A 144,179-nucleotide genomic window follows, 5' to 3' on the forward strand; every position below is an offset into this window, starting at 1 on the left:
TACGGGTGAATTTCCAGAATGTTGGAAAAATAGTTTTTTAACACCCATTTATAAAGCGGGAGATAATTCATTGGTGAATAATTACAGGCCCATTAGTATAATTAGTGTAATACCAAAGATATTTGAATGTTTTGTATGTGACTATCTTAAAGCTTCACTTGAAAAACAACTAGTAGACCAACAATTTGGATTTCGGAATAACAGATCAACCGAATGTAACACACTAGTATTTTTGGACTTCCTGAGGAAGGCATTGGAGAGGGGTTGTGGGGTACATGCACTATACACCGATTTCTCCAGGGCCTTTGATCGGGTCAACCATAATATTTTAATATTTAAACTTAAACAAATGGGTGTTAATGGTCCACTTCTTGAGTGGCTGAGAACATACTTGATTGACCGAGTTCAGATGGTGCGTATCAGGGATTTTGTTTCCAGTGAGATTAAGGTTCATTCAGGAGTACCTCAGGGTTCACATTTGGGGCCCCTGTTATTTAACATATTCATCAATGATATACACCACTGCTTCCGACACAGTTCACCTCTGCTTTTTGCAGATGATCTAAAGTTCTATACAATTATCAACAATACAGAAGACTGTATTAATCTTCAACATGATCTTGATCGTTTGAGTGAGTGGTGTATGTTGAATGCCATGGCCCTGAATGAATCTAAGTGTCATGCTATTTCTTTTGGACGATCGAGAGACCCAATAGAATATAATTATAATATACAGAATATTCCTGTTGACTGGGTTACTGAAATTCGTGATTTGGGAATTAATTTAGACTGTAAACTTTTATTTGAATCACATTATACATCAAAAATTTCCAAATCTTTACAAATGCTTGGTTTTATAAAAAGATGCACTAGAGACTTTCAGAATATTGATGCAATTATATTACTATATTGTTCTTTAGTTAGACCTCATCTAGAGTATTGTTCTTGTGTTTGGTCTCCATCTTACAATATTTACATAACAAAAATCGAGACAGTCCAACACAAGTTCTTAAGGTACATAGCATATAAACTGGGTATACCTTTTGAGTTAAATCAGTTAAATTATTATCAAATTGAAACCCAATTGGGTATTCTCTCATTGCGTGACCGACGAGTAATTAAGGATGTAAGGATGCTCTATGACATAATTAATTCAACAGTTTTGTGTCCTCAGCTACTTGAGCAGGTTGGTATCCATGTACCTCTCCGCAGAACTCGATTAAATCAAACATTCTATGTTCCTATCCATAGAACCAACTATGCATATAACAACTTTTTATCTCGAGCACTAAGATGGGCAAATACTCAACCTGATATAGATTTCTTTGCACCGAAGTCTGAATTCATCTCTGGCCTCAGACGTTTGTTTGTTTGAGTAGTTGTTGGATATTCATTATTGTGATATATGAATCTGATTTATGTGATTAAGTTTGTGATATTTATATTTTATTGTATTATTGTTTTATTATTACTATTTTATTGTAGTTTTATTATTATTGACACATGTATTATGTATATTGGACTTATAAACTTGTAATCTTATTGGGCAGTGTCCCGTTGAAAATAAATAAATAAATAAATAAATAATTTGTTTTCTTGAATATTACGTTTTGCTAGAATTTCAAAAGTCTGACATAATCGAATCTATATAAAGTGCGAGACAATCGTCGGAGGCGATCAGTTTGGATCCAAAGCCAGCATGGGAACGAGAAAATCCCTCTTCAGTTTACTAGTTCTCGCCCAAAAATGCTACGACCAACAGAAGTTAGTTATATTTATATACTTTATATACTTCGAGAAAGCATTGGATAGAGTAATTATAATGTCAGATTTTACATTGACAAAAAACTTTTCGTGCTGTTACATATTACTACTCTCACTTTAATGTGATTTTTAATTGGACGACCATTTTTTCTGGATCTGTTGCCTTTACCATCTTTAATGAATAAAAATCCACGAGGAAAAAATTTTCCTGTAGTTGGCTGTATACCATTACAAAAACATAAAATCCTTTATAAAAGGTATACAGTCGACTCGCGTTAATTCAAACCTGCGATAATTCGAATCTCTCTATAATTCAAAGTTATCACGAGTTCCCTACAAAATCTCTTTATATTTCGAACTAAATCAATACATTTTTATGCACTTGGTAATTCGAACGAGAAATATCATAACATACATAACAAAACGACGCGTTAATTCGAACTCATCGGCGTCCAACACTCGACAATTCAAGTTGCAGAGATTGTGACAAGCAGCTAACTGCAAATATCACGGTTCTGACAGCTATTTTACTGATTGACAAAGCATGGAGAGGTGTAACACTCATAACTATTCTCAACTGCTTAAAAAAATCCGTTTTCTTAAAAGAAGATCAGGAAGATCTTCCACTACTTATGGATGATGAAGAACCAGCAATAGAACCATAAGTTGACATCAGCGGTGTGATTTTTTCTGACTTTGTTCAAGTGGATGAAGATGTTGCTGTCTCAGGTTCACTAACCGACGGCGAAATTTTATCTGCGACATATACGAATGAAAAAAGTCACGATGAAGATGAGTACGATACATCAGAAGCTTTGGCAGAGGTGTCAGTTAAGGAAGCAAGATCCTCATTCGATACCTTACAAACCTTCTGTCTACAAAACGAAAGTGATAAAAAAGCATTTTAGGCACTTTTTATCTTAAAAAAAATTATTGAGCAGTCTGAGCAGCAGCAATGTGTTTGAAGCAAACCCGTATAATACAGTTCTTTCCAAAGATTGATTAAATCACATTAGGAATACATACATGTATGTATGTACACGAACGTACCTCTAAACTTTTGTCATCGTTATAAAATATGTAGCAGATAATAAATAATCAACACTTAATAATTCGAAGTGTTATTTATTTTCTCTCACAAATTTCGAACCATTTGATATTTCAAACACTCAATAATTCGTAATATTTTAAGAGTCCCTAGAGTTTCGAATTAACGAGAGTCGACTGTATTTGTTAAAATCCCTATACAGGGCTACATCACAAAATAACTAGTTTTCAATCGGTTGACCGATCATCATCAGTGTGTGCTTGAATCTAACATGCTAACCACCAAAGTAAAAAATATTTGGGTACAAACCCTTTATAATTAATCCGTCATAGGAACATATGAAAATGATGTGGTTTTGAACATGAGTGTATAAAATATCTGAAAGAATATCTGGGTTGAAAGAATCACAAATCTTGAAGTAATACGAAGGATAGGAAGAGACCCAGAAATTTTATTAACGATAAAACGAAGAAAACTCGAGTATTTGGGTCACCTGATGAGAGGTCATAAATACGCATTACTTCAAAATATAATGCAAGTAAAAATAGAAGGAAAACGGAATCCAGGCCGTAGAAGAATGTCGTGGATGCGGAATTTGAGAGAGTGGTTTGGCTGCACCACTAATGAACTTTTTAGGTCAGCTGTAAACAAAGTCAGGGTAGCCTTGATGATTTCCAATCTCCGATAGGAGTGGCACAAGAAGAAGAAGAAGTATAAAAGATTTAATGTTTCACGTTCGAGGTACCATGGAGCTCAATTTGACTAGTTCACATCATGACTGTATGGAAGCAAGTCTTGGAAGCAAACAGTCATGATGTGAACTAGTCAAATTGAGCTCCATGGTACCTCGAGCGTGAAACATTGGATATTTTATACATCCATGTTCAAAACCACATCATTTTCATATGTTCCTATGACGGATTAATTATAAAGGGTTTATACCTAAATATTTTTTACTTTGGTGGTTAGCATGTTAGATTCTGAGAATACACTGATGTTGATTGGTCAACCGATTGAAAACTAGTTGTGTCTTTGATGTAGCCCTGTATAGGGATTTTAACAAATATACCTTTTATAAACGTGTCAGAGTTGATATATGCCGATGACCTGGTAATTGTGGCAAAATCAGAAAAAGACTTGCAAGTAAATGTGAACGTTTGGAATGAAGCCTTTAAGAAATTTGGGATGAGAATAAATATTGAAAAAACAGAAGCTTTAGTAATATCGAAAACACAAGAAAATATAAATGTTAAGTTGAATAATGAGACCATTACACAAGTTGAGGACTTCAAGTATCTAGGATCAACAATGAATGGGCAAGGAAATATAGAACCAGAAATAAACAGCAGGGTAATGAGTGCAACAAAATTATACTATGCACTAAATAAAAGTTTTATTAGGAAGAAAGAAGTAAGCCTGAAAACAAAAATGAAAGTATTTCAAACCCTATACGAGCCGGTGCTACTCTACGGTAGTGAAACGTGGACAGTGAACGACAACATCCGTAGTAAAATACAAGCATGCGAAATGCGATATTTACGTGCGGTATCCGGGGTGACCAGACTTGATCGTATAAGAAATGAAGACATACGTGAAAGGTGCGGTGTTGGAAGGACCTTAGACAGACTTGAAACGAAACAGTTATCGTGGTTCGGACATATGGCGAGAATGAGTGAAGGTAGAACTGTAAAGAAAGTATGGAAAGCGGCATCTGACAACAAACGAAGAAGAGGCAGGCCAGCAAGAACGTGGAATGCAAATATTGGAAAGGCTTGCGGAAAAAGAAATATTGGGTGGAGAGAAGCAGAAAGACTAGCTACCGACCGAAAGGCATGGAGACGTCTCATTTCTCCACTTACCTCGACACCGTAAGGTACAAGAGGACGGCTTAAGTAAGTAAGTACCTTTTATAAAAGATTTTATGCTTTAATGAATACTTCACATATAATGGACTGATGATGTTTTGGAAAAAACAAAACCAAACGTTTGCTGTAAAATATATGGATTAGTAGAACAACGAGCTTTTCTTTCTCCTCTTTTCTGACTTACATCTTCAAGCGTCACAGTTTAAAGGGTTTCCTGTCCTTTTCATTGTCCACTTTATCAATATTTAGATTGACAGTCGATTGATCCTTATGGATCTATTAAAACACGACCTACTATTAAAACGTTTGCAAGAAGTCGGTTTAAATGGAAAAGACATCAAATTACAAAAAAGTTGTACTGGTACCAAAAGACAAGAGTTAGAATTGATAGTTCCTAACCTAAGGAATATCCGCAGAAGTAGAAATTAGGAGGGAAATTAGACAAGGATGTGTTCTGTGGTCCGTCCTGTTTAATCTTTACGCCGAGATTCTATTTAAACAAAGACTGGACGATTCCAAGTATGGAGTCAAGGTGAATGGCGTAAATATCAACAGCATTAGATACGCCGATGATACGGTGTTGATTGTGGATTCCGACTTGGTAGTCCAGAGAAATAAGATTTTTCTCGTGACACATCCCCCTCCAGGCCGAAACCAAATTTTTTGAGTAGTATAGACATCTATATTAATAACCTTTATGTTTCCTGCAGCCGATTTTGATGATATACATAGTTATAAACAAATGAAGATCTAAAAACGGTAAATTTTCGCTTTTTTCGTCTATAACCAAAAAGTTAAGCATTTTAAACAAATCTGAGAGTAAGACACTCATAAATCGTCTGAAAAAATTCAATATGGCGTTCGCTGAATATGTCTATCCTTGTTGGTTGCTTAGAAAATTGCAAAATAAATCATAAATTTTGAGTTTTTATAAATATTCATAACTTATGCAAAAATTAACTTAGAACCTTCTTATTACACGATTTGTTGAGACTTGTGGTTTTTAAATAATATTTTAAATTTCAAAGCAATTGGTCAAATAGTTTAAAAGTTATTTAATTTGTTTTTCCCAAATTCATTTTTTTGCAACACTGTAAGTCAGAAAATTATGAGGTTACAGTAATACTTCTGACAGTTTATGGAAGAAGAAAATTTATACTATTGACATAATTAAAAAAAAATGACAAAAAGTAATTTTAAACAGTGTAAAATTATTTTGCAAAAACAAGTCGAATTTTTGCTTACTTATAAACAATTAGAATAACTTTTTAACCGTTTCCCGTAGAAAAATTATTTTTTCAGATTTGGAAAGACTGAATTTTTATACACATTTAGAAAGAAAAACAATTGTCCTAGTACAATTAGGGACGAAGTTAGCCCCCCCTTTTTTTAATTAACATATTTTTACAAAATAATTGCAGTATTTAGAATTATTTTTTGTCATTTCTTTTTAATCAGATTAATAGTATAAATCTTCTTGTTTCATAAACTATCCAAAGTATTAGTGTAACTTCACCATTTTCTGACTTATAGCGTTGCAAAAAAAATTAATTTGGGATAAACAAATTAAATAACTTTTAAACTATTTGACCAATTACTTTGAAATTTAAAATATATTTTAAGCATCACAAGTCTCAGCAATTCGTGTTATAAGAACGTTCTAAGTTAATTTTTACATAAGTTATGAATATTTATAAAAACTCAAAATTTATGATTTGTTTTGCAATTTTCTAAGCAACCAATAAGGATAGACATATTTAGCGAACGCTATATTGAAGTTTTTTATACTATATATGAGTTTCTCACTCTAAAATTTGTTTAAAGTACTTAACTTTTTGGTTATAGACGAAAAAAGCAAAAATTTACGGTTTTTTGATCTTCATTTGTTTATAGCTATGTATATCATCAAAATCGGCTGCAGGAAACATAAAGGTTAATATTATAGATGTCCATACTACTCAAAAAATTTGGTTTCGGCCTGGAGGGGGTTGTGTCACCAACACGATATTTTTTTCCTTATTTCTCTGAACTATGGATCTACTCATAGACAAGACCAACTCGACCTATGAGCAACTTGGTATAAAAATAAACATTAAAATACCCAAAGTGTATGGCGCCCTCTTTTATTATCTTCTATTTACTATTTCTCTTTTTATTTAAATCATCAACTGAACATACCGAACGTACCCCGTATATCCTTACTGTGTAGATATCTGTCTTTTGATACGGAACATGCCTGCCACCTCCTACGTCCCACTGTCATGGCAGTGACACTTCGTCTCTCAGTTCTCAGTATGGTGGTGAAAAATTAATTTCGGTATAAGTCGAAGATCATAGCATGTGATCTGTTGAATGAATTTTTTTTGTGACGGATATTTTTGAGTTGGGATTGATTTCGTGTAATCAAATGAACTATCGTTTAGTAAAGTCGCCCCAGGAACGTAACTCATAAATATTGGCAATATCATTTTAAAGTCTTCTACTTTAAAATGTATAATATACGTCTGAATTGCCAGTATAAATGAGTTATATTAAATAATTTTTTGAAGAATTTTTTTACTTAGCAACAACATTTTTGTTTATTTTAGTAGTATTTTGTATTTTGACAACGAAACCCGATTTGGGCTTCGAAACGTTAATAAAATTATTTTTTCAATTTAATTGTGGCTCATTTCCCATCTAAATAGTTAATCATAAAAATGCCACAAGGAAATAGCTTCAGAACAATATTATTTTTTAATTGCCAATAGTCAGAAATTTTAGTACGTTCTTTAACGGTAAAATATTGCAAAACCTCTAAATTTTAAAGAACCGCTTGGATTAACATGAAATTTGGCATACACATAGCTAATAAGTCAAAGAAAAAAAGTGATATTGTGTCGATGTGTGCTTTTGCCCTAGAAGTGACTTTCACCCCCTATCGAGGGTGAAAAAATATATGTCAAAAATAATTCCGGAAATGGATAAACTGACTAATTCTAAGCAACTTTTGTTTTATAGAGTTTTTTCACCAAGTCAATACTTTTCGAGTTATTTGCGAGTGAACATTGAACATGTTCATTTTTCAACGTGTTTAGATGGTTTTTCGCAAATAACTCAAAAAGTAAGTATTTTGTCGAAATAAAAAACATTATTAGCAAAAATATAGCCTGTAAAAAAGTAAAAAAGATGGTGTATATATTAGATCTCTATACGTAGCAGAAGCAGAGTTACTAGCTAATGAAAATATGTTCATATTCGTCAAATTCCAAATCGAATATTTTAACGTGATTTAACCAAAAAATGAAGCACTTTTTGGGGAAAACTCATTACAACTTTTTTTTGAGTGTTTAAAAAAAGCTTATTCGTGTCTTATAAAAAAAATTATAGCATCAAAAGTAAACAAGTTACGCTCAAAATAAAGTTGGTCCCTTTTCTTTGGTAAAAAAATCAGGAAAATCACCAACTAATTAGCATCTCAAATGAACTTAATCGTTACCATTTCACAAGTTTCTTTACTCGTATATGTATTGTTTATATGATCCTGTAAGTTTTATCGGTTCAAAGTCCTTATTTTTGAAAGGGCTGTAATTAAAAGGGCTTGAACGATTCATCAATCACGAGTGTATGCAAATTTAGAAACACCAAATCTTAACCAATTTTTGTCTTACAGAAAAACAAAAAATACAAAAGATTTAAAAAACTAAGCCGACTTTTTTTATTACTAAGATTTTTGTTATCTCCAAAATTTTTTTAAGTTATTTTAAAGCATTTTTTCACAATACAACTACTTGTGAACTATAATCAATGAGTCGTGGGACAAGACCCAAGAGATTAGATGTCGCATCGGAAAGGCAAAAAGCGGATTCTTGACTATAAGCTCTGTGCTCAAGAGCCATGACCTCACCCTAGAAACAAAAATAAGGCTCCTTAAATGTTACGTGTACTCAGTGCTTCTATACGGAGTAGAAACGTGGACATTGAAGGCGGAATATCTATCAAAACTGCAGGCTTTTGATCTATGGTTGTACAGAAGCATCCTGAAGATACCATGGACAGACAAAGTCACCAATGTAGAATTACTACGGAGGATGAACACAACCGCAGATTTGGGCAACATCGTGAAGGGCCGTAAGCTGCAGTACTTGGGACATATGATATATAATGAGAAATCAAGGCAGATATGAGCTACTCCAATGCATTTGGCAAGGTAAAATTGAAGGAAAAAGGGCCCCAGGACGAAGAAGAATATCCTGGCTTGCTAACCTGAGAGCAAGGTATAAAAAGACCTCAACACAACTATTCCGTATAGCAACCAACAAAATCATCATAGTCAGAGTGATCGGCAACGTTCGGAACGGACAGACACTCTAAGAAGAAGAACATGGAAAAGATGCTTGGTTTATTTGGAAGATGTAATTGTTGTTGGAAGATCCTTTGATGAACAACAAAGGATCAGACAGAAGTCTTGCAACGGTTGCGGGTAGCGAATTTGAAGTAAGTCCGAAGAATTGTAGCATGCTTCAACGAGAAGTTAAGTATTGAGACATAGCGATCGAGAAATGAGGTAAATCTAATCCTGAAAAGATTGCAGCAATTAAGGATTAGCCTGTACCAAAAGATAAACACAAAGTTAGAAGTTTCCTTGCTCTATGTACATATTACCGACGATTTGTCAAAGGATTTGAAAATAATTATGAGTTGTAATTTCCAAAATTCACACACACACACATGCTCGTATCAACCCCAGCCCCGGGGAACATGTGTGTTCCAATGGAAAAGTGGAACCCACATGTCCGAAGATCAAACCGGTCACACCCCGTAATGGAGTGGTACCTATCTGACCCCCAAGCTATACCTCCACCCCTCCCCATCGAAGGACATACCGAATGGGGAGGCGTTGATCTTAATGTTACTTTGGATGCCCTGGGTAATGGGACACCCTTTGTATTACTTCATGTGGTTAAGCCACCTGGTTTTAGGGGTAGCTAGAAGAGCTTTTCTCCCTATTAATGACTAAGTTAATTTTTTACTTTACTTTGGACTTGAGTCCTAAAAAAATGTGTTCCGGACATCAAGGCACCAATCTAAATCGGTGTCTTGCTGTCCAGACCGTGTGTGCTCGGTCACTCAGCCGGCGAATTGGCAAAATAAATTTTGTTCTCCTCGACGGCTGAGCGCCCGAAAGGTGTGGCCATCAAGCCCACGTCTGTCGGTACGTGACCTTGATGCTCACATTCCGCGGCTATGGTCCATTTGACCTACCTGAAGGGTACTTAGTGCCTGAAGGGCGACATTTGTGTTTCGATATTCTGTGGTTATCTCAATTTTTCATTCTTAAGGGTTTCCTCTATATCCAGCTAACTGCTGTCTAGGCCGTCTATGTACCGTTCTTTGGTTTTCGTCGTAGTTAGTCAATTCTCTTAATAATCTGCTAGGATGGTGTCTGATATTGTTAAATATTTCATGTGCTCTTTCGTCTATCATTCTCAGGACTTTCTTTTGTTGCGTATGTCCAAATACATATCTTAATGGGACATATGTAGGTATATTCAGAGCTTCCCTGATCATGTGGTTTTGGATGGTTTGTATTTTTTTCTTATTGGTTTTACACGTGTGCCCCCATGCGGCTGAGGCGTATGTTAGAGTTGGCAAAATTATACAATTTGCCATCCTAATCTTTGTCTTAAATCTCAGTTTACTCTTTCGACCTATTAGCGATGACAGTTGACTCCTAAGGGCTTTAGCTTTGTTGACCGTTTGTTTTACGTGTTCTGTAAAGGTCAGCCTTTTGTCCAACATTACGCCTAGGTATTTGGCTTGATTTGACCATTCAATTTGGGTATCAAATAGGGATAGTACCTCATTTGGTCTGCCTCTTCTTTTTTGGTACATAACGGCCTGTGTTTTGTCAGGATTGACAGCTATTTTCCACTGCACACACCATTCTTGTAGTTCGTCAAGAGCTCTTTGTAGATGTCTTGTTGCAAAATCTGGGTGGGTACTGCTAAAAGCTATCGCTGTATCATCTGCGTATAGACTTAGCAACGATCTGGGTTCAGTTGGGGTGTCTGCCGTATATATGGTATATAGATATGGCGACAACACTGCCCCCTGTGGCACACCAGCCTCCATGGTCCCAACTTCGGACAGGGTTGGCCCTATCCGAACTCTGAACCTCCTGTTGGCTAGGTATGACGAGAGAAGACACGTCATCGCCTCACTATAACCATATTGGTTCATTTTATACAGCAGGCCGTCGTGCCATACCCTGTCAAATGCTTTACTGACGTCTAGAAAGGCGGCCGCTGTATATTTCTTTTCGTTGAACCCTTTCGTGATATATTCTGTTAACCTCAGCACTTGAAGTTCACACGAGTGCTCGGATCTGAATCCGAACTGTGCTTCAGGTATTGTTCCGATTGCTTCAGATTCTTCTTTTAGCCTAACTAATATGACCCGCTCTGCGATTTTGCTTAATGCTGATAATAAGCTTATAGGTCGATAATTCTGTGGAAATGTACCATTTTTTCCTGGTTTTTCAATCATGATTACGTGAGCCTCTTTCCATCTGTCAGGAAAATGTCTTAGTCTTAAGATGTTGTTTATTAAATTTGTTATGTACACTATTGCTTTTCCTGGCAGATTTTTCAGAGCTCTGTTTGTAATCTTGTCCGGTCCTGGAGCTTTTTTAGCATTAGTACGCTTGATAAGCTGTCTGACCTCTTCAGGGGAGGTGTGTGTAATACCTATAATGCCCTTTCTTCTTTTTAGAATTCTACATCTTCGTTCGACTTCTTCTGTGAAGTCTAGATCTTCATCGGGATGATAGTTTTCCCTACATTCTCTTTCTAGCGTGTTTTTCATTACTTCCGCTTTGTCTTCTTCTGTGTACACAATTCCATTTTCACCGTGTAAAGGAGGGATTGGTTTTTTATCTTTTCTTAGTATTTTAGATAGCTTCCAGAACGCGGATTTATTTGGGTTTAGTTGCTGGATATAGTTGTCCCAGTTTTCATTTCGATGATCGTCTAATTGTTTTTTGACTTCCCTATTCAGTTCATTAGCAATTCTTTTGTCCTCTGGGTAATTTTGGTCTGGTCCTTTTCATTAATTTCCAAAATTAATGAAACATAATGAAATGTTTAACAATTTACATAATAAATTAAAATGAGTAAACAATTTTTATTTACCTTGTTTATTTTGTTTTGTGAATAATTATCAATACAAGTGAGTCATTAATATTTTCAACTCGTATTAATTAAAATATCAATTTATTAAAATAATCAGTGGAATCGACACATATAGGGTGTCAATTTGAAAAGTTGCCACCCCCTATAATTTGGTCCCTATAGAAAATCTAAAAATATACAAAAACACGTCAAATTTATTTGCGAGGGGAACATTTTTCACACCAGTTTTTAACTAAACCCTCTAGCGGGGGCGGACACAACCCCCAAAATCTTTAATAGAAAGGGGGGTTGAGTGATACCTCATTTTAAAGATCGCTCGATTGCCTTTTCAAAAATACCACATACGTTATATTTCCATTCAGAACTTTTGGAAAAATCAAGTGAAACCGTACAGATATTAAGTATCGAGTTCAGAACTCTAAAACTTTTTTTGGAATATTGAGCTCCAAATTGATTTTTTTTAGTGTTGAAGTATTTAGAGAATGTGCTTGAATTATTTTTGGAAAAATCAAGTAAGTGCATTGTGTAAGTGTAATCATGGATGGTAGAAAACGTCTTTCTGGTAGTCAGTGCAGGAAATAGAGAGCAGAGAAAGACATTAAACCAAAAAGGCTTAAAATTTCCCTAGGTAAATTTTTAAAACCGTTACACACTGATGCTGACAACATTTCTCAACCTAGAGAACATACAGCTGCTACCGCTCCTTTTGAGTCTCGCAACATTCACCCAGACCTAGGCCTATCATCTAGGCCATGTCTGCTGCCGCTCCCTCCCAGTCCAATGACAGTCACCTAGGACAATCGTCAGCATCCACGTTTGCTGCCATCGCCTCTCAGTACAACGACAGCCATCTAGGACAATCATCAGCATCTATATCATATTTCTGGGGTGGAACAGATGACTATTGTTGTACATTTTGTCGATTTAGGTTCTTGTTCACCAAGTTTTAAAATTGCAGAACATTTTCTTGGATTTGTACCTGTACTGGAAACCACTGGCTTGGGAGTTACAGGAAAGTTATTTTGCAAAAACTTAAGAACTGGGAATACCTTTGGAAGATATGAGAGGACAAGGGTATGATAACAGGGCAAATATGGAAGGGAAGAACTTGGGAGTTTAAAGAAGAATTTTGAAAATGAATCCTAGAGCATTTTTTGTCCCATGTTCTAGCCATTCACTTAACTTAGTCGTGAACGATGCTGCTAAAGCCTCACAGTTTGCAGTTTCTTTCTTTTCCTTAGTGACAAAAAAATTTACAATTTCTCAGCATCTATCCATCGTTGGGCTATGCTGAAAAATCATATTTCTAGCCTAACATTGGAACCTTTGTCCGAAACTAGATGAGAAAGTAGTATTGATGCAATTGCTCCCATCAGATACCCAATTGAAGAAATTTACGATTTACGAAAAAACAACGATAAAATGGTTGCTCATGAGGCAAGTTGTTTGGTAAATCAAATTAAGAACCCGAAAATGAGACACAGTAATAGCCAGAAAGAGGAAAGTGAAAAGACAATTTGGCCATGAGGCTGAAGATGAAGATCCAGAGACACGATATAAAGTTGACTTCTATTTAAAAATTATAGACACAACCGTTAATACATTAAGTGATAGATTTCAGCAAATTAAGAGCCATGGTGAAATTTTTGAGTTTTTGGGTCTACCAAGGGGGCGGCAATCGCCGACCTTGCCCAGGGCGGCAAAATTCCTAGGGCCGGGCCTGGTGAGAAGACACGAGGGACAGCAATGGGTGGCGAAGTAGAGTAAAAGGAACAAAATTATTACCTCAAACACTCGTACCATAATCACATCCACTTCATTAAGATACAGATGCATCGCATAGGAGTAAATTAATTCAGAGGTGCTCACAGATGTCCAGATGATCGAGCCATTCAGATATTTAACAATTAATTGCAATATTTGTATATCTTCGCCGTACCATTCTTCACCAATTTTGTACGCATATGGTACTCTGAGAAAAAGTAGCGCTCGTATGGGGTTCCCATGAAGATTCTTCGTTTTATCTTCAAACAAGTTTTCACAGTATTTCCCAAAAGTTGTTATTCTTACGTTCGTATTTGGTATGAATGGGTTGTAAGTGTAGACTTGTAGTTTATTTGTAACAAAGACCATGATGAATCTTGATATGTTCTTGGACCAAATATAACTAAGTAAACTGTCTAAAAAGTCGGTATTGTTAAGTTGCGTGCAGATTATGAAGGCAATTCCTATTTCTGGTTTGTAGATGGGGCTCAGTGCTAGCTTATCTGCCTTGGAGTAAACTTCTTCAACACCTGACACAAGCATAAAGATTCTTTTCACACGGAACTTCTTGTGGTAAGTTATACTCATGTGTCTGTACTGAAAAAGTGTACATTTATTTTTGGAGATGTACCAATCGGTACTTCTTCTCGCATTTGGAGGCCTTCGGTGGCTAAATCTGCATGTGGGAATTTCTAGTACCTCGCATTTTGCTAGCTTTGTATAAAACTTGTTGATTTCCTTTTCCACTAAATCGGTTTTGGGCAAAATGTTGTACATTGCCAATGGCCTAATGGCCACGACGTAGACAATTAATAATTGTTTCCACATAACGGTAGTAAATAATATGAGTATGAATATAGAGTATATAAGACATACTTTGACCTACACTTAATCAATTTTAATAATTTTATCAGAAATAAAATGTCTCGATTAATGTTCTTTATTTGTTCAATTAAGTAAATTATTGAATGGCTGTGCTAATGTTATTACATGATAAACTAACGTGGAAAATGTTTTGATTCAAAACAACTATATTTTAGAAAAAAATACCTACTTTATAAATATTAGTACTTTACAAAATTTATTATTAATATAATTTTACCGTTATAGTACAGAGTGCAGCAAAAGTCTTCTTCTTTAAGTGCCATCTCCGCGACGGAGGTCGGCAATCATCATAGCTATTCGGACTCTAGAGACGGCTGCTCTGAAAAGTTCATTTGATATTCATCCGTATCATTCTCTCAGATTGCGCAGCCACGATATTCTGCCTCTCCCGATTCTTTTTTTCCTTGAATCTTTCCCTGCATAATCAATTGAAGCAAGTTGTATCTCTCTACGTGTAATATGTCCTAGGTATTCTAATTTTGGGTAAGCGGGTAGCGGGTAAGCGGAGGGTAGCGGGTAGCACTCTTCTACGACCCCGGTAGAAGACAGGCTGCTACAAGGAATGGCGTCCTTGCCCTACGCTAGCTACTGACTTTCTCCTCTATCCCAAGCCCCAGGAGATGTCAGGTCCTTAACCTCTCCTCCCATACACCCCAATTTCCACGACCTATATATCCTACTCCTATACACCGAATGATTGCCGGTATAAGCAATCCCCCACTTTCTGACCAACGGCTTTGGGCGGATGAGTTGGAAAGTGGTAGGGCACCCTTTTGTCCTGGGGTTGAGAAATTGGCTTCGAAGGCGGAGGAATCAAAAGCATGGTCAACGGCATAAGGATGTAGAAGGCAAGGGGAAACCACTACATTAAAGATCCCTACCGATATCCCTAGTAAAATCATCATGGTCTTAGTAACCAACAACGGCGTTACCGATCATGGCCCTCGGAAGCCAAGATCCGGCAGGGGAGGAAAAGACAAGGCCTCTCAGGTCGTTAGTCAGTGAAATCCTTGTCAGAAGAACGGAGGCGATAGAATAAGACTGTCAAACACTAGAATTGGAACCTGGAATGTTCAGAGCATGTTTCAGCCTGGTAAGATGCACAATATTATTCAAGAAATGAACAGGTTGAATATTGATGTACTGGGTATCAGTGAAGCCAGGTGGCCCAACTCAGGTTGTTTCTCAACCAATGAAGCCACAATATATTATTCCGGTAGCGAGGACAATCAACATCGACATGGCGTGGCAGTCATAGTTAATAAAAAATCTAATAGAGCAGTAGAAGGCTTTTTCCCTATCTCAGAAAGAGTAATGGCAATAAAGTTAGTGACATCTCACGCCAAATTGAACTTGATACAAGTGTATGCTCCTACGGCGAATGCCTACGAAGAAGAGGTTGAGTTGTTTTATCGGGATATCGAAGAGGCACTGAAAATAAGGAAAACTAGAGAAATCACGATAGTCCTAGGTGATCTCAACGCAAAGATTGGAAGGGGGCCAAGCGGAAGGTGTGTGGGAAATTATGGTCTGGGTAATCGTAACGAGAGAGGAGATCGTCTAATACAATTTTGCCAAGAGCAGAATTTGATTATTACAAACACATTTTTCAGGCTACCAAACAGACGACTCTATACATGGCGATCGCCCGCAGATACATCGGAGAAAGTAGTTAGGAACCAGATAGACTACATTATGATAAACGAAAGATATCGTAATGCTGTTAAAGCCGTGAAAGCATATCCCGGAGCAGACGTGGCCTCAGACCATAACCCACTTATCACCAGGATTACATTCACACTTAAAAACATTAAAAGACATCAAAGAACTCCTACAATAGACACAAGTAAGCTTAAACAACAAGATATAAAAGAATGCCTCCTACATGAACTGCATATGAACTGTAGAGAGCTGAACATAGACACCAATGATATTGACGAGCACTGGGATCGACTAAAACATTGCCTACTAGAACCGTGCAAAGAAATACTGAAGACTTCTACAAAAAGAAATAAAGAATGGATGAACGACGAGATACTCAATATGATGGAACAACGGAGACAACATAAGAACAAAGATAACAATAAATACAGGGAGATTAACCACCAGATAAGAAGGATGATAAAGCAGGCAAAAGAAAAATACTTTGAAGAGAAATGCAAAGAGATCGAGGACCTTCAAAAAAGATACGATCTATTTAATCTACACAAGAAAGTAAAAGAAATGGCAGGGCTAAGAAAACAAAATCTCACTGGTGCACTTCTGGATCGACACGGGATTACTATAACACAGGCTGATGAGAAAGTACAACGCTGGGCCGAATACATAGATGAACTGTTCGATGATGAAAGAGGAGACCTGGAAAACATAGAACTTACTTCAGAAGAAATAGGTCCAGATATCACAAAAGAAGAAATAGCACACGCATTAAAAACAATGAAGAACGGAAAAAGCCCTGGGCCTGACATGCTTCCTATCGAATTAATAAAAATTATAGATGAACAGCACATTGATGTTCTAGTTATACTTTTGAACGAAATTTATAGATCAGGCGTATTACCCAAAGAATGGTTAACGTCGATCTTTGTTTGTCTCCCCAAAAAGAAAAACGCAAGAGAATGCGCCGATTACCGCACCATCAGCTTGATGTCCCATGTGCTGAAGTTGCTACTGAAAATCATCCATAACCGAATATATCATAAATTGGACATAGATATTAATGATACACAATTTGGGTTTCGCAAAGGCCTAGGAACGCGTGAAGCTCTTTTCTCACTTAATATCCTAATACAAAGGTGCCTAGACGTCAATCAAGATATATATGTCTGTTTTATTGACTACAATAAAGCTTTCGATAAAGTACGACATGAACAATTAATGAATGTCCTGAAATTAAAGAAGATAGACTACAATGACCTCAGGATCATATCTAATTTATACTATAAGCAGCGAGCAAAAGTACGTGTAAACGAACAGTTGTCAGAGGAAATTGAAATTAGACGTGGGGTGAGACAGGGATGCGTATTGTCTCCAGTTCTCTTTAATGCCTACTCGGAAGAGATTCTAAAACAAGCTCTTGATGGTGAAACAGCTGGAATAAAGGTGAACGGAGTTCCCATTAACAATATTAGATATGCGGATGACACTGTCGTCTTAGCCGAAAATATTGAAGATCTTCAGAGATTGGTTAACAGAATAGCGACATATAGCCAATAATACGGTTTAACAATGAACATCAAGAAGACAAAATTTATGAGAATATCTAAAACTCAAAGAAATAACGAGAATCTCCTCATAAACGGAACCAACGTCGAACAAGTAGACCAATATGCATATCTTGGAACAATGATCAACTCCACAAATGATTACTTCCAGGAAATTAAAATTAGAATAGAAAAGGCTAGAGCGAATTTTAACAAAATGAGAAAAGTGCTCTGCACAAGAGATTTGAAGATGGAGCTAAGAATAAGGTTGGCTAGGTGCTACGTTTTCTCGACTCTGTTTTACGGAATGGAAGCTTGGACCTTGAATGCGGCATCAATGAAAAAACTGGAATCATTCGAGATGTGGGTATATAGAAGAATTCTAAAAATATCATGGACAGAACACGTCACAAACAAAGAGGTTCTGAGAAAGATGAATAAAGAAATGGAAGTCTTAAATACAATTAAAACCAGAAAATTTGAATATCTCGGACATATTACACGTGGAAAGAGATACAACTTGCTCCAACTCATTATGCAGGGAAAGATTCAAGGAAAAAGAAGCATAGGGATACGCAGAATGTCGTGGCTGCGCAACCTGAGAGAATGGTACGGATGTACATCAAACGAACTTTTCAGAGCAGCCGTCTCCAAGGTCCGAATAGCTATGATGATTGCCGACCTCCGTCGCGGAGATGGCACTTGAAGAAGAAGATTCTAATTTTCTTGTTTTGATGGTATTTAAAATTTCCATTTCTTTATCTTTATCTTTCTCAGAACCTCTTTGTTTGTGACGTGTTCTGTCCACGATATTTTCAGAATCCTTCTGTACACCCGCAGCTAGAATGATTCTAGTTTTTTCATTCAAGGTCCAAGCTTCCATTCCATAAAAAAAGACGAGAAAACGTAGCACCTAGCCAACCTAACTCTTAGCTCCAACTTCAAATCTCTTGTGAAGAGCACTTTTCTCATTTTGTTAAAATTTGCTCTAGCCTTTCCATTCAGATTTTGATTTCCTGGAAGTAATCATCTGTGGAGTTGATCATTGTTCCAAAATATGCATATTGGTCGACTAGTTTGACATTGGATCCGTTTATGAAGAGATTCTCGTTATTTCTTTGAGTTTTTGATATTCTCATAAGATTGTCTTCTGAACCTTGATGACAGTATCATCCGCATGCCTAATGTTGTTAATGGGAACTCCATTTACCTTTATTCCTACTGTTTCACCCACAAGATATTTTTTCAAGATCTCTTCCGAGTAGGCATTAAAAAGAATTGGCGACAACACGCATCCCTGTCTCACTCCACGTCTGATTTCAATTTCCTCTGACAGCTGATCGTTAACACGTACTTTTGCTCGTTGCTTATAGTATAAATTCGATATAATCCTGAGACCATATTCAATAAGACCATAAAAACTAAATATATGGTCGGGTAAAGAGGGTACTCAGTTAATTGGACAATTTTTTATAGAAATAAATTTAACAAGCGATAATAATTATAAAATGTTACTTAGAAATGAAATTGTATCTGCCCTGAAAAACAAATTTGGAACCAATTCTAATGGGATATGATTTCAGCAAGACTGGACTACAGCCCATTGTGGTGTAAATGTTCAGAGTTATGTATTAGGATCAGACATTCCCCGGGCGATGGATTGATATAGTAGGTAATGTTGAATGGCCTCCTCGTTCACACGATTTGAATTCTAAAAATGATGTTTTTGAGTACACGTGAAAAGTAGAATTTGTAAAACTAAACCAGTAAGTGTTTTAGAGCTAACGCATTGAATTACCGATAAATTCATACTAATTTCTAGATAAGCCTTGAGAAATGTAATAGACGCGTTCTGCCATCGTTTAAGATATTTTCAAATTAACAACAGAGCTTAGTAAATAGTAAAACTAAGGTAAAAAGTTGGTAAAGTAAGGTAAAGTATGATAAAAATTGAAAAATAACAAGACAGAATACAAAGAAAAACAGAAACTAATTAAACAAAACATAAAGGTAGCTAAAGAAAAATGGATGGAGGATAAATGCAAGGAATTAGAAAAGTTGAATGAAAAACATGATACGTTTAATATGTTTAAAAAAGTTAGAGAAGTAGCTGGTCTTTATCATATGAAAACTCCACATACTATAACCCATTCGTCGGGAAAAATGATAATAGACGAACACGAAATTCGAACTACCTGGTATAATTATATAAATGATGATAGACCCGAAGAACTGGAGACTTTATATGAAGGTGAAGGACCAGAAATACTAAAATCAGAAATACTACATGCTGTAAATGTGGCAAAAAACAAGAAAGTCGTTGGTTCTGACAACATATCTAAAGAAATGTTAAAGCTCATAAATGAGGAAAACATTGGAATACTAGTCAAACTTTTCAATGATGTGTATTCGACTGATGATATCCCTGAAGCTTGGTTAAAGTTCGAATTCATAACCCTACCAAAAAAATAACGTCCGAAAAACTGTAGCGATTATAGAATGATAAGCCTTATGTATGAGCCACACTTTAAAAATCTGTCTACGTATCATCCACAGTAGAATCAGAGATAAATGTGAAGAAGATCAGGATGAAACACTATTTGGCTTCAGAAATGGACTGGGAACCCGGGACGCACACTTTGCACTAAATGTATTATTGCAGAAAGGCCGAGATCGAAGGAAAGACGTCTTTGCTGTATTTATTGACTATGAGAAGGCCTTTGATCGAGCACAACATCACAAATTAATTAAAATATTAAAGGATAAAGGAGTTGACAGTCAAGATGTACGAATCATAGAAAAATTATACTGGCGTCAAACAGCGACAGCTTGCATAAATGGAAAATCAACAGAAATATGCAAAATACAAAGAGGTGTCAGACAGGGTTGTATACTGTCCCAACTGTTATTCAATTTATATTCAGATAGAATATTTAAGGAAGTTAATGGAATTCTGATAAATACAATCAGATATGCAGACGATACAGTTATTTTAAGTAATGATATGAATGGATTGCAACACCTTTTAAATGCCATTGACACAGTGGGAAGAGAGTTTGGCCTAAACATAAACTGTTCACAAGCAAAATACAGACATGGTACTTAGCCGTTTGGCCCATCAAGATTCACGGTTATTTGATGGTCATATAATTCAAAGAGTACCCAGTTTTAAATATCTTGGTTGCCATATTACTGAACAACTAGATCCAGATAAAGAGATAAAATGTAGAATCGAGATAGCCCGCACGACATTTTTAAAAATGAGGTCATTCTTCTATAATGATAACTTGCAACTTCAACTTCTCTCAGTCTCTCTCTTCAGTCCTCTTGTATGGTGTCGAAGCATGGACATTAAAAATATCCACTATTAATCGTTTGGAGGCCTTTGAAATGTGGCTGCACAGAGGTACACTGAAAATACCATGGACGGTTAAATACTTTAACATAATATTCGCAGTGTGCAAATACTTGGAGGGGATACGAGAAACGATCGTGCGCGAATAGCGGAGAAATATTGCAACTTTCTTAAATAATTCATATTGTCAATTGAAATTGTCAAATTGACGTATATTTCATACCTACTGTCATTCAAGAAGAAAAATTATGTTACTCCACAATATTGATATGATATGCAATTATTATATAAAACGAAATTTATTAATTGTGTTTTGCTTGCAGTACTGCATTTTAATAATTAATTGTATTCGCTACATACAATTGTTTACCTTTTAGTAACATAACCTCAGTCTAACTTTTTCTTCTTATAATTGTTTTTGGGCTATGGCCTTGAGAATTATCCAGCAACCAGGACCAATATGATTGGCCAATATAATTAAAAGTGCGAAAAAAGTTGCCGAGCTATGAAACCACGTGTCACTTTTTCGAACTTGCACGGTCCCAATACTAATGCTGTTTTGTTTCGTAGATTACACAAAGGCTTTCGATTCAGTAAAATATGGTTCCCTCTGGAGTATAATGGAAAATATGGGAGTACCTAACCACCTAGTTACGTAATCAGAATCTGATATCTGCATGATAAAAACTCAGTCAGAGCTAAAGTGCCTACACGGAATATATTCAAATGCCAATGCGTTCGCAAGACAAAGAAAGAAACTAGACAAAGTTGCATACTACACTATTATTGTAAAACATATTCTGAATATATATTGAGGAAAGTACTAGATAAATGGGATGGGGAATCACTATAGGAATTAGCAGAAGCGTAACAGAGGCCCCCGCAGCATGAAGCTTGCGGGAGGGCCCCAATATATCAGGGGCCCCATCTTGTCGTCTAACATATATGTAAAAATATGTCATTGCTATATTTTTTAAGCATGCATACGCAACGTTTTTCAGCAGTGCCTGGAAATCTTCAAAAACTTCCCTCGATTCGATTTAGCAAACAATGCAGAAAAACGTCCAACCAAACTGTCTTACTCTAAAAACGTTATCGGTGACTAGGTGGTCATCCAGATTACAAACTGTGCTTGGTGTAAAGCAGAACTACATGATCATTTTATAAACATTGTCTAAAATAATATTAACTACCACAGATCGTGAGTAGAGAATGACAACTAATAATTATGGAACAGTTTGAATTTGTCTTCCCATCTATTTTACAAAATAAAGTACTACTTTAACATTACAACTGTAAGGAATTTTTATCAAATCTTTAGACAGAACTATACATACGTCATTTTTACAAGAATCCAAAGATTTTGCTACTAATTGTGGCTTTCCCTGTACTTTTAAAATCAAAAGGTTTGGTAGTGTTAAGAAGCATTTTGTTGAATTATAGGCATGCTTTTCGGAAATGTCGATGTAGTCATTGAACAAATTCAACCTGGATTTATAAGTATGTACAAAGTGAACAACGATTTTAAAGTCTTACATTCTAGAAGTGGATATCATTTCAAATCAGATCCAGAAGTTTTTACAGGAGTCAATAAATTAGTTACTGCGTACCGGTCAGATTTAAGTAATGAGTTTTTGGAGCAACTGCAATTTGTTAGAAAATCATTGAGGACACAGTTGGAATCGGCGAAATCTATTATTTATGACGCAGCCAAAATTATTCTTATAGACTTTCATTGCACTAGTGCTTGCATCTTAAATACCAGAAGTGTGTCATGCGTACATTTTATTTTCAACTTTACCCGTCACGACCACTAGTTCAGAGAGATATTTTTCTGATCTTAAATTAATAAAACCATATCTTCGTAGTACAATGTCAGAAGTTATCTGGCGCTATAAGTATTGAAAACGAAGTTGCCCATCAGATAGATAGTAATAAAATAATTGTGGATATATTCGGTGATAGTAGTGCACGAAGAAATTTGTTCACTCATAGAATAATACTATGTAATATTGTAATAATTTAAAGAGTGGAGGCGCAAAATTTCGGACTAATGATTTTTTAAATGCATTCATTTTTTTCGAATCCTGAGAAAACTAATAAATATTTTTGAAAACTTTATGCGCAGAATGAAAGATTACATTATTACCGAGGGCTGAAAGTCGTTTAGAATAAACAAAAAGTTTCTTTTGAATGGGATATTTGAAATTAACAATCATACTCAATTTTCTCTTTTTTCACCCCTGTAACTTACTGAATTACATTATAAAAGTTTTCGGGGACTTTCGGCTCTCGGTAATAATGTAATCTTTCATTCTGTGTTTTAATTTTTCAAAAATACTTATTAGTTTTCTCAGGATTCGAAAAAAATCTCAAAAATTAATTTTATCAGGTTTTATTTTCTATAATTTCTATTTCACTTAAATTAATGAATTAATCAAATAATAGATATCAATATATGTATAATAGATATTATTGCATAGAAAATTAATATTAGTAAACAAGTTAAGTAATTAGAATAGTAATAAGTCGTTCAAAAATATTGGTACTTATGTAGGTAGATTGTAAATAGGGACGTAGCTTCAAAAAGTAAGTAAGGGGATGCAATAAAATCTGAGTAAAGTAATAAATATGAAGACAGTATATTATATTTATAATGCTGGGTTTTTTAAATCATAAAAAAATTAAATTAAATAAGTCTTCTTCTTCCTCTTCTTCTCTCTCAGCTTTTCCCTTTTCACAGGTCGCCGTTCCTTTCTCTTCTTCGACACTGATGTCTGTATATTCTTTAATTTTTATGATTTAATCATTTCAAGTTTTGAAATGATATCTGCTTTTAGTAGCAGATAAGTTAAACAATTAAAAACAAAAAAAACACAAGCAAAAAATTGCAAAGTTTTTGAAAGAAAATTTTGCAAATAATGAAATAATGAATGTGTGGCATGTGTGAGTCCATACTAGTGTAGTAAAGAAAAGAGAGACGTTCTCACAAACAATTTATTTTACTACTGACGACTGGTTTCGCTGTTTACAATTTATACAGCATCATCAGGTCCGGTTAAAGTAAATTTTTTTTTAAAGAAAATTTTGCTGTTGAAAAATTGTTTTTCTAACTTCTTCCAAATTCTTTTTTCTCTCTTTCTCTCTCTCTCTCTCTCTCTCTGTTTCTCTTTCTCTCTCTCTCTCTCTCGCATTATTATTGGGAGTTCATTCTTTTCTGCCTTATAGCAAAAAAAGTTGTATGGGATAAACAAATGGAATAACTTTTAAACTTTTTTCACGCAATATAAAGATTGTAGCTTTATTTTTATGGCCCTTTTCAATGATAGAAAAAAGGTAAGTCCGTGATAATACACATTTATAACATTTATTCTAACACGACATTTTAGTTAAATCTGACAGTTGTCACATTTTATTTGCAATTGGGCATAAAAACAAATCAATTGTGTTTATTGCATTTATAAAATGGTATTTTCTTTGATTTGTATAGTCTTATAAATTGTACAGATTATATTCGTAGATACATTATATAATTCGTAAATAATTTTTTTTCGATTATAGCGCCATCTATCGACAACTAGAATAAATGTTTTAAATGTCTGTAATCACCGACGTGCCTTTTTTCTGTCACATACAATTTAATGCGTTAGAAAGAAATCGAAAAATTGTGACGCACTGAAAGATGCTCATGAGAAAAAGAATACAATAGTTATTAACAGTGTTTTGACGGGTTTTGACTTATCTTGGAAGCAAACACAGTATAGTCAAAGAAACAAATATCGTAGCCATATCCAGGTTATTTTATTTGTATTTAATAGACCATTCCAGGGTGACGTCATTTGACAGCGACTGGTGGGCAAAATATTGTAAACAAACTAGGTTAAGTGTAGAAAACCACTGTTTAATTTAAGAATATGATTAAAATACCAGCGTTTTGTTCAGTTTGAAAGTGTTCCAGTAAAGGTAAAAGATATAAAGTAAGTTTTTTTATAATACCAGCCGCATTTAAACACCGAAATGTTTTAAATCACTATAATCACAATACACTGTAAACAGAACGACGATATGGGCCAAGAAAACTGATTTTCTGATTATACCGGGTTTTTGCATCCCCTACGAGGGTGTCCTATATCCAATATTTGAAATTTTTCTAGTTAAAACCACAGATTTTTTATGATAAGGCGAGAAAATAGCAAAAATAACACCAAAAACACAATTTTTGCCCCTCAGCAACGGTGTCGAAAGTCACGTGACCTGGAATGGTCAATTGTTATTTAAACTTTTTTGTTTTGTCATTTTTTTTTTTTTCATTTGAAACATTATGCAAGGGAACATAAATATTTATATAAACACCTGTTTTTTACCAATTTGAGTTTGCTGATCTGAAAAATATAAAATTATTGTTTTCCCTTTATGCTATGGATTTGATAAATTGCAAATTTCAATTTAATTTTCTACATGCCATTTAACTTTGCAATATAAATATTTTATATAAAAAGATTACATTTCATAAATAAATTCTCATTTTTTTTATTATTACATAATTTTGGAATGTTTTGAAAGATTAACATTTAATATAAAGAATATGTAATGAATGTATGTTAGTCGGTTAGATATCAAGCGGGACAGGCGGACCAATCGCATTCATATCACTGTGAATGATAGGCCCTGGCCAGAAAATAAAGAGACGAACGTAATAGTTTAAAATTCTAAACGGATATGCGACTTATAGTCCAATAATATATTGTAGAGGGTGACTCACTCTTAAAACAAACTTTGACCTTATTAAATCCTTCCTTCTCTTCTTTTTGTGTACACATGACTGTCTGTTATTTAATGTACCTCCAGTAAGTTGGTATTCCAACGTTTTCGTGGTCTTCTCACTGATCGTCTTCCTATTGGGGAGCCGTATCTCGCCGTCCTTCCTCTATTTGTTGTCATTTGGCTTATGTGGTCGTTCCAATCTTCTGTTTTTTATCCAGTTATTAATGTTGTCCACCTTGCATCTCCGTCGTATATCAACACTTCTAGCTCTATCCCATAGACGTTTCTAGCATTATTTTTGTCCTCTCTGTATCAGGTCGTGTTTCTGCCACGTATGTTATTATTGGTCTGATGACTATTTTTGTGAATTCTGCCTTATTTAATCTGTCGTCCTTATTTAATTATTTTTTTTTGATCGAATTACTTGATTAACAATTAATTGCATCCTTTCCAAGGCTTTTTATTTAAATTGTTTTCTTCCTGGTGTGCCTATCCGTGACGAATGTTGGCGATCATCATGGAAATCTTTTTCTTATCGCATGTCGCGCAGCAGCGCGGAAAATCTGCTCGAATGTTGTGTTGAACCAGGTCATCATCATCAATGGTGCTACAGCCCTATGAAAGAGCCTCGACCTTCCCAAGTCTATTACGCCAATTAATCCTATCCATTACCAACCGTTGCCAGTTTGCTGCGCCTATTTTTCTCCCATCCTCATCTACACCATCCTTCCATCTGAGTTTTGGCCTACCCCTATTTCTACTTCCCATAGGTTGTGACATAAGGATTCTTCTAGGAGGGTTTTTCTGCTTTGATCTTGCTAGATGTCCTACCCATCTTAGTCTTCCTATTCTTATAAGAGATTCTTTACCACCAAAATATATGTTTATATCTGTGGTAGTATAACTCGTAATTGTACCTCCTCTTCCAAACACCATATTCACAGATGCCACCGAATATTCCTCTCAGGATCCTTCCTTCAAATATAAGCAGAAGGTTTTCATCTGCCTTGGAGATGCTCCATGTCTCCGATCCATATGTCAAAATTGGTTGTACAAGGGTTTTGTATGTGGTTATTTTTGTTTTTTGGCTTAAGTTTCTGCTTCTTATATGTTTACTCTACAAAAGCATGTTAGAACAGACGAAATGAAGACACTAAGAGCAATAGCAGGGAAGACAAGAAGACACACATCATCAGGGAACAATGTGGCGTGCAAGATGTAGTAAAATGGGACAGGCAAAGACGAAGAGAATGGTTCAGTCATGTAAAAAGAATGGAGGAACACAGACTACCAAGAATTGCTCTGGAAGGAAAACCAGCTGGCAAGCGTCCACCGGGGAGACCACCAAAAAGATGGAGAGATAGCTGGCAGTCTACCTCTCAAGAAATACTTCAACGTCGGAATTAACAGATCGACAGATCTACAACAAGTATAAGAAGAAGAAGAATATGTCTACTCAGCCCAAAATAGCATTTGTTTGCTAGGATTATCCTTCGCTTAATTTCTTCCGTCATGACGTTGTCCTTGCTGATCAGGGAGCCTAAGTACGTGAATTTATCCACCACTTCAAAGGTAGAGTTATCAACCGTTATTTATTTATTTATCGTATGGCAATTACAACACATTTAGAACAAAATTACAAACACTAGTAATATAGGTATATGACAAACTTTAAATAGTTACAAACAAACATCAAGTGTATTAATATAATCAATTGACTCTGAAGTTGCAAACAGGAAGTCTTCAGGGCTACCATTGTAGGATCTTGAGGGACACTCTTCAATAATGTGGTCAATGGTTTGGTTCTCCCCACAGTCACATTAAGGAGTCTGGTTCGGATTCTATTTAGAGTGGAACATGTTTTACGTGGAAGATCAAAACTTGGTGGCTTGTGCATCTTGGTGGATCGGCAGATTTATATTGTTCATGATCTTTTTGTATTCACGTGTAAGTGCGTCAACTCGTCGTAAATGTGGAGGTGGGATGTGACTTAATACTGGAAGCCGTTGGGTGGGAGTTGATTTAATTGTACCAGCTATCATCCTCATAGTACTGTGCAGCTGAGTGTCGACCTTTTTTACGTGTGGGCTGTGTAGCCAAACTGGAGCACAATATTCAGCGGTCGAGAAAACAAGTGCTAAGGTAGTAGAGCGGAGAGTGGAAGCCGATGCTCCCCAGGTGATACCGCAGAGCTTCTGTATGATGTTATTTCTTGTACTCAACTTTTGGGCAGTTTTTGTTAGGTGCTCTTTAAATGATAGCGTTCTGTCTAATGTTACGCCCAGGTACTTAGGTGTTTTGTTGTGGGTAAGTGTGGTATTTTCAAACCGTATGTTGAGTTCCTTTCCAGCAAGTTTATTGTTCAGGTGAAAGCAACTAACTTCTGTTTTGGATGCATTTGGTTGAAGTCGCCACTTGCGAAAATATTTGCCCAATATATATAAGTCTGCTGTCAGAACTTCTTCAGACGTTTCTAGTGTTCTGCATCGTGTAGTGAGGGCCCAGTCATCGGCGTATCCGAACTTTCTTGATCGTGTTTCCGGCATATCTGCTAAGTATAAGCTAAATAGTAGTGGAGAGAGCACTGACTCCTGTGATCGGCCATTCTTGAGTTGCTTTGGTGGGCTGATATCTGTGCCCATCACTACTTGAAACATTCGGTCGTTGAGCATGCTATCTATTAGGCGTGCTATTGGTTTACAGGGGATTGCACAAAGAATTTTGTATATGAGGCCCTCTCTCTATACTGTATCGTAAGCTGCCGAGAGATCAATAAATGCCGCTGAAATTTTAAGTCTTCTTTGGAAACCCGCTTCGATGTAGGTGGTGAGTGACATTACCTGGTCCGCGCAGCTTCGTTCTGGTCGAAAACCTGCTGGTTTGACTGGGATCACCTGGAACAGTTCTGTGCTGATTCTATTATATATAAGCCTCTCTAATAGTTTGTAGATGTCAGAGAGAAGCGCAATTGGTCTGTAGTTTATTAGGTTGTCGGCGGGTAATCAACCGTTAACTGGTGACCGTTGAACTAGGCTTTGAGGTTATTTAACCAGGAACTTCTTCTTCTTCCTGAACTTCGCTTCCCAAGTATTATTCATAACAGGGATTGATTTCATATCATGTGTCCTAAGTATTGCAACGTTCAAGATTTGATTGTGGTAAGTACCTCTCGGTTCTTATATATATTATATAATAGTATAAATGTTTAATAAATAAAATAAAAACTTATTAGCAATTATATTATCAGAATTCATATTTACACCCTAAAACCTAATCGCTGTACCTCCTTGTACCGTCCCGATTTTATTTTAATATAAAATAAAACCCAAAAGTATACATCTAAACCTATCAATAAATATATCACAACCTAAACTTAACTATGGCCTATTTTGAAATCACACACTAAGGAAAAGTGATCCGATGGGTAAGAAAAGCTGGGTACTCTGTTCTCTCCAATTTCCTCTCCCGTCGGCATATCTAATACGGCCTCTAGTTCTAGCTTATTCTTGGAATAAAACACGTAATCTATGGTATGGCAGACCTCTCCTTCACCTCTGATCTTCCACGTCGTGTACGAAGGTTCCCTTTCAGCTGAGGAAATCGTAGGATCAATATCACAGTCAGCATAAGCACTACCCAGCTTCAGAGGATTGTCGAGTACGGTTGAGTAGATAGGTTCAGTAGGTTCTGCGTTGAAATCTCCGGCTAGAATCAAAGGAAGATCCTGGCTGTTTGCTTTCACAAACTGGAGGAGATCTTTACCTTGTTCGTTGCGAAGAGTGGACAGTAGAGCTCCTTTTTTGGCCTTGAGGTGGGTTGTGGTGACGCAGATTTTTTGGCCTGTTTCTTTCATCTTTAAGATTGTCAGTAGAACGACCTAAAAATAAAAATATTTTAGTAGATATTGGAGAGTGCGTAGATATGACTGCGTTAAGAATGAACTGATATGTATATGTATATTTGTATATCAGTTCATTCTTAACGCAGTCATATCTATAACCAGAAATGAGTATCGTAAATAATTTTGCGACTCACATAGAACCACTGATATTTTGTACATCTTGGGTGTGTGAATCCCATTTATTCATCACACTTAAACACTATGCTAGACATATCATAAATAAAATAGGGGATGCCGTATGGACGATGACTTCTAATCATATGGTACCCAGATACAGACCTAAAAAGTACCTTTCTAGGTGAACATCTGCCCAGAAAAGAGATGGACAAAGCACCATATAACCCAGGCTGTAGAGATACACCAGGTACATAGACAGATCTAAAACTATGGTAGGGGAGCCCAAGCGGGGATTTTTGCAGTTACTCGAGAGCGTCAGGTTATCATATGGGAGAAACCTCTGGTACCCTGCAGATGTACTCTACCATATATTGGCTCTTAACACAGGGAGGTTCGTTAAGGGGGCCCGAAAAAAAAATATCTATTGTTAAAAATACTCGAAATTGTCAGATTAAGATAAGGTAAGTTAAGTACATGCAAGAGAGTGTACATTTAAAAATTGTGACGATTTGAGCGAGGCTTAAGGAAATGGGTGAGTCAAAAAGTTTTACAAAAGAAAAGCGAATATTTCGCGAAATAAACGTCAGATCGAAAAACTAAAAAATACGTCTTTAATATTTTTCAAAAATCTATCGAATGTTACTAAACATGACCCCCCACGGAGGGGGGTGGGGGGTAAATTTAAAATTTTAAATACAAACCACGCGATATTTCGCAAAATGAACATCAGGTCGAAAAACTGCAAAATACACTTTCAAAATGTTTTTGAAAAATCTATCGAATGGTACCAAATACGACTCCCCACGAGGGCGGAGTGGGGGATACCTTAAAATCTTAAATGGGACCTTCAAATTTTTACTGCAGATTTGGATTGTTTACGTAAAAATAAGCAATTTTTATTCGAGACATTTTTCGAATTATGGATAGATGGCGCTATAATCGAAAAAAACGATTGTTTGAAATGGAAAATAAATAAAAAAAATGGCAAGCGCCCGCTAAAATGGAAAATTTTACTTAATTTTTTTTTTTGATTTTAGGACCTAATAATCACAACCCAATTGGTCCCCATAACGCTCGAGTGACTGCAAATTTAGCATACTTTACTTCCCTACTACTACAGAAGGATTGGGTGTAGGAATATACAGTAGTGGTGTCTACACGGAAGTTTATTGGAAACTTTTATTTATAAAAGAACGAATCGAAAACCAATATGAGAAAATAGAAGATCAGAGTGGATTTCGTGCTGGCAGGTCTTGTGTTGATAATATATTTGTACTTCAACAAATTATAGAAAAAAAAAACAGCCACTTTACCGACTCATTTGGCGTTCGTTGACTTAGAGAAGGCCTATGATAGAGTACCCTTAAAAAGATTGTTTGAAGTATTGATGAAGGCAGCCCTAAGTAATTCATACTTCAACGCTATAGCGAACATGTATATAAGTACAAGAAGTGCCATTATAATGGAGAATAAAATTTCAGACGCGTTTCCTGTCACAAAAGTCTTGAGACAAGGATGTTCTTTATCCCCAACTGTATTCAAAATCTGTATTCAGGAAGCATTAAAGAAGTGGAAGAGAAAATACACAGAAATGTGAATAAAACTTGGGAATAAACACATAACATTCTTTTCTTCGCAGACGATCAAGTGATTATGGCAAACGATGAGGAAGACATGGGCTTATATGATTCGAAAGTTCAAAACTTTGAAACATAAGAATACAAGAATTGGTGACTCACTATCAATATTAACAAAATGGAATATTTTAGACAAAATGACGAAAAAATAGACTCACGTTAAAAGGTCTCGATTAGAGATATAAAAAAATGCGAAGAATTTAAATATCTAGGGACAGTGGCAGCGAAGGAAGGAACATCGAAATGGGACATTCAGCTGAAAATACAACATGGCTGAAATGTAGTACAAGCACTAAACTGCTTTGGTCTCCTAAAATTAGTTTACGAATACAAATGACAATCTAATGGACAATCTAAAACTGGAAGTGGTAGAAATGGACTACCTAGGAACAGCGCGTTTGATATCTAGACTTGATCATATCCCAAATGAAGAAATAAGAAAAAGAACAGGAAGGATTTACAATTTCGTAGATACAATAGAATCCAAACAAGTTTTATGATACGGGCATGTAATGCGAATGAAAGAAGAACGATGACCAAAACCCAAAACCTAACCTGGTATAAAACCTGGTAAAAAGAAGAATCATTAGAAGATAAATTAAATGCCATAATAAAAAACCTGTCAACATTTTAACACCTGCATACAAGAAACAAAATTAACAGAAGTCAAAATTGAAAATCGAATTTTAACGATTAGTAAGAGAAAATTTATGAAAAGGGCATAATATATACCTATACTCTGTTTTTAAACCAGGAGGAGTAATTCAAATGTACCACGCCGTAATGCTTGTTTGTAACCGGTTGAACCTCAGAAAAGTTTGATGAAATTTTTAACACTATTGACAGTTATGAAATTTTTACACTATTGGTATTTCATAGGTTAATTAAGTTATATCGGCGACATTTTGTGTTTTCTGCGTTATTCCTTTAATTTTTAGATTTTTAGTCTACTTTTAAATAAAAAACAATTGTCTTTAGAACTCTTTAGCGACATATTAGTGTAATATAATATTTATGTATTACCATCTAAGGCCGACATGATCAACCAAAAAAGAAGATGTATTTGGTGATTTTTCTAGTGACTTTCTCGGGTGTGAATCTGTCTTTTTAGTTTACTCCTCCTGGTTTTAAAACAAAGCATAATAATGTATTTTTTATGTTAATTAACATACCTGATTACTTTGAACCTTCCATATCTCCAAAATTTTGGTCTGTGCCTCAAGTAATTCGAATTTGTCCTTTCTATAAAAAATAGCACATCCGTCAGGTCCATTATTGCCATCGAGGTATATACAGGGTGAGTCGGGTTTGGGGAAAAATAAGCCAGTGTATCCTTGCGTCTCCAATATATGGCTTAAAAAGTTGAAATGATCGACTTCCTAAAAATAAATACAAATAATAATAGATGTAGCAAGTTAATCACATATTTATCACAATATTATTCGGTAATACTAATGCATTTTATTTATAATAAATATTAAAACCATGGAAAAGGAAATTTGAAGGGATGGGAACACCAATCAGGGGCAGCTTGTTGTACACATTAAGTTTTGCAGATGACCAAGTGGTAACGGCTCAAGATGAAGAAGCTCTGTCCTATATGCTCCGAAAATTTGAAGAGGAATACACAAAAAATGAACTTGAAATAAAGGTAGAAAAGACCGAATATTTAACAACAGAACAAGAACCAGTGAAAAACTTGGAAATGGACGATGATAGGGAAATTAACGGCACTAAAAAATTCAAATACTTCTCATAGGATTCATACTCTCAAAGAATTGAACCACCGAGCAAGAGATAACCAGCAGATTAGCACAAACAAGAACATGTATTAAACAAATGAACGGGGTACTGTGTGGTAAACAGATTGCCAGAAATACACAGAAGATAATATATAACACCTTGGTACGTAGTGTAATGACCTATAGAGTAGAGAATTGAGTAATAAACACACGAAACAGGTCCAAAATTACAGCAACTGAAATGGAGTTCATGAGAAGAAGCTGCAGAGTGACAAAAATAGATCGCATTAGAAATGTGGAGAGAAAACGAAGAATGGCAGTAGAACAAGACATACTCAGCTATATCAAAGAAAAACGTTTAATTTGGTATAGATGTTATAGTCAAAGCCCGAATTTCAGGCACTCCTATGTTTGACTAGGCAATCCTCAGGTCTGACTGACGGTCTTAGTCAAAGCCCGAAATAAATTAGAGTTTCGGCCTTTGACTAGTCAAACCTAGGAGAGACTAAGTTGGTCAGGCAAAGGTCGAAATTTAATTTTATGAAATCGGGGTTTGACTAGTCAAACCCCGATCAGCTATTAAAATGTCGTAATTTGTTATATTAAGTTTAATAAAACGTCATTTTTTAATTTTAATGTTTATTCTTTTTATATTGTCGTAATTAAAATAAAGAAATTAGTGTTTATTCTCACATGTTGAGGCATTATGGCATTTAGATTTGCACAATACGTTAGAGCTTTTACACTTACATAATTTTGAAGAGCATTTGTCCTCCAAATTTAGAATCTTCTGTACTAATTTCTCTTAGAGACAGCTTAACGTCTGGAACATATTCGAAATTAAGTAAATTCTCTTTGCATTCTCTTATTTGATTTCTTGAAAAAAGTGTGTTTATTTTTACTGATAGCAACTGATATTCATACCAACTGATATTACTGATATTCATACCAACTCTATATAAACCGTCAATTGTTTTATCGTCAACTGTGAAAGAAGATATTGCAATAGGAGAAAAAAACTAAAGATCACCATAATATTAACGAACCCCTGGATCGTCGTCACTTGGAGAGGAAGAAAATTGACAAACAATCCAGATTACTTCTTCAGATGTGGTTTGTTATATTTGCCTAAAAGAGAGCTCTCACGCACATAATACGTGCATAATTTGTAGTCAGGTGGTACATGTTGTATACGCTGACAGCACACTTAGTGTATACTACGAAGGTTTTGAAAGGAAAGTTACATGCATGCGTTGTGCACACACAGAAAAGATTAAAATAAATAAAGGAAAGGCGACTGAAGGTCTTTATGCCCAGGCTAATGGTATGGAACAATTAAGTGAAAAAAAATCGTCCAATTTCGATCGGAAAAACTGTAACAATAACTGTAACAATACTGATCCCTAGCTTAGATACAGCCAAAGGAGATGCTCGAAATATTTTGGGTATTATACAAGATAAAATAATTTACGGTTTATATTATAGAGTTGGTACCAAAAACGAAACAATAAACAAACTTTTTTCAAGAAATCAAATAAGAGAATGCAAAGGGAATTTTCTTAATTTCGCAGATGTTTCAGACGTTAAAGTGTCTCTAAGAGAAATTACTACAAAAATTCTAAATTTGGATTAAAAGGCTTTATAAAATGCTACTTCAATAAGAAATGCTCTTCAAGATTATGTAAGTGTAAAGATCTAACGTATTGTGCAACTCTAAATGCAATAATGTCTCAACATGTGAAAATACACACAATTTTTTTTTATTTTAATTACGACAATATAAAAATACTAAACATTAAAATTAAAAAATGACGTTTTATTAAACCTAATCTAACAAATTACGACATTTGAATACCTGATCGGGGTTTGACTAGACCTGAGGATTGCCTAGTCAAACCTAGGAGTGCCTGAGATTCGGGCTTTGACTATAACATAGACATATGACGAGAGCAGTTCGTACAAGGTTGATATCAAAGATTTCGGATTGGAACCCAATAGGAAAGAGAAGAAGAGATAGACCCCGAAGATCATGAAGGGATGAAGTGGACAAAGTCATGGAAAGACGAGACCTTAGAGATTGGGAAACGGAAATACTTTAATGGTGAATAGAGGTCACCGACCCAGTTCTAGATATAGTACATTTTTTGCCATACCGACTTTTATAACCGAGTTACAGGGTGTTTTATCGATTTTGCCCATTTCTTTCCTAAGCCATAACTTTAGAACCTCCCTGTATATTTTTTTGATATTTGGTACACATATGTTTCATTCAAAACCCAAACGACCGACATACTAACCATAAGAAAAATCCAGGTCCGGATTAACAAAAAATTATAAAGTAATTGTGACCTTAAAACAACACCCTGTATATTGAAATTTTGAAAATCTGTTTGCATATTTGAAAAGAGCACAAAAAAGTAAGTTTAATGGTTTGCTTCAATTTTTCGGCCAGACAATTTTATGACTTTAATTTTGAAATTATATTGAATTTTTTAAGAACTTTGACATTAAAAAGCAGATATTATTAACTTTTAGTTATAAATTATTAAAGTTAATGAATAAATACTCATTTTAAAAATAATCAATACTTATTTACCACATTGGAACGACCCAATTACTAATGGCAAGAAAAATCCAGGTCCGGATTAAGAAAAAAATACAAAGTAATTGTGGCCTTGAACCAACACCCTGTATATTGAAATTTTAAAAATTTGTCTGCGCATTTTAAAAGATCATGAAAAATTGGGATTAAAGGCTTATTTTAATTTTTTTGCCGTTGATTTAATTACATCGATTTGAAATTATATTTAAATTTTAAAGAACTCTGAGATTAAAAACCAGATATTGTTAACTTTTAATAATAATTTAATGTTAATGAATTAATACTTATTTTAATAGTTATTTATAATACAGTACGTAAATCGTTGAGCTGGACATAGGGAATATACACTGAGAAAATTATGGCAACTCCGCTAACATGTGTTAGTTGAAGCTTCTGTTCGAGTGTGAGTTTTTGGTGGTGTAGAGCTGTTAGAACGAATATAATGAGTGAGTTTTGAAGCAAGGCTGTCCATAAATAAATCAAAAACAAAGTTTATGATTAATGAGTTAATAATTGTACCTTAATTTTTCATTTTTTATTTAAAAACTAATTTCAAAACTAAACAGTTTTCCCATTCCCTTACGCCAAAAATATTAAGCTAATACATTGTCATATTTTGACGTTTATTTGTGTCAGTCGAGATGAGTTGTCAATTTTGAGGTTAATGTCTCTTAATGCTAACAACCTTATTGTCATCGAAAGAGCTCAGTTGCCACAAGTGTCTCAATATAATACAATGTATGTATTTATGTATTTAAATATATACAATGTATGTTCCCTATGTCCAGCTGAACGATTTACGTACTGTATAAGTGTTAAAAGTACACGTTTAAGGCACGCATGTGAAAGTTGGCAGAATGAGCGATAGCGAGTTCTGCAATTCACATGAGTGCCTTAAAAATGTACTTTTTAACACGCATATCATACAATATTTTTTTACAAACGTAATTACAGGACAATATCTACAAAAAACTTTTACTTGAACGTAACTGACATTCCATTTTTATATTTTTTTGACATTACATCAAAATTGTCTATACGGTCAATAAGAACTGCAGTGCCTTAAAATATTTTAAAGCACTAGTGCCTTAAAGTAGCATTTTTAACGCTCGTATGGAGTGCTAAAAATTGCATTTTTAACACGGTTGTAGAAAAAAATACTTAATATTTATTTACTACGCTGGTTTCATATTTTCTCTAGATTTGTAGCTATATGCACATCATTAAAAATTAGAATTGCGAGAATTGGGATATTTTAATGATTTAGTAAAGAATTCAAAAAACTGCTATATCTAATAAAACAAAAATTCGTTACAATTCAACAATTTAACATGAATTAAAAATATTTGAACTATAACAGTTGCTCAAAATGCCCGCCAATTTGTTCGATGCATTTCCTTGCTCGTTTTAAAATATTTCGAATCGATTTTCTAAGTACATTGGGATTGTTCTTCATTTTTCTGGTAGCTTCTTGTGACCTTGACAGAATTAATCAATATTATTTCAAAATTGCCGTAATTAAATTATCTGCGCAAAAATTTGACATGCACCTTTTAACGCAGTTTTTATGCTCTTTTAAAATACACGAACAAATTTTCAAAATTTCAATATACAGGGTGTTGGTTCAAGGTCACAATTACCTTGTATTTTTTTCTTAATCCGGACCTGGATTTTTCTTGTCATTAGTAATTGGGTCGTTCCAATGTGGTAAATAAGTATTGATTATTTTTAAAATGAGTATTTATTCATTAACTTTAATAATTTATAACTAAAAGTTAATAATACCTGCTTTTTAATGTCAAAGTTCTTAAAAAATTCAATATAATTTTAAAATGAAAGTCATAAAATTGTCTGGCCGAAAAATTGAAGCGAACCATTAAACTTACTTTTTTGTGCTCTTTTCAAATATGCAAACAGATTTTCAAAATTTCAATATACAGGGTGTTGTTTTAAGGTCACAATTACTTTATAATTTTTTGTTAATCCAGACCTGGATTTTTCTTATGTTTAGTATGTCGGTCGTTTGGGTTTTGAATGAGACATATGTGTACCAAATATCAGAAAAATATACAGGGTGGTTCTAAAGTTATGGCTTAGGAAAGAAATGGGCAAAATCGATAAAACACCCTGTAACTCGGTTATAAAAGTCTGTAGGGCAAAAAATGTACTATATCTAGAACCGGCTCGGTGACATCTATTCACCATTAAAGTATTTCCGTTTCCCAATGAAACACCCTGTATAGATAGATATTTTATTTTATATCCTGCTCCAAGATATAAAATAAAATACAGGGAATACAGGGTAGAACGAGTCTTGGACGCAGACGCATCTCGTGGTTACCACAATTTGAGAGCTTGGTGTAACTACACTTCTGCTGATCTCTTTAGAGCAGCGGTATCAAAAGTGAGAATGGCCATGATGGTTGCCAACCTTTTTTAGAGGAGGTGGCACATAAAGAAGAAGAAGATCCTGCTCCAATTATGGGTTTTATAAAGATCCAAGCACATTCACCAATATTTAAGTATATTCATAAGATGCAAATACATTCAACATTCATCCGAAGTAAAAGTTCAAACAGAAACAACTAAACCAATAGACATAACAACTGGAATCAGACAAAGAGATTAATTGAGCTCACTTACATTTAATCTCGTATTGGATGAAATTAAAAACAAAAAAAAGTATACCAAATTAATGGGAAACAAAGAAATAAGGATAATATTCTATGCCGACGATGCAGTTCTGATAGCTTAGAATTATTATCATGTACAACGAATGACAGATAACAGATGGACAAAGTGGATACTGGAATGGAGATCAAGAGATGATGCCTACCGAAGCAGAGGTCGTCCACTAACACGTTGGACTGATGATCTATAACGTTGTCATAGGAACTGGATGCAAGAGGTAAAAGATAGAAAAAGTTGGAAAATTATGAGGGAGATATATGTTCAGCAGTGGACAAGCTAAGATTGAATGATGATGATGGCGACGAATGATATACCAGACGGTGCCAGTCTAGTAGCCTTTACTAATAAGAGAAAGCCTTATGAACCTAGTGAGTTAGAAAGAACCAATGAGGTAAGTATCTAGGAATAACCCTGGATTCCAAACTCATCTGTAGCACTCATAACATAACCAACAGGGCTACGCGACTCTTCTGAAAGAATGACATTAACTATTTTCCTTGCCAACTTTTCAGAATCAGCAATGTACATTTAAAAATGAATAACCATTTTCAATTTCGTTGCAACAAGAAACTACAGCCGCATTATATCCTAGTTCAATGAGAGAGTGCAGCCAGCACCTCTACCGGTTTCGAAACTTATTAGTCTCTCATCAGGAGGCACATATGCTGCTCTCTCTTACCCAACCAGGACAAACACCGGCGTGCAGTTACGGATGGCAACGAACGAAAATGGCAGGGTGCTCTAACGGCAACTGCTAGCAAAAGTCTAAGTTTTTAATGTAATAGCACATAAAATAGCATTAAAAATATTACTCTACATCCCACCAGACTGAAAACAATGAGAACCTTCTTTGGTTACACCTCTGAGGCTTCTAAAATTTACAAGCCATAACGGATGCTGAGACTAAAGAAAATGAGGGAATTTTACAATTTATAATTCACGTCCCATCTGCTCAGCGCGGTAAAGTTCCAATGAGAATGGTCCCCTTCGTACTCCAATCAAAGTAAACATGTTTGTCCTGTTGGGTCAGAGAGAGCTGCATGTGTGCCTCCTGATGAGACTAATAAATTTCGAAACCGGTAGAGGTGCTTGCTGCGCTCTCTTATTGAACTAGGATATAATTCGGCTGTAGTTTCGTGTTGCAACGAAATTGAAAATGGTTATTCATTTTTGATTACATGTTTACTCTGACTGGAGTACGAAGGGGACTCTCATTGGAACTTTACCGCGCTGAGCAGATAGGACGTGAATTATAAATTGTAAAATTCCCTCATCTTCTTTAGTCTCAGCATCCGTTATGGCTTGTAAATTTTAGAAGCCTCGGAGGTGTAACCAAAGAAGGTTCCCATTGTTTTCAATCTGGTGGAATGTAGAGTAATATTTTTAATGTTATTTTTTGTGCTATTGGATTGAAAACTTACACAATATACATTTATTTCATAATTTTAATTGGTCGTAATTTAACTTAATACAGAATGTGATATTAAAAACATAAAAATTCATACCTGCAAGCAAATGATGTCGGGGCAATACTCTACCAGTTCTTCTATAATAAGATACCTTCTGGAATTCCATTCCAGAGCCTCATCTGGACATTTGGCAAAGTTGTCGTTCATTTGTCCCAAAGCTAAAAAGAAGAAAATTATGATAATTCTGTTAATTTAAAATGTATCTAATGATATGTGAACTAATGATCCCACCGTAGTTGAAGATATTATCGAACGCATTACAAGGCAAAAGTGGAGATGGGCGTGACATGTTGCAAGAATAAAAGATGGCAAGTAAAAAAATTGCTTGAGTGGAAACCACGGGCAGACCACCGATGATCGGGGAAGAGCCCAATGCGATGAATCGACGACCTCAAAAGAATTGTGATCAATTGGATAGCAGAGGCTCAGAGCAGAAGAAGATGGAAATGGCCTATGTCTAATAATGGACAAATTGGGTTTGATTAGGTACTATTAGTTTGATAAGGCTCCTACGATTTTCTCAATATTGTATTACGGAGTTGAATCCTGGACACTCACTGAAGTAATGGAATAAAAACTTGAAGTCTTCGAGAAGTGGCTCGGACACATAATGAGAAACGGCCCTAAATACAGATTACTGAAGGTAATCCTTCAAGGTAAAGTATTCGGAAAGCGAGGAACTGGGAGAAGAAGAATATCATGGTTAAATAACCTGAGGAAATGGTTCTCCACAACAACAACTAATATATTTAAAGCATCAGTTAATAAAATAATTATAGACAGAATGATCGCCAATATTCGAAACGAATAGGCACTGAAAGAAGAAGAAGAAGGGTTTGATTGATGATGATGATGATGATATCACAAAAGCGTAGCGAACAGCTTCGACTTCGATATACATAGTATCTCTTGACGTACTCCCCGCTATACTTGATTTGATGACACACAATTTTTTAAATAGCTGAAGAGTTTTTAAATGTGCATCTCTGTCTCTGGACCTATACATCACAGCATATAGCCACTTTTGAAAACTGTTTTGCGTTTTCTTAATTCTCATGTACTTTATAGTATTGTAAACCATATACATACGAGTATATTGTTATGTTGATTCAAAGCACCATGAAAAGGATCAGCTAGCTGAGCCTTGAATCGTTGCAGGAGCAGGTTGGACTTCTGTGTGTAAGTGAAACACCAATCCCAAAATATACAGCTTTATTTAGCACTAGACCCGGGAGTGTTAATACAATTTAACGTATATAGTATGCACTCTATCGAAAGTTTAATAATAATTGCTCCGTAGTGACGCTACATATTGATTGAATGGATGTATCTAAATAAATGAAATGTTTTGAAGTACTTTGGTCATATCACTAAAAGCAAAGAAGGCACACTAAGACTGATAGTCCAAGCCAGAGTTGAAGGCAGAAGACAAAGAGACAGATTTCCTTCGCGGTGGTCTAATCAAACTAAAAAATTCACAGAACTCTTCCTTTCCGAAACATCTCACAAAGCTCAAATAAAACAAATTGACTTACCTTGGGACAAAATGTTCCATTGTAATACTCGAATATTGTGGGGACCAGACGTATATTCACTGCATGCTAAAATAAATCATCAGAATTAATAATAATGATTATATATGATAAATAGTAAATGAATGGAGATAAAGTATTGAAAAGTCTGAGATGATCCGTAAGTAAAGTTATGACTCGAAAAATCTACTATTAGAGTAAGTTATTATTTAGATTTTTTAAAGTTACATATTTTTTAATTGTACATATTTATTATTTGCACTATTGTAAGACATAGTTCAATCTTTTTAAACTCTTTTATTCGGTAAATTATGTCGTATAGAGATCTAGAAATAAATAACTCACATATTAAATAGGCTAAAATGTCTTTCCAAGGAAGAGGTGGATGAATAAAGTGAAAACCGATACTGGGGAGATGTTAAGGGTGAATAACTGGAGGAGCGCACCTAAGGAAAGAGATGCTTGGGGACCGTGCGTGAAGGGAAGCCTGGAGAGATGTTTGGTCAAAACGACTGACATATGAAAACGATACAATAAATTATCTTACCTCTTGATACAGCATTCAACTTCTTGACTTTGACCCCACAGTTGAAATCTGAAGATGGTCTAGCTTTCCGAAACATTCTCTTCACCATGGGTTGTATTTTTGGTTGACGCTGACAATGTTGCAACAACTCCGTTCTGCTTATGTTTTTAGGAAGGTGGTTGACGTCATGGTCTAGAATGTCTTCGTTGAGGATCCTTGGAGTCGATGTGAAACTGCCCATTCTGTAAGAAAGAAAAGAAGATCAATTTTTAGTACATACTTTTATGTTCTAACCTTTAAATTATCTATGACTTTCGTCAGTCAGTTTATCTGCTTTGAGAACAGATAATTTGCTAAAAACAGAGCGAATGGGGCATTTATTCAAAACTCAATTCGTCGGTACCGATCACGAACTCTATCTCTGCCCCAAATAGATCCCAATCAGGGTCTTATAGCCGAACATTCAGCACATTAACAGAGCTTCCTGTGGCTATGAGAAGGGTCAATATGCTTCAATTTTTTATCTAATTGATTGGTCTCTAGATTTACCAGGGTCAAATAAAAAGTTCCATTGGAGATTGGCGAGGGTTTATATATAGGATATAGCAGGTCTATATAGCAGTAGGGAGAAGGTCAAAGGGAAGACCAAAACTTAGATACATGGAGAAAGTGGAACAAGATCTGAAAAGAAATCACTGAAGATTGCTAAATGGAAAAACAAAGCAAGGAACAGAACAGAATGGCGGGAAATCCTAGAACAAACCAGGATCCATAAAGATTTGTCGAGCTACTGATGATGATAATAGCAGATCTATCAAAATCCTGACTACTTGTATAATAGGAGATGAAAGATATACGATAATCCAATTTACGATAATCCAATCGGCTGCTACATGGCTGGTGTAGATTAGATGGCTTCCAGAGATGAAGAAAAAAAATGGACGTAGCCTACATTTTCTAATGTCAGTGATGTATGAGATAGTGACACAACCCCAATGTTCAATTCTTCACATGCAAAAAATAATCTTATATTTTTTACTGTATGAAACCCAATAATTTTCATCCTCAATTTTAAACAATTCCTTAATCCAACCGTGACTAACAATACCTAGTTCATCCCTACTTAATTGCATCCCTCCCAATGCAGACAATTTTGCTGGACATTTTGGGAACAAAAAATATATTCCGTCTGTCTGGCGCTACCAGCCTAATCGAAAAGATTGTTCTTGTGTTAGTTCCCATGTGCAACACATTTATATCAGTTGGACCTTACTCTCGGTGCCATTATCGTTAAAAACACGCTCTTATTCTCTATATGCAATAGTCTAAGACAGTAATCCGATATAAAATAACCGTTAAACTCTTAAGAACAATTAAAACTCTTGCACGGAACAGTTGTGACACCGCGTGTGAAAACCGCACATGTGTTTGATCAAAACGCGAACAGTGAACAGTGACACAGGACATGGGTAAGATTTTTTTCGAACTTATAACATTGTCTGTATATCATAATCCCTTTCTTAATTTCCACTTGAACCACCAACCTAAACATACAGTCCACGTAACTTCTATTATTATAAATTTCTGGTTGTTTTTTTTAGATATTATTTCTGTTAGATTGTTTAATATTCCAAAATATTCTTCATTTTGTAATATATCTCTTATTTCAATTCTTTCTAATCTTCTAGAGAAATGAGAAGAAGATTAGAAAGAATTGAAATAAGAGATATATTACAAAATGAAGAATATTTTGGAATATTAAACAATCTAACAGAAATAATATCTAAAAAACAACAAGAAATTTATAATAATAGAAGAAGGCAACAAATAATCCAACCCTGATGAAGTTGAGTAAGATAAAGTTAAAATAAATAAAATAAAATATAAATTCAAAAATAGATATTCACAATTATAATAATAATAATTCAATATAAAATAAATAAATAATAATAATAATTTATTAAATTATAAAAAAAAACTACCAATTCTCTTCTGAAAATAGAGGGACTGTCTTTATAACTTAGAAGGGAGTTGATAGTACCAAAAATATTTTAACAAATATATATTGCTTCTTTAAATTTGTTAAATGTAATTAATAGATTATGGCAAATTATTAATTGTAAAAATAGATTTAGTAGTTTAGTAAAAAATTTAAAAATATAAAAAAAATATCTGTAATCTCATCAGGAAAAAAACGACCTGGATTAGTCACTAAAGGCCAGGTCATATGTATGAACAATAAATAAATAAATAAAAAATAAAAAAGTCCACGTAACTGAAATCATATTAATAAATTCATACATGTACATGCCATTATTATACACCGACTGCTAGCTTATTTTCTTCTTGTTAACCCCTCGTTGAAGTATCTGATCTGTATCTACCGAATAATTGGACTTGCGACCTTATTTTAATATGTTGGTAGTATACTATATACATATGTGTTTACTCTGTGTACGTGCGTTTTCGATCAGTGAAATATTCATTATTTTCAACTAAAACTTTTCGTTTATAAATTCGCAAAAGCGTGTGTATTATTACGTTGCCGCTTCTACAATACTCAGATCAGATTTATCGATGGATTCTTATGTAGTTTTTTCTTCTGAATCCAAATCTGAAAACGACATTTCGATATCTCTAACCGTCTTCGAGATAATCGCCCTCAAAGTCTAAAATGTGACGTCACAATCCATTTATTTTCTTCCGACACACTACACCTCAGCTGAAATCGTTGATAGTAAGTAGGCTAGTTTTTGACTCTCGATTTGTTAAGCAAAGCATAGGTTATTTACATTATTTGAGTTTGACACTTCGTGAATGTCAAACTAAATTTTAAATTAAGTATTAATAAAATATCAATGACATTTGATAGTGAATTTAATTAGGTATTATATAAAATAAATAAGATGTACGAAAATACAATTTGAGTATATTTTGAAAGCAATAATTTATTAACCGCTTTAAAAAGGTTTATACGAGTATACGCCCTCCCTTTTAATGATAAATGGACTGTCCATTCGTTATGAAATGAAAATTGTTATTATAGTCGGTTCGCTAAACTCGACACAACTGGCTAGTGATTTTAGTAGGTAACTTATTTCTTTTTTGCGAATTTTGCCAAAATTGGCAAAATTACCTAATTATTTAGTAATTATTTTTTTTGCCAAGTTGGCAAAATTATTGACTAAAATCACTAGCCAGTTGTGTCTGAGTTTAGCGAACCGACTACATGAAATAATATTGTTTGGAATAAAAAATTATGGCCTGATATGTGCAATTACATCCTTCTAATGGAAAAAAATATTTTAAGATTTTTCTCAAATGGATACCAACAACATTTTCATTTATAACTCTTTTATTTTAAATTTGACGAAGAAAAGTTATTCTTCATAAAAAGCGCTTCGTGGTCTAAGATTTATGATGCAACCATCATATGTAAAATTTTATTAATTTTATACGAGGTATATAAAAAATATGAATTTCGATCAAGAGTAAAGTGCCTTTATAGTTCATAACATTTAAATTAGAATGATATTCTCCTTTTCATGAACATTTTTCAGTGCGTCACAAATTATAGAAAAAAAGGTAAGTCCGTGATAATACACATTTATGACATTTATTCTAACGTGACATTTTAGTTAAATCTGACAGTTGTCAAATTTTATTTTCAATTTGGAATAAAACCAAATCAATTGTGTCTATTGCATTTATAAAATGGTATTTTCTTTCATTTGTATAGTCTTATAAATTGTACAGATTATATTGATAATATTATTATTTTATTTAATAAATAATTCTTTTTTGATTATGGCGCCATCTATCGACAACTAGAATAATCACCGAACTAGAATAATTACCGAAGTATTCCCAGACGTGCCTTTTTTTCTGTCACATACAATTTAATGCGTTAGAGAGAAATCGAAAAACTGTGACGCACTGAAAGATGATCATGAGAAAAAGAATATAATTGCACATTAAAACATAATTATTAGTTCTAAACAACTTTTCATAATAGCAATTTTCCATATTATGAATTTAAATACGTAAATAAACAAAGTTTTCGTTATGACAATGCTCGCATTTTCAGATGGTTTAAGATGTTTTGATGACTACGTCTTACGTATCTTTGTGATTTTAAACTTTTTGGATATTATTAAAAAATATTTTTTCTAAGCTATTGACTAAACGAATAAACAATTATTGTTGCGACCTATGGCCTTGGTCTTAAAAGAGTACTCTTTACAAAGCATTCTTAATTTTCCTACATTATTTATGAGTTATTCAGGTTGTATTTCTTAGAAGGTTCAAAGTTGGCATTTAATCTTTTGTGTAAAATGAGTTTTCAAAGAACTGAGTTGAAATCGTAAATATCGCAAATTGTTTATGTTTTGTTTGTCAAATAACAAATAATTGTTTACAGTTACAGCAATCGCACAGATAACAGACTAATATATTAGACACAAAACAATTACGCTATACAAAAAAGCAGTAGGTACTAAAAAAACTATATTATAAAATACTAAATTTGGTTCATTTAGGTACTAAACTAGACCAGAGAAACCAGCAAGATAAATAAATAATTAGCTTTTTTCGTGACAGCCTTTATCTTTGATACAGGTACAACGACTGCTTTTTATAAATTTTTTGCATAGGTAAGTAATAAACAAAATGGACACGCGCCAACTCGTAACTTTTAATGACAAAAATTTTCAAATCAAAATGTCCACCGGCCAATTCGTAACTTTTCTATTACCTGACCTGCCAACTCAAAACTTTCTTCAGGTGAATTCGAAATTCGAAACCATTGATTAAATCTAATACCTTAAATCTAAACCGAATGTTTCTTGGTTTGCTTAAAAACATTATATGTATTTGCATTTATGTACCTATAAAAAATAGCAAAAATTGAAATATCTTAATAAAATAATTGAAACAATATTATAGTGTTTCATTAACACGTGTTATAAGTTATAAATATTATTTCCATCAAGTATAGCTATACACGAGCTTGGTTTTTATCAAGTAATTGTAAATTCAATATTTAGATGTTTAGCAATGATAAATTATTTAAATCCATCTGATTATTTAAAAGCAAAGAGATTTTTCATATGTTTGTTTAAGTCTAAAAGATTATAGGTACCTTTATTTAGTTACGAATTCACCGGTAGTTGGTTGGTTACCGAAAAATTACCTGAGGGCCAGAGTTACCAATTGGCCTGTAATTAGGATGGGGGATTAAAATAGTTACGAATTCACCGGAACCCAACAAAATATGCAAAAGATTAAACGTAATTATTTATTTATAAACAACATATTATTATAAGATCACTACTTGATTTTAAATAGATACTAAAGGCGAAGACCGGAAAATTATATGGAAAAGTGAAAAAATTTGACTGAAAAAGTATAGAAAATCATTTCAAATGAGAGTTTGTAAAGTGATTTTTGTTAATATGTTGCTGTTATTGCAAAAATAGCTTCAAAAGTCGATTTTTCGAAAATTAATAATAACCTTAACAAAAATGTTCAAAAAACTTTAGTTTCGCATGAAAATGTGGAATACTATAAGAAAGGAGATCAAGCATCTTAATACTCGTTTCAAAAAGGGAGACAAATCGGACCCTACAGAGGAATTAATTTATTAAGCACTAATCAAGAACGCTAATCAAGAAGTTGATTATAATTAAGTCCCCTTAACAACCATCAAATTACAACATTCCTCATTCGTACGTCAACCAGTTGATTATAATCAATTATGTTAATTATCATTATGATAATTAACATCATTGATTAATTGATTAATTAACATAACAATTATTAACATAATTGATTAATAAATCTCATAATTGTAATCAACAATAATTGTAATGTTTTCAGCAACCCAAACAAAGTTGACATTGACAGTTGGTGACAGTAATTAAATATTTGATATTGATCAGTTGATTCCATTTTTGATTAGCGTTCGAACAACCGGTCCTAAAATTACCAACCTATTATAATAAGTGATAACAATCAAATTGAATGAAATCCTAACTTTATTCGCCGTGTGCAAGTACTTGGAGGGAATACGAGGAGGGGATATCGTGCGCGAATAGCGGAGAAATCTTGCAGCTTTCTTAAATAATTCATTGCCAATTGAAATTGTCAAATTGACAATTGACGTATATTTCATATCTACTGCCAATGTAGATGAAAAATTATATGTTGCTCTACAATATTGATATGATATGCAATTATTATATGTATAAAAGTAAATTTAATTAAATGTATTTTGCTTGTAGTAGTGCATTTTAAAAATTAATTTTATTTACTACATACAATTGTTTACCTTTTAATAACATAACCTTAATATTACTTTTTCTTCTTATAATTTTTTGGGCTATGGCCTTGACCAGTAACAGGACCAATATGATTGGCCAATATAATTAAAAGTGTGAAAAATGTTGCCGAGCTATGCAACGAGGTTTCGCTTTACCGAACTTGCTCGGTCCCAATAGCAGAAGAACAACAAGGTTTCTGTCGAGATGATCATGCACCGACGCTATATTTATAATGACGCAAATGCAAGAGAAATCCTTAGAATACAACAGACCGGCATATTTATGTTTTGTGGGCATTAAGAAGGCATTTGACAGAGTTAGATTAAAGGACGGTATCCACTAATTGTACACAAAAGAGCCTCCTGTAAGTATAATCAAAACGATCTAAAATATCTATAAGAATAAAACAACAAAAGTAAAAGTAGGAGTAGATTAACTCAGTGGTTCTCAACCTATTTGAGTCATGTACCACAAAATTATTTTAATTTTTTTTTGGATACCACCTAACTGAATACCTATCTAGGTAGGTAATCTAATTAACTACAAATATGCTGGATTTTGGAATCTAACTGATCCAATTGAAGCTGGCAATGGGATATAGTAAATGGATTCCCTGAGCTCTCTATTGTTCAACCTGATCACGAAATAATAAAAGAAGTAAGAACAAAAAAGGATACAAAATAGGAGAAAAACAATCTAAAATAATCTTCTATGCAGATGACGCAATACTAATATGTCGAAGTTAATATGATTTATAACGATATTCCACCAATTTAATATAACGGCCAGAACCTGGACAATTCCTCCAAAAAATAAAAATGCATGGTTAAAACAGCAAATCAACTAGATGTAATTTGAGCTGGAGGGTCAGATAATAGACCAAGTAATGGAGTGTAAATATCTAGGTATCGCACTATCTAGCTACGAATAGTAATGTTGATTATAGTTACATAGTATGATCGTGTATTCGTTACAAATCATTACTTTTGTATAAAGTAATCATTAACAGTATTCGTTACTTTGATTACTATGATTACTTTTGTTACTTTTGTATTTGAGTACCGGTAATATATCGAGAATCGTATTTCTTAGTAGGTAGGTATTTTGTATAGGTATTCCGATATAACAACGACCTTCACCAATCTGTTTAAGGCTATGGGTACATAATTCGCAAATATTTTACGTGTATCCTTACTTTTTCTGTCTTTACACGGCAAATTACGTGTAGTAAAATTCACACTGGTGTGGATATGTAAACATTACTAGAATGTCATTCTACTTGAAAATGTCATAATTAATTTAAAGAGATGGCTTTTGAATGTTCTTGGATGACTGTTATTTTTATAATTGCAAATGATTAATTCAGTTAATAAATGTGATAATTTTTTCACTAACTATGTTTTCAGTGATTGTAATAATTTATTTGTACAACAAAAACTAATAATCAATCGAGAAAAGAGGAAAAGTGTTAAAGTGATTTTTTAATAATAATATGTTGTTATTTTGGAACGCTTACAATTTTGAACATCTCTAACAACAAAATACTTGGATCACAGGATATATCTGATGTATTCTCTGCTTGGATCTTCCACAAATAATACACAATAAATAACTTTTTATTAAGTTCACGTCTTAAATCAATTATTTATCAAATACACTATATATCAATAATATTTAATCAATTTCTCAAAATATTCCCGATGCAATGTCAAATATTTAAAATTGTCACTGATTGTCAGTGTCTGACTGACAATATATGCTGACAATATTATATTCGGTTGAGTGCGTTGTAAGGCAAAGACAGATTTGGAAAATATTACCACGGCATTGTGTTCATTTTTTTCAAATCCTGAAAAAACCAATAAATATTTTTGAAAAATTTAAACGCAGAATGAAAGACTAAATTATTACCGAGGGCCGAAAGTCCCTTAGAATAAATAAAAAGTTTATTTTGAATGAGATATTTGAAATTAAATATCACATTAAATTTTCTCTTAGTTTTTTCACCCCTGTAACTTATTAAAATAAACATTATAGAAGTTCTCAGGGACTTTCGGCCCTCGCTAATAACGTAATCTTTCATTCTGCGTTTAAATTTTTCAAAAATACTTATTAGTTTTCTCAGGATTTGAAAAAAATGAATCCCCATTTGAATAGCATTGCAGCCGAAAATACGTACCGATCCTCTTAAGGGATAAAAATGATTTGATTACTATGATTACTTTTGTTACTTTTGAATTTGAGTAGATACCGGTAATCATATCGAGAATCGTATTTCTCAGTAGGTAGGTATTTTGCTTCACGAAGTACGAAGTAATCAGAGTAATCAAAGTAATCAAAGTAGATAAAATAGTCGTTATTCGCTCTAATACGATTGGTATGAAGTAACGAAGTAATCAGAGTAATCAAAGTAATCAAATTAGATACAATAGTCGTTATTGGCTCTAATACGATTGGTATGAAGTAACGAAGTAATCAGAGTAATCAAAGTAATCAAAGTAGATACAATAGTCTTTATTAGCTCTGATACGATTGGTACGAAGTAACAAAGTAATCAGAGTAATCAAAGTAACGATTTGCCTCTCTGTATAGTAATCGTTACTTTCGGTATTCGTAAGTAACGAGTACTTTGTAACGAATAGTTACTTTTTCAACATCACTACTACGGAAAGTTCGAAACAAAAGTGGAAAATGAAGTAAACAGAGCCGCAGATTGCCTAAATGAAACAATATGGAGAAATAAAAATATCGGAAAGAAAATGAAGAAGTAAAAGCAAGACTTGCAAAACATCATCAGACCAATAATTACATACGCGGCAGAAGCACTACTTGGCACAGAGAGGACAAAAAGAATGCAACAATCAAGGCAGTCAATGGTAAGACACTGTGGGGCAGAGCCAGAAGTACATAGATATTATTATGGGATTGAAAATTGAGGAGTAGAGATATTAAATGTACGATGAAATCAATATTTCAGAGATTATAGAAAGTAAAAATACTCCGAACTGCCTGGAATTAACCTAAGGTAATCTTAGTCATAAATAATCTTTTGTATAAGTATAACAAGTGAATAGTGCTGGTACAGTGAATAGAAGTTAACGATGGTTTTTTCTATAAGCCATAAAGTGTTCCGTAATCCGGGTTTGCGCCATGAACAGAACAATAAAAATAGTTAATAAGTAAATGGTTTTTCGGAATCTGTAAATACCCCATAGAAATTAATAGTCCTGTCGCCAGGGGGGGTACAACGGCCTCGTTAATTCAGATGGACTTACCCAAGTTTTTTTATGTATTTTGACCCGTAGAAAACGAATTTTTTGGGTAACAGTTGATCCGGATGTCGATAAGATTGTTATAGACCAAGAACTTGAGGAATCAAATAACAGCGATTTTTGGCAAAACAAAACAATATTTTGTATTTTTTGGGTCATTTTAAGCAAAAAATATTTCTACAAGTTTTTTAGTAGGATGCAGAGTTTTCGAGATAAACGCGGTTGAACTTTCAAAAAATCGAAAAACTGCAATTTTTAAACCCGAATAACTTTTGATTAAAAAATAAAATAGCAATTCTGCTAAGCGCCTTTGAAAGTTCAAGTCAAATTATGTCGGTTTTGATTATTTGCATTGCTAAAAATTTATTGTGTTATTGTTAAACAAAGCTACAAACAACTAGTGCGTGAGTGATGTTTCTATGATTTCTCATTTAAAATCGAACGAGTAGGTAGAATAGGTACTAGTGCAATCAAGACTATTTCTACGTTACATGCGTTAAAACGCATGTAAAAGCACGGGAAACCCTACGTGTTTATAGCTTTGTTAAACAATAAAAAAATAAATTTTTACCAATGCAAATAATCAAAACCGATATAATTTGACTTAAACTTTCAAATGCGGTAAGCAGACTTGCTATTTTATTTTTTAATCAAAAGTTATTCGGGTTCAAAAATTGCAGTTTTTCGATTTTTTTAAAGTTCAACCGCGTTTATCTCGAAAACTGTGCATCCTACGAAAAAACTTGTAGAAATATTTTTTACTTAAAATGGCCCAAAAAATACAAAATATTGTTTTGTTTTGCCAAAAATCGCTGTTATTTGATTCCTCAAGTTCTTGGTCTATAACAATCTTATCGACATCCGGATCAACTGTTACCCAAAAAATTCGTGTTCTACGGGTCAAAATACATAAAAAAACCTTGAGTAAGTCCATCTGAATTAACGAGGCCGTTGTACCCCCCCTGGCGACAGGACTATAAGTGTCTTTGTAGAAATAATATGAATTAGGAAATTTTGTAGGTATTTATGATTTTATGTGGGGAGTGGTATGCAAATTTCTGATTGGCCGAGATTTTGGAAAGTGATGAGATGAGTGTGTATACTGAGAGGTTGGATGGATGGAGAGAGAGGAGATAGTTAGTTAGTTCCAGTTTCTTAGAGTGAATGATCGGTTTTCGAGGTGGTCTCCCGGGGTAGTAAGTGATAAAGAAAAAGAAAGAGTTGGTGAAGTAAGTGTGTCCGACGGTAGCTGATCTGGTACCAATTTGTAAGTAAACTTTTCCCAGTTGTATTATCCGGATGGCTGTTTATTTCGGAACGAGAGATTAAGTTTTTGGCGAGAGGAAAGGAGGCTGGCATCATTGGAAAGTGCCAATTACATAGGAGGCGGCTGAGAACTGATAGTTTATTTTGCATAGAACGAGGAATGGGACAACCCAAGGCAGAGGAAGCGTTTCAACGGGAGAAACATTCATAATTAATTTCAATTTGAGAATTTTGGGTCAAATAATATTATATCATATTAGTAACGTGTGAATACGTTGTCGATAGTCGAAGGAGATCAAATTTGTTTTCAGAGGGAACGGAGCTGTGGAGTGAATTGGATAATTCATACAATTTTTTTTGGTACAATCGATATACCAAAATTGCATTAGAAAGGACACTGAATATTCCTTGATTTGTTTATGTAGGATAATAAGCTCGATTTTAGATTGGAATTGTATTATATTATACATGCATTATTGAAGGTTCACGTACGTAGAACGATTTTGTTTGATAAACATTGTATGCTAATAATCTTTGGGGGTATTTTAATCAGTTTATTTTATTACATGATTTTCATATCATATTATGTTGTTTTATTCCGTTATTCTTTGGACCCAAACCATCAGCTATAAAGTATAGATATTGAAGCACGAGTAAAACCTGAGATAACAAAATTGAAAGGTGTGATATAAATCATAAATCAAAAATTTAAATAATTTTTATATAATTTTTTTAAAGTTTAAAATTAAAATTCTTGATATCACATTAATATATACAACGTAGATGCCAAGGTGGACAACATCAAGGGCTGGAAGAAATAAAAGCAGAGAATGGAACGACCATATAAGCCAAAAAACAACAAAGAGGGAAAATATGATCAGTGGGAAGACGGCGAAAATGATGGAACGACAACATACTATTTGCGCATTGAAAACAGGCAGAGTGGCGTCTAAACAAAAAGAAGAAGAAAATGTTAAAAACATGTTAAGAACAAGATATACACACAAGATTAAATTATGAAGATATCTGATGTTCAATATTATAAAACTTTAATAAATATTATAAGTTTTTGATCGACTGTTTAATATAAACAACAAACTTACTTCATTTTTGACCTTATAATCCATTTCTTCACTGCGACCACCCATACGTTCTCCATGTCATAATTATAAATGTCTATTTCCTCCACGAGTATTTGTTTCTCTAAGGAATTCATATTTATCTTTTCTTATTATAGCATGAATGATGCGAAAACCACATTTGACGCCGGGATTTGCCAACACCAACACCAAAACTATGAATTTATTTTTGAACTGGATTATTGATGTAACAAATGAACGAGCATTGGTGTAGCGCGGAGATTGCACCAGCAGACCAACATTCGCGAAAAACTATTTGAAAAAACGATTTTTTAGCTGGATAGAGATGATTGCTTACTCACTTTTTAACGGCATGACTAATAAAATCGGTAGTGTGTAGGAGGGAAACCAATTTTATTGTATTTGGAATATTATTTATTTGGAATATACAAAATCAAATTAAAACAATAGTTAAATTTTATTTGGCGTGTTGCCAGATTTTGAAAGCACGCAGCCAGAGCATGAAATAGTCGTAATATTTATCTTTTATTAAATCGCTATAGCAATATAATATCTCTATGACGTTTTTACTGGATTCTCCAAAATTTCTAACTTCTTCCTTCTTGTATGTAGGCTTTAAAGCCTGTTTCTTCTTCAATATTAGCCTCCTAAATTCTTTAAATTATCGCACCATCTTTTTCTTCATCTGCCAATACTTCTTCGTCTATTTGGTGACTTATCTCGTGCTATTTGTACTATCCTATCCTCTGCCATTGTACTAATGTATTCGTTCCATTCTTGTTTCCGTTTTGTCACCCATCCATTTATGTCTTCTACATTACATGCTCTTCTTATGTGTTCGCTTCTCTCCCTATCCAACATACTTTTCCCTGATATTCGTCGACGTATTTTCATCTCTGTTGTTTCTAGTAGTCGTCTCGTTTTAGATGTGTCAGGTCTTGTCTCCGCCGCACATACGTCGATTTAATGGATTTGCGCGGCTAAAATTATTTTACAGCATATTTCTACTAAATCTAGTACAAATCAAATAAAAATAGTGTTTTTTTAAAAATTGACTTGAATTTTTCACAGAAAAAATCAAAATTTAAAATTTATACAAAATATGCAGGTTTTTACTTATACCTCAGTCGGTGTCTGACATATCGGACTCTGTATTTGGGGTCACCCGGTAGGTAACAGCATTTTAATCGTTTCAGAACAAAATAACCGTGGTTTGATCATTTTCTGTACAAGTTTCTTGCTTCTTAAAATTGTTAATAGCGGGTCAGAGGTTAAAAGAAGATTAATTTCCTGTACCCAATTATGTATTTCCTTGCACTAGCTGGGATTTTTTTTTGTATTTTTGAAGCATTCCTTTTTTCACGAGCCTGTAATGTCTGTGCTGCATGAACGATAGCTTCACCATCAATCAAAGAACTCAAATAATTTAGGAAGCCGACCTGGTTCGATTTATTTGTTTTCTACAAGTTTTAAATGTTCCATTTAACCAATCTTTATTTGCTTCTAGAAATACCGCATCTTTTCGTGAGTCTTTAACCATTTCTCTATCATCGCCGCCATTTTGTTTTATCGCCTCGCAGAAAATTTCAAAGGTAAATATATTCAACAAGTATTATTGGTTATTATGCACGAATACATACTTGTTATGCTATTGCGTATGTCAATAGTACCTTTATTTTGATATTTCATGACCTTCTGTAATTAAAACATTACAACTTGAAAAAATGTTGATACTAGTTTGAACTACTGTACAAATCCAAATATGGACAGTCGTTGGTGCCTAATTATGGAATAGTGGATTAAGTGTAAATGGGCTCATTATGATTTTGCTAGTTCAGAGTTTCGTACATGGATCTGTGATGTCTGCAAGTGAATTAAGCAACTTCTTTCATTTCTCACAATTTTCTTATTTAAATTTATTTGATCTCAGATGTTTGTGTCTATTTTTGTTATTGATATGCTGGTTTATGCCTATATTCGATATATGGGTACCTATTCCATATTTGGTTACTCATTTGGGATTTTGTTTTTTTGTTCGATTTTTTTTGTTAATTAAGATATTTAATAGAAGGCTTTTAATTACTACATAAAAATGTATGACTGATGTGTCATAACATTAAATTGTTTTCATTTCTATAAAGGTATTATTTTATATTCCCAAAACAAAATGGTATTCCATAATTGGCGACTTTCCTCTAATAAATGAAAGCTAGTTTTTACATTTTATTATTTTTTACTTATGAAAAAAACTTTATTACCTATCTGTTCCTACAAGTAACTCTTTTATCGATTTTAAGATCAAACTCCTGATATTAAGATTAATCATTAGAGCTACATATTATATATTCAAAGAATAGAGAAAAGAAGGTAAAGGATCAAGCAGAAGTGCCCAATAGGTGAAGCGAATTAGAAAAAGAAGTAACCTTATAACTTTTACCTCGAAATGTACCTATTCAAAAAACTGACTATGAAACCTTAAATTATCTGAAAAGTGCCTTACTAGCAAAAATACAATGTATAAACACTAAACTATATTATTTATACCCTCCTAAATTTTTATTATGAGGCGTCTATGGAGAAATAAATTAACCACAGGAATAAGATGACATTTTTCTATTTTGTGATAATACGTATGGTTTATGACGAAAATTCTTAATATATGTTGATATAATTTAATTAATCATCATATTCCTCAGAACAAAATATGAATGATAACAAATACGGGGAATTTTATGATTCTCGATAAAATCAATATTTCGCAATGATTTTAAAAATATTAAAAATTATATCATCAAAGTTCATTCATCAAGATATTTAGAAAAACTATTGTTTTGACGATATTTCGGCCACTTCCAAGTCAGATTAGAAGTCTTGCTTCTTCCTGATGTTCCAGGAGAATTGTTCAGTTCTTAGTTACTTTAAGTGCTCTCCACTTTTTTTCAAATAGTAATTTAATACGACGTAGATATAGATATGTGCCTGCAGGAACTAATAATAAGAGGAACTGCAGGGACAGATCTATATAATTATATCCGATATACAGGGTGTCCCGAAAAGATGGGTCATAAATTATACCACAGCTTCTAATATCAAAAATAGGTTGAGTGCACCTCACTTACCTATATACAATAGTGCACACGAAAAAAGTTACAGCCCTTTGAAATTACAAAATGAAAATCGATTTTTTTTCATATAGGTATCAAAAACTCTTACAGATTTTTTATTGAAAATGGACATGTGGCATTCTTATCGCAGCAACATCTTAAAAAAAATTAAAGTGAAATTTGTGCACCCCATAAAAATTTTATGGGGGTTTTGTTCCCTTAACCCCCCACCCCCAAACTTTTGTGTACGTTCCAATTAAATTATTATTGTGGCACCATTAGTTAAACACAATGTTTTAAAACTTTTTTGCCTCTTAGTACTTTTTCGATAAGCCAATGTTTATCGACATGTTTTGAATATTTGTCGAATCCAACACATATTTTGTATATGGTTAAGTACTGTTAATAATCTGAAAATTTATTTATAATTTACATTTTTAGGTATATTTTGAAAAAGAAGCCACATCTCCATAAAAGGTGACTTGTCAAAAAAATACTAAGAGGCAAAAAAGTTTTAAAAACACTGTGTTTAACTAATTGTAAGACAATAATAGTTTAATTGGACCGTACACCAACATTTGGGGGTTTAAAGGAACAAATCCTCCATAAAGTTTTTATTTAAATATATTAAAAAAGAAGCCACATCTCGATAAAAATTGGCTTATCGAAAAATACTAAGAGGCACAAAAGTTTTAAAAACGTTGTGTTTAACTGATGGTACCAGAATAATGAATTAATTGGAACGTACACAAAAGTTTTGGAGGTTTAAGGGAACAAAACCTCCATAAAATTTTTATGGGATGGACAAACTTCACTATAATTTTGTTGTAAGATGTTTCTGCCATAGAAATGATACATGTCCATTTTCAATACAAAATCTCTAATAATTTTCGATATACAGTAGAACGTCAATAATCCGGATTAATTGGAACCGGACCCCATCCGGATTATCAAATTATCCGGATTATCGAAATTACCTCAAAAAAAGGCCAGTATACACATTAAAGTACAACAAACGTTTTAAAATTTTATGTTTTCTCTTGTACAGTAAAGTGTCCAGAGGTGAAATTAATCAAAACATTTTTTTATGTTTAAACACTGTATTGTAATTAATTTATAATAGCACCATGTGTACAGTAAAAACATCAGACAGTATTTTGGGATTTTAAAAAAATGTGTAAAATATTTTTGAACTGCGGTAGAGGTCCGTTTTTCGCAGCGAAGTTCTTAATTTATATTAAAAGAATATATTTTTGCTAGATACAAATCCGGATTATTGACGGTCCGGATTTTTGACATCCGGATTATCGACGTTCTATCGTTCTATCTATATTGAAAAAATCGATTTTCATTTCGTAACTTCAAAGTGTGTAACTTTTTTATGAGCACATTTGTACTAATGTAAGTTAGGTAAGTTAGGTTCAATCATAAGGTAAGTTAGGTTCAATCGAACTATTTTTGACCTCAGAATGTGTGGTATAATTTATGACCAGTCTTTTCGGGACACCCTGTATAGGCGGTATTAAATGCACTGAAATCGAATCGATTTCATTCCAAGTTAGTTGGGAACTTTCTTCAGAATCTGATTCGAATCGGAAAAGGTAACAAAGTAAGAAGTGTTCTTTGGGTGCCTGGACATTGATGGGAACGAAGAAAACGGACCTAATTGCCAAGGGAGAGGCAAGAAGTTTTTACCCTTTTTAAAAGCAAGGCCAGGGAAATTTGCCTTAAGGTCAACGAAGATAAGACGAAGTAGGTAAGACATTTCGATAAATGGATACAATTTTGGCAAATGTCAGGAAATAGAGCGTATTAATCTTTAGCGGTGATCAAAATTTCTCTCAAAGACAGCTAAAACAAACTTTGGGTCTTGTCGACAGGAGATAACAGGAGAGTTGAGACGAAGACATACCCATGAACTCTAAGTACTCTATGGAGATGAAAGCATAAAGGAAAATCGTATAGGATATGCCGGACATGTACTGAGGGCAAAGGATGAAAGATGAAAGACCACTAAATGTAAATACAACCGTATGGAAAAGACCCGATAGTAGAAAGTCAGCTGGTCGCCTAAGAAAAAAGTTGGAAGAATACAGTCAACGGCGGAACCAGCAACCTTGCAAGGAGACAATGAAATAATAATTTTCTCGTCACTCGCGTACGCAGGATTCATTTTCTGAATGGGCTGTTACTTTCTTTTTCTTCATGTACCATGTCCTTTCAGAAAGTTGGTTACTATCATAGCTATATATAGCTAATTTTTTTCATTATTACCCTAAATCAACCACGAAGTGCTTCTTCGTCCTGGACTACGTTAGCCTTCTATGTTCACTTGCATAATATTTTGTAGCAACCTATACTTATTTGAAACTTCTCATTACATGTCCAAAATACTCCACTTTTCTCTTCTTGATGCCTTCTATAATCTCAGTAGTCTTGCTGAGACGTTCTAGTATTGTGGATTTTCGAATCTTCTCTACCCAAAAAACTTTTAAAATTATTCTATCGCACCACATTTCAAAAGCCTCAAGGCGATTTAAGTGTATCGAGTTTATTCACAGTCCAAGACCATGCCCCGGAATCTTATATGGAAAAATTGGGGATTTCCCCCACCACTTCCACACCGGTCAGCTAAATAAAGAGAAATAACAGCCTTTCTCGCTCACGAAGACTTTAACCAATCATTTATGTTAAAACACCATGCCTGAATGTCACAAATAAAATAATCAAACGAGGCTTAACTCGACAATGTTAATTCTGTCAAAAGTAATGACAGTTAGAGTTAGTGCAAATAGAAATAATTTTCTATTAGTTTACAGTTTTTATTGTATTATCTTTAACGATTTATTCTTAGTAATTTCAATTTCAGTTGGTTCCTTATCCTTCGTTTATAAAGTGTAGTTTTGTTTTAGTTGCCAAAGAACTTTGGTGTTGTGTTAATAAAAAAATAAACATGGTTTATTATTGTTGTGTATAAATCATAGAAAAGTTAGAAAAATGCATAGGTAAATAGTAATTAGTTTATAACTGTTTTATCTGAAACAACAAATAAATACACGTACCTACTATATTTAGAAAAAAATTGTCTAACTTTTTTATATCAAAAAAACTTTTTTTATGTCAAATTTGACAGCAAAAATAACATATTTTACAACTTGAGAATTCCGAATAATTTATGAGTATTACTTAGATATAATTTAAATAAAATACTTTAACAAGCTTAGTAAGTTTTGGTATTTTATTTTAATAATATAGGTGAGATTATTTCTTGTAAAATAACAAGATATTTTAATTAGTAACGAAATTGCCAGCAAGAGGCGCTAAACGGATAAAATTAATGCTTGTCCATTTGAATTTCCCACCAAATGGTGATTAGTTAACACATCGGTCGCAAATGGCGTAAGGAATCAAATTTTTACAGTGAGTTGCCTATCTATCCGCTAATACTATATATTATTTATCTATAATCTATGGTCCAAGACTCGGCACCTACAGTAAGACCGAGAACACATACTTCGGAGAAGGAATTCTGTTTTATGTTTCAGTTATCAACAAGAACAAGACACAAAACCCACTATTTATTTTCAATCTTAGTTATCTCTTTCTTAAAAAAAGCGACACAATGCGCAATTGACTCCATTGACTCCCACTTGGAGCCGCGCCTGAATGCAGTATTTATTTAGTGAAGTGAGTGAATCACTTCAAGTGATCTATACGTAAGATGGTGGTGCAACAATGGGAGATTGCAGGACAAGAGCGGCAAGGGGAAGGAACAAGGAACATAGTAAAAGCGGCGAAGGCTCACTTATTTATTATAAGAGCCAAGAAGAAGAAGAAAAAAAGAAAAATAGACAAAAATGACTGGTAAAAGAAAATAGGGAAGAGCGAGTCACAAAATAAGGCTGCAGTGCCACTGATGGTGATGCTGTGGAGTCATACACAACAACTAGAGAAAATAAGAGAGGGAGATATATATGCTAAATAAAGAAAATATTTCGTATTACTTGTAAATAGACGTATTAATATTATTATTCCGTAAATAAAAATGCATAAATATACGTATATACTTAGTGAAATATTTAAAAAGTTTAAAGAGAAGTTTAAAAAGAACTTTGTTCTTTAAAGTATTAACCTACATTATCACACACTATTTTTAATAGTCAGAAACAAGATCAGCATAACCTTAGGCTAGGCAACACACAATACATTATTCACATCACGTATGACTTCCGTTTATTACACAAACTACATAATTTACCACTTGTATTAGTATTCTCACTATCTCGACTAATATAATCGACTATTATCACTTGTGAAACGATCATTAATAACATTCCACATGATAAAATACTCCTACCGCAGTTTATCTCGCTTAAACAACACGTTTCCAATAAGCTAAGGTCAAGTTAAAGGTCGTTTCCGTTCTGCTTACCTTGGTAGAAATCTACCCATACGGCGGACAATGCCAACTATACTTCTGACTGTCATTTTCGCACAATTGTCACTACGGCACCTTGCAGGAAAATCAACGCTTTTTGTAAAAGAATGCGTTAATGTATGCGGTGAAAATCACTAGGTATTTGATAAGGTTATCAAGGTGGTGGACGTAGAAAGTTGTAAAATTACTGAATCGGAATAATCATAATACCTGCCGCGAGTTTTTTGTTATTTCCTAATTGACGTGACCTTAGACAATATTATAAATAGTCAATTATTTAGTTTGCGACGCGGGTAACGATTTAAAATGATAAAGTTAAAATAGGTATTGTCGAAGCGAAGATCGGTGGAATATGCGCATTTTATCAATGAAATTCGATATTTTTAAGATATTCCAGAAGCCTCTATAGATAAAATGTTTTAACGACCTATTAATCATTCATAATTACTCAACGGATATTAGCACAGTTAAAATAATTAAGACGATAACCGGACAACATTGATTTAATGAGTAAAATTTAGTTTTTTTTTATTTTAATGACAAAAAAAGCAAGCCCATTAGCAGAATCCAATTAAAAATTATTTTGCACATCATATTTGAAACATTATTTGGTTGAAAAATCTCATTTTTGTTGGCAAAAAAATATATTAATTTGTTTGGACTAAATTAACGTTGTGCTTATCTTAAAAAGGATATGTTAGTATCAACATTCGCACAGTGTTGCCAAACTGAATTTTGTTATTTTGGGTGTAAATTTTTTCCACGGATCTCCGAGGGTACTATACACACAACCAAACTTATATGGAATCAACGGCGGATCCAGCAACCTTGCAAGGAGGGGGCAATGAAATAAAAATTTTCTCGTCACTCACGTACGCAGGATACTTTTTCGGTATGGGCTGTTACTTTATTTTTCCTTATGTCCTTTCAGAACGTTGGTTACTATCATAGCTATCTTAATTTTATTCACTGCCACCCTAAATCAATCACGCAGTGCTTTTTCGTCCTGGACTGCATTTGCCTTCTATTTTCACTTGCATAATATTTTGTAGCAACCTATATTTGAAACTTCTCATTACATGTCCAAAATACTCCACTTTTCTCTTCTTGATACCTTCTATAATCTCAGTAGTCTTGCTGAGACGTTCTAGTATCGTGGAGTTTCGAGAATCTTCTTCGCCCAAGATACTTTTAAAATTATTCTATAGAACCACATTTCGAAAGCCTCAAGCGATTTAGGTAAGTAGATCGATTTTATTCACAGTCCAAGACTCGGCACCATACAGTAAGACCAAGAACACGTACTTTGGAGAAGGAATTCTGTTTTATGTTTTATTCTCTTTCTTAAAAAAAGGCGACACCAGGCGAAGTCTCAAAGAGGGGGCAATTGACTCCATTGACCCCCCTTGGATCCGCGCCTGTATGGAATCATCTGATGTTTCTTATTATTTCAAGCGAATTTAAGAAAACATACATGCGAAGTCCAACAATGTAAAATATTGAATCAATTTTATTATCAATATCCCCAGCAAATGCATCCAATCACACTCTCACGTTACCTCATATAATATCTCCTTTATTGGATTCTATCAACGTTCACATACTTTGTACCTCAAGGTACGTATACTCCAGGGAAATAAGGTTTTTGTCGGGACACTTGAGCAGCCAGGTTGCAAATGGGTTTTTTGGGTACTATATACCTAATACATTATATATACAAAAATGCCTGTCACAGTTCGGACGAGAATTTTAGTTATTAACAAATAAGGGTCAAAAAAATCAGTTTTTCGTTTAAATCGCTACAGGTAAAAATAAGATAATTAAATATCTTATTTATAGTATTTTTCTTTTAGTAGATGAGCCAATGTTTAAAACGGCAGTTTTTTAATTTTGATGTGATCATTTGTTGCTTCGAAAATTTCAAAATAAAACTAAAATTTCGAAAATAAAAAATTTGCTATAACTTTCGCGAAAGTGACCTTACGACTTTTATATTTCACAAAAAGTTGAGTCAAAGAGTCCATATACTGTACAAAAAATTATAAGACGATTCGTCAATTAGTTTAAATTTTATTCAATTTGTTTATCCCAAAGACCTTTTGTTTGTAATGTTATTATTCAGAAAATAATAATTATATAGAAATTCTGTGAACACCACATTAAAGAACAATAGTCTTGTTTTCAAATTATTGAAAAAAATTATTAAAAAGTAATTTTTGTCACTACGAAAACATTTTACTAAAGTAGACTCATTTTTGGCTTGAAAACAATTTGAATACCTTTGTTAATATTGACTGTAGAGTAAATTTACCTTGGAATTTCAAAAGCTGGTATTTTTACACAAATTTAAAAAAAAAATTTGCCTATGTTAATTACGGTCAAAGTTAGCCACTTTTATTATTTAATTCACAGTTACTTCAATATACATAAAATTCTCCTGTAACAGTGTTAGTTACCATACTACTCCAAAACGGCTTGGTCGATTTTTATGAAATTTTACAAGTGTATCCTATGGGACTGAGAATAGGTTTTAATCTATTTTTCATACCCATAAGTTATAAGGGGGGTTGTCCCCCTGACATTTTTTTTAAATTTTTTAGACAAAATTGTCTATCTTAATTTTATATGATTTAGGATTAAAAAATACATACAACCCTTAATTTACATTTTTCCATCACCAACCCCTATTTGTTAATACTAAAATTATATATGTATATTCTGTAGGTCTTAGAATCGGTCGTAATCTATTTTTCATATCCCTGAGTGATAAGGGGAACTCCCCCTAACATTTTGAAATGTTAGGTGGGGATTTACGTACAGAACGTATTCTACAAGACTACGAGTACATACAATTTAAAAAAAAATATGATCAAAATCCATCAACAAGCTCTAGAGATATTAATCGCAGCATATGTTTGAAGAATCAGTTTCATTTTTTGAGTGCACGGATTTTAATAATTCATTTCCACCGACCACAAATCGATTTCGTTAGAACGTTATTTTTAAAGCTTTATTAACAACTCTGTTGAAGTTTAAAGTTTACTCAGACTTTTACACATAAACTATATACCTTTACCTTCGAAATGGCGCTAGTTGGGTTGCTTAATTGTTATAAAAAAAGTAGCTGTCAATTAAATAAAAAAAGTGGCTAACTTTGACTGTAATTTACCTAGGCAAAAAGTGTTTTTTTGAAAATTCGTATAAAAATACCAGCTTTTTTAAATCCCAAAGTAGTTTTAATATACAGTCAATATTAACAAAGTTATTCAAATTGTTCATGAACTAAAAATGACCCTACTTTAGTAAAATGTTTTCGGAATAATAAAAATGACTTTTTAATGATTTTCTTAAAATACTTTGAAATCATGACTTTCCTTATTTTGTGTGGTTTTCACAGAATTGCTATTACATTACTATTTTCTGAACAATAATATTGCGAAAAAAAGCTCATTGGGATAAACAAATTGAATAAAATTTAAACTAATTGACGAATCGTCTTAAAATTTTTTGTGCATTATACGAACTGTTTATCTCAACTTTTCGTGCAATAGGAAAGTCTTAAGGTCATTTTCACAAAAGCTATAGCAATTTTTTTATTTTCGAAATTTTAGTCTTATTTTGCAATTTCTGAAGCAACAAATGATCGAACCGAACATCAAAAACTGCGGTTTTAAACCTTGGCTCATCTAATAAAAGAATAACAGTATAAATAAGATATTTAATTACCCTATTTTTACCCGTAGCGATTTAAACGAAAAAACTGCAATTTTTGACACTTATTTGTTAATAACTAAATTTCTCGTCCGAACTGTGACGGGCATTTTTGTATGTATAATGTATTAGGTATATAGTACCCAAAAAACCAATTTGCAACATGGCTGCTCAAGTGTCCCGAACATGGTATATTTTTGCCTTATTTCCCTGGAGTAGTATCCATACGTTGCTCCGTGTAGCAGCTCCACATAGTAAATAGGATGTTTCTCGCTGCTCGGCGCTCACCCTCTTCGATTCAACCGGTTTGCGGTTTATATACACGGAGCACCAACGTATTTACGTTGTACGTAGGTACACGCACGGGTACGTAGGTACCTTAAGACAGCCCCTTGGCTACATAATCTACCAATACTCAATACTGATTTATAAAGATTCGATAAAAGAGAAACCCCGAGCTCACTTCTTAGAAAATCCTTTTAAAATATCCTCAATTCACAAGTTGATGAAATCTGATACACCGATGCGTCCAAGAATGAAGACTGTTGTGGCGAAGCTAGGACAAATAATCCCCGGACGAATAATCCCGGACAAAAAATCCCCACAAATTATCCCTGGACAAAAAATCCCCGGACAAAAAATCCCCGGACAAATAGTCCCCGGACAAAAAATCCCCACAAAAAATCCCGGACAAATAAACCCCACAAATTTTTTTGGACAAAATATCCCCACAAAAAATCCCGGACAAAAAATCCCCAAGAAATATTTGCTGTCGAATAGTTCTCTAAAAGTTTTCCTGAAATTTTAACAAATTTCGAATTCCAATTCCATGCTGAAAACTTTATTTGTGTTATATTTTTCTTAACTTTATTTGTTTATAGATGATAAAAAGTAAGTTTTTTTCAAAAATCATGGAAAATATGGGGAATGAGCTAAGGCCCCGTTTTCATGACAGGCGCTTTGATAACTCGCGATTACAACCACATACATTTTACTTGAGACCGTTCACCTGCCAACGCGCGTTTTAATGAGTTAATGACCTAAAACGCGCGTTAGCATGTGAACGGTCTTCAGTAAAATGTATGTTAGTTGTAATCGCGTGTTATCAAAACGCGCGTTAAGCGCCTGACATGAAAACGGGGCCTTAACTCATTCCCCATATCTTCCACGATTTTTGAAAAAACTCACTCTTTTATCATGTAAAATTTGAAGTTTTCAGCAGGGAATTGGAATTCGAAATTTGTTAACATTTCGGGAAAACTTTTAGATAACTATTCGGCAGCAAATATTTCTTGGGGATTTTTTGTCCGGGATTATTTGTGAGGATATTTTGTCCAAAAAAATGTGTAGGGATTATTTGTCCGGGATTTTTTGTGTGGATTTTTTGTCCGGGGATTATTTGTCCGGGGATTATTTGTCCGGGGATTTTTTGTCCAGAGTCCAGGGATAATTTGTGGGGATTTTTTGTCCGGGATTATTTGTCCGGGGATTATTTGTCCCGACCCTGTTGTGGCTGCGCAGTGTCCATAACGACAACGACAATAAGCTCTGTACGACTACCTAATAGAAGCTGTAGTGTTTACACCGCAGAATTATATAAAATACTTCAGGCATCAAAGACTTCACTCCACCGTACCTGCTTCAAATGAAAGCAAGAAAATCGCCATATTTATGTACAGATTCTCTTTCCTCCATCCGTAAGATGCATCTTCACAAAAAACCTAGTCCAGGAAATACACAGCATCTGCAACGAAATATATACTAATAACTAATACCATAACAGTCACAATGATCTGGACTCCATCCCAGGTTGGTACATTGGGAAATGAAAAAGCAGACCAGGCTGCTAAAGCAGCATGCTCTTCTGACTCAACCTTCAAAGAGCTCACATGGGCCTTAGGATATTGATTAGACAAAAAATCTTTAGTTCATGGGCAAACCAGTGGAATAAAACAAAAACTAAGCTGCATGAAGTACAACTAGTGTTGCCCAAAATCGGTCTTGGTCTTGCAGTCTTGGTCTTGTTCTTGCGTTTTAGCAAGACCAAGACCAAGACCAAGACCGCCTTATTTTAGCAAGACCAAGATCAAGACTGACCGTGCAAGACTTGAGCAAGAACAAGACTAAGCCTGCGAGACTCTTGCGTCTTGCAGTTTGAGTGTCATTTTATGGAATAATACAGGGTGTAACAAAAATACAGGTCATAAATTTAATCACATATTCTGGGACCAAAAATAGTTCCACTGAACCTAACTTACCTTAGTACAAATGTGCACATAAAAAAAGTTACAGCCCTTTGAAGTTACAAAATGAAAATCGATTTTTTCCAATATATCGAAAACTATTGGAGATTTTTTATTGAAAATGAACATGTGGTATTCTTATGGCAGTAGTATCTTAAAAAAAATTATAGTAAAATTTAGACACCCCATAAAAATTTTATGGGGGTTTTGTTCCTTTAAACCCCTCCAAACTTTTGTGTACGTTCCAATTTAATTATTATTGTAGTATTATTGGTTAAACACAATGCTTTAAAAACTTCTTTGCCTCTTAGTACTTTTTCGAAAAATCAGTATTTATCGAGATATTTTGCATATTTGTCAAATCCACCACATATTTGTATATGGCTAAGTACGATTATGGAGACTTGATAATAATAGGAAAATTTATTTATGATTTACATTTTTAGGTATATTTTGAACCATATTAAAAAAGAAGCCACATCTCGATAAAAGGTGCCTTATCGAAAAAATACAATGAAGCAAAAAAGTTTTAAAAACACTGTGTTTAACTAATGGTATCGCAGTAATAGTTTAATTGGAACATATACAACCATTTGGGAGATTTAAAGGAACAAAACCCCCATAAAATCTCTATGTAAACATATTAGAAAAGAAGCCGCAACTCGATAAAAACTGCCTTGTCGAAAAAATACTAAGAACCAAAAAAGTTTTAAAAATACTGAATTTAACTAATAGTATCACAATAATAATTTAATTGGAACGTACACAAAAGTTTGGGTGGGTTTAAGGGAACAAAACCACCGTAACATTTTTATGGGTTGCACAAATTTTACTATAATTTTTCTTTAAGATATTCCTCCCATAAAAATGCCACATGTCCATTTTCAATAAAAAATCTCTAATAGTTTTCGATATATTGGAAAAAATCGATTTTTATTTTGTAACTTCAAAGGGCTGTAACTTTTTTTATGTGCATATTTGTACTAAGGTAAGTTAGATTCATTCGAACTGTTTTTGGTCCCAGAATAGGTGATTTAATTTATGACCTGTATTTTTGTTACACCCTGTATATTAGTTAGGGTATACGCTTAGAGACTATGAGATACAAAAAAATATGTAACAAAAATTTGGAAAATTGGATTTAGCCGCATTATGAACAATATGATAAACATACATACCGAATTAAAATATTCATATAACAACACTTTTATTTATTGGATACGTACTCAGAGGTGATAATAAATTATTATACATACAATGTAAAAATAAACTATTTCATTCTTTCCTAATATCAGACGACGCCTTCGCTCCGAAATTAATTACAATTGAGTATTGTCTAAATTTTTAGAATAGCTAACCTTTCATAAAATAATCTTCTTGTGTTGTGTTACGCCGACACGGCAGTATAATAATATGGCATTGAAACTTTTAAAGAAGTATGTCGCCTAACAAAGGTAATAAAAATATAATACGAATAGCATATCAAGTGTTACAGACAACCACTCAATTGTTTTTCCTTATCCCTATCGTAAAGACTAAACGTCCTACTTATAAACTGTTTGCCGGGTGTGCAATTAGATATTAGATCAATCGGCCAAACAAATTTTTTTGCTGAAAAGGCACTAGATAAGATAATGCTTGGCTACCCTGTATAGTCCATTCACGCACGGTAAAATATTACAAAACCTTAAAATTTCAAACAAAGAGATATTATTATATAAAAAGAGATATTGGCCGATGTGTGATTTTGCCCTGGGGATGAGTTTCACCCCTTCTTGGGGGGTTAAAAACAAAGGTTCAAAATAAGTCTAGGTTGAATAAGCTGACTAATTCTAAGCAACTTTTGTTCTATTTTATTCATCTACAAATAAACCAAGTCAATACTTTTCGAGCTATTTGCGACTGAATATGTTCATTTTTTAAGAAAGAAAAAACACGTTTTTCGACGGTTTTTGCGCAAATGACTCAAAAAGTAAGTATTCTATTGAAAAAATATTCTAAGCAAAAATATATCTTATAAAAAATTGAAATAAAATGATGTATTTAATGGTAGGGGGCGGAGGTATAATGTATAATGGCGGAGGTATAATGGCGGAGGTTTTTGCAGTTACTGGAGCGCGTCAGATTATCACATGGGGAGAAACCTTGTACCCTGTAAATGTACCTCTACCATAAATTGGCTTTTAATACAGGGGAATTCGTTAAGGGAGGCCCGAAAAAAATACATATTCTTAGAAAAACTCAAAATCGTCAGATTAAGATAAGGTAAGTTAAGTATGTACATGCAAAACAGTGTATATTTAAAAAATCTGACGATTTGTGCGGGGCGTAAGGAAATGAACGAGTCACAAAGTTTGACAAAAAAGCGAATATTTCGCGAAATGAATGTCATCTCGAAAAATTTAAAAATCCGTTCAATATTTTTCAAAAATCTATCGAATGATTTAAACACGACCACCCACGGAGAGGGGTGGGGAGTAAATTTTAAATTGTAAATGCGAACAACCTCGCGATATTTCGCGAAATGAATATCATATCGAAAAACTGAAAATTACACGTATTCAATATTTTTGAAAAATCTATCTAATGACAAATGACACCAAACGCGGTCCCTGCGGAGGTGGGGTGGGGGGTACTTTAAATTTTAAATAGTATCCCCCATTTTTTATTGCATATTTGGATTCCTTACGTAAAAATAAATTGGAACGCAAAAATTGGAAATGGAAAATGAATTTAAAAAAGTGGATTAAAAAGGAATTTTTTCAAAAGAGGATTCAAATTTACCGTACAGTAATGCTAGTTTGTAACTGGTCCAACATCTGCCAAGTTTACTCCTCTGTTATGAAATTTTGACACTACTGGCATTTCATAGGTTAATTAAGTTATATCGGCGATTTTTGTGTTTTCTGTGCTATTTTTAATTTTTAGATTTTTAGTCTACTTTTATATAAAAAACAGTAGCTAGTCGTTTTTGGGACCCTTTAGCGACGTATTAGTATAATATAATTTGTATGGATTACGGTCGAAGGCCGATATGGTCAACCAAAAAAGAAGATGTACAGACTGACTCCCGTGGGACATGGTAGATAGCCCAGTTAGTTAGAGTATAGGCAGGGATAGTTTAGATCGTGGGTACAAACCCACCTAATGTGAGTTGCTTATTAATTAATATCAATATGCTAGTGGCTAACTGCGAGACTTGCAAGACTCTTGCTGCAAGACCAAGACCAAGACCAAGACTGGGAGTGCAATACCAAGACCAAGACCAAGACCAGGTGTACTGGTGCAAGACCAAGACCAAGACTGTCCAAGTCTCGTCTTGGTCTTGCATTTGGGCAACACTAAGTACAACCCAACTTGTTTCGATTGAATATGCCATCCATGAACAGGAAAGAAAAGTCAGTTATTCGCCGACTACGAATAGGGCATACACGTCGTACTCACGGATACCTTATGGTGTCAGAAAACCCTCCAGTATGCCACTTCTGCAATACTTTCCTTTCCATCAAACATATAATAATGGACTACCTTCGGTATGATTCCTCTAGAAGCAAACACAACTTAAAAGACATAATTAGTGTTACAAGCGGTTTTCACAGTATTCTAATAGTTATTTATGACAAGTGTTAAAAGTACAATTTTAAGGCATGCATGTGAAAGTTAAAAATGTATTTTTTAACACGTATATCATACAATATTTTTTCTACAAACGTCTTATATATCAACAATTATAATTTATTCATTCTCAATTACAGGACAATATCTACAAAAACTTTTACTTGAACTTGACTGACATTCCATTTTTATATTTTTCTTGACATTACATCAAAGCTGTCTATACTGTCAATACGTAAATCATAACAACTATAGAATAACATCTTACATTTTTATTGTTGTATATTCTAACAAATTTTAATAGTTATTTTCTACAAACGTGTTAAAAATGCAATAATACAGTTTAAATTAAATTTTAAAAAACCTTTCAAACCATCTTTTTCAAATTGCGCAAGTTGTACTAATAATATTAATGTTAATAAATGAAATATAAATATTTTGACATTTCATAATTTGACAATTCACTTTTAACTGCAGTGCCTTAAAAATTTTAAAGCACTAGTGCTTTAAAGTAGAATTTTTAACGGTCCTATGGAGTGCAGTTATTTATGAAACAGTTCGTGAAGTATGCTTTTTGCGAACGCACGCGACTTTTAGAGCACGAGCGACAACGGAGCGAGTGCTATAAATCGCATAAGTTCGCAAAAAGTACTTCACGCACAGTTTCATACAATATTTTATCTACGATAAACAAATAAAAAAGCTGTAACTCTTCGTCACTGGAGTTCATTTCTATTCTACAATTTTTAGAACTTTGACATTTAAAAATTCTAACAACTTTCAAACCACAAAACTGTCAAAACTTTTGTTGTAATTCATTGTTCATATTGTCATCACCATGACAACGTCATCACCAAGATGTGATTCAAGATTTTGTTAAAAAGAAATACAATAACCAAACAAAACACACACTTCGGAAGAAAAACTGATTCATGTAAATTTTGGTATTACTCAAACAATACAAAAAAAAAGAAACTAAAGCAACTGAAAAAATGCGACGATACTGGCAGAATCGCAACTGGAAATAGGAAAGACAACAGGAATATAAATTTATAAATAAAGCAGTCAAAAGTAATGCGAGAAGAGACAAAATAAGTTAGGCTAAAGAACTGATAAAACAAGCAAAGACAGCTACACAACACAACAGAACTAGAGTGCTATACCAATTACTAGACGACTAAAAAAATTTTCCAACAGTTCGAACATTGTAAGATCCAAGACAGGTGAATTACTTACGACAACAGATGACCAAGTAGAGAGATGGATAAAGCATTTTCAGGAGTTGCTAGATACGCATAAGGATAACGCAGATAAAATTGTCAGAATATAGATTTGCACTATTTGCATCTTCCATATATGGAATTTTATCGAGGAGAGAAATCAGCGAAAGAAACATATCTTGCCAGCAAGAACTGTAGAAGAAAGAGCGAATAGACGACAAGAATATGAAACAATAAATAAAGCAGTTAAAAGGATTGCAAGAAGAAACAAAAGAAGGTGAGCTGAAGAACTGGCAAAACAAGCAGAAACAGCTGCACAACACAACAGAACTAGAGAGCTATATCAAATTTCTAGACGAAAACTTAAATGGGATCAACAGTTTGAACATTGTAAGATTCAAGACAGGTGAACCTAGGTTTACTACAACATAATATGACCAACTAGAACAGATGGAAAAAGCATTTTCAGGAGATACTAGGTACGCCCAGGGATAACGCAGATGAAATTATATGCGTGTCTAACACTGGTGTCAGACACCAGTGTCTTAGTGTGAAAGGGTACTTAGAGACTGCTTCCCGACTAAAACCTAAACGCGTCACACAAACCCGTGCGAACCGGTAGATGTAAACACAAAGGGAAAAAGGTTCCGCTCTTAAAGTGTTTCTACTATATTTCTTACTTAACCACCAAGACTTACCTAGGTAGGATGTTGAGTCTACTAAACCGCCTCACGACACGAATCATATTCCTTGTAGCCATTGTTACCAAAAAGATCACTTTTCAAACACTGTTTATCAATTACACTTGAAGGTTCTTATTTTACAGTTCTGACTTGCGTTAAAACACACTTTTTGATAATGGTATCTGAAGACGCTCGTCCACTTGTATGTCATCACAACCGGCTAAACAAAAGATTAAAAAAATTTAGCACAAAAAGGTTTTATATAATAAATTGCTGATGATCGTTAATCGTTAAGATAAAATAATCTTTTGCTCTCGATAGATGTCTGGTGCTCGATTGTGACTGAGTATTGCGTTATTGCGTATCTTCTCCCAATTTACATAGTTGGTGGTTTAATTTTAGACCGAGAAATACGTCTACACCGAGAAGTGTCACCAACGGTGTTGTTTTGGCGTGATCAAGACTCGACGAAATGTTTTTGAATTATTTGAACAATCATTTATAAAACAAAGCGTTTTGATAAAAACCACGAGATCGAATCCTGTAAAAGTAGTTTTTATCTAAGCTTTTGAAACATTTTATCTCAAACATTCAGTATAATAATTGTTATCATTGTTATATTGTAAAGTTATCAATTTATGTATAATATGTATGTAGCACACTTTAGATTTTTTTATAACACCCTAGAGACAAAATCGAGGACACTGCATCTAGATAAATTTAGCGGAAACTAGACTTCTTGGCGTCCAGATAGATAAAATAGAATAAAATAGAATTTATTTGGTCAATATACAAAATAGTTTTATATACAGGGTGTTAGTAAATAAGTATGAAAAATTTTAAGGGGTAATTCTACATGAAAAATTAATGCCAGTTTGCTCTATAAACATATGTCCGCAAATGCTTAGTTTCGGAGATACGGGGTGTTTAAATTTTTATTTTAAACTGCCAATTTATTTATTGCTCTAAGACTAGTTGAGCTATGAAAATGAAATTTGGTGAGTTTTAGGAGGTAGTTATTAAGAATTTTATGACATACAATTAAGAATTTTGCATTCATCATTGGCGCGCCTACGGGCAATGGTCTGAATTATTTTAAAGAAAAAAATGGTACGCCACTGATATATTTCGAATTAGAATTTTTTTTAAATTCCACGTCTAATTTATGATAAAAAACCTTTCTTGCCTTTTTTTTTATATGATGCACCGTTTTTATGCAGAAAAATAAAACATCTTGGCGCGTATTTTTCATTTCTTAATACATCATCAAGAACTATCCAATATAATAATACTAAACTAGAACAATAACAGAAAATATTACTAATACCATTTCAACTAGGTGCAAAGCTGCAAGAAATGTTTAAAGGCCCATTTATACATATCAGGGCCGTGTCCGTTCCGTGTTAAGACAGGGCCCGATCCAAAAAAAAACAATATGTACTCTTATGAGCATATTTATACATTGGCGTTTACCAAACGGGGCTCCTCCGGGCCCGGTCTGAAATTAATCCCAGCCGATATTTTTGCTGTCGGCACTGGCGATGCACGAAAATGACACGGATCGCAGGGACTTGTATAAACACGATTTTATTGTTTTGTGAACGCGACTGCTGGAAAACAGACAAGCAATAGATATTGTGAGGTGAAATCTTCTATCCAAGCCGAAATATTTTCAACTATCTTTTACACAGAGATATGTAATAACATTTTCCTCTCTTATTCGGCCCGGTACGCACACTGCCACAACCCAGTTGTATGTAAATATTGCATTAAAAATACCCGGACTCGGCACTGACCCGGAACGGACACGGCCCGGGTATGTATAAATGGGCCTTTAAGGCCAATTTTATGGGTTGATTTACAACAGATGTTTTATTTTTTTGTATAAAAACGGCGCCTCGTATGAAAAAAATGAAAGAAAGATTTTTTGTCGTAAATTGAACGAGGAATTCAAAAATGATTTTTAGTTTGACATATCTCAGTGGCGTACTATTTTTTTCTTCAAAAAATTCAGACCATTACCCGTACGCGCGCCAATGATGAATATAAATTCTTCTGTTACCTGTAAAGGAGATCCTTTTAAACATTTCTTGCAGCTTTGCACCTAGTTAAAATCTTATTAGTAATATTTTCTGTTATTGTTCTAGCTTAGTATTATTATATTGGATAGTTCTTGATGATGTATTAAGAAATGAAAAATACGCGAGAAGATGTTTTATTTTTCTGCATAAAAACGGTGCATCATATGAAAAAAAGGCAAGAAAGGTTTTTTATCATAAATTAGACGTGGAATTTAAAAATAATTTTTAATTCGAAATATCTCAGTGGCGTACTATTTTTTTCTTTAAAAAAATTCAGACCATTGCCCGTAGGCGCGCCAATGATGAATACAAAATTCTAAGTTATATGTCAAAAAATTCGTAATAACTACCTCCTAAAACTCACCAAATTTCATTTTCATAGCTCAACTGGTCTTAGAGCAATAAATAAATTGGCAGTTTGAAATAAAAATTTCAACACCCCGTATCTCCGAAACTAAGCATTTCCGGACATATGTTTATAGAGCAAACTGGTAATAATTTTTCATGTAGAATTAGCCCTTAAAATTTTTCATACTTATTTACTAACACCCTGTATACAGGGTGTCCAGAAACTCTACCGACAAACGAAGATAGGAGATTCCTCAGATAAATTTAAGACATTTTAACCCAATTCTTCTAGTCCGAAAATGTTTCCTAAGGGAGCTAGAGCTCTTTGAAGATGGCGTCTTGTAATTAGTTTTTCTTAAATAACTCCAGAACGCGTTTATTTAGAAAAATGAAAATTGGTACGCATATTTATCTTCTAGAGATAAATCGATTACATTTATTGTGAATTTCTAGTACCGGTCATAGGCGTCCGTTTTGGGTAGGGCAACGGTTATTTTATCGCATAACTTTTATGTCTTTAACTTTTAAGCATTTTTGACACTGGATTATTAAATTATGAGGTATTCTAGTACTAAAAGGTACTCTTGCTTTAAGTCGGTAGAACACACCGTTTTCTAGAAAAATCGATTTGAAAATTTTTCGTTGATTGAATTTCCAAAAAAAATTTCCGAAAAAAACATTTAGAAAAACGAAAACTCGTACGTTTATTTATATTCCAGAGACGAATCGATTTCATTAATTGCGAATTTCTAGTACCGGTCATATGCGTCCGTTTTGGGTAGGTGAAGAGTTATTTTATCGCATAACTTTTTTGTCTTTAATTTTTTAGAATTTTTGATTTTAGATTATTAAATTGTGAGATATTTTAGTACTAAAAGTTACTCTTGCTATAAGTTGGTAAAATACACCACTTTTTTTGCAAATATTTTTCAATTTTTTTTCAAATTCAAAAAACGAAAAATTTTCAAATCGATTTTTCTAGAAAACGGTGTATCCTACCGACTTAAATCAAGAGTAACTTTTAGTACTAGAATATCTCACAATATACTAATCCAGTATCAAAAATGCTTAAAAGTTAAAGACAAAAAAGTTATGCGATAAAATAACCGTTGCCCTACCCAAAACGGACGCCTATGACCGGTACTAGAAATTCACAATGGATGAAATCGATTTATCTCTGGAAGATAAATATGTGTACCAATTTTTGTTTTTTTAAAAAGAAGCGTTCTGGAGGTATTTAAGAAAAACTAATTACAAGACGCCATCTTTAAAGAGCTCTAGCTCCCTTAGGAAGCATTTTCGGACTAGATGAATTGGGTTAAAATGTTTTAAAATTATATAAGGAATCTCCTGTCTTCGTTTGTCGGTAGAGTTTCTGGACACCCTGTATAATGGATTTCTACGGCTGTCGCCGCCTCTCCATACCCAGCTTCCAATTGTTTCTATCGTAACACATATCTTCATCTAATTACCTCGAATCCATTGGCTCCTGAATATTGTCCTCCACCTTCTCCGTGGGCGTCCTCTTTTTCTTCTCTCCGGTGGGACCCACTCTAATATTTTTCTCGGCCAGCGAGTCTCGTTCATTATTTTAACGTGACCGAACCATGTCAGCTGTCTCTTTTCAATATCGTCTATTATAGTTTTTTCCACCTTCATACGTTCTTTAATTGTTTCATTTCTTACATGTTCTAATCTCGAAACCTGACAACTTCTCCTCAAAAAGTCCATTTCTGTACTAAGTAGCTTCTTTTTATTTCTTGCACTTATGTCCCAAACGTCTGCACCGTAGATGGTATAGCGCTCTTCATATATTCTTCTCTTTGTTTCCCTCCTGATATATTTGTCCCCTAAAATTGAATTGAGGGATCTAGTGATGCTTCTACCTTTATTGATCTTATGTTGTATTTCATCTTCACTATTTCCTCGTTTGTTAAATATAGTTCCCAAATATTTGCATTATTTCACACAAACAATATGTCCTTGTTCCAATGGTAGGTTTTCAATGTCTTCGTTTCCCACTATGAAGTATTCTGACTTGTCCATATTTATTACTAATCCTGCCTGTTAGTAATGTTCATTTAGCTTCCGTATCATATAGCTTAAGTCATCTTGATCTTGGGCTATAACAACTTGGTCGTCCGCAAAGTATAATGTAAATAGGAATAGGAAGTCGTCTCCCACTTTCAGTCGCATCGGTTTTACTGCTTTTGTCCACCTCTGTAAGGATTGGTCAAGGTATATTTAAAGAGAGTGGGAGATAGACAACATCCTTGTCGGAGGCCTTTTGAGTTATATTATTTGAGTATCAGAATAAAATTGTTTTATTCTGATACAAAATCTTCTTGTTCATTGTCGGGTTGATACGACTATAAAAGGTTGTCACTCCATCTTTAGCGCGGTTCTCCAATACTTCTTCTGCCGGTTCTATTGGACATTCATTTTTCTATTTAGTGTCCATTCGTTGATACATTGTACGTTACATTTTCTTCTATCTTACGCCTCTTTCGATCTCTCAGCGTATTTCCTGTAATCTTCTCAGTACTCTCATCTCTGCCGTTTCCAGTCGGCTTTGTAGCTGTGTCGGGTCTTGTTTCTGATGCTTCTTCTTCTTATTTTATTATTATATTAGGCCTCTTGACCTGTTTTTAACCGATTTTGAGCTTGTATTCGTAGCTGTGATTTTGACTGCCAGCTACTGCAAGCGCAAGTTAACTTGGCGAGACGCGTTGCACAGTGGCTTATGGGATGATCATCAGTCTCGTTGTACGTATTCGCTGTCGCCAAGTTAACTGCATAGATAAGGTTATAAGTAGGGTAGATAGGCAACTCTTTAATACGTAAAATTGCAATGTATACAGCGCCCTCTGTCCGGTTTAGTCATGAACTAAATGGGTAATGGCGGGAATTTTAAACGTTCAAATAAGCTTTGTTGCTAATTATTGTAGTAAAACAAGATTCTATAACATAATGCAAATTATAAAAATAATCGACAATTGTTTCTTACATTAACGATTATTTTTTGTAATTTGCATTACATTATGGAGTCTTTTACTGCAATTATAAACATAGTTCATATAATAGGAAAGGTAGAAAAACTAAAATCAAAAATTAAAATATTTATTTAAAAAATTAACGGCACAATTTACACAAAAGTGCCAAAATATTTTAAAAACGTAATTATGATGCTGAGCAGCAAACAAACTAGAATATATACATGAAAATTATTTAAAAAACTTTTAATATAAAATAGGAGCTCATAATAAAATTAAAATATTTCCAGTATCTTTTTGTAACATTGCAGAGTTTATAAACACATCAATCCTGACATTAAGGCAGCGCCGAAATTAACACAAAATTTTTAAATTACATGGATGCAAAGTAAGGCAAAAGAATATTCCTTACTTCTCAGTCCTGTTTGGTACACAGCATTTAAACACCATTTTAAAGTTTGATTAAAAAATTTGCACACAACCTGAATATTTTACTTTAAAGTAAGAGAGTAAAAGTCTTTGTTATTATATAGCTAATCTATAAGTAAAAAGTAAAAAAACAATTTAATAAAATAAATCCAAACACGTACAATATGTACACAAATACCGATGCCATTGACAAGACAAAATAAAATGACATTTCTGCACAGCGTTGCCACATTTTATTTAGAAAATCTACTGTAAGTCTGTAAGTTTAGCTAAAATCTACTAAAATCTACTAAAATCTACTAAAATCTACTTAAACCTACTAAAATCTACTAAATCAAAAACTAAAATATACTATAAAACTTTATTAACGTATTTGTATATAATTTAGTAGTTTTTATAATAAAAACAACAGCTGACTAACTAGAAATTAATATAATATTAATATTTGTAAAAAAACCAAACTTTTTTAGATTTTAACTGGGAAAAAAGTAACCTACTATAATTAATTTTTATCAGTTTCATATTTAATATTTGTATATAATATTTTGTCATCCACTGATTTTAACATCTCCATGTCAGGATCAAATTCTTCACACAATTCTTCCGCATTTTACATTAGAAACACGTAAACACAACATTTTTTGTTTTGCAAAGTTACATATGCTTAGATATTTTAGTTTTCCATCGTTAGCTTCTAATAGGCTCACCGAATGCCATAACTCTTCAATAACACCTGATATACTGCTTGCACTGCTACTTGAAATCTGCAAGTTTGTTACACCAGAATCCCGTTTCCAGTTTCATTTCTCTGTAAAATTCATCATCTACGTCCTGAATCTTATTTTCGGTAATGACATTGGAAAACAGTGGCGTACTGAAAACAGTGGCGGTTTTTTTTTTCTAATTTGATAGGGACATTTTGCACTACACAAGTACACAATAGAAAATACAATAGAAAATGTAACTTCTTAATGAATTTTTATTTTTGTGTAGTTATGTATAAATACAAACGAATAATACCTATTTATCAAAAAATTTAAAAACAAAATTAATAATAGACACAAGGAAAACTAACTTTTGGAGGGTTCTATACTTGTTTTACCTTCTAAAAGAAAGTGACTAAAACGCAAGTTTTGGTTTCAACACATGTAAAGAACTACCGCCTGTAGGTACCCTTTTACTCAAAAATTTATATTTATATCTGCACGTTTCATGGATTAGTTGTAAACTAGAAAGTTGTAAAATTTTGCAAATTGACACAGTCATTGCAAGTTTTAAACTTTTGGCAGGGTTATAAAAATGCCTAATCCCAAGACAAATAAACTCGACGAAAGATGTTTCTTTTGTTTGTATTTATAGCATCATCATTCTTTAGCTTTTACTTTTAAGTAATAATTCTTGATAACTGAAATAAATAAATAAAGGACAACTGAACTAACAGGTACGTATCAGAACTTCCGTTGGTATGAAAAACGATAGGATTAATATTAATTTATTGTTTTAAATTAGCTGAGTTTTTATAAAAAATATATGATGATTTATATTTAATGTTTATTAAAAACTTTTAATATACAATGTGTGTTTTTATTGGGCAGGGGGCCAGCATACTTGAGGGGCGCAATATTGGGCGGGGGCCCGCATCATAACTAGAACCAGGGCCCGCGGATCTATCAGTACGCTACTGTTGGGAAATTGTAACAAAATGTCTGAAAACTAATTTAGAAATGGGGTAAATACTATAAAAAGCAAATTTTATTTCAATCATAACAAAATGTTGAAATATATTAAAAATTTACTAAAAAATATTGCCTATATATTATAATAGAATTTTTTAAACAATATCAAAAATCTACCAAAAAAGTAGAAATCTACTAAATGTGGCAACGCTGTTGCAGTTTCTGCAGATGCGATGACATGCGCATTTGGAAAAGTCTTTAGTGGCGCCACCTTTCTAGTTTAGATAAGAATTAAAGAGAATGAACCGTAATTGCCATTAAGGATAACAGTGCATTGTTAACTGGCCAGTGGTTAACTGGCGCTTGCAGTACCTCGCCAGATTTTAAAGGCAACGGCGTAACCAGAATGATCCTAAGGGGGCGGTTACAACTTTAAAATGGCTTGATTTGTCAAAAACACATTATGGTTAAGCGTATAGAGCTCAAAGTAGATCCCAATGGGGGTTAAGGGAACCCCCAAACCCCCCTGGTTACGCCTATGTTTAAAGGGCCTTACTATTGGTCTCTTGTCTGTTTGCTTTGAATTGAATCTCTAGCTATACAGGCTATTCTCTCGCTGTCCATTCTCGTCTCATGATGATTCCACTTTCGTCTTCTCTGTCTTCCCCACCGTACCATGTCCTGTATGTTACAGAGATCTCTTATTCTGTCGTTCGGTATTCTGTTTCTCGGTGTTTTTCCAGTTATTGACCTCAACGTTCTCATTTCTGACGTTCTCGTCAGAATATATGAAACCTGAACATGTGAGATGAAATCACTGGCGGATCCAGGGGGTGTCACGGGATGACTCCCCCTGTCACGGGATGACGGGGGGATGACCCCCCCTCATAATTGTAAACCCACTTATCCTAGGGTTGGTAAGACTAAGTGACCTTGCATCAGAGAAAAGTAATTAAATCACTCTCAAGACCCCCCAAAAAAATTTCTAGATCCGCCACTGAATGGAATAGTGGTGTTTCTAAAGCATAGACTGCCTCATATTATGTTCAAGCCTAAAAAAATATTTTCTGTAATATTATTTTGCAAAATCAGATATTTTTTATCAAAACTCTTTTTTTTAGACAGGCCTCAATTAAGTCAAGTACCTATCCAAAAACCGAATTTTATCTCAATTTTTGGAAAACGTTATCTCAAACGTTATCATATCAGTTTCGCATGATGTCTGGAGGTTACACGTTTTCTTATCAATCTGTTAAATAAATGGCATGCGACCAAGCTATTAATAATTTTCAAGTGGTTTTAAACAATAGTTTTTAAAAGGTTCAAAAATCGTAATGATATAATTCATATTTAAAAAGATGGCCTTGATGACTCATTTCCACGCGATATAATTCCAAATAGAATTCGCTTTTTGCTTGCTATATTCAGGGGTGGCCAAACTGCGGTTCGCGAGCCACATGCGGCTCTTTGAAGGATTACTTGTGGCTCTCGATTGTACCCGAGTTATTTTTCAATTTTGTATTAGATATGATTTAAAAAAATTATTATCGTTCCATAATATGTGTTTCAAAATGTCTTTTAATTTACTGACAACAAACATGAAAGACTTTGTAACAAATTCCATTTCCATCCAAGATAAGAATGATATGACACATCGAAAACTGCGCTAACGAACATTACGTAAGAGTGGCGCAATGTAAAAGTCAGTAATCAACCGAATCCAGACCGATTTTTGTATAACTCTTGCTACAGTAATTTGTAATTTGTATTAGGTACACATTTTGCATTTAAGTCATTTTACTCGACTTAGAAAAAAATTTTTACCATATTATACTAGAAAAACTTAACGAGTAGGTATATAAAAAAGCCGGAAGGAATATTGACCGAACTCCAAAATAGATTTGAAGACTTAAAATATGTTAAATCGTCTCTTCATTTTTTTTCCAAATTTATTTGAAATGAACATAGTTCATAAGGTGAATTTTTTATTATTACCAATATATGACCCAAACAACATCTGGAGAATTAAAATTAATAGAGACGCAAGAAGATCAAGATCGAAAATAAAACTGTAAGTCGACGCCGAATACCGAATTTTGGAAATTTGTACAAGAATCCAAGAAGGTACCCTAAAAAATAATGCTTGTCGAATTATTTCCATGTTAGGAACAACGTACATACTTGTGTGGACCATTTTATTCCATTTTATAATTCGTGAAATCCTAACACTGATCAATATTACCTAACCAGCATCTAAAAGAATTACTGAGAAGTCACATATTAATCACCAAATTCTAAAGAATTATCAAAAGAAGGAAAACAAAAATGTAATTAAGTTTAAATATTTCGTAATTGTATTTCAGTTTTCAGTAAGTAAAAGTTCTGTTAAAAAAATTGTAAATACCTTCTATACATAGATACTTTTTGAATAAGTATTTTTATTGCGGCTCGCGAAAAACTTCAACTTGTGAAAAGTGGCTCGGACTATTAAGAAGCTTGGCCACCCCATAGACATTCAAAAATGAATTATAAATCTTTATAAATCATTTCAAAAAACATTTTACAAATGCAATAAAATAGATCATGCGACTATAGGAAGTGAATGAAGTCGATTTGGTTCCTAATGTTTTAACAAAAGACCTGCTATCTAGAAAATGTTCGTTAGTCAAAAAAAAGGATGAAGATAGGACACTTCTAGTGATTATTCAACAAGAATAAATAAACATTAATGTAACTACTCCAAAACAGTAACGTCTTTCATAAAAATAGGGAGACTTAGATTGGCTGGACATTTCGGCATCAAATAGGAAGTAGGAGTGTATTTATTTATTTATTTATTTATTTATTTATTTATTTACTTATTTATTTATTTATTTATTTATTTATTTATTTATTTATTTATTTATAGTACTATACAATTGACCTGGCCTCTTGTGACTAATCCAGGTCGTTTCCTGATGGGATTACAGTAGTTTATTACAATATTATTACTTTAAGAATTTTTTCTATTTGACTAATTAACAATAGCCCTAATCTACTACTAATTATGAAAACTACAAATTGTAAACAATTCTAATGAACAAATAATAACAACTAAACAAAAACTAATAAACAAAAGATAAATTATTACGTTTTTTTTAACATATAATTTTTATAAAAGTGCTCCCCCATTTCTCATTCTCAGATGAGAAATGCCAGCACTATTCATCTAAAAATAGTCACGAATAATTTTAAATGCAGGTCTAATCGACTTTATGATATTCTCAATGGTATTTCGGTGAGCCTCAGACCATTGAGTTTTGAAATTTCAGGTTTTTAGTTTTTTTTTTATTAATATTTTTTTTTATTTTTGATTTATTTTATTTTATATTTGATATTAATTTTTAATTATTTATTATATAAATATTTATTTAATTATTCCAATATTTTATTTTATATTTTTATATGTAATTTTAATTTTTTTTGTATAATTTCTTATTCAAATTCATAGAGGTTGGATATTATTTACTTGATTTCTTCTTCGTCTAATATTATATAATTCTATTATATAACTGTTTCTTTGATATTATGTCCGCTAAATTATTTAGTGTATTAAATAATTCGTCATTTTGTATTATATTTTCTATATTTATGCCAACAAGGTCTCTTCTCATTATTTGTAGTTCTTGTGTATTTGTTTGTCTTTCGCAAATAAATACTGTGTTCTGGTGTGCCTATTTCTCCACATTCACAATATTGATTGTCTTTTAAGTTAAATCTATGTAGGTATGTAGGGTACGGACCGTGCCCTGTAAGAAAATGGATTAATCCTTTTTTTGGGTTAAAATAATTTGGTATATTATTTAAATTTGGAATAAAATTATAGAGACGTCTTGCTTTAGGGGAATTATCCCATTCGTTTTGCCATTTTCTATTTAATATTTCTTCTAATTCTCTTTTTGTTCTGATTTCTATTCCCATTAATTGTATTATTTTTTCATAATTTTCTTTTCTTTGCCAATATCTACATGCACGTTTTTGTGTTTCCAAGTGCATGGGCATTACACCAGTCAATACTGTTAAAGCTGATGTTGCTGTAGTACTGAAGGCTCCTGTCATTCTAACAAGGAAACCTCTTTGTGCTTTATTCAGTTTCTCAATATTTGTATTATTTGTTAGTCTGTGTGCCCATACACTTGCACCGTACCCTACAATTGAGGCAAGTATCGTACTCAGGTATACGCGCATATGCTGGAACGGAATTCTATACTCCCTTTGTGCTAGGCTTGCAATGCAATGCATGACTTTCGCTGCCTTCTCACAGACGCTATTTATATGGTTTGTAAAGAGTCTTGGTTCATCGATTATGATACCAAGATATCTAGTTATTTTTATTCTTTTTATTGCTTTCCCCCTTATTTGTATACTTGGATTTCTTTCAAGTCTTCCCTTTATAAGGCTATATGTTGTTTTTGTTTCTGATATAGTTAGTTTAACTTTTTTCATCCATTCATTTATATTTTCAAGTACTCCATTTGATTTTATTTCTAGTTCTCTTCTTGAATTAGCATCTATGATAAGCAGCAAATCATCCGCATACGCTATGCTCCCTAGAACTTCAGGATCCACAGCTAACCGTTCCAGCAGTTCTTTTAACATTATGTCCCAAAAAATAGGTCCACACACTGAACCTTGTGGACAACCTTTAGTTATATGTCTCGTCTTTTTATCCATTGGACAACTTAAGCTGGCATATCGGTCTTGACAATAGTTTCTGAAACTTCCGTACAAGTTTCTGGGGAAGTAGGAGTAAAGGTAGACCCAGGGCCGCCGCTACCATGTGTGCAAAGTGTGCATCGCACACGGGCGGTCGATTATAGGGGCAGCCAAAAGCAGGCCACTGATGATATTTTTTTTAAAACGAAAATAAATTAAAAAAATTAAATAGTAATGATTCAGATATTTCTATAAACTCTAATATTCCAAACAATCTAAACAAAAATGCCAAAAAATGTTATTTATTATATGAACTGCTCTTTTGCAACTGTAGTCATAAAGTAGTTCCGGGAATGCTTTTTAGTTCAAAGTGGCTGGCGGCTTTCAGAGTTTAAGATATTTTTATCTACGTGGTCCATATGCGATTTTTTCAAATTTTGAACATTTATGATTTGTTAAGCGCCGGACTCCGCTTGCGATTTGTAGTCGCGCGATTGTTTTATCGCGAAGATTGAACACATTGTTTCAAATACAAGTCAATCCATTATTATTTAGTCGCAAAGTTGAAATTTTGCTATTTTTGTCAATTTTCACTCGTAATATCGATAGTTTTTATTATAATAATATATGTTGTAGGTATTTTCAAGACATGAAAATTGGTGTGGAGAAAGAGAACAAAAATAAAAAGGTCACGGTTTAAAAATTATGATCCTATTGTTTATATCTTTGCCGTAAATGCCGGTCAACTTTGACCGGATGTATATCAGGAACCACTCATCACAATTAAACGTTTTTTCTTTTAAAAGAAGCGTCCTGCCGCTTTTTTCCAATATCATTTTCATGATTGAATTTAATTTAATATTTCTCAAGATATTCTATTTGTTTATAAGCCAAAAAATTGTTTATAATTTTAAAATATTCCTGAGGCCGTATAAACCGTCCAATTTCAATTCTGTAAAGTACATTAGATAGGTACAGTATGTGTTTATACAAAAATTATAGTTATTCTTATGTATCATAATTATTATGGTTATTATAGCGACCGTAAATTTTTAATTAACAATTCAATTGTTGCTAAACTGTTTACTCAATTTTCATCAGCTTCTAGAATTATAATCTATACGAAAAGAGCTTTTATATTACCAAGTTATTTAATTATTGAAAAATAATTACTTATCTAAAATTTTAGTTTAAAATTAAAGGTTTTGTTGGAAAAACCCGCATTTTCCGGGAAAAATTTTCGTCGAAGTAAATCGGGAAAAACACGTCTCTATGCAGAATTTAATTACGGTGAATTTTTATTTGGTGCTTTTGGTATAAAGTTAAAATCTTTGGAGCTATAGAGCAAAAATTGAAAAAACACGATTTTTAGGGGCCATTTTGTTTATAAAAAAGTAGCACACTATCTGCGGACTTTGCATACATATATTATTAATATATACAATCATAAGAATCGATTCCAGCAATAACATCGCTGATAAATAACTTTTCCTTGTATTTTGCTAATTATCCCAGAGTATGTATAAACTTTGCAAAAATCATTATTTGGGATTTAAAATGTATACACAATGTAAATCATGACTTGAGAGTGCTCCTAGTAACGTTATTGGTTTGTTTATTTCTAGTGCATCTTTATTGTGAACTTAGTATAGTTCCTACAGACGACAGATTAGATCAGTCTCAAGTATATTTTAATTTAAACATAAAATAATGTTTGTAAAAAACGACAACATCAACATCAATACTGTCAGCATCACTATTTATCATAAAAATATGGAAATTTTGTTTGCGACAGTTCAAGATGAACCTTTTACCATTGTACCTATACCATCAATGATTGAGGTCTTCGAACCAATGTATCTATTTTTCTTCAAAACATGTTTACGTTTTTTATGATTGGTTTTAAAATGACATATTTTATTTGTTTGGAATATTTTTTAGATTTACAGGTCTACACAAACCGTGACTATATTAAGAATATATTAATAGCAACGAAACAATATTCCTAATTAAGTATCAAATTTTTTTTATTATTTATTGTGTGTTGTGTGTGTTCTATTATTAATATTAATACTGAAGTTCTAAATATGTAGATGTCCAGATATGAGATATGTTTTTGTTTTTCTGCTCAACGGTGTATTATTTGTTTCCTTCAATAAATATTACTTTTCTATCTACTTTTAGCTGCATTATAATTTTAAATACAAATATCAATAAACAAATAAACTTTAATTATAAGAATTAATTGTAAATTGCAAGGATATTTAAAAAAAAAAGTGTTAATTGGTATAGCGTCAAAACATTGCGTTAATCGTATTAAACAAATAAATATACGCATCATCAATGTCTAGGGATAATTCGAAAACATTGAAATAACAAAATTATTATCCTGTAGAAAATTTTTGGTTTTGAATATTCAGATTTTTGTATTTACTGGTGATTTATATTAGGGCAGTCAATGAGGGTATTTGGCTCCGAATTCCATCCTACTAGATCGATTTACTTGATATTTTCACAGTAAGTAGGGAATAGCTCAAGAAACAAAGTCTACCCTATGCCGATGTGCGCTTTTATCTTGGGGGTGGTTCCCATCCCTTCTCGGGGGTGAAAAATGTTTTGGCTAAAATAACCACGGAAAATGCTAGAGAATCTAATTTTAAGCAAAAACTGTTCTATGATTATTTTTTGAAAACTCAATACTTTTTGAGTTATTCGTGGTTGAAAATTGGCCATTTTCATTGAAAAATGACACCTTTTCGGACGGATTTTTGCGAATACCTTAAAAACTATGCATCTAACAAAAAAAACTACATAAAATATTTCTGTAGGTTATAAATAAACGAAAGAGATTCGTTCCTTCATAAATCTTCTAGTTAAAATACAAAGAGGGATATGATAGGTAAGAAGAGCTTGTTTTTTTGCTGCATGCTAAAATCGGTCTATTCAACTTGAAATAACAGAGAAACTGTCGATTTTAGGTGTATAATGATACAAATAACTTTTGTAGTGCTTGAAAAGGCTTTTAAAATGAGCAATATTAATTATCGATTACATGCAAACTAAGCGAGATATTCGGCAAAAAATTAATGACGAATGTATTTTAAGAAGAAATGAGAAGTATATTTAACCCCTCATCCATCAGAATTTAAATACACCGTTTTCCTTCTACGATACTTTTTATTATAGTGTTATTTCTATGTTCATAAAGTTGGGCTGAATTAAAATGAATGGTTTTTGAAAAAAATAAGATCAAATTATAGAGTGCATTTTTAAATTTTCTTAAAGATTTTCCTTTTTCTCCATGTAACTCGAAAAAGATAAGAGATACGAAAAAAAATACCACACAAAAATGTAGGGCTTTTTCAGATAAAAATTTCCTTTTTACTTTTCATTACTGTATCTCTTATCATTTTCAAGTTACATGGAGAAAAATGAAGATTGGAAGAAAATTTAAAAATGCGCTCTATAATTTGATCTATTTTTTTCAAAAACCGTTCATTTTAAACCCGTTTAACTTTTTGAACATAGAAATAACACTATAACAAAAGGTATTGTAGAAGGAAAACCAACATATGGAGCAGAATTATGGATCGTGTGAGAAAAAACAGTAAACCTTATTAATACTTTTGAAGGGAAGATATTGAGCAGCATATTGGGATACTGAAACTGGAACAGAAGAGGATATTTAAACGGAAGCTAAGACGGTATAGAAGACCAAGAAAGAGGTGGATAGACGAAGTGAAACCGATGCTAAAAAGATAATGTGGGTGGATAACTGGAGGAGAGCAGCCAAGAAAAGAGATTCTTGGACGTAGATGATGAGGAAGGCCAGAGTCAGACTTTGGCTGTACCGTCATTTGACAAAGAGAGAAGAAAAAAAATAATAGAACTGATGGAAAATCTAAAAACATTCACCAAAAAGGTGAAAATATGATAAAATACGACAGAAGACATTACTTATATCAGGAAATTTCAAAAATTACAAAAAAATGGGAAAAGGTTTTAAAAGAACAAAGAATTTAAAAATTCTAATGAAAAGACATATGAAACAGCTAGATTCCGCAAGAGTTATCTTGCCCTATCAAAAGAGCCGAACTTAAGATGCATACCAGTGATGGCAAACAATTATGTAAAGAACTAAAGGTATAAAGAAAGAAAAACAAATAAGATGGGGAAATAAAGAGAAGCAATAAACCGGGAAGAAAAGAAAACAAAGAAGGAAGAAATAATAATATTTGAGTTATCCTCCCTCTCAAAAAGGTCCGGAACATTGTTTAAATAATCAAAATGTCAAAAAATGAAGGAAAAATTCGATTTTTTTCTTGGTTTTTTGATTATAACTTTAAAAGTATTCATTTCCGAGAAAAGTTGAACTGACATAAAAGTTGCACAACTAAATTTTCTGCAATACAGAATTGGTTAACAATTTAAAAAATAGTCACCCTTGTTGCAAAATAGCAATAATTGCGAAAAAAAAAACATACAAAACCATGTACTCACATTTTACGTTTTTCAACCATTTATGCTAAACTTAGGACCTTCAAATTTCACCCGGAAAAACTTTATGATACAGTAAAACAATACGATAAATTTCATTAGGATCGGTTCAATAGATTTTGTAAAATAAATTTTGCGATCCAGCTTTCGCAAAAAAAAATTTATTTTTATCAAAATGTTACAGGACGGAAAATAAAGCAGATAGCAAGTTGAAATTTTTTTTGCTTATAGAAGTGTAGTGTACCGGGTGTCCCAATAAGAATGGCTCTCGGCCATATCTCAGGAACCGTTTATAGTAGAGCTTTGAAATAAAAAATTTTATAACAAAAGTTGCCTCAGGAAAAGCCTGGAAATTATTTTCATAATTGTGGGTCCACCGCTAGAGGGCGTAATTGAATATCAAAAATAAAAAAATCTAAATTTTACCAAATTTTCCTAATAAAGGGGCACTGGAAATCCAATTATTGTATTCCTCATCAAATTCTGCGCATATTTGATTTAACAAGTTTAACTCTACCTTTGCAAATAAGAGATGGGGGTGAGTGGGAACCTTGTTATGAAAAAATGGCTGTAAGTCCGGTTCTGCTAAATCAAATTTTGAAAACTGGGTCTTTTTGAAGACAGATGTTTTTCTTCAATGTAAGCGTGATAATTTTGAACCATCCTAATAAGTAATAAGCCAGCTGGGAGGCGTTATTTAATTTTTTTCAGAAATCTAGTTTTCTTTGGAAAATATTAAATACCAGTATGCATTTTTAATCATACTTTATAAAATTAGATTAAATTAGCAATAGAATAGCGAAAACCGCATGTCGATACCTTTTTTCTATCTCAAGATATCTCGAGAAACGTGTAAATTTTATACATAACTGTTACTATCACCGGTAAACTAAGTTAATGAAAAGTAGTGTGCTGTGGAAAAAAACAAAATAACATTTTCCAGATGTCAACGTATAAAAATATAATTAATTAAAACAACAATATAAAGAGAAGCAATACTATTAAAATTAAATATAACACAGAACAAAAAGAACTACTTAGTGACGACCTAAATATTCAAATTGTTGCCCATCATACACTACTCTAGAATACATTATCCAGAGAATACTAAACGCCATTCAAAGCATATCGAGAGCAGAAATTGAGACTGCTGTTCAATCTACTCTTGAAAGAGTAAATGTTTGCAACGAAAATGATGGGCAAAAATTTGAATGTTTATGTCATCACTAAATAGTTGTTTTTATTTCTTTGTAATAGGGCTTTTCAACGCTTCTCATTTGTTTCAAGCCTCTGTCATATGCCGTATAATCCGTGTATAATATTAATATACGAGATATGAACGAGGCTCGAAACAAATGAGAAGCGTTGAAAAGACCTAATATACGTTGAGAGCTGGAAAATGTTTCTTTGTTGTTTCCATAGCACACTACTTTTATTGAATTATTTCGTTTACCGGTGACAGTAACAGTTATGTTTTTAAATTTACACGTTTTGTGAGATATCTCGAGATAGAAAAAAGGTATTAACATGCGGTTTTCGCTATTCTGTTGCTAATTTTGTCTAATTTTGTAATATGGTATTAAAAATGCATGTTTGTATTTAATATTTTCCAAGGAACACTAGATTTCTGAAAAAAATTAAATAACGCCTTCTAGCTGGCATATTACTCAGTAAGTTGGTTCGAAATCATAACTTTTACATTGATGAAAAAGATCTATCTTCAACAAGACTAAGTTTGCAAAATTTGATTAAGCAGAACCGGACTCACAGCCAGTTTTTCATAACAAGGTTCCCACTCACCCCCACCTCTTATTTCCAAAGGTAGACCTAAACTTGTCAAATCAAGTATGCGTAGAATTTTATGAAGAATACGACGATCGGATTTCCAGTGCCCCTTCATTAGGAAAATTTTGTAAAATTTAGATTTTTTAATTTTTGATATTCAATTACGCCCTCTAGCGGTGGTCCCACAATTATGAAAATAATTTCCAGGCTTTTCCTGAGGCAACTTTTGTTATAAAATTTTTTATTTCAAAGCTCTACTATAAACGGTTCCTGAGATATAGCCGAGAGCCATTCTTATTGGGACACCCGGTACATTTCATTTGCAATTTGCAAACTTAAAATCGATTAATTACCACGGCGTCAGGAATTTTTTTAAATAAACATTAATTTTTTATGCTACGCGCAGGAAGGCGGTGTTCGATTCACACAAGTTGATTTCCACCAAAATTTCTTCCAATCTTTATCTAATATATTATTTTCTTACTCTATATTTTGTTGTATTTTAATATTTTAATTCCACAAAAATCAAACTAATTTTATTATAGTTTGTGAAATATTGTTTAAACAATTGCATATGTTTAATAAAAATAATACACTTTTATTCTCTAAGTTAAAATATATGAACAAAGAAAGTTTTTGCTAAAAAAAGTGTTATTTCAAAGGATAGAGTATGTGTTTTTATTTTGCAATAAACAAATTTATTTATTTATATCGAAATGTAATAAAAATTAAAATGTATCAATCATTATCAAAGGTCATTGGAATGCCCAATCAGAGCAAACTATCCGCTGTCCTGCGCGTAGCACCAATAATTAATGTTTATTTAAAAAAATTCCTGACGCCGAGGTACTTAATCGAATTTAGTTTTGCAAATTGCTAATGAAATGTACGGTACACTTCTATAAGCAAAAAAAAATTCAACTTGCTAACTGCTTTATTTTCAGTCCTGTAACATTTTGAAAAATTGAATTTTTTTTGCGAAAGCTGGATCGCAAAATTTATTTTGCAAAATCTATTAAATCGATCTGAATGATATTTACCGTATTGTTTTATTGTATCAAAAAGTTTTTCTGGGTGAAATATGAATGTCCTAAGTGTAGTATAAATGGTTGAAAAACGTAAAAAGCGAATACATGTTTCTCTATGGTTTTTTCGCAATTATTGCTATTTTACAACAAGGGTGGCCATTTTTTTAATTCTTAACTCATTCTATATTGTAGGAAATTTAATTGCGCAACTTTTATATCAGTTCAACTTTTCTCGGAAATGAATACTTTTAAAGTTATAATCAAAAAACGAAGAAAATAATCGAATTTTTCCTTCATTTTTTGACATTTTGATTATTTAAACAATGTTCCGGACCTTTTTGAGAGGGAGGATAACTCAAATATTATTATTTGAGTTATTTTCAAGCAATTTCTGCAAAAAAATTTGAGTCACCTCTCAACGTCCAAATGTACTAATATTTTTACAGATGCGCCCTGGTATAATTAGCAAGTGAGATTTTCCGGCCAGCAGCCTCCTCTGCGTTTTTAGGATCCTGACTACAAAAATAATGAAAAAACTAAAAGTACGAATTTTGTGATGAAATTTGATATGTGGGGTTAGAATATTAGTTGGAATAACTTGTTCAAATAACTTTTTCCGATATGTATAACGCGAAGCAAAATAGCAAAGTAAACAAAACAGTGTAGCATGCTAGAAAAATATGAAAGGATGATATTGAAGCTGATTTATCTAGGATTGGGATACAACAATGGGAATTGGAAGTACAAGATCGTAAAATAAGGAGAGCTATAGTGGATGCGGCAAAGGCTCACCCCGAGTTGTAAAGCCAGTCAAGAAGAAGAAGAAGAAGAAGAAGAAGAAGAAAAAAAATAAGAAATTAAATAAAGAATGTAAATGAAATTACAAGAACAAATTAACAACTCGTTAAGGACTACAAAAGTAAAGAGTTTAAGTTAAGAATAAAATATGAAACATCATTGTATATTGATAATAAAAACTGTGTATTACCTCACCAGGATCTGCAACAGCTGCCTTGGTGGCACAAAATTCCCAGAGTCTTCATCAAAAGAGCCGAATTTGGACCGCACGTTTTCCACGACTCTTCTTCTAGTATTTGGTGTGGTATTAAAATTAGTTCGCGACAAAGATTCGGCCAAAGCCAATTGTTCGCGAAAATTGGTTAAGTTTATATGAACTTCTTCGAAAGATATATCACCCATGACTGTAGTTTTCGTTAGATTGTTATCTAACTAAGATAACAGAATGAAGAATGTGTATAATGAATTATTAACGAGCTTATTGTAACATAATGGTAAGCCACAATTTTACAGAATTCTATTTTATTGCACTATGTATTTAAAGAAACCTGTAGAAAAATTATTGGAAAAACAGCAAATTACTGATAGACCAGGGCGGATCTGTGAAAAAACGTCTATTTTTGGATGTGCGAGGTGGCATTCGGATTTTTGCAGAAGTTAGGTGACAGCTTCAATAATAATAATTAACTTATGCTCCTTCTTAAATATGCCCAGAACATTAATAAAAAAATTAAAATATATAAAACTTTCGAAAAACATCGATTTTTTTCTACTTTCTTTGCTTATAACTTTAAAACGATTCATTTTGGAAAAAAGTCGTGGGGAAATAAAAATAATTGAATTTTGTATCATACTCGTCCGGTTAAAAATGTCCTAAATTATTAACCTTTCTGCAAAATAGCAATAAATACAAAATAAGGGGGCAAAACAAGCCTGTTTTTTTCAATGTTTCAACCACTTTGGTTGCACTTAGAACCTTCGTAATCTGCTTACAAAATTCTTGCAACATACTTAAATCTTCCACCAAATTTCATTAAAATCGACTTAATGGATTTTTCATAATAATTTTGTAATCTAAATTTTTTTTAAAAAGTTAAAAATTTTAAAAGCTTTCTGAACAAAAACTAAACCATTTAGAAGTATGCTAATTTTTTTACATATAAAGAGGCGCTCTACCTATATCCTAATACACTTTACAGAACTAAAATTGGATTATTTAAGCGGCCTCAGCACTGTTTTAAAGTCATAAGACACAGGACGTTTGAGTTGGAATAAATTCATTTTTCAGTTATTTATCAAATAAACATTTTTTTTTTGTTTTAGGACAACAGTAAAATGTATTTCGAATTATAGTATATTATTCAACGAGCATGTAAAAAATTGGTCTATATTAGTGAATGGAGAATTGAATAACCTTTCGAATAAGCTAGCACACGACCCCTATTCTCATTTAAAAAAATCGTCGATTACGTCATCACACCCAGATGGATGACGTCACTAGTATGATATATATGCCAAAAATTATAATATAAATATAAAAATCGACCTGTTTCGAGATTTATCTCCAGAGTCGCTCATTCTCGAGAAAATGAATTTATTCCAATTTATATTAAACGTCCTCAGTCTATTTGTTTATAAGCCAAAAAATTGTTTGTAACTTTGAGGCCGCTTAAATAATCCGATTTTAATTCTGTAAAGTGTATTAGATAGGTAGAGCGCCTCTTGATATGTAAAAAAATTAGCAAACTTCTAAATGGTCTACTTTTGGTTTAGAAAGTTTTTAAAAAATTTGAACTTGTTTAAAAAAAATTAGATTGCAAAATTATTATGCAAAATCTATTATGTCGATTTTTTTCAAGATTGCGGCTGTAATTTTGAATATTTTTTCGAGATATTTGGCACACGTATTCGTAATATAATAAAGAATGGCGGTACAGAGCCCAATTTGAAAAATATATTAATATGTGGAAATTACTCTGTAGTTAAATAAAGTATTAAAAAAACGAGCCTGTACCGCCATTAAGAAGAACAAAAAAATACACTTTCTTCAAATAAACTTTTTTATCCGATGCCTAGAATTTGTGTCATTTTGGAACTACTAAAATTTTTTATTTCATTAGTAGTTCCAAAATGACACAAAATCTAGGCATCAAATAAAATGTTTATTTGAAGAAAGTGTATTTTTTTGTTCTTCTTAATGGCGGTACAGGCTCCTTTTTTTAATACTTTATTTAACTACAGAGTAATTTCCACATATTAATATATTTTTCAAATTGGGCTCTGTACCGCCATTCTTTATTATATTACGAATACGTGTGCCAAATATCTCGAAAAAATATTCAAAATTACAGCTGCAATCTTGGAACGCGTTTTCGCTACCTGTTGATCGCTACTGTTTCCTCTTAATGAAATTTGGTGGACGGATTAAGTATGTTGTAAGAATTTTCTAAGCGAATTACGAAGGTTCCAAGTGCAACAAAAGTGGTTGAAAAACATTGAATAAAAACAGGCTTATTTTGCCCCCCTTATGTTGTATTTATTGCTATTTTGCAGAAAAGTTAATAATTTAAGACATTTTAAACCAGTCGTATATCATACAAAATTCAATTATCTTTATTTTATTTCCGTACGACTTTGTGCCAAAATCAGGGGCATCATTTGAAATTTTGATTGGGGGGCAAGCATTATATATACAATACATTATACCGGGTGGTGAATCGGAAAACGGGCCATAGGAAACTCAATGTAAAATTCTAAACTGTTGAATTCCTGCTTCCCTATCTATTTTACATCAAAAGTCATGAGAAGTTATTTGTAGAGGATTGAAATCTGTATTAAAAACAGAAGTTACAATTGTTCTACGATTTAAACACATTCCAAAATTTTGAAAAATATAATGTATTTACCGCAGTAGGTATGTGTGGGTATGTTAGGCCACACGTTACTATTTAACTGACAGTGAGCACATTATTGACTGAAGAAAATATCTTTATTATTAATACTTTCTCCTTAACTAAGGGTATCTTATCAACTTTATTGTGTTTTAAACAAAAAATGATAAAATAATTTAAAAAATTGACAGTTCTAATTGTTAATATAATAAATTCATTGTCAACAAATGCAATCTTATACACATTATTGTATTGTGTGTGGCCTAGCTTTGGCGTATTACTCTGAAAATTGTATTATATTTTTACAAAATTTTGAATAATTATTGTTCATAGAACAATATTAACAGTTGTTTTCAATAGAGATTTCAATTCTCTACAAATAGTTTCTGATGACTTTTGATGTAAAATAATTAGGGAAGCAGGAATTTAACAGCTTAGAATTTTACATTGAGTTTCCTATGGCCCGCTTTCCAATTCACCACCCGGTATATGATGCAATGATGAAAATTGATGTATTTTTTGTAAATTTCAGTCATTTTCAGGGTCGGGGACGCATATGCCCCCCGACCCTATCAAATGACGCCCCTGACCAAAATGAATCGTTTTAAAGTTGTTATAAGCAATGAAAGTTGAAAAAAATCGATGTTTTTCGAAATTTTTAAATATTTTAATTTTTTTATTAATGTTCCGGGCGTATTTGAGAAGGAGCATAAGTCAATTATAATTATTGAAGTTATCACCTAACTTTATCTGCAAAAATCCGAATGCCACCTCTCACATCCACCTCAAAACAGATCCGTCCCGGTCTATGAGAAATTACTAGAGTTAGTCTGGGCTGATTATCGGAGAATAGGCCATTTTTGGGAAAAGTTATTTACCAGCAATTTTATTGCTGGAATCGAATTATAAGATCCTATATATTAATAATATAGGTATGCAAAGTCCTCAGATAGTGTGCCACTTTTTTTTATAAACAAAATGGCGCCCGAAAATCGTATTTTTTTCAATTATTGCTCTATAACTCCGAAGATTTTAATTTTACAACAAAAACACTCAAATAAAAATTCACCGTGATTAAATTCTTCATAGAGACGTGTTTTTCCCGATCTGCTCCGATGAAAATTTTCCTCGGAAAATGCGGGTTTTCTTTACAAAATCTTTAATTTTCAAATAAAGTTTTAAATAAGTAATTATTTACCAATAATTAAATAATTTGGTGACTTAAAAGCCTTCTTGGTTTAGATCATAGTTCCAGAAGCTGATAAAAATTAAACGAATATTTTAGCAACAATTCAATTGTTAATTAATAATTTACGGTCGCAATAATAACCAAAATAATTATGATACACCGATCAAACTTTGAAATCTTATAAAGATGAGATGCCTATTTAACATTTTGTCGACAAAATATAAATTTTTTGTTTTTTTGCATAATCTTTAAATGTTTAAAAAAAATAGTTATAAACAAATTAACGTTTCTCAGAAAGTTTTTATTATATTGTAATTTTAAAAAATAGCTAAAATGCGCATTTCAAATTTCTTGAAAATGAATGCTTTAAAACTTTTTTGTAACCATTTGCAAAAAAGTTATGAAACAGCAAAATAAACATACGATTACTAGGGTGTTTATAATTTTTTTTAATTCTTTCGAAGCGTAGAAGTGAGTTTAAAGTACAAGCTAATTATTTACAAAAAAATATCGATTATCAGTTTAGTGGTTCTATTTTAATTAAAGATTATAAATATATTTTTTTGCAATTTACACGCGCGAAAGTAGAATAATACAGTAATGTAGCTAAAATTTTCACTCGGAGCGACGACCGGCCGCGCGAGACGTACACTTTTATAAATAATATATGCTGCGTGTCAGTCGCTTCGAGTGAAAATTTTAGCTCCGACTCTGTATCAGGCCTACTTTTGCGCTAAAAATTACAAAAAAAAGTATTTTTAATCTTTGATTAAAATATAACCATTGCACTAATTTTTTACATACTTTGTGAGTAATTAGATTGTACCATAGACTCACTTTTAAGCTTTGAAACAATTAAAACAAATTATAAATAACGGAGAAATCGTATATTTACTTTGCTGTTTCATAACTTTTTTGCAAATGGTTGGAAAAAATTTTTAAAGCATTCATTTTCAAGACCTATGAAATACGCATTTTAAGTATTTTATAAAATTAGAATATAATAAACAATTTCTGAGAAATGTTAATTTTTTTATCACAATTTTTTTTAAATATTTAAAGATTATGCAAAAAAAATGAAAAATTTATATTTTGTCAACAAAATATTAAATAGGCATCACACCTTTATAATCTTTCTAAGTTTGATCAATGTCTCATGATTATTTTGGCTGTTATTGCGACTGTAAATTGTTAATTAACAATTGAATTTTTGCTAAAATATTCGTTTCATTTTCACCGGCTTCTGAATTTATAATCTACACCAAGAAAGCTTTTATTTCACCAAGCTATATAATTATTAATAAATAATTGCTGGCCCAAAAAATTTATTTGAAAATTCGAGATTTTGTTGGGAAAACCCACATTTTCCGAGGAAAATTTTCGTCGGAGCAAATCGGAAAAAACATGCTTCTATGTAGAATTAAATTGTGGTGGATTTTTATTTGAGTGTTTTTGGTGTAAAGTTAAAATCTTCGGAGTTATAGAGCAATAATTGAAAAAAATACGATTTGTCGGCGCCATTTTGTTTATAAAAAAGTAGCACACTATCTGCGGACTTTGCATACCTATATTAATAATACATAGGATCTTATAATTCGATTCCAGCAATAAAATTGCTGGTAAATAACCTTTCTTTGTACTTTACTAATTAGACCAGCGTATTATAACTACATATTTTTTTTTTCAAAATTTAAAGATTATGCAAAAAAAAGAAAAATTTATATTTTGTCGATAAAATATTAAATAAGCATATCATCTTTATAATCTTTATCAGCGTAAGTTTGATCAGCGTATCATGATTATTTTGGTTATTATTGCGATCGTAAATTGTTAATTAACAATTGAATTGCTGCTAAAATATTCGTTTAATTTTCACCAGCTTCTGGAATTACAATCTATACCAAGAAAGCTTTGATGTCACTAAGTTATTTAATTATTGATTAATAATTACTTACGGAAAACTTTATTTGAAAATTAGAGTTTTTGTGAAAACCCGCATTTTCCGAGGAAAATTTTCGTCAGAGCAAATCGTGAAAAACCTATCTCTATGCAGAATTTAATTGCGGTGAATTTTTATTTGGGTGTTTTTGTTGTAAAGTTAAAATCTTCGGAGTTATAGAGCAATAATTGAAAAAAATACGATTTGTCGGCGCCATTTTGTTTATAAAAAAAGTAGCACACTATCTGCGGACTTTGCATACCTATATTATTAATATATAGGATCTTATAATTCGATTCCAGCAATAAAATTGCTGGTAAATAACTTTTCCATGAATTTTGCTAATTAGCCCAGAGTAAGTATATGTAATAGAACAGAATTTCTATGTCTGATTGACTTGAAGAAAGCATTTGATAGAGTAAGACTCAAAGATGTAATCCATCTCCTGTATAATAGAGAAGTTCATCTAGATATATCATAAAAACTATTACAAACATCTACCAAAACAACAAAATGGAAGTCAGAATAAATGGACAACTTACTGAACCTATAGAAATAGGCAGAGCAATAAAACAGGTGGACTCATTGAGCCCTATTCTCTTCAATTTAATCATCGATGAAATTATCAATAACGTTAACAAAGGAAGAGGATATCTACACAATGGGAACAAAGAAGTAAAAACGCTCTGTTACGCAGACGGCGCAATATTGATAGCTCAAGGTGAAGGTAGTCTGCAAAGATTAGTCCACGCATTTAACAGCATAACAGCAAAAGAACATTACATAACAGCAAACGAATTCAATATACCAATTTCATCTCAGAAAACTAAAACAATAGTAGTCAGTAAAGAACCAATCAGATGTAAAATAGGAGTTGATGGTATCAGTATTAGTCCAGGGCGGATCTGTTTTGAGATTGAGATTGGAAAATCTCACTTGCTAATTATACCAGGTCGCATCTGTAAAAATATTAGTACATTTGGACGTTGAGAGGTGACTCAAATTTTTTTGCAGAAATTGCTTGAAAATAAATCAAATAATAATATTTCAGTTATCCTCCCACTCAACAAGGTCCGGAACATTGTTTAAATAATCAAAATGGCAAAAAATGAAGGAAAAAATCGATTTTATTCTTCGTTTTTTGATTATAACTTTAAAAGTATTCATTTCCGAGGAAAGCTGTACTAACATGAAAGTTGCGTAATTAAATTTCCTACAATATAGAATTGGTTAATAATTTAAAAAATTGTCACCCTAGTTGCAAAATAGCAATAATTGCGAAAAAAAACATACAAAATCAAGTATTGGCATTTTACGATTTTCAACCATTTATGCTACACTTAGGACCTTCATATTTCACCCAGAAAAACTTTATGATACAGTAAAACAATACTGTAAATTTCATTAAGATCGGTTCAATAGATTTTGCAAAATAAATTTCACAATCCAGCTCTCGCAAAAAAATTCATTTTTTCAACATGTTACAGGACCGAAAATAAAGCAGATAGCAAGTTGAAATTTTTTTTTGCTTATAAAAGTATACTGTACCTTTTATTTGCAATTTGCAAAATTAAAATCAAATAATTACCACGGCGTCAGGAAATTTTTTAAATAAACATTAATTTTTGGTGCTACGCGCAGGACAACGGTGTTCGATTCACACAAGTTGATTTCCACCAAAATTTCTTCCAATCTTTATCTAATATATTAATTTCTTACTCTATATTTTGTTGTATTTTAATATTTTAACTCCACAAAAATCAAACTATTTATTATTGTTTGTGAAATATTGTTTAAACAATTGCATATATTTCAAAATAATAAACTTTTATTCTCTAAGTTAAAATATATGAGCAAAGAAAGTTTTTGCTAATAAAAGTGTTATTTCAAAGGATAGAGTATATGTTTTTATTTTGCAATAAACAAATTTATTTATTTACATCGAAATGTAATAAAAATTAAAATGTATCAATCATTATCAAAGGTCACTGGAATGACCAATCAGAGCAAACTATCCGCTGTCCTGCGCGTAGCACCAATAATTAATGTTTATTTAAAAAAATTCCTGACGCTGTGGTGTTAATCAATTTTAATTCTGCAAAATTGCAAATGAAAGGTACAGTACATTTCTATAAGCAAAAAAAATGCTATCTGCTTTATTTTCAGTCCTGTAACATTTTGAAAAAATGAATTTTTTTGCGAAAGCTGGATTGCGAAATTTATTTTGCAAAATCTATTGAATCGATCTTAATGAAATTTACCGTATTATTTTACTGTATCATAAAGTTTTTCTGGGTGAAATATGAAGGTCCTAAGTGTAGCATAAATGGTTTAAAAACGTAAAATGCGAATACTTGTTTTTGTATGGTTTTTTCGCAATCATTGCTATTTTGTTACAAGGGTGACTATTTTTTAAATTTTTAACCAATTCTATATTGTAGGAAATTTATATACGCAACTTTTATGTCAGTACAACTTTTCTCGGAAATGAATACTTTTAAAGTTATAATCAAAAAACGAAGAAAAAATCGAATTTTTCCTTAATTTTTTGACATTCTGATTATTTAAACAATGTTCCGGACCTTTTTGAGAGGGAGGATAACTCAAATATTATTATTTGATTTATTTTCATATAATCATATAACCATATAATCGAACAGGTAATGGATTGCAGATACTTAGGTGTGGAAATATCTAGCGACAGGCATCTGTGGCAAGAATCAAAACAGCAGGCAACGAAAGCAGCGAGAATATCTGGTTTCCTGAGGGATATAATCTGGCGAAATAAATATATGAGCACCGAAAGCAAAGTCCGCATTTATAAGACATGTGTTAGACCCGTACTGACATACGCAGCTGAGACAAGGGCCGAGACAACAAAGACCAAACAAATAATGAGAACAACAGAGATGAAAACCCTAAGATCCATAAGAGGTATCACACTCAGAGATAGAATACGAAACGAAGACACATTGAGAGAGCTAGGCGTTCAAGACGTAGTGAGATGGACAAGAGCGCGACGACGCATGTGGAGAGACCACGTAGATCGGATGGACCCTGAACGTATGGCGCATTGGGCGAAAACACAGAAGCCCAACACCAAGCGACCCATAGGAAGACCCAAAAAACGATGGTACGAGAGTTGGAGCTCCGGATCGCAGCAAAGACTGTAACAGAAAAAACAGGACATAGTCCTATTACAAGAAGAAGAAGATTTATTTTCAAGCAATTTCTGCAAAAAAATTTGAGTCACCTCTCAACGTCCAAATGTACTAATATTTTTACAGATGCGCCCTGGTCTATATTGAACAAGTAATGAAAATAAAAATCCTTGGAATTACATTGTCCAGCTACGGAGACCTGGACAAAGAAGTGATAAATCAAGTACAAAAAGCAAATAGACTGTCAGGATGCCTTAATAACACTTTATGGCGAGACCGACATATTAACACTGAGATGCAGTCAAGAATTTATAAAGACAGTGTAAGACCAATCATTATACATGCATCAGAAACAAGACCTGACACAGCCACAGCCCAAAGACTACTGGAAACAGCATTAATTAGAGATTAGAGTACTGTGAAGATTACAGGAAATACCAGTGCCGGATTAACCATAGGCAAAGTAGGCAGTTGCCTAGAGGCCTCGGCCTCAAAGGGGGCCTCGCAGAGCACAAAACGAAAAAATAATGGTAATTAAATAAAAACTTTAAATCATAATTATGTTGAAAAAGTCAAATATCGCACAATACCATGAAAGTGATGGTGGAAGTATAAAACTACATTACAATGCATACTTTTGTTCACATAGAAAGTTTATATTGTGAGAATAAATCGCTAATGAATGCCCTTTGGTAGAACGAACAGTACTACAGATGAAAATATGAAAAAAAAGATTCGAGAGTGTAGCAGAAAAACACAAGAAAAAGTAGGAGAAAGAAAAGATCCTTAAGCAAGATATAAAACTGAACCAAAACTTATTTAAACTCAGTTTCACACGGAAATCCATAGCTAGTGAAGCTGCAACCAATGAAAATGCATGTGATGAAATAGAAATAACTGAGGGGCATAGCTTCCGTAAGTGAAGAGGATGAAAAAAGCACCAGGAACCGAAACTAAGTGATAAATTAAACTTAAAGATAAATTGCATCCTAAATTCGGAAAACGACATAGGATTACGGAATAAAATTACTGAAGAAGTACGGAAATTTTGGATTGGAAAAGGTCATTAAAATGTAACAAGAAGTTTTTCAGCATCAAAAAGAAATTTTGGAGGTTTTATAAGATTTTTCGGTCTGAAAATTAAAAATCGTTCTGATGATTGCCAACTTTCGAAGCGGAGACGGCACCTAGAGAAGAAGAAACAAGATTTTTACATAATCCTTGTTTTTTCGAAAACGTATCAGTGGAACAAAAATTTTAAAAAAATTGGCTAACGTATTCTCTCTCAAATCGAATATCGTATTTTAGGTTTGTTCAGTCCGTGTACAACTTTTTTTTCGGCCTCTACCCACCGTTGGAAAGCTTTGATCAAATGCTTAAATGGAACCCCACTAAGCGATTTCATTTGGCACGATCTACTCGTAGTCGTTAAAAGAACAAGCAGCACAAGATGGACTGCAAGGATACATGCAACAAGACCTTTGTCTAAAGGTTACATCGCTTTCAAATCTGCTCTTCATACTCTTTCTGAAGACAATAATCAGAAAGATGAATCAGTTCATGAGGCTAACTCTTTGTTGAACGAAATGTCAAAAAAAAGAAACATTCACAATTAATGAGTTTTGGACAACAATTTTAGAACGCATCAACGCTGCGCTGTTAGTAAATCATTACAGAGAGAAGAGATTGAACGGCAAACTGCAGTTCAGCTTCTAAATTCACTTTTGGAGTTCTGAAAATCCCAAAGAGATAATTTTGCTTACTACGAGCAGAAGGCCTGTGATTACAATACTCTGAATATTCCGACGCGAGTAAACCAAAGCGAGCAAGAAAACTACTTTTTGATGATGCTAATTCCAATGAAGTTTTTCTACAGGGTGGACAAAAGTTAAAGGTTGAAAGTTATCTACTAATGTTCGATAAGTTAATTACTTATGTTAGCTGAGTCGTCGGTTTACAGTGTACGGGCCAGTAAACTCAGTGTTTGGTCTTTTGTGTGTTTTTACAAAATTAAGTGATACTCAAATAAAGGAGTGTGCCTCAAAACTACATTAAAACTGTCCTGATGATATTGAATCTGAACTTGAAGATGAGAGATTAGAGAAGTTCAAATATTTTATAGCCCACCTTCAAGACTTGCAGGGAAAACAATTTATTCCTGCTTCACAGTGATTTTGGGTTATTTCGCAACACACGAACGGACATTTTCAAAAATTAAAATTATTAAAAACAGAGAAAGCGTAGATTTCTTAAGGGGCCTCATAGCTTGGGTTGCCTAGGGGCTTCAAGATTCTTAATCCGGGACTGGGAAATACGCTGAGAGATCGAAAGACGAGTAAAGACAGAAGAAAATGTATCGTACAGTCTATAGACGAATTTGACGAATGGACGCTAAATATAAAAAAGAATGGAATAACTACATAAGCAGAATGAGTGAGACCCTCGTGGTCAAAATAACAAGAAGTAAATCACCAAACCAAAGTGAAAATATAGTAATTTCACCAAAGTGAAAACCTTCCACAGAGGTATCAATCTGCCACTGAACAAACAGAATTGCTTATAAAGAGGAAGGAGATGAAGAAATAACGGGAGATATGGTTTTCTAGAGTTAAATGAATATTTTCTAGATTTTTTTAAAACTGTATGGAATGGGTAGGATACACCAGTAAGAACGAATAGACTACCTATATATCCTAAGTTTTGGTGACTACCAAATAGTGATCGCACAAGAACAGCAATATACAAAGAAGGAGATGGAAATAAAACAACTGGAAATAGACGAAGGTAAACAAATCAAAGTAATAGACACGTACAAGCGTTTAGGTTTCATAATATCAAACAAAGGAACAACTGAAGAAGATATAAAAATAAACTAGGACAAACAAGAGACTGCATACGATAATTGAACCCGGCACTGTGGGATAAGGTCACCCAAATTAGCAAAACTCTTAACTCCAAAACGACAAATTGTTCAGGAGATGCAAAAATTTTAATTTGGAATACATTTTGCGATTCTGTCAAAATTAATCGAACATTTTAAAATAAAATAATAGGTAGATATATCTACCTGATTGTGGAGAATAATTTTTAAAATTTTCTAAAATTTTGTGGAGTTTGTCCCAATTAAACCAATATTAATTTGGAGTTACGAGGTTAAAAGCACACAAGCATTATAAACATAATTGGAGTTACGTGGTTTTCTGTCAAAAGCTGATACAGAGTTACAAGGTTTACTTTTTCGCTTATATTTAATTTCTACATTTAGATGGAGTTACAGGATTTGGTCAAAAGACAGATAAATTAATTTACAAACAGATAGCGCATATATTCACAAATTAAGTAAAAATGGAGTAACGAGTTTTGCTAATTAGGGTGACGAAAGAACATCAGTATAAAACAAAAAGAAGAATATATTATAGCACCATGACAAAAAGTATCCTGACTTAAGGATGTAAAAATTGGAGAATAAATAAGAAATCCAAAAACAAAATAAGAGCAACAGAAATGAAATACCTAAAGAGAAGCTGCAGACTAACAAGAAGAGAAATAATAGATAACATAGGTTAAGAAAAGAATGGGAATGAACTCAGATATAATAGACTACATAATATAATAGTGTAGGAAACAGAGGTTGAACATTGCAAAATGGACACAAGTCTGGTTTTATTTTTTTTTCTGGTATATCAAGGGGTGCTTATTATGAGACTAACTTTTTCTTAAAAAATTTCGCCCCGGAACCCCACTTTTCATCCCTTTAAAGGAGGTAATTTGTGGTTTTTGCGAAACGTAGCCCTTCCTGTACGTTTTCCAAAAAATTTACTTAATAGTAAAATGAAGAGGACTATATTTCCTACTATTTATTTCCCGACAGCACATGTTTGTCACCCACCGTTTAGCGGGGGTGGCGCCTCAAATGTGACAAATTTTTAAAAAAGATAGGTTTAAAAAAAAATATTTTTCCCTAACTGTAATGAAAATTAAGAAGAATCCCTGCGGCAATTAATCACAAATAAGTGGCTGATTTTTTGGTATAGGTTTCATTTAACCCGGCACCTGCCACGTGGGGTGCTACCAGCACCCCATAACACATTTTTATCAAATATTTAGTACTTCAAGTTTGGTAACCGAGCTGTGCGTCATAGTAGCTTTCTATAATATTATATAGCATATATGTGTTAGTGTTTGAAGTGGTTATTTAAAGTCGAATTGAAGTGTCATCATCTGGCGCTTTAATTTTTAAGTTTTTTTTGTATTTTTGATAAACAAGTCAAATTTACATTTTTTATTGAAATAACTGATTTAAATTATTAATATAGCCTCTATACTCACTAAATCTTAATTTTTTTAGATATTTTACTTGACTTCATTGATTCTGGTTTGGTACTTGCTAATTTGCTTATAACACCTTTTTCATTTTATTTTTTAACTTTTATAACATATTAGTGGCTAATAAGTTAGTAAAACATGTTTCTTTATATTCTTGTGTTACTCAACACCTTATTTTGTTTTTTAAACAAGTAGATCACAGAAAATTTTAAGGGGTGCTGTGAGCACCCCACGTGGCAGTTGGCGCCTTGCAAAGCCACGTGGCAGGTGCCGGGTTAAGGACAATTGCAAATTTTTTAATTACAGGGTGTTACATTTTAAAAAACCCCTTTTTATACCATCTGAACCGCCTATGCTAGAGTAAAAAAACTTTCAGCGATTATCCATGTACTGGTGTTATGTACAAATTTGTATAATGCACCCCTACATTTTCCCCGGAACCACCAAAAAAAAAGGAGAATTAATAAAGAAAATAATCAAAAATTGATTTTGGGCCACCACTGTGGCTTTAGAATGCAAAGAAAATAAAATATGCATAGTTAATAATGTGTATCACACAGTGTGTTCTTTTATTTTTCATAAGTACGTTATCAATAAAATGAATAGGTGACGAAAAAAAAAACAAAAACTGGAGCCCACCATGGAGCCATACCAAAAAAATTCATAGGACCTTATTTGTAGAGAAAATAGTGGTCTTTAATTCTGTATAAGCTTTGTTTTAAAAAAATGCATAGGTAATGAGAAAATCGTAAAAACATGCTCTCCAAGGGATAGGGGTAGTTTTTGCAGTTTATTTCCATGGATAAGGGTAGTTTCCTGAGGGATGTTGCAATAATCATATATATTTATGAAAAACCCTATTGATGGAGCGTATGTACGTATGGGTCAAAAAGCAAAAAAAAATTTTTTTTCAACCCCCCCTTTATTTTTTTTGTTACAGGGGTTACATCAAGAAATCGCTTTTGGTATCCATGCATGGGTAATAATAACGTGCACAAAATGATATATGAAGCATTTTAATAAAGGGCATGGTGTGTGAAAGATTCCAAGAAAATTACTTTCTATATTAATTCTCCTTTTTTGGGGTGGTTCCGGAAAAAATGGGGGTGCATTATAGAAATTTGTAAATAACACCAGTACGTGGATAATCGCTGAAAGTTTTTTACTCAATTATAGGCGGTTCAGGTGGTATAAAAAGGCGTTTTTTAAAATGTAACACCATGTAATTAAAAATTTGCAATTGCCCTTAAATGAAACCTATACCAAAAAATCAGTCACTTATTTGTGATTAATTTCCGTAGAGTTTCTTCTTAATTTTCATTACAGTTGGGGAAAAATATTTTTTAAAACATCTTTTTTTTTAATTTGTCAACTATGGGGCGCCACCCCCGCTAAACGGTGGGTGATAGACATAATATGCTGTCGGGAAATACATAGTAGAAAATATAGTCCTGTTCATTTTACTATAAAGTAGATTTTTTGAAAAACGTACAGGAAGGGCTACGTTTCGCAAAAACCACAAATTACCCACTTTAAAGGGGTGAAAAGGGGGGTTTCGGGGCGAAATTTTTTAAGAAAAAGTTAGTCTTATAATGAGCACCCCTTGATATACCAGTAAAAAAATAAATCCTGACTTGTGTCCATTTTGCAAGGTTCAACCTCTGTTTCCTACACTAATAGAACTGAAGAGGACATGTCAGAAGAGCAGACCAAAAGTGTTGGATAAACAGAATAACAGAGTGGAGCCCAATATGAATAAGGAAAAGAGGCAGACCCCGAAGATCTTTCAGAGATGAAGTGGACTAAGCAACGGAATGAAAAAATCTGAGGGAAGGGGACTGGCAACACAGAAAGAGTTGGAGAGAACGGTTGAGTAAAGGAATACAGTGAAAACTGTGGAAATCCTTAGTATACACTTATATAAAATTTTAAACCTTAATATTTCAGCTTTCCTATTTTGTGGCTTACCATCATGTTGCAAGAAGGTCTTCAACTATAAGTTTAAAACTTGTATTAGAAAAATATATTTACTATTTTACTAGTTTATTAAGAGCACTTGTAACAACACGCACATACAATGTTCTTCTTTTACGCCGATTTTGATGGGTTTCTTTTATATTCCGCCGATGCCGAACCGATCGTGATCTATTCTAACGACGTTTTTTGACCTGACACCGCGATGTGTTTTGAATAATATTTGTATGAGTATGAATATATTAAACCATGTGCAAATTACAGTAGATGTAGATAGTTTCAGCCGGTGGTGTGGAAAAGTTTGCAAGACGGACTGGTGTCGGTAAAGTCCATCAAAAGCTTTTTATCTCGAGCACTTACGATAAATCCAATGCAACCCCGACGAGGTGCGAGGATTGAATTACAGGGCAGGCGTTACAACTATCTCGTTAAAAGAATTTATATTCAATATTTATAAAAACGTTTTAAAATTAACTATTTAGATGGGAAATAAACCACAATTAAATTGAAAAAATAATTTTATTAACGTTTCGAAGCCCAAATCGGGTTTCGTTGACAAAATACAAAATACTACTAAAATAAACAAAAAAGTTGTTGCTAAGTAAAAAAAATTCTTCTAATAATTTATTTAATCTGACTCATTTATATTGTCAATTCAGACGTATAGGTCTGGATCCCGCGTATGAAAAAAAGTTAATTAATAGCAAGCTGAGAATTTGTTAATAGCTTAAGGGTGTCTAGTCGCACAAACTTTGATATATGGGAACACTGGAACAGGGCAAGTTTTAATTGTGGAACAGGTTAAAAATTTGGAACGGCCAGACCACGAAAACGGCACATGTATTTTGGCCGACAGAACAGACTTAAACTCTCCGAACTGAGATTAAACTCTCATGCAAAAATCAGACTGCTATTATTTATCACCAAATGGGCCTTTTAATGAGTGGAACATGTAGAATATGTCAAATGACAGGGATTATGACAGGTGATAAATAGCAGTATGATTTTTGCATGAGAGTTTAATTTCTGTTATAGACAGAAACTTAAAACAATAGGAAATAAATTCAACATTTCAACAACATTCAAAACAACAAACACACTGAGATCTATTCTATCTAAAACTAAACCTAACAATGAACAAGAAAGAACAAATAATTGCATTTATAAAATACCTTGTGAATGCGAACAATTTTATTTAGGTGAAACATCAAGACCATTAAACGTTAGAATAAGTGAACATCAGTCTTATATTAAAAATAGAGAATTTGATAGATCTCAAATATGTCAACACGCGTGGGATAATAAACATAGAGTTCAGTGGAGAGATTCAAGTATAATCCTGAAAAAATCAGATAGTCAAAAGAGAAAAATCAAAGAAGCGGCTCTAATTATGCTAAATGAAACCAATTGTGTCGCAAATTCCTCGGTAGAATGCAGTAGGATAAGGTTACCCATAGTTAAAGATTAAGTCAATAGAAAGAAAATACCACGATTAGTAAGTCAATAACATATCGAGTTAGTACAAATTTTATATTTTAGTATTACTTATTGTATATCTATGTATTATTAATATTATTTATAAGTTAAACATATTAAAGTCAGAATTTGGTATTAGTTTTTTGAAAGTAAATTAAATGTAAGACCAAATACTTACGATGTCGGGATAGTATCACGAGGTTTTTTCCTGGTTTTTCCTCGTGATTTACTATGGAATCTCTAACGCGAGAATTTTACTGCCATCGTTGCATTTGGTTGTCTTTTTAAAGACAGATCACATGCTATGATTTTTTTGTGATGGATATTCTTGAGTTGGGATTGATTTCATGTAATCGAATGAACTATCTTTTAGTAAAGTCGTCTCAGGAACGCAACTCATAAATAGTGGCGATATCATTTTAAAGTCCTTCTACTTTAAAATGTATAATATACGTCTGAATTGCCAATATAAATGAGTCAGATTAAATAAATTATTAGAAGGTTTTTTTACTTAGCAACATTTTTGTTTATTTTAGTAGTATTTTGTATTTTGACAACGAAACCCGATTTGGGCTTCGAAACATTAATAGAATTATTTTTTCAATTTAATTGTGGCTTATTTCCCATCTAAATAGTTAATCATAAAAATGCCACAAGAAAATAGCTTTAGAACAACGTTTTAAAAATTCAATAAAAACGTTTTATTACTCCAACTATTACAAGAAAGGAAGAAAATAAAACAAGAAATGTTACAAAAGGAAACAATCTAAGAAAGATAAACTATTTTTAATGGGAAATAAGCCACAATTTTACCAAAAAATGATTTTATTAACGTTTCGAAGCCCAAATCGGGTTTCGTTGTCAAAATACAAAATACTAAGAAAGATTGCTAGAAGATTAGTTAGAAGGAAATACTTTTTCTTCTCATATCCTTTTGTCCTCTCAGACCTCAGACGTCGGATTGGGATTCCTTTATCCATTTTTCCATGCATTTTCTATTTTTGGCCATGCATCGTCTTTAATTCTTGATCCTTCTGATCTATCCGTTTCCTTCTGGGTCTTCCCTTCTTCTTTTCCTTCTATTTCGCAATTCTCATATTTGTCTTTTAATTTCTTGTTTTGATTATATTAATATATCTTTATTTTGATTATATTAATATACCAGAACATTTGCTTCTGTTTAATGTACTCAGTAATAGGTTTCTGCTTTGTCATTTGTCTCGTATCTTCGTTTCTTATCCTGTTCCATTTTGTTTTCCCGTAGAAGAAGACGACAGGGTCCGACATGAAAAACTAATAAAATTATTAAAAAACAGAGATATAGACAGACGAGATTTATGAATTATCATCAATCTGTATTGGAATCAAAAGCCCAATATAAAGATAGAAGAACAAGAGTCCGAGAATATTGATATAAAGAGAAGAGTAAGACAGGGTTGTGTTCTGTCGCCGCTACTGTTTAACCTGTACAGTGAAGCCATATTTCAGGAAGCGATAGCGAGGCTAAGTGATGGAATCTCTATAAACGGAAGAATAGTAAATAACATATGATTCGCTGCTGACACCGTTATAATGGCAGACACCCTGGAATCGCTACAAGAATTGCTAAATAGAATTAACGATTATTGCATTCGATCTTCTTCTTCTTCTTATGGTGCCTATCCGGATGTTGGACACTAACATGGCTCTTCCGACTTTGTTGACTGCTGCCCTAAAAAGTCCGGTAGTGGTTAAGTTAAACCATTTTCGCAGGTTATGCAGCCAGGATATTCTTCTTCGTCCTGGACCTCTTTTCCCATGCACTTTACCTTGAAGTATGGTCCGAAGTAGATCATATCGTTGTTCATTGCGCATTACATGGCCCAGGTATTCCAGTTTGCGACGTTTTATGGTTACGACTAGTTCGCGCTCTTTACCCATTCTATGTAGAACTTCTTCGTTGGTAACTCTGTCTATCCAGGAAATCCTCAAAATGCGTCTATAGCACCACATCTCAAATGCTTCGAGTCTCTTCAGTTAAGGTCCATGACTCCACGCCATATAAAAGAACGGAGAATACGTAGCCCTTTAGTAAACGAATTTTTATTTCCAATTTTATATCGTGGCTGTTAAAGATTTTTTTCATTTTGACGAAGGCTGATCTTGCCTTCTCGATCCTTATCTTAATTTCCGTCGATTGGTCCCACTGTTCATTTAAGTTTGCACCCAAATAACAAAAGTTGGTGATTTGTGTTATAGGTTGTTGGTTAACTAGTAATTGACCAGGTGATATCCTATTTTTGCTTATAACCATGTATTTGGTTTTTTTGATGTTAAAATCAAGCCCAAACCTGCTACTTACTTCTACCACCCTGGAGACAAGTGTCTGCAGACCTTCAAGACTGTCTGCAAAAATGACAGTATCATCAGCGTATCTTATATTGTTCAATCGTTCTCCGTTTTGCATTCGATACGGACTAAAAATAACCAAGAAAAAAACTAAATTTATGATTGCCTCAAAAACAGAACATGGAAATGAAAGGTTAATGATAGAGCAAATCAAAATAGAAAAAGTTAAGACATACAAATATCTGGGAACCTGGGTTGATGACAAAAATGACCAAAGCAAAGAAATTAAAGTCCAAATTGAAACTGCAAGGCAAGAATTTATAAAAATGAAGACACTGCTTACAAACAAAGACCTTCAGTTGCCTCTCAGATTGAGGGCTCTAAGATGCTACATATTTTCTATATTGCTATACGGAATGGAAGCTGGGACATTGCAGAGACAACGCATAAGAAGAATAGAAGCGTTCGAAATGTGGTGTTACAGAAAAATATTGAAAATTCAGTGGGTTCAAAGGATTACCAATGTTGAAGTGCGAAGACGTTTAAATAAGGAGTTAGAAATTATGAAAAGTATAAAAACTAGAAAACTGGAATATTTGAGTCACATTACCAGAGGAGAAAAATATGAGTTGCTGAGAGTTATTATGCAAGGAAGGAAGGATCCAACGAAGAAGCATAGGAAGAAGACGGATCTCCTAGCTGAGAAACCTTAGAGAATGGTTTAACTGTAGTTCATTACAACTATTCAGAGCAGCAGCCAACAAAGTGACCATAGCCATTATGATATCCAACCTCCGATAGGAGAGGGAACTTTAAGAAAAAGAAGTAGAAGAAAATATAAAGATACAAATATAAATACAAAAATATATCAGTTAAGAAGCAATCCAGAAAAGATGTAAAGGAATTACCTAAATGGTATGTTAAAAATGTCAGAAAGAGCTGCGCAAGAAAACGACCTCTGAGCACAATACCTCGTCATACAGAATTTGACAGGGAGAACACTAAAAAGTAGTAAACAAATCATAGATAAACATGGAAAAATCATTAAGGGGGTGGGTACGTATTTTAGGCTGCAATGCTATTCAAATGGGGATTTATTTTTTTCGAATCCTGAAAAAACTAATAAGTATTTTTGAAAAATTTAAACGCAGAATGAAATATTGCGTTCTTACCGAGGGCCGAAAGTCCCTGAAAACTTCTATAATGTTTATTTTAATAAATTACAGGCGTGAAAAACTAAGAGAAAATGTAGTGTGATTTTAATTTCAAATATCTCATTCAAAAGAAAGTTTTTATTTATTCTAAGGGATTTTCGGCCCTCGATAGTAAATTAGTGTTTCATTCTGCGTTTAAATTTTTTAAAAATATTTATTAGTTTTTTCAGGATTCGAAAAAAATGCACACCATGTTCGTGGTGATAATTTTTAAATCAAACATTCGCTATCTTTGTCATACAACGCACTGAGTCAAATCGAATATGATGACAAGACAGTGACAGTTTTAACTATTTGGCATGGCATCAGGAATATTTTGAGTTGATGATTAATGCCTGGTTGCACCAACAGATCTTAAGCTCCAGCTTAGCTACGCTCTACTTATAGATAGGGCCTCCTTGAGTATCACTTACGTTGCACCATAATTTTAGATTCTTACATTATATTCAATTATATCTATTATTATATTATGGTATTCTTATTGTAATATATTATAATTATATTATATTAATTCTTATGATATTCTCGACTTAAGCTTAAGATCTGTTGGTGCAACCGGGCATAAATCATATTGATAGTGTATTTGATAAATAATTGATTTAAGACGTGAACTTAATAAATAAAAAGGTATTTATTGTTTATTATTTATGGAAGATCCAAGCAGAGATTACATCAGGATATATTCTGTGATCCGAGTATTTTTTGTTAAAGATGTTCAAAATTGTAAGCGTTCCATAGTAACAATATATTGTAAAAAGAATGTGTGTGTGTGTACTTTGTACGCACGTAAGAAGTTTTACTTCTATTATATAATTTCAACGAAATAAATATACGTAACTGTTTATATTTGCATTTTATTTAAATATTAAACTAACTTTCATACCTACCACTTTCAAAAATTTCTTATTAAAACTACCAAAAATTAAAAAAAAAACGTGAATCGTCCGGGACTGGAACCCGCGACCTCTCGATCTCTATTCCAATGGTCTACCTCTTATCTGTTTTCCTCTTATCCAGCTCGTTGACATATAATTTTTACTATGTTTATTTTTATTATTTTACTATCACGAGATACAGTTCTTCTACTTTTTATTATTTAAAAATCTTTTATAAAAGTAGATCAACATTTTTTTAATTTCTAAAATGGAGAACCCTGTAGTTGGTTGTATACCATAGTTATAAATAACAACAATGGTAGGAGGTAGGGTCCCACACTAATTCTGCCCAGGGGCACCCGCTGCCTTAAATCCGGCTCTGTATATACATCTAGCTTGTTTCTTGTTTCTCCAACATAATTACATAAATTTATGGTCACTACTTTGTAATTTAATTAAAAATTTACAAAAAAGCGAACAGGATCCCTTCATTATTAGTTAACAAATGCGGGATATTCCTATAGAATTACCAAAAAACATTTTACTGGATTTGCTATGACGTATATCATTGGAAAATATTTTTGATGGTCGTTGCAATAATGTCTAAGAATTAATTACAAAAGGATTGGTTTACGGATTTGAACTCAATGAAATAATTAGCGAGAATGATAAATATTGCGTTGGAGAAAGTTGATAAGACGTACGAAGAAAAACAATAAAACTAAGTATTGTTATGTAATATAATAGATAGGTATTGAGTGATATTCTTTAGGCCGATGCCACATTATGCGTTTTGACCGGATGCGGTGAAAACGCATCCGTTTCCAACGCAACGGGACCGACCTGTCACACTATGCGTTTAGTCTGGTGCAGTTTGTAAGCGCGTACCGATGACTCAAAACGCATCCGTTTCCAACGCAACCGGATCGATCTGTCACACTATGCATCCGGTCAGAACGCATAATGTGGCATCGGCCTTATTAGTCTAGGGTAATAAGGTTTTTTCCATGACACTTGAATAGCCAGGGTACTGAAGCGTTTTTTCGCTTCTATTTCCTGCGTAGGATCTGGCGGCCATTTTTATTTATAAACAATTAAGTGTCAAAAAATGGCACATTTCACTTTTTTTTCAAATTAATGGAAAACGGGGAAACTTATGGTTTTTTTAGTACAAATATCTTCGAGATTATGGAAAAAGCTTTAAAATGACGTATTACAATAAAGTTTGATATAGGTACTCATCTATTGTTAATATAATTGCGAAAAAAGGTCAGAATTGCAAAAAAAATATTTTCGCAATAACTGTTTTAAAAATTAGTGTACAGCTTTGAAATTTTTGTCAAATAAGGATTCTTTGGTGCTTAATATGTGATAAAATTGCAAAGCGATTCATTCAATTGTTTAAATTTTATTCAAATTGTTTATCCCAGAGAGCATTTTTTTGCAATAACATAAGTCGGAAGAAAATGACGTTAGAACCATTCCACAGGTGTCAAATGAAAGAACATGAGCTATATTTTCAACTTGGTTTAAGAAAAGTGAATAAAAAATGCATTTATTAGTAATAAATAATTATGCAAAAGTATCGTAAATCTTTCCTTATAAACTTTTTATTTTGTTATATAAGGAATTATTCATATTTATAACATTTTTTTATCAATTATGATATAGATAACATTATTTGGTAGTTGTGCGCTTAAAACAGGGTAAAAAAGTTAATTTTTTTGGAAAAAGTTATTCAAAAAGTTTATAAAGAAAAATTGACGATACTTTTGCATAATTATTTATTACTAATAAATGCATTTTTTATTCACTTTTTTAAACCATGTTGAAAATGTAGCTCATGCTCTTCCATTTGACACCTGTGGAATGGTTCTAAGGTCATTTTTTTCCGACTTATTTTATTGCAAAAAAATGCTCTCTGGGATAAACAATTTGAATAAAATTTAAACAATTGAATGAATCGCTTTGAAATTTTTATCACATATTAAGCACCAAAGAACCCTCATTTGACAAAAATTTCAAAGCTGTACACTAAGTTTTACAACAGTTATTGAGAAAATATTTTTTTTTGCAATTCCGACCTTTTTTCGCAATTATATTAACAATAAATGAGTATATCAAACTTTGTAATACGTCATTTTAAAGCTTTTTCCATAATCTCGAAGATATTTGTACTAAAAAAACCATAAGTTTCACTGGTTTCCGTCAATTTGAAAAAAAAGGGGGGAATGCCATTTTTTGACAGTTAATTGTTTATAAATAAAAATGGCCGCCAGATCCTACGCAGGAAATAGTTATAATTTGTTCCTATAGGTATTACCTGTCGAAAAAACGCTTCAATACCCTGGCTGCTGAAGTGTCACGAACAGGATATATTTTTGTCTTATTACCCTGGCCTATATAGTCACTACTTGTCTTGAAAATGGGAAAATAATAAAATGAATATAGTTAATTCAAATTATGATTGTATCCAGTTTAAATATTAAAAAATATCAGTTTTTGGTGAATAATTTAAAAAAAAATTCCCGTCACAAAATAAAAACAATAGTTTCTAGTTATTTTGTACAGATAAAATATTATTTATTGTGGTAAAAAGTACATAGCAGGGCATGGGCGAAAAAATTCGCACCAATGTGTTTTAAATGCATTCATTTTTTTTTCGAATGCTGAAAAAACTGATAAGTATTTTTGAAAAGTTTAAACGCAAAATGAAAGATTGCATTATTACCGAGAACCGAAAGTCCCTGAAAACTTCTATAATGTTTATTTTAATAAATTTTAGGGTGAAAAAAAAAGAGAGAAAATTTAATATGATTTTTAATTTCAAATATCTCATTCAAAAAAAACTTTTTGGTTATTCCAAGGGACGTTCGGCCCTCGGTAATAAGGTAATCTTTCTCTAAGTTAAGGTAATAGTACATTGTTTACCGGGTAGGAAAAGCTTAACATTCCTGGACGACTGTGAAGATTGCTAAGTCGAGGCGCAAGCCGAGACTTAGCAACACAGAGTCCAGGAATGTGGCTTTTCCTACGAGGTAAACATACTATTTTTCCGCAAATCGTTTAAAATTCGACAGATATTGATTGATTTAAAAAAAACGCGATAATTTTATTCCCAAATAAATGGTGCTTTGAAATTCCTAATAAAATTACTTGGGTTACTATGGAAACGTATTGAGGTTGAATTGTCAAACTTGACGCTTATAAATTTAACACTAACAACTGTACGGAAATATCATTTCCTTACAGTAAGGAAATGACATTTCCTTACAGTAAGGAAGTCCTGACTTTTTCTTCAAGAAATTTTGACAGGAATGTCAAAATTTCCTGGCGATTTGCGGAAAAATTACATTATTGAACAAGAAAAATGCATTTTGCAAAAATATTTCGAAGTGATGAAAAATAATAAATTTCAGTTGCTGGACACTTCACTTTCAGTCGCTGGACAATAAATGTCGGCAATGGTCTCCGAGGCACCTGGTGCTCAGGATGAGCCTCGTTTGCTGGAGTTGTATGTAAATTCAATACAAAATCAGTGCAAACTCGTTACTCGGAGATTCTTAGGATCGCTTAACACGAATATTATGACGGCGATAGTCTCTAAGGCATCTGGTGGCGAAGACGAGTCTCGTCTCCTAGAGTTTTATGTAAATTCGATAAAAAATCAATACGAACTCAATAATCGGGAGTGTTTGGGGTCGCTAATCACGAATATCATGACGGCGATGGTCTGCGAGGCATCTGGTGCTCAGGACGGACCTCGTATCTTGCAGTTTTGTGGAAATTGTGTACAAAATATACAGGGTGTCCCGGAAAATAGTGCGTTCCTTCAAGGTTCGGGCTAAGTGCACCATTTAGAGCAAAAAAGTCTGATACAATTTGTTTGTAAAGTCAACAGTTTTCAAAGAAATAATTTATTAATTTTAATGCATTTGATTAATGTCCACAGAAATGCAAATACAGCCGGCAACGCTGCGTTTCTTCTTCTGTGTAAAAATAATTTTACTGAAACTCAACTTCCATGAATCATCGACCATTAGGCATAATATTATGTATTGATAAAATACTGATAACAGTGATAGAAAAGCAGCATAATATTTGTGTTTATTAAATATCTAATAAATATGGTTTGTATAGTGTTTTAACTTACATGAAAAATTTTTATTACAATCAACTCAATCATGCTACGTCTTCAAGAAGTATATATCGGTAGAACATGTTACAAAAAATTTGAGTATTCTCCATTCAATCTTTTGGGAGGTTCGAGTAGTTCAATCAGATGATTACTAATAATCCCAGCCCATACATTAAGAGGATGGGTACGTATTTTCGGCTGCAATGCTATTCAAATGGGGATTTATTTTTTTCGAATCCTGACAAAACCAATAAGTATTTTTAAAAAATTTAAACGCAGAATGAAAGATTACGTTCTTACCGAGGGCCGAAAGTCCCTGAAAACTTCTATAGTGTTTATTTTAATAAATTACAGGGGTGAAAAGCTAAGAAAAAATGTGTGATTTTTAATTTCAAATATCTCATTCAAAAGAAATTTTTTATTCATTCTAAGGGACTTTCGGCTCTCGATGACAAAGTATTCTTTCATTCTGCGTTTAAATTTTTCAAAAATACTTATTAGTTTTCTGAGGATTCGAAAAGAATGTTTACATTTAAAATACATTGAAAACTTTGACAGGCATCAAAATGTTCCTTTCCTCTTAATAATTTTGGCATTATTAAAGTAAAACACACAAACACCATTTCTCGTAAAACAAGCTTTATCTGCACACAACACTTTACACATTTTGTTTTGAAACCATCTACAAATCCTTAATTAACTTCGAGGTAAATCGCCTTGGTGTACCTAAATCTTGCACTAATTATACACTATAGGTATTACGTAATTAACATGATACTTGCGATCGAAATCATGACAATACCACAACAATACGATGTATTCACGGGTTACAGGTAATTATGATATATGACTGTTTTTGTTTACAATTTTAAATATCTTCGCTATGTCAAAATAAATAAAACTGCCGGGTTTTCAAATGTAAATTTTAGTAAAAGACATTATTTTATTTTTTTGAGGCAACAGAATACTTTAGGAAAAAAAATTTATAAGAAAGTTTTCTTTTAAATGGTGCATTCTACCCACACCTTTAAGGAACGCACTATTTTCCGGGACATCCTGTATACAAACTCGTTCCTAGGTGGTTTTTGGAGTCGCTGAACACTAATATCATGTCGGCAAAAGTCTCCGAGGCACCTGGTGCTCAGGATGGGCCTCATCTCCTGGAGTTTTTGGAAACTCGAGACAAAATCAGTGCAAACTTTTTATGGAATGCAACAAATGTCATTGAGATGTACCCAACTGCAATAATAGGTTTATTGCTTATTGCTTCATTGCCTCTCCTAATAGCCAACATAGTTATAATTATAATTGATTACTAAACAAAGAAAACCAGAATTTGCAAAGTGAATCTAATAATATGATCAGAGTATCAAAGTCTGTATATATGAGCTTATTTTTGTTTGGGTGTAGATCGAACGCGGAATTCCTTCCCAGAGAGAAAGGACTATTTGTTGGAATTTTGTAACTATTCCGGCCAGCTGTTCGATAGCTTTAATTTCTTCTTGAACACGAGCTAGTTAACCACAACGATTATTATAAACATGAACTTGGGGAGGTCATCTACTAGTAATTCGTAATTCACTTCCTTATGATATGACTAATAAAACATTGTTTACATCCTACTGCCGTGCTGCCGGTGTATAACAACTAATAATTATTAGAAACAAAAGGATACGTAAATTAGATGATATTAGAAATAAAAGTGGACAGGGGCGTCATTAGCCCACTATCAATTGAATATACAAGTCAAGAACAGTTATTCCGGCAGATCTTTGCACAAGCATGAAATTATTCACGAATTGTTTTCTATATTAGGTCTCTCCTTTACTCACAGAAACAAGTATCGCAAAATTAAGCCGATTGTCCATAGAAACTACAATAATTTAAACAAGGAATAACATACCTAATACATGTCTTTCATACATTATTTTTACTACTAAGAATTTTGAAGTTTATCATTTTCAGTGACATTAGCGCATTTATTGTGTTTACAAATGGTTTTTCATATGATTTAAACTTCTAATCTTTGTTTGTACATTTCATTGTAATTTTTATTTTCAAACATAATTGTTAGAATGTCTAACTGTTGCTCTTTTATTGGATTGCCTTACTCCGTACATTTACATATATAATTTATTTGATAAATTTTTATTAAGAATAACTGTGTTAGAATCAGTTCTTTATTTATATTTATTGGGTTAGATTTAAGGTAGGGGGCATGGTTTGAAATCAAAATTTCAAGCACATTTTTTTAAACTATGGCAGCTTTATTTTATTTTTAAATTAAATAAAAATATTCATTACAATTCAAAGAATATTTTTATAATTCAACGGTTGCAAATTGTTACAGTAACCTCAAAAAAATGGATTTTGCGATGGACATTAGAACTCGTCGTTGGAACATGTGAAACCAAAAATTCTAAAAGATTTTATTGAAGTTATATTTCTTTAGGCACGAGGGTGAATTTTAATTTTGCCGGGCGCATGCGCACACCGACAGTATGCTATTAGCCGCTCAAACGTTATACGTGATCTGATTGGGTGTTAAAATCATCTGTCAATATTTGTTCAAATGCATATTATGCATAAACAAATGTTGTGTATATTAGTTTTATTGTTGTGAGGACAGAGATAAAAAGCAAGTTTATAAAATTGTAGTGACTTTTTAAATAGTTTTTAAAAGCAACAGGTACGTACCTTATTGTAAATGTTTCAGTATTGTAATAAGAAATTACAAATTAAATACCTATTTGGAAAATGTACCTACCTGGCTAGTAGGTAATGCCTTGATTTTCCAACAAAAATCTCCATCTAATATATTGCTTTTTTAGTCTATATTTTGTCGTATTTTAATTCCACTTAAGAGAATAAACAACTGTCAAAAAAATTTTAAAACGATTAGTTGCTATATCTTCACACTTCATTCACATGTCTCGGTAGTTTAATTCTAAGTGGGGTGAGTTCAAAATAATCTAACAACCTGATAGACGCAGGTTCAATTCCCAATGCAAATTTTTATTTTTTTATACATTTTATGATTGTAAGTATATTTATTAGGTATTTTTTTTCAGAAAATACGTGTTTAGTTAAAATTTTCTCAACAAAATTGTTCAGAAATCATTTCTTTGTTTCATTTTTCAATGTGTTTGCGTGTGTGTTATTCTTTTATTTTTTTAAATTTTTGTTAGGTATTGTTTTAATAAAAATTTTTGGAACGTAGTAAGTATTAAAATTAGTTTAATATTTAAATAAAATATAAATAAACTAAAAGATAAAAAAGATGAAAGATGAAGTTTTCGATCCTAATAGCATTATTAATAATATTTAGAAAATATTAAAATATTACTAAAAGATTTTTAAATCGAAAACTTATTGGTCCATTTCCTTGGTAACACCTCCAAAGCTTCTAAAATTTGCAAGCCAAATGGATGCTGAAGCGGAGAAGACAAGGGGGAATTCAAAAAACTTACAATTCACGACCCCGTCTGTTCAGCTGGTAAATTCCAACAGAAAATGGACCTAGTTACTCGAAGGAGTAAAGACCAATATAAAAATAAAATAAAAATTTTATTTTTAATTCAGTTGCAATGCGAAGGCAAAACAATCTTACTTTTCAATTAGAATACTGAGCGCAGTCCAGTCCCTTGAATTGCAATTTTCGGCTCTTATTGGAGCTTCATCGGAAAGAACGTAGGCTTGTTTCTCTATTTTATTTTTATAAATAAACTGTTTAAAGTATATTGACTTCGTTGAAATCATATAATAAAAGTATAACTTCTTACGTGCGTACAAAGTACACACACATTCTTTTTAGCTTATCAGTTTCTCGAGGTAATGCTGTCGTGTTTTTTTAGTTTTAACGATTTTTGAGTTTTTGGCATCAACCATAAATCAAAATTTTTTGTGAAAATGGATAAAAATCAACATATTTATTATAGAAAATAAGCGTAAAACAAAAAATATCTCGACAGTTCAAGTTGAGACGGATAAGTTACAATGTACACCGCCTTTGAAAACAGCAGTTTTGAGAAAAACGCGTTTAAAGTTTTGACAACTTTTATTTTCACTTTCTTTTTGTCTGTCAAATCGTAAAGTGATGGACACCAGAAAATGTAAGCCTTTTATTAAGTAGTATCACTGGTATATTATTTACACAGTTAATTACTTTTATATCAGTTAACCATCATCCTATAAAACTTGAGATTATTTAATAATCTCAAACACGTTGGGTCTGATTACAAGATCCCAACATATAATACAGTAAGAGACACTCTGTACTATAATCACATTTTTGCAAAAAACATATTTTACACATTTACGCATACGAGCTATATCGCATAGATGTATAACTAAAAACTGTTATTTTCATGGAAATAAAAAATACCTACGTCATTAAACAATTAATAATAAGGGTATTAAAACTAATTAACGATCATCAGCATTTAAACAAAATAGGTTGTTAAAAGCGAATTAACTTGGTCATAATTCATTTCTATGTTAATTTCTATGAAAATTTAATGTTCAAAACAGAACTATTTTCTAATTAACAAATTTTTTAATTAACTGAAAAGCTGTTAGCCAGATATCATGTATGTTTTTATTTATCATACTTCATACTGCAAGACAGGACAAGGGGGAAGGAAGTCTCAGCCCAGTGCTATTCATAAATGTCATAGCTGAGATAGTGAAAGAATGTAAGAAAACTTTCAAAAAATAATGCATCGGTTGGAACAGAATGCAAATGATAAAAGCTGAGAGGTGTATCTATATTTGCAGACGACATAGTATTAATTGCGGAAACAGCAGAAAAACTTAAATGCAACTTAGAGAAATGGAACATAGAAGCAAGCAAATACACTTAAATGTAAACAAAGAGAAGACTCAAATAATGAAAATACCAAGGAAACAAGGGACGGAAGATCAAATAGAAGTAATTAAAGATCAACAGAAAATAATACAGCCAAATTCATACAAATACTTGGGAACAGTAACCAACAACAAAGGAGACATCGAGGACGATCTTAACAACAGAATGGAAAACACAGGAAAACTACTCCAAGCACTACTTAAATAGAGGATTCCTTAATAATAAATAAATATCAACAAAGACGGCAATAACATATATGTATATAGACCTACGGTGAAATACGGAGCAGAAAACTCGATCTTAAACAAAAGACAGCAGAGCAGAATTCAGGTAGCAGAGATGAAATACCTCAGAAGAACGATTGGAGTAAGAACAGATAGAATAAGAAATAAGGAAATAAGAGAAAGACTCAAAACCAATACTCGACTCAATTAAGGAGAAAAACTTGGCATTGTTCGGACATCTAACCCGGATGGACAATAACAGACAAGTGAAAAGAGTGTGGGAAGCAAAACTAATAAGGAAGAACAGAAGAGGACGACCCAATAAAGAATGGAATAGTGACATCTCGCAAATACTACAGAGTAAGGGTAAGACTTGGCAGGAAGCACACAGATGGGAAAACATAGGAAGGAATGGAGAGAGTTCATTAAGAGCTAGACATAATTCTCGACACCTCAGAATATTGTAAATTATTGTAATTGTTATGAATGGTACTATAAATGGCCCAACACCGAAAGGTATCAACGGGTCTACTGATTTAGTAATTTAACATACTGCAGTTCTGCATCATTAGCGATTGTATCACAAAATAGTTACCTCCGAAATTAGTTTCATTTATTGAAAATAGTAAATGTAGAAAAAATGGATCTTCCAGTTCTATAACAAGTTCTGTAAAGCCTGCGAAATTCCAAAATCATAAAGAAAATCTAAAATATTAGCCTTGTTAAAAACAGGAAAGGCCCCAGAAAGTCTTAGTAGCTATAGACCTATTTCTCTGTTTTGTCACTTTTTCAAACGGCACAAAATACTCTTCATGGTCTGAATGAAAAAAAATGTTGACGAGCACCTCATTCCACGACAAGGAGGACTTAGACCCAACAAATCTCGCACTTGCCAAGTCCCCACACTAACAGAACATATTGAAGAGGACTTTGAAGAAAAACTTTGAAGAATATCAGAGGCTGCTTTCGTAGATCTGATAATAGCGTATGACATAGTAAGGCACCAGACATTGCTCCACAAATTGTACGATACTCTCAATGACCACCGTCTACTTACGGTCGTATATTCTTTATTGCAAAACAAAGGTTTTTTCGTCTTGCTGGAGGACAATGTTAGTAGGAGGACAGTTGAAAAGAACGGCTTCCCACAGATAAGTCTTTTAGAATTATTGCTTTTCAACATATATACAAACGACCAACCTACGCCGACTCAAACCAAGCACTTCTTCTATGCTGGCGATTTTGTACTATGTGCTCAAGGAAATAGCTTTGAAGAAGTAGAAGAGGAACTCGGAACTGTCTTAAACACAATGACTGCATACTACCTTCAGAATTCCCCGAGACCCAATCTTTCTAAAACCAAGGCTGTGCCTTCCACGTTCGCGCATAGGCAGGGCCGACAATAACCGGCCTGCAAGGGATGCACTGCAGGTGGATGCCGCTGTTTGGGGGCGCCAAAATGAGCTCTTTTTTCTGCTGGTGTTATCAAAAATACTAATTTGAAACACCTAAGGGCACATATGCTACTTTTGCAGGCGGGCACCTTATACCCAAGTGCCCGAACAGCGCGTAGGTTAGGAAGTTATGCGAAAACGTCAAATTGCGTGGAAAGGTAATACACTAGAACACACAGACCAACCAAAATATCTTGGAGTGACTCTGAACCGGTCTCTCACTTACAGACAAACCACTGCATAAAAGAGAGAGAAAGTAACAACTAGGAACAGCACATTCAGAAAGCTAACGGGAAGTAAATCGGGTGTATGTCCTGGCGTTTTAAGAGCAACGGTACAGACAGTGTATTTTTCTTCGAACAACACGAAATCGACTGAAATCCAGGAAAAGCTTCCTTGAAACATTTCAGGATGAACCGCCGGAATATTTTCCTCTTCCCCAGATTCAATGCACCGGCCAATCTCTAGACCAGACTTTGATACTTTAAAACTATGAATAGGATAAGAACGGGAGTCGATCCAGTAACATCATACATGGTAAATTTGGAGAAAATAGACCAAAATGATGTAAACTGTGACTGAGGAAAAATAAGGAATATAGAATATCGTCCTACTTGCAGAAACTGTTCCAATCAAAGATTTGTAGCTCGCCAACAAAGACGGAACCGAAGTAACCCGATACTGGACTAAAAATATCTGAATGACATGTCCGGACATGACATAGTATAGTAAGTAATTAAATTCCAAAGTGTCAACTCCAGTAGGATTCAAACCTAGGTCTCCTGCATGTCAAGGGAGAATCATATCCACTATATTACCAAGTAAAACATTCGTGGTGTAGAGAAGAGGATTCATTATTGGCATGCAGAATTTATCAAAACATATGATATGAGTTATAAGTAGAAGAACTACTAAATAAAACCTTCTTGGAGAGACCCGATGGCATAAAGTCAGTTGGTCGCCCAAAAAAAAGATGGAAGGACGCAGTAATGAGTGATCTAAGTAAGAAAGGGGTGCAACAATGTGAGATTGTCGCACAAGACTCAGAGAGACAAGAAAAAAGAAGGAAGAAGATATGATTGAATGCCTAAAACGATTCTATGGTGAGCACTGAGCAGGACACAAGCGCTGAGTTCCTGATGAGTACGTGAAGACTGCAAGAGCTTTCTATAATGTATTAACAAGTAATGTAGGGCAGATTAATAAATTTCATGTGAAAGTAGGATTGCCTCAAGGTTCAATCATTCGTCCTTATTTTATACTCATTAGTGGTTAACACAAGATAAAACAGAAAAAAGTAATAATTATAGATGTAAGTATAGCCAAAAGCAGTACTGACGTACTATTGAAAAAAAAAATAGAAAAGATAGTCCCTTATATTTAATTTATATTTCACATATAAAAAACAAGAGAACTAGGACCTATCATAATTTAAGTTAAGATTAGATCAAATCAATTTGATTTTTTCACCACTAACAAACAGATCAGATTTTTCAATTTGATCTAAAAATTGAGTAGGTGATATTATTTCTGTGAAGGGTATGACCAATTTTATTCGCTTTTTTAACACTCTTCAGTACTTACCAACATTACACAAAAATCAATCCAGTCACGAAAACGTTTTTACTTCCTACACAGTAAAAACAAACACATCACTTAAAAACAACTGTAGCAGAAACCGCACAAACTGCGAAAAAAATTCTGAAAAGGGATCTTGTCCTGGAGATAACTCACTAGTTAATGATCATATGCTATGGTAGTCATGATTTTTTAATAACCAGCTCCTTATCAGAATCTTCTACTATATCCTACTATAGTGAGGTCAGATTTATCTTTAAAGAAGGCAGATATTGTTTACATTTTGCATCTTTACACAAAAGTCACATTCTAATAAATAAATTAACTAATTAACTGATAAATGTACATTCAAAAAGTTATTTGCTCGTAGTTCATTCGCTGACAATATGTAATTAATTGATTATCGATAAATGCATGGCTGGCAGAGAATGCCCGATAAGGCTTCAATTGTAAAAATGAAAACAAAGGGAGCAGAGGTCAAATTCAGACAAAAGTGAGTAATATTTAATGAGTTGCTTCATCAATTATACAACTACTACGAAAGTGTCTGTCGTAATATTTCAGAATGAGTGCTAAAGAAAATTGTTGAAAATATTGGCGATCTCCAAACCTTACTCCGAAAAAAATAGGTTTGCTTATTTTGCTCTGGAAGTTTTGGTTTGTTATATACTGGTGTACTGAAGCCAATATAGGCTTACTGTACATCTTCTAATTACATAAGTACTTGGTACTTTGACAAATTACCCTAATAACACCAAACATTCGATGTATGTTCCTAGAATGCACACACAGGATATTGAAAACATTCCTGGAATATCCTCAAAAGCACAAGAATGTCCCCTAAATGTCCCAGGAAAGTCCTCTGTCAGCATTTTAAACATTCCTTAAATGTCTTGTTGGAACATTCCATGAATGTCTACGAATGTTCTTTGGACATTCACAGTATATTTTTTATACATTCCCTGGATATAGTGGCTGATGTGACATAATACCACGATTTGTTTTTTCATGAGTTTTGTAAGAGAGACTAAAAACTTTTTTTACAGTCATCTCCTATTTTCATATGATATTTTTTGACATGTTTTGTAGTAAATTCAACTATCTATTTACTACAAAACATGTCAAAATTTACATGTGAAAACAGGAGACCATCTTCTACAAAATTCATGAAAAAGCAGATAGGAGGTATTGTCACATCACCGACAATATACCAGAAGTATATGTGGCCATACCAAATAATACATCCTTGATAAATATAAACATTTTTATTGCACAAAATCTTGTCATATATTTTTTTCCATAATCATCACTACGATGATGATTCATTGTATTGAATTGTACATTACAATTACAATCTGGTAATAACTAACCAATGAGCAATTTTAATTTAACCTAAATTACTACTGTTCCTTAAAATGAAGAGCTTACCCCATAGCGTCTCTTATCTAATCTAACATACACAGGCACAGGCACACAAGCACTATGCTCTGCTTTTCACTATCACCTATCAATCAAACTCAAAAGGCTTTGTCCTCTTCAATCTTCTAGTTTGCCCGGTAGTATCGAGGAGCTGGATTTCCTTAATATTCTTGTAGGTACTTATTTAGGTGTTGCTCGTGACTTTCAACTTTACTCCAACTTTAAAAACAAATCCAGCTGTAAAATATTTATATGCCTGAAGGCTTTTGTATGCTTTCATTTGCTGCTTAGAGTAGTAACTGTGAGACTCCACCAGATATGTATAAATATCTATAATAATAATTTGGTGGAATGCATGTTACTGTAAAATCCAATTCTGACTGAATTGTATATGGATCTAAATCCCCAATTATTTTCAGCTTCAATAAATATCTAAAACAATAAAATAAATAATGTTATTGGTTGCAAAATTCATCAATATTGATAAATATCAGGGAAAAATGAACAGTAAATAAAAATTGTTTCCCCTACCTTTCTCCAACATCTGGAGTTTCCAATAATAATTTCCTTAAATAATCACTTTGCATTGTGGTAAAGTTTATGAAGTTCACAAAATACAGCAAACGAAATCCAAATTAATTCAAAATAGACAAAATACGACGTTAAACAATGAAAAATAGATATTACAAACATAAACTCTGTAACTTTTTGTATGCCAATGCCAACTAGAAGTCACTTGGTTTGGATTGCATAGATACACTCGCGGCAAATTTGAAAATGAACGCAAATAGAATAGTAAATGGCCCCTTTTAAAATATAGGACATTGGTAGTATGTTCATAGAATGTCTTGTGGTAACATTCCACCAATAATTTAATCAGATGTTCACCGAATGTTCCTTGAATGTCCAGGACATTCAAACATTAATAGAACTTTGATAGTACATTCCTGGAATGTTTTGTGTTGTTAGGGTAAACGTTTTTTTTTTTCAATGAAGCTTAGTATGCCTTGTTGTACTGCCATTCTTCTTTACTTTTTTGCTTCTTCTTTTTTAATACGATCCAGTCTTGTTACTATTTATCTACTTTTCATGAACTCTGCTGGTTATCTCTCAGTGGCCAGGGGTTCCATTCTTTGATATTATGTATCTAGCCCAGTCGGGATAGCATTTAAAGGAAAGTAAAAGTGACGCGGGAGGAAAGTAAAAGTGACGTAATGGTATTTCATTCATGAAATATAACTTATTGACGCCCTGTACAATATCTGTTTTCTATTACGTAAGTATTTATACATTTTAACGTTTATTTATAAAACACCCTGCATTTTGCAGAATGGTAAAAAACAGTAAATTGTTGTTTTGATTTAACAATGTTTACATTAATAATTTGACTTATATTTGACAGTTGACAGTTATATTTTACCTACTTGTTAGTTTTAGTTCTAATAAATTTTGTTGGTTAGATACATAAATAAATTAAGTAAAAATGAAAAAATGACTTATTATTTGAGGAAGGTGGAAAAACCATATGTATAACATGGGAGTAAAGTGTCTTTTCCTCCCTCGAATGATTACATTCTCGAGAGGAAAAGTAGCACTTTCCTCCCTTGTTATACAAATAGCTATTTCAAGACACTCTTACTGCTGCAAGATATCCGCAATTAGATACTTTGTCCATTTATAATTATTATTCAACTCTCTTCTTCTTCTTAAAGTGCCTATCCGTTACGGATGTTGGCGATCATCATGGCTATCTTGACTTTGTTTACCGCAGCGCAGAACAGTTCAGTGGTAGTCGTATTATACCACTTTCGTAAATTTTGAAGCCAGGAAATGCGTCTTCTTCCCGGTCCTCTTTTACCATTTACCTTCCCTTGGAGAATCAGTTGTAGAAGGCCGTAACCTTCTTGATTTCTCATTACATGTCGTAGATATTCTAATTTTTTTGTTTTGATGGTTATGAGAATTTCACACTCTTTCCCCATTCTACGCAGGACTTCCCATAAGTAATTCGGTCAACCCAGGATATACGTAAGATGCGCCTATAACAGGGACGCGCCGTCCATATGGGCAAGGTCGTGCGGCGCACGACGGCGCCAAGGCGGTAAAGGCGCCCTTTGACTCGGCAATGTTAAATAAATATCCAATTCAAAACTAAATATTTTTTGAAGCAAAAAAAAACATTGCAATAAATAACTTAGTCCACTCATTCCCAAGTATTACTATTTCGTTACGTATATTATTAACTATAGTTACCGATTTCTGTAGTTTCAGCCGTTCTAGCTAAGCGTTTATTTGAAAAACAACACATGTCCATTTTTCGAAAATTCGACTTTATGTATTGTTCTTATAGAATAGTAGTTTATTTCTCCAGTTCACACATTTGGTTCACATTGCATAGAAAATTTTGATAGTTTTAGAAAAACAACAGATGCCCATGCGGTTTTTTGTAAAAACAACACTTGTCCCATCCTAGTCAACGGTAGTTGTAAGTGTGAATGATCTTATCCTTAAATTTATCAGTTGTGTGCATTCTTTGATAGTAATAATGTGATGTTTGTTTCTTTTGTATTAGAAATAGTTAATCATAACAGAAACTATATGTACAACACAATACCTCTCTATTTTCGAATATATTTTGGTAAGTTTGTACAATTATTTTGATATCCACATTCCTTCCAATGAATGTCTTAATAAAAGTAAGATTTGAAATAAATTAAAGCTGGGCAGTTTTACTTGATTTTCCAAAATTTTTATTTTTGGACAAGTGTTGTGTTTCAAATAAACGCTTCAATTACTTAAGATCTAGAATGGGTCAGGAACGGCTAGAAAATCTTACTATTATTTCTACCGAATCTGAGTTTTTAAAGGACCTGAATAATGAAAATCTAATTAATGAATTTGTCAAAGGTAAAGCAAGAAAAGTTCAATTTCTATAAGAAATATCCGTTGGTTTTCATCATAATAAGTACATTTGTTTAAAAAATCGCAATATAAATATGTTTCATTTTTTGATCTTCAATCTTTTTTAATAATTTTAAGTAATGCTGTATAACTTTAACATAGTTTTTATTCTGTTCTGTTTCATTATGCAATATAGTTTTAAAAAATTATTTTTAACAACCACTACACTACTAGAAACAACAGAGATGAAAATACTTCGACGAATATCAGGCAAAAGTCTGTAGGATAGTGAGAGAAGCGAAAACATAATAAGATCATGCAATATAGAAGACATAAAATGGATGGATGACAAAACGGAAACAGGAGTGGAACGAACACATTAGTAGAATGGCAGAGGATAGGATAGTACGAATAGCACGAGATAAGCCACCAAATTGACGAAGAATTATTGGCAGACCAAGAAATAGATGGTGCGATAATCTAAACAATTTAGGAGGCAAATATTGAAGAATAAACATGCTTTAAAGTCTCCATACAAGAAGGAAGAAGAATATATTATTTTTTATAACAGTACTGTGTACTTATTATTTCCTTCAAAAAAAAATCTGGGTAGACGTAGAAAAAATTTCATAGTTTTCCACGTTGAAATGTGAAGGAATGATTGATATTTCTACCCTGGTAATTTTGATAAAGGCGCTTATCAATATTTTGCACGACGGCGCTGAAGTTACTTGGCGCGTCCCTGGCCTATAACAAAACATTTCGAAAGCTTCGAGCCGATTCATAGATCCAACAGTTAGTGTCCATGCTTCCATTCCGTAGAGCGGAACTGTGAATATGTAGCATTTCAACAGACGGTATTTTGTTTTTAATTATATGTCTCGACTGTTGAAAATGAAAATAATTATTTTTCAATAGACCAGGGCGGATCTGTGGAAAAAGGTCTATTTTTGGATGTGCGAGGTGGCATTCTGATTTTTGCAGATAAAGTTAGGTAACAACTTCAACAATAATAATTGACTTATGCTCCTTCTCAAATATGCCCGGAACATTAATAAAAAAATTAAAATATTTAAAAATTTCGAAAAACATCTATTTTTTTACTTTCTTTGCTTATAACTTTAAAACGATTCATTTTGGAACAAAGTCGTAGGGAAATAAAATAAAGATAATTGAATTTTGTATGATAAACGACTGGTTAAAAATGTCTTAAATTATTACCCTTTCTGAAAAATAGCAATAAATACAAAATAATGGTTCAAAATAAGCCTGTTTTTATTCAATGTTTTTCAACCACTTTGGTTGCACTTACAACTTTCGTAATTCGCTCAGAAAATTCTTACAAGATACTTAAATCGTTCACCAAATTTCATTAAAATCGACCTGATAGATTTTGCAGAATAATTTTGCAATCTAATATTTTTTAAAAAAGTTCAAATTTTTTAAAAACTTTCTGAAGAAAAAGTAGACCATTTAGAAGTTTGCTAATTTTTTTACATATAAAGAAGTTCTCTACCTATCTAATACACATAAATTCATTTTCTCGAGAATAGGCGTCTCTGGAGATAAATTCCGAAACAGGTCGATTTTTATTTTTAAATTCTAATTTTTTGGTATATATATCATACTAGTGACGTCATCCATCTGGGCGTGATTACGTAATCGACGATTTTTTTAAATGAGAATAGGTGCCGTGTGATACCTCAATCGAAAGACTATTTGGGCCATGTTAAACAAAAAGCAACCAACCCTCAATTTGCAAATAATTAAGAGAAACTTAACTTTTTATGTTTTTCTAAATATTTAATTTTCCGTCGTATTTTTTTAAATGATAACTTCACTAATCAATAGTTTAATTTTAGAGCAATTTTATCATAGTAGTATCAAAATTATCCTAATAATTTTTTACAAAAAAAATAGCCATATTGAGAGTTGGTTTCTTTTTGCTGTTGGAAATATATCTAATAAAATGCAATCTGCAAAATCCAACCAACCCACAAAATCCATGAATAAAACCGAATAATTTCAGTCAACTCAGTAATACCATACAGTAGAATTTCTATTAAACATAATATCAATACAAATAAAAAATATGCGATAATCAGTCAAAACAACAAACCATAATATTTAAAAAGTAAGATAAACATAGCCTTAATCCTAAAACTTACCATTTTCTGCAATTTCGCGAGCCGCTTTAATTATTTAACAGTTCTTGATTTAAACATATTTTTCGCATTAAAGATTCAAAGATTTCTTCATAATATAATAGATAAAACACAACAAATATTTTAATATTTAAGCACTAACCAGTATTGGTCAGTACCTCAACGTAAAAACAAAAAGATGCAACATTCCAGGAATCGTAATCGGCATAACAATATCAACCCACTTGGCTGGTACTTTTCGACAGTGCAATGTAATATGTTCAGTCACACAAACAATCCAAGTGGGTTGGTTGTCTTATGCGAAATCTTAAATGAACTATTATTAAACAGAAATAATTTGGAGTAGTATTTTTCATGGTTTAATATTTAGAATGGCTTGGTTGCTTTTTACACAATGTAGAATACACATTTTTAAATCGATATGTGACATTATCTTGTTTTCCTCAAAAATGTGGGTTGGTTGCTTTTTGCATAACAAGGCCCACTTAATTTTGTATTCACTAATATAAACATTAACATAACAATTTATACAGGGTTTGAAATAAAAAAAATTTTTGAATTAAATTAGTTCCAATATTTAGATTACGTCATCACACTCAGATGGATGACGTCACTAGTATGATATTTTTGCCAAAAAATTATAATTTAAAAATAAAAATCGATCTATTTTCGTATTATTTATCGATTTATTTTCGTATTACTCCGTAGAGTAACCAGGTGCATCTTTCAGTTGGAATTTTGCCGGCTGCAGACGGGGGATGTGAATTGCAAAGTGTAGAATTCCTTCCCTCTCGTCTTCACTGCAGCATCCATATGACTTGCAAATTATAGAAGTCTTGGAGGTGTTACCATGAAAATGTACCAATAAGTTTTCAATTTAAAAATCTTTTAGTGATTTTTAATATTTTTCAATATTATTAATTTATTATTAGGATTGAAAACTTGCTTCGTCTTTCAATTGCCAGATGGCGCTAGCCACCTATTATCATCCATTTGGTTGCGATGTGTGGGAAAACCTCTCGATGCAATTTAGTTGGATTATGGAGAACAGTGCCTACGTTTCTTCTGATGAAGCTCCAATAAGAGCAGAAAATCGCGGTTAAAGGAACTGGACTGCACTCCGTATTCTAATTAAAGAGTAAGATTGGTTTGCCTTCGCATCGCAACCGAATAAAAAATGGTACACATTTTTATTTTAAAAATCGATCTGTTTCAGGATTTATCTCCAGAGTCTCCCATTCTCAAGAAAATGAATTTATTCCAACTCAAACGTCCTCACTGTATTTGTTTATAAGCCAAAATATTGTTTATAACTTTAAAACAGTGCTGAGGCCGCTTAAATAATCCGACTTTAATTCTGGAAAGTGTATTAGATAGGTAGAGAACCTCTTTATATGTAAAAAAATTAGCAAACTTCTAAATGGTCTACTTTTTGTTCAGAAAGTTTTTAAAAAATTTGAACTTTTTAAAAAAAATTAGATTGCAAAATTATTATGCAAAATCTATTAGGTCGATTTTAATGAAATTTGGTGGACGGTTTAAGTATGCTGTAAGAATTTTTTAAGTCAATTATGAACGTTCTAAGTGAAACCAAAGTGGTTGAAAAACATTGAATAAAAACAGTCTTTTTTGTCCCCTTATTTTCTATTTATTGCTATTTTGCAGAAAGGGTAATAATTTAAGACATTTTAAACCAGTCTTATATTATACAAAATTTAATTATCTTTATTTTCTTTCCATACGACTTTGTTCCAAAATGAATCGTTTTAAAGTTATATGCAATGAAAGTAGAAAAAAATCGATATTTTCCGAAATTTTTAAATATTTAAATTTTTTTATTAATTTTCCGGGCATATTTGAGAAGGAGCATAATTATTGAAGTTGTCACCTAACTTTATCTGCAAAAATCCGAATGCCACCTCTCACATCCACATCAAAACAGATCCGTCCTGGTCTACAACTGGAGCATATGAAATTAAAAATGAGTGTTTTCAACAAGATGATGTAAAGTCACATACAAGGAAGGAACAATTGAATACTTTAAAGAATTTTTGATATATATCGTTCAGTTCATAGCGTTATATGTCTTTCGGTTCTACCCAGTCTTCATTCACGTCTATCGGCACAGTCCTCTGGTCGTAGATCCCTCTATCACATTGCCTTTTGGTCTTCATTAAGTCAATTTGTTTTCGGTATTCGAATGTCAAAAATTGTATGGACTGTTAAAAAAATGAATAAACAGGAATAATGATATTAAACCAAATTAATAAACGAATAGAAAAATAACTTGGCACTTAAAAATAGAAGAATAAATGCCTGTTTAGTTTTCCTATTTTAAAGGTAACCTCTAACAAAAGTTTTCTATACATATTTAACAATGAGTTTTATATTTTGTTGGATGATAACTTCGTATGTTAAATATGTAAGAAAAATCCTGTTGTGCATTTTCCTGCTAAATTTGCTCCCCAGCAACCTCAACGTCACGTCATTTCGAACTGCATCAATAGTAGTTATCTATTATACATAATAGGTCAAGGCTCTTGCAATAACATGTTAGTTTATTAAATATATTAATACTTTTACGAGTTTTATATAATTTTAAAAAACAAGCAATAAGACAATATTTTTTTAGTTTTTTTTAAGTTAATCTTTTTCTGTTTCGTTTTAAGCATTTATGTATTTTAAGGCGTCGGATTGGATAAAGCTTTTTGAAGTTATACTTCTTTAGGCACGAGGGTGAATTTTTACATTCCCTGGCGCATGCGCACACCGACAGTGTGGTATTAGTCGCTCAAACGTTATACGGGATCTGATTGGGTGTTAAAATCATCTGTCAATAATTGTTCAATATGGAGATTATGGATAAAAAAATGTTGTGTATATTAGTTTTTATTGTTGTGATGCAGGAGAAAAAAGCAAGTTTATATTTGTAGTGACTTTTTAAATAGTTTTTTAAAAGCGACAGGTACGTAATAATTGTAAATGTTTCAGTATCCTAATAAAAAATTACATAGGTACCTACCTATTTGGAAAATTTAAAATGAATCTACCAAAATAGTATGTAATGCTTTGATATACATAATTTGATTAGGTACCATCAAAATTTCTACCAATATTCACCTAATATATTCCACAAAATATTCCTTTAATTCCACAAAAATCAAACTGATTTGATTAAATTCATATAAGTACCCATACAGCACAGATCTTCTTTAAGATATCTTATTTACAACCAAATATGGTCTTAATGTCTTGAGACTTTTAAAAGATATCTTTAAAACTCCAAATTTAAGATATGTTTAAAACGCCAAATTTAAGATATCTTTTAAACATCATATTTAAGACATTTTTTCTTAAAAATAGGTTATAATTATGAATTTAAAAGTTAGGTTGGGTTAGTAAAACATTTAAGACAAGCCAGAGCTGGAGCTGGTAGCTAAAAGACGAAGTGGTGATGAAGATATGGTTTTATTTGAGGGATATTTAGAAGACTCTACAGATTTTAATAATGCAGTAAGTTTAGATTTAGATTGTTATATTAGTAAATAATTAACTTTGTTATCAAGAGTAAATGCATGTCTCCTAATTCAACAGCTTACCTTAACAATATGCTCTTAAAGATATATTTTTTAGGTAGGTATCGGAGCTTGTTAAAGTAGGAGGATCAAAAAACTATGATTTTGTATCAAGAGTTGGAAAATTAATTATTAGCAATGAGCAAGCTTTAAGTAAGTAAGTAAGATTATAGGTATACAAAATTATTACACAAAATATACTTACAGGCAACAACCACTGTCAAATTACATACTAACAGTAATCGCATAAAAATAGAACGGGGGGTTAGACAAGGAGACCCAATGTCACCTAAACTTGTTCATACGGTCTTAGAACATGCTTTTAAGAGTTTGGATTGGATGACAAAGGGAATAAAAATAGATGGAGAATACCTAAACAACTTACGCTTCGCCGATGATATAGTCATAGTAGCTGAGGATCTAGGTAGGTATGGCAAGAGAGATGGTACAAGAACTCGTTGTGGCTACATCTCGAAAACAAAAATAATGACAAATTTGGTACCCAACCAGAACATCAGTATTGTTGGGAAGGAAATAGAACTCGTAGATAGATATAGATACCTGGGACATGAAATTACGATTGGCAGGGATAATCAGACTCATGAACTGAAGAGAAGAATAGGTCTTGGGTGGGCAGCATTTGGAAAACTGAGAGAAACTTTTAAAAGTGAGTTGCCCACATGCCTAAAGAGAAAGGTATTTGATCAATTGAAAGGCACTTGACGTGCGCATCAGAAACACTCACCTTAACAAAAGCCTCGGCTACCAAACTAAGAGTCACGCAGAGAAGAATGGAGCGATCAATGTTAGGAATAACTCTGCGAGACAAAATCAGAAACGAAGAAATCAGGAGAAGGACAAAGGTGACTGACGTCATCGAGAGGATAGCCAGGTTGAAGTGGAGATGGGCAGGACACATAGCCAGAATAACAGATGGGCGATGGACGAAGAGGTTATTGGAATGGAGGCCAAGAGAAGACAAGAGAAGCGTTGGTCGACCGCCTACAAGATGGACTGAGGACTTAAGAAAGGTACATAAAAACTGGATGAGAGCGGCGCAGGATAGATGGGGTTGGAAACGAGGGAAGGAGGCCTATGTTCAGCAGTGGACCTTTGAGGCTGGATGATGAAGCTTTAAGTACAGTTAGCTGGGACAAAAAGGCAAACAAAAGTTTTGTGATAGGTACCAGAATTGCAAATCTGATAATTGGTAAAGCTTATTCTACATGTACATGTAAAATTTTAATAGCAATAAACGCATTTTTAGAACTTAATTATTTTTATTAAAAGTTCATTTAAAATACTTCATAAAAAATTAAAAAGAAAGCTATCCTAAACACCTTAATAATAGACAAAAAAGACATCTTTAAGATGTAAGGATTTGGTAAACGTTCAGTTGGTGTATATTCCCACATCCCACATTGTTGATAAAATTTATTGTTAATAAATGCTTACAAAAAAAAAAAAAAAAAAAAACATCTCACATGACAGACACGCGAAGTTGGCGCAATGGGAAAGAACTTTGATTTTCGATCGGCGGGATCGACGGGAAGCGGGTTCAATCCCCAATGCAAGTTACTATGTTTTTATTTTTTTTATATATTTTATAATTGTAAGTATATTATTATATAATTTTTTCAGAAAATACGTATTTAGTTAAAATTTTTGGCAACAATTATTGTGCAGAAATCATTTCTTTGTGTCATTTTTCAATGTGTTTGTGTGTGTTTTATTATTTTATTTTTTTAATTTTTGGTATTGTTTTAATAAAAAATTTTGGAAAGTAGTATTAAAATTAGTTTAATAGTTAAATTACTTACGTAGTAAGTAAAGTTTAACTTCTTACGTAGGTACAAAGTACACACATTCTTTTTTTTCGTTTCTTTTTGTTATTCTTACCCTTCTCCTAAAAGATAATATTCGTGGAAGTCGCCACAAGATAACTGGGAATACATTGTTACGAATTAAACAGATTTCATCCTGATTACCAAAGGATTCCGAGATTCTACGCTACTCTCGGTCAAACCACATGTATTTGTTGGCACGATATGACTGAAATAAAGTCAGAAGACCAATATTAATAAATAATGCATAAGGCTTTTAAAAAAACGAAAATCTGAAAGACCAAATCCAAAAACATAGACTAGAGACTCTAACTGGGCACGAGAAAGTTGGGCGCCATAGAAGAAGAACTTGAAGTACTATATGAAATCCTACTACTATATTAGAGCAATATTTACAATATTGCTCTAATACAGTAGATAATCAAGAGAAACCAATAATAACTGTAGAAGAGGAAAAATGCACACCTGGAGGAAATACGTAGAAGAAACCTTTGATGTAATGATGCAGATGCAAACATCCAATTGATTAAAGATACTGTAATTGAGAGTGTGGATATCTACAAATTCTTAGAAACATAAATGACACAAATGTAAATCAAACCAAAGAAATTAAGATACGTATTGAAATAGCACGTGCATCATTAATTAAACTGAAAAAATTTCTTTGTTGTCGGATAAAGCTACGCCTAAGAATTCTTCGGTGTTTGTGTTCGTCTCTATTCTTCTTTATGACTTGGAAGCGTGGACACTAAAACAAGTGCATATAAATAAATAAGTTGGTCGCCTTTCAATTTTGGTGTTATATTGAAGAATTCTGCGAATATCGTGGATTCAAAGAGTATCAAACGTGGAAGTAACAAAAAGGATAGGAAACTAAGCGGCAATAATAATACCTATTAAGGGACGAAAGCTGAGTACTTATTTGATGAGAGGGCAAAAATACTCATTATTACAACTTATTATGCAACTTATTATATTACAACTTATTAAATACAGATTTAAAAAAAAATACGGTTATTGTGGGTCAAAGGACACAGCGGAATTATGGGTAATGAACTCGTGGATTCCTTAGCTAAGCAGGCTCTAAAAGAAGGGACATATATTACTGCAAATGTACACCTGAAGAAATTAAAAATATTAGCACTAATATATATAAAATAATCTGGAGCAAAGAATTTGAGGAAATTAAAAAAGGTATGTACTATAAAGTACAATATACAATACAATACAATGTACAATACCATCGAGACCATGGTTTGCAATGACAACTCTTCCAAAATATGCAGTGAGACAAATATGCCGGTTAAGATTTAACCATGCATTGATTCCAACATATCTACATAAAATTCATTTAAGAGACAATCCATATTGTCAATGTGGAGAAATAGGTGATGCTGAACATATGATTTTAAATTGCCCTCTAATACAAATAAATATAAATATGTTTATAAGTAAATTATACAGTTATAAAAATATAACACACCCAATAAATTTTACATATATATTATCACAAATTAATAATACAGAATTAATGCAATTATTTATAGAACATATTAAAAATATAAAAATCAAATTATAAACTAACTAACGTAAAGACCGAAATTAAAATCTATTAAAATATATAAGTAAACCTGTGTTTTTGCCTGATGTGGTATTCCCACTGACCAGTGGTCATTCCTTATAAAGTATGTAGAATAAGTAGGATAGAAAATGTTAAGAAGATAAGTATAGGAAAATATATTGTAAAATAAATGAACAAAATTGGTGAATCGGCGAATGAGCCTTGAAGGGCCCGTAGTCATACAACCCAAAGAAAAAAAAAACTTATTATGCAAGGCAAAATTCGAGGAAGGCAGGAATAGGAAAGACGTATAATATCCTGGCTTAAGAACTTAAGAGAATGTTTTGAATGCAGTAGTCCGTATAGCCATGATGAGTTCCAACCTTCGATAGAAGATGGAACTTAAAGAAGATCTTCTGCTTCTTCTTCTTCTTCACGCGACTAGGATTACTCCTGTCTGTCTGCCTCTTATTCTGTTTCAGTTGTTGTTGACTGTACATTGTCTTTCCACCTTTTCGGTGGCCTTCCAACGGGTCTTCTGCTATTCGAATTGTTGTTTTTACAGATGTTCGCTAATCTATCTGGTTCTATTCGGTTTACATGTTCGTTCCAGTTTTTCTTTCTTGTTTTTATCCACCTGTTAATATTTTGAATTTTGCATCGTTCTCGTATACTTCTGTTGTTTTGTCTGTATATTAATGATATGCCCGCTATTGATCTTAATACTTTCATTTCGATATTGTTGATTTGTTGTTTCGTCTTTCTTGTATCGGTCCTTGTCTCCGCTGCATATGTTAGGATAGGTCTTACTGTCGTCTTGTATACCTTTATTTTGCTTTCCGTGGTCAGATATTTGTTTCTCCATATGGTTTCTCGGAGGCAACCACTTACTCTTGCCGCTTTTGTTGCTTGTGTTGTGGTCTCTGTTCTTATATAATATAAGAACAGAGTTATAAGAATATAAGTTATATTCCTGTCACTAGTGATCTCTACTCCTAGGTAATTGAATTTCATTACTTGTTCTACAATTTTGCCGTCTATTTCTAACTTGCATCTACGCGGCTTTTTACTTATCACTATACTCATATCCCTCATCTTCCTTAGTCTCAGCATCCGTATGGCTTGCAAATTGTAGAAGCCTCGGAGGTGTAACCAGAGAAGGTTCCCATTGTTTTCATTCTGGTGGGATGTAGAATTGCATTATGTTGTTTTATATGCCATTAGAGTGAAAACTTAGTCTTTGTGCTAGCAGTTGCCGCTAGGGGATCTATGCCATTTCGTTCGTTGCAATCCGGGACTGCACGCTGGGAATAAGTGGGAATAAGTTTCGAAACCGGTAGAGGTGCTTGGAGCACTCTCTGATTGGACTGGAATATGGTTCGGCTGTGGTTTCGTTTTGCAACGAAATTGAAAATGGTTATTCATTTTTTATCACTATACATTTAGTTTTTTCTACTGATATTCTCATATTAAGTTTATTTGCTGTGATATTGAAAGTGTGGAGCTGCCTTTGTAGGTCATCCTCGTTATCAGCAATTAGTACTGCATCATCGGCATAGCATAGTATCGTGATGTTATGCGCTCCCATGTGGTATCCATGTCGTTTTCTTACTTCGTGAATTATTTGATTCATCACCATATTGAATAACAATGGGCTGAGCGAGTCTTCTTGGCAGATTCCTCCTTTTAGTTCTATGCGTTCTGTTGGGGACTTGGTCCCGCTATTGATTGCACAATGAATGTAATCAAAGCCAATATACTTTTCAATTTTTATTGTTGTAATAAAACTAACTTTACAACATAAAACCAGCAGAAATGTCCCAGCTACCTGTTTTATAATTGACTGTTCTTCGCGACGTTCTAAAACAGAATGAATACAATAACTATGATCTTGACGTTCTACGCAGTTTAATAATTACGCACTATTTTCGCTGTTAGTAAAGTCAACATTTTTTAGGAACGATTTTTAACACGTTCTGTTTTTCCTGTTGACATTATAACTCTGGTCTTGTTGTTCTTGTTAATTTCATTAATTAATAAAGATGAAGATCTCAAAGAAGATGAATTGGATTAATAATTTGTTTTTTAACCTTAAACACAGACGAATGGCCAACATGATCGCTAAGCTCAACAGAAATAAAACATAGGAAGAAAATATAACTACATATAGTCCGTCCGCTATAACTTTTCCCATGCGGTACGATTCATTTTCAATCAAATTAAGTCAAAACAGAAAGTGAAACGTACACCAATGTGTGTAGTATATAGTATACAGTATACAATATGTATATACACATCGACGTTCGTTTCAATTTATGTTTTTACTTAATTTGATTGAAAATGAATCGTACAGCATGGGAAAAGTTATAGCGGACGGACTATATATAAATAACTGTTTTCCTACCATATTTAAACATTAATAGCATAAGTAGCAAAAAATATTTATTATCACTCGTGTCTGAATGGATCAAGCAATTCAAAGCCATTAAAAAAATTGTTTGTAACAAAACATTTCTCTAGATTAATTAAAAAAAAATAAATACTAAAATTTTATATATCTAAGCAAAAACTTTTATATTTATTTTTTTGAACTTTAGATAACTTATAAACATTTTGCTTCTAATTAATCCCACGCTTTCAACAACAATATTTTTATCAAAACGGAATTTGGACCATTTGTTGGTAAAAAAAAATATTGTCCTAGTTTCGAGAATCTTTTAAATAATATATCTGAAGGATACGTGTGTAAATGTGCGAACGCATATTTTCTCAGTCAAAAAGGACAACAAACAGCAAATAGGACAAAAACACCTTTTAGACGTGCATTGACAACTTTATGTAAAGTGTATGTACTCGTATGTTAACTCAAACAATAGTTTGTACTTTAGCTGGATATCTTTAGTAACGAGATATTCTCTGTAGCAACATACGCTATACAAAAAAATCAACGGCAAATATGCTCTTTGCTCTTTAAACTCCATTTAAAAACCAATGTTTTCGCTGTAAAGCGGGACCACACATAAATTCACCGTATCAACAGCGCTAAAATAAATGCCTTTATATCATTAAACTGGTACTAACCCTGAACAGACCACGTGTCACATCAGGGTTAGTAATGGAGTGTCATGGTCATGAGTCACTAGCTTAAGCTTCAGATAACCTTAGCGGTAACAACATTATCCTGAGGTGGATTAAAGAACACAATGGACAACCGCATTGCTGACCAGCTAGCTAGGAAGGCAGAAATCCTACAACTCTTTAGGCCCGGCGTAAATTGAACCTAAGCGAGACACAACCTGCAGCGGGGAACTGCGTAGAGAGTTCTGAGCATCCTACATCCTACTATCAGTTCATTCGTTCGCAGGTCTAGCTTGGGAACGTTTGTCATCGGCGTACAGTTCTCTTGGGCCGTGGGACGCGTGACTCATCGCCAGATGTTTATTTTTAATTGTTTTTGTTTGCGAGATGGACTTATCTGAAATGAATACGGATGGTACCTAAGTACAATTTATTATGATAAATAAAAATATTAGCATAGTCAACACCCCGAGTGAAAACTGCGTTGTCTTTGTCATTAAATTCTGATAACTTTTGGTAGACTAAATAAGCGGCGATACGAAATTAATAATCAAAGTTATGCCTCTACAATAACACATTATTAGAAAAATAAGGTGAAAAATTATTCATGTTACTTAAAACAGTGATCGATAAAAATATCGTATTATTAGGCCTTAGGGCCGG

The 144,179-nt window shown here is 33.0% G+C and overlaps 1 protein-coding gene across 3 annotated transcripts; it reads right to left on the reverse strand.

Moving 5' to 3' along the window:
* Positions 1–29,042: 29,042 nt before the first annotated feature.
* On the reverse strand, positions 29,043–108,834 carry LOC114329802 (nocturnin). Of its 3 annotated transcripts, XM_028279024.1 has the most exons (7): positions 108,814–108,834; positions 93,530–93,771; positions 42,059–42,279; positions 41,515–41,580; positions 40,016–40,137; positions 32,648–32,854; positions 29,043–29,697 (listed from the first exon to the last, which is right to left on the reverse strand). In XM_028279024.1, the coding sequence occupies exons 1-7, from the start codon at positions 108,817–108,819 to the stop codon at positions 29,194–29,196; spliced, it is 1,368 nt and encodes a 455-aa protein (XP_028134825.1). In that variant the 5' UTR covers positions 108,820–108,834; the 3' UTR covers positions 29,043–29,193. The 3 variants fall into 3 exon arrangements, with proteins under 3 accessions (XP_028134825.1, XP_028134828.1, XP_028134830.1); XM_028279027.2 differs by lacking the exons at positions 93,530–93,771; positions 108,814–108,834 and adding an exon at positions 73,025–73,490; XM_028279029.2 differs by lacking the exons at positions 93,530–93,771; positions 108,814–108,834 and adding an exon at positions 61,532–61,670.
* Between the last annotated feature and the right edge of the window lie 35,345 nt (positions 108,835–144,179).

The sequence above is a fragment of the Diabrotica virgifera genome, chromosome 9, assembly GCF_917563875.1.
Source record: "Diabrotica virgifera virgifera chromosome 9, PGI_DIABVI_V3a".
Lineage (NCBI taxonomy): Eukaryota > Metazoa > Arthropoda > Insecta > Coleoptera > Chrysomelidae > Diabrotica > Diabrotica virgifera.

Coding starts and splice junctions, on each gene's coding strand:
- LOC114329802 (XM_028279024.1), bottom strand. Junction 32,855..40,015: donor CCGACATCATTTGCTTGCAG/GTATGAATTTTT, acceptor ATTTATTTTTAG/GAAGTCGATCATTTCAACTT. Junction 29,698..32,647: donor GGAAGGTTCAAAGTAATCAG/GTATGTTAATTA, acceptor TTTTATTTTTAG/GTCGTTCTACTGACAATCTT.